The 130,581-nt window shown below is 43.0% G+C and overlaps 3 protein-coding genes across 8 annotated transcripts; 1 reads left to right on the top strand and 2 right to left on the bottom strand.

The window, feature by feature from the left end:
* The first annotated feature begins 9,168 nt into the window (after positions 1-9,168).
* Positions 9,169-20,603, top strand: M6PR (mannose-6-phosphate receptor, cation dependent). Of its 3 annotated transcripts, none has more exons than XM_061124900.1 (7): positions 9,169-9,241; positions 15,908-16,087; positions 17,133-17,299; positions 18,311-18,420; positions 18,856-18,986; positions 19,525-19,651; positions 20,086-20,603. In XM_061124900.1, the coding sequence occupies exons 2-7, from the start codon at positions 15,909-15,911 to the stop codon at positions 20,206-20,208; spliced, it is 837 nt and encodes a 278-aa protein (XP_060980883.1). In that variant the 5' UTR covers positions 9,169-9,241; position 15,908; the 3' UTR covers positions 20,209-20,603. The 3 variants fall into 3 exon arrangements, with proteins under 3 accessions (XP_060980883.1, XP_060980884.1, XP_060980882.1); XM_061124901.1 differs by lacking the exon at positions 9,169-9,241 and adding an exon at positions 9,396-9,655 and having other exon boundaries at positions 15,926-16,087; XM_061124899.1 differs by lacking the exon at positions 9,169-9,241 and adding an exon at positions 9,396-9,655.
* Positions 20,604-21,769: 1,166 nt separating this feature from the next.
* Positions 21,770-41,411, bottom strand: PHC1 (polyhomeotic homolog 1). Of its 4 annotated transcripts, XM_061124894.1 has the most exons (15): positions 41,323-41,411; positions 38,348-38,503; positions 37,089-37,199; positions 36,067-36,147; positions 35,338-35,487; positions 34,277-34,432; positions 29,833-30,328; positions 27,399-28,165; positions 26,702-26,849; positions 26,239-26,450; positions 25,375-25,489; positions 24,560-24,668; positions 24,211-24,361; positions 23,506-23,737; positions 21,770-22,748 (listed from the first exon to the last, which is right to left on the bottom strand). In XM_061124894.1, exons 2-15 carry the CDS (start codon positions 38,459-38,461, stop codon positions 22,594-22,596), a joined length of 2,997 nt encoding a protein of 998 aa, XP_060980877.1. In that variant the 5' UTR covers positions 38,462-38,503; positions 41,323-41,411; the 3' UTR covers positions 21,770-22,593. The 4 variants fall into 4 exon arrangements, with proteins under 4 accessions (XP_060980877.1, XP_060980878.1, XP_060980880.1 ...); XM_061124895.1 differs by lacking the exon at positions 41,323-41,411 and having other exon boundaries at positions 34,277-34,408; XM_061124897.1 differs by lacking the exons at positions 34,277-34,432; positions 41,323-41,411.
* A 19,095-nt stretch (positions 41,412-60,506) lies between these two features.
* Positions 60,507-107,970, bottom strand: A2ML1 (alpha-2-macroglobulin like 1). Its single transcript, XM_061123947.1, has 35 exons — positions 107,906-107,970; positions 106,605-106,788; positions 105,934-106,096; positions 105,138-105,190; positions 100,334-100,354; positions 99,457-99,616; positions 98,219-98,303; positions 97,396-97,522; positions 96,410-96,524; positions 95,512-95,621; positions 93,714-93,881; positions 91,774-91,998; positions 89,302-89,362; positions 88,624-88,769; positions 87,785-87,934; positions 87,054-87,248; positions 85,603-85,696; positions 84,963-85,077; positions 83,794-84,022; positions 81,824-81,950; positions 79,889-80,010; positions 78,879-78,930; positions 78,427-78,510; positions 75,394-75,570; positions 75,148-75,229; positions 74,219-74,375; positions 71,273-71,347; positions 70,936-71,098; positions 68,849-69,063; positions 67,384-67,599; positions 66,860-66,987; positions 66,602-66,692; positions 66,027-66,095; positions 61,943-62,045; positions 60,507-61,183 (listed from the first exon to the last, which is right to left on the bottom strand). Exons 1-35 carry the CDS (start codon positions 107,968-107,970, stop codon positions 61,143-61,145), a joined length of 4,368 nt encoding a protein of 1,455 aa, XP_060979930.1. The 3' UTR covers positions 60,507-61,142.
* Between the last annotated feature and the right edge of the window lie 22,611 nt (positions 107,971-130,581).

Genomic DNA, 130,581 nt, shown 5'->3' with positions numbered 1-130,581 from the left:
GATGCCATTCAACCATCTCATCCTCTGTCACCCCCTTCTCCTCCTGCCTTCAATCTGTCCCAAAATCAGGGTCTTTTCAAAAGAGTTGGTTCTTCGCATCAGGTGGCCAAAGTATTGGAGCTTCAGCTTCAGCATCATTCCTTCCAACGAATATTCAGTGTTGATTTCCTTTAGGATTGACTGGTGTCAGTAATTTATTTCAAATAGGTGAAATCAAAATAAAAAGTCAAAGAAAATAAAAGGGAATTGAATTTCGAGGAACAGATAAGTCACCAAGTCAGAATGTATAAAGACAGAAGAGAGGAAAGAGAAACAGGGAAAGCATAGTAATTAAAAACTAATAAAATTCTATTTCCAGTCGTGACAGAGTGATACTGGACTTGGCCTTCAGCCAAAACACTCTACATGACAAAATACATGAGGCAGCTATTCTCAGGGACGGATCAGGCAGCACTGTGACCCTTGAGAGAACACAAACGCACAAAGGTTTGTGCCATGGTCACTCTGGCATTCTGCCTAGGACCACTTTCCAGCCCTAAAAAGGAAAATGAATCCTAAAATAGAGCAGGAGTCTCATGAAGCTGAGGAGGCAGAGATCCCAGTTTTGAGCTGCTTCTTCTTGTTCAGTCACTCAGTCGTGTCTGATTCTTTGTGACCTCATGGACTGCAGCACGCCAGGCTTCCTGGTCCTTCACCATCTCCTGGAGTTTGCTCAAACTCATGTCCATTGAGTCGGTGATGCCATCCAACCATCTCATCCTCTGTTGTCCCCTTCTCCTCCTGCCTTCAGTCTTTCACATACCTGGAATTTGCAGATCAGGGTGACTGACATGAGAGAGTGGCACAGAGAAAGGTGTCCAAAAGCCATCACGTGAGCTCATCCTCTAAGTCCCTGGCCAAGAGCCAGCTGCACAGATAGGACAAGACTCTGTGGTCCCTGCTGAGAGGACCTCCTGTGGTCAGGCACCAGTGGTGGTGCAGTGCTGACCAGCGCAAACAAAGAAGCAAAGCACAACCTGACCAAAGGATCCACCGGTAACTGAGCTGCCTTAGAGAATGAACGCTGATGCCCTTAAAAGGAAGACAATATAAACAAAATGTGGTCTATATACATGTTGGGGAGGAGGAAATACCCCCCGCCCCAGAGTACTTGTGGCTGGACTAATAATAAAATTGACACAAGACAGATTAACAGGAGAAAGAAAAACACATTTTAATTCATGAACATGGAGGATTCATAGAAATGGGACCTAAGAGGTGACTAAAGCAGGCAGCTTTTACACTTTGCAGACAAAGAAACAATAAATTTGTGAGAAGCTGACTAGGCAAAGAAACTTGGGTTTTGAGTGACCAATCAGTGAAGAATATAGACAGAGTTGGGCACTGGGGTAGTAAATAAAAGAAGTAACAAGATTTGTTTATACGAGCTTCTTGGCACCAAATTCTGTCTTTGGTGATAAGGGTAGACTTCTATTAATACCTCCAGAGGTGGGAAGCACTCCTTTCACAGAAGAGGCTTACTTCCTGCTTTCAGGGAGACAGAAAGGAAGGCCACAGAGTCACTCTTGAATCGGCCATTTCTTAAGTAACTTTAATTGAGAATAATCAATGTGTCACTGAGTCTACCCTGGGCCCCGACAAATACATACAGTGAAATAATATTCAGTCTTTAAAATGAAGAAAATCCTGTCACATCCCATAACATGGATAAATCTCGAAGGCTTTAGTTTAGTTTCTGCTTTACTCTTGTCCAATTCTTTGTGACCTCAGGGACTATAGCCAGCCAGGCTCCTCTGTCCATGGAATTTTCCAGGCAAGAAAAGTGGGTTGCCATTTCCTCCTCAGGGGGATCTTCCTGACCCAGAGATCGAACCCACATCTCCTGCCTCTTCTGCATTGCAGGCAGAAAGGAAATACACTGGTCAGAAAAAGACAAACACTTTGTGATTCCTTCCACTTATACAAAGTATCTAAAATAGTCAAATTCATACAAACAGAAAATTGGTTGGTGGTGGAAGGAACTGGGGAGGGGGAGGAATGGGGTGTTGTTTAATGGCTAAAGAGTTTCAGTTTTGCAACGTGAAAAACTTCTGGAGATTGGCTACATAACAATGTGAATATACTTGTATTAGTCTGCCTAGGCTGTCATGGCAAAATGCCATAGACTTAAACAATCGAAATTTATTTTCTCACTGTTACGAACACTGGAAATCCACAATTAACAGGCTTGAAGAATTGAGGTCTGGTGAGACCACCCACCTTGGGTTGCAGCAGCTACCTTCTCACTATGGTCTCACACAGCCTTTGCTCTGTGCAGGTATGCAAAAGAGAAAGAGCTAGGGATCTCTGTACTGTCTCTTCTGATAATGACACTAAGCTGATTAGAGTAGGACCCCACTGTTATGACCTCATTAACCTTAATTATTACTTCCTTACCGGCCCTTCTCCAACAGAGTCACACTGGAGGTTAAGCCTTCAGCATATGAACTTGGGGGTGGGAGGCAACACAAATATTCAGTCCATAACAATACTTAACAATACTGAACCAACAAACTTTAAAATGGTTAGGATGTTTTTTTTTTTAAAAATGAAGAAGGAAAAAAGGAAGGCAACATAGGAACCAGGGCTCCTTGAGGAAATGACTACTTCTAGGGCCAGGATGGAAAATACACAAGATGAGCCTGGAGCATCTTTTAGTCTTTTAATGCTGGAAAAGCTCCGAAATCCAAAATGAAATAATTAGAGCAACAAAATTAATTGGATTATATTGCAAGTATTGGATGTATTGGGTTATAACCCAGGAAATTTTTTAAAAAAATTATGAATCCACAGCAACTTATTTTTATTTATTCTTAACAAATAAAGATTGTATACATTTAAGATATATAATATGATTTGATATAAGTATTCATTGTGAAATAATTATCACAATCAAATTAATAAAAATGTCCATCACCTCCAATAATTACCATCTGTGTGTGTGTGTGTGTGTGTGTATGTGTGTTATATGTAGTGATGGTAACACTTGAAATCTGCTCTCTTAGAAAATTTCAAGTAAACAGTAGTCACTATGATATACATTAGGTCTCAAGAACTTATTCATCTTATAACTGAAAGTTTATACCCTTGATCAATATTTCCCATTTTCCTCCACCCCCCAATCCCTGGTAACCTTTCTACCCTGTGTTACTATGAGTTCAACCGTTTTCTGTTGTTCCAAATAGTGAGATCATGTGAGATTGGTCTTTCTGCAGACAGTTCACTTAGATAATATCCTCTGGGTTTATTTATGTTGTTGCAGAATGGCAGAATTCCCTTCTTTCTAAAAGCTGAATAATTTTCCTTCTTATACACACATCTCACATTTTCTTTATTTATTCATCTATCACCAGACACAAAGGGTTTCCATATCATAGTCATTCTGAGAAATGCTGCAAAGAACGTAGCAGTGCGGGTATCTCTTTGGAATAGTGACTTTTTGTTGGCTACATACCCAGAAGTGGGACTACTGTATCATATGGTGGCTCTATTTTTCTTTTTTTTGAGGGGCCTCAGTGTTGTTTCCCATAGTGATTATACAAATTTACACTTCCATTCATTTTGGTTTTTCCTTTGTTCTGCAGAAACAGTTTGATTTGCTGTGTGTGTGTGTGTTAGTTGCTTAGTCGTGTCAGACTCTTTGCAACCCCATAGACTACAGCCCCACCAGGCCCCTCTGTCCATGGGATTCTCCAGGCAAGAACACTGAAGTGGGTTGCCATTTCCTTCTCCAAAAGGAACTATAGAAAGAAAGAAAGTGAAGTCACTCAGTCGTGTCCGACTCTTTGCGACCCCATGGGCTGTAGCCTACCAGGCGCCCCCATCCATGGAATTTTCCAGGCAAGAGTACTGGAATGGGTTGCCATTTCCTTCTCCAGGTTGACTTGCTGTAGTCCTACACATTTATTTTGGCTTACTTGCCTGTGCTTTTGGTGTACATTCCAAAAAACTCATTGCCAAGACCAAGGTCAAGGAGGTTTTCCCCTATGTTTTCTACTAGTAGTTTTATGGTTTCAGATCTTACTTTTAATTTTTTAATCCATTTTGAGTTGTTTTTCTGCATGGTGTAAAAAAGGGGGGCGGGCAATTTCATTCTTTTGCATGTGGAAATCCCCTGGACAGAGAAGCCTGGTAGGCTATAGTTCATGGGGTTGTAAAGAGTCAGACATGACTTAGCAGCTAACAACAAAAACAGTCCAGTTTTCCCAGGATCATTTATTTAAGAGACTATCCTCTCTCCATTGTACAGACTTGATTCCTCTGTCAGAAATTAGTTGATTAATAAACATGAAGTTGACTTTCTTCATATACATGAAGAAGGAATGATGCAGGCAAAATGAAACTGTTCTTCCTATCTTTTTTTTTTTCCGAGGTTATTCTCAAGTTTTTCGCTCTACTGTGTTGCTAATGCTTCTTAAGTGAACTCCCGAGGTCTCCCAGAGCAATTTTTGTTAGTAGATAGCTATCTAATTGTTGTTCTTTGTGGGAAGGGCAGAGGTTGGACTCTCCTACTCTGCCATCATGCTGATGTCACTCCTCTAAATCTGTACTGATTTAAATAAATGACAATAAATACATAAATGGGGGAGAAGTTAAATTTTTCCTTACGGAGATTCCAAACAATATATGGAGATATTCCTGCCTCATGATGTGCAATTTATTCCTTCTCTCCTTGAGTGTTGGAAGACTTAGTGACTCACTTCTGAAGAATAAGTTATGGATGTGCAATACAGTAATTTTATGGCAGAGAAACCTGGCAAACACAACTGAAACCCATGAACAGGGTTAAATGTGTGAACCACTAGTGATGTCATGTTGAGATCATGCACCTGAACATGATGCAATGAGAAAGACACCTAATCACTAAAGTATATTTCACCAAAACCCTTAACATCAGACAAACATGAAAAATAATCAAATAACTCCAGTCTGAGAAGTATTCTACTGAATATCTAATCACTACTCTTCAAATTCATCAAGGTCATAACAACATAAAACACCAGAAAAGACTACAAAATAATGAAAACTAATGCAAATGGGTTACATGTAATGGTTAAATGCAAATGGGTTAAATGTAAATGGGTTACATCCTGGAACAAGAAAAAAAAAATAATGGAAAACTGGTGAGATTCAAAGAAAACCTGGAGTTAGTTAATAATAATGTAGCAATGTTTATTTCTTGGTTTTCACAAATGTACCACGATTATTTAAGATATTGACACTGGGGGAGTGGGGTAAAGGGTATAAAGGAATGCTTCCTACCTTCTTTGAAACTTTGAAGAATTTCAGCAGAGAAGTAGAAACTATAAAATAGAACCAAGTGAATATTCTAAAACAGAAAAAAAAAAAATCCATAAATTTTTAGTTTAACATTCTTTCAAAAATGAGATTAACAGCAAATTCAAGATAACTAAAGAAAAAAATCAGTGAATGTAAAAAAAAATCAGTGAATGTGAAGATCTATTGCTAGAAATTCTCTAATATGAAAAGAGGAAGAAATGAACTTCTCTTGAGTTCACAGAGTTTCAGTGACCTGTAGGATAATGTCAAGTAGTGAAACGTAAGTGCTATATTTCTGAGGCTCTAGAAATACAGGAAAAATATAATAGAGAAGCACAAGAATTTGAAAAATTAATGGTCAAATAATCCCCAAATACAGTGCAAAACTTAACAGCTATGAGAAAATGAATCCCAATGAGGATAAAAAGAATATCACACATAAAGAATAATGTGATAAATTGTTGAAAACCAAAGATAGAGAGAAAACAATGCAAGCAGTCAGACAAAAATAACACATTAACAAAGGAGAACAATGACAAGAATGGTAGCTGAATTTTCATCAGAAACCAAAAAGGAGAAAGAAAACAAAATGACATTTTTAGAAAGGTAACAGAATAACACTATTGGTTCAGCCACTACAAAAACAGTATGGAGGTTCCTCAAAAAATTAAAAATAAAACTACCATATGATCCAGAAATTCCATTTCTGGGGACATATCCAAAGGAAATAAAGTCACATTCTCAAAGAGATACTGTGCCTCCATGTTCATTGCAGCATTATTTTTAATAGTTAAGACATGGCAATAACATGTGTCCATCAATTAATGAATGGTTAAAGAAAATGTGAGACATATACACCTGTCTCACATTTATATATACATATATGTATGTATGTATGTTCAGTTCAGTTCAGTCGCTCAGTCATGTCCAACTCCTTGCGACCCCATGAACTGCAGCACTCCAGGCCTCCCTGTCCATCACCAACTCCCAGAGTTTACTCAAACTCACGTCCATTGAGTTGGCGATGCCATCCAACCATCTCATCCTCTGTTGTCCCCTTTTCCTCCTGCCTTCAATCTTTCCCAGCATCAGGGTCTTTTCAAATCAGTCAGCTCTTCACATCAGGAGGCCAAAGTACTGGAGTTTCAGCTTCAACATCAGTCCTTCCAATGAACACCCAGGACTGGTCTCCTTTAGAATGGACTGGTTGGATCTCCTTGCAGTCCAAGGGACTCTCAAGAGTCTTCTCCAACACCACAGTTCAAAAGCATCAATTCTTCGGCACTCAGCTTTCATTATAGACCAACTCTCACATCCATACATGACTACTGGAAAAACCATAGCCTTGACTAGACAGACCTTTGTTGGCAAAGTAATGTCTCTATTCTTTAATATGCTGTCTAGGTTGGTCATAACTTTCCTTCCAAGGAGTAAGCGTCTTCTAATTTCATGGCTGCAATCACCATCTGCAGTAATTTTGGAGCCCCAAAAGTAAAGTCTGTCACTGTTTCCACTGCTTCCCCATCTATTTGCCATGAAGTGATGGGACCAGATGCCGTGATCTTAGTTTTCTGAATGTTGAGCTTTAAGCCAACTTTTTCACTATCCTCTTTCACTTTCATCAGGAGGCTCTTTAGTTCTTCTTCACTTTCTGCCATAAGAATGGTGTCATCTGCATATATAGGTAATTACAGAGTGCAGAATAGAGTTTCCTGTGCTATTCAGAAGGTTATTACTAGTTATCTATTCTATATATAGTCATGTGTATATGTGAATAAAACCACTTTCTAAACAAAGTAAACTAGTTTACTAGTAATAGTTTACTGGTTCAGACCCCATTATTAGACCCCATTACTGTGCATGTGAGAGGAGGGGCTGGATGTGGTGCAGTGTGGGGCACATCCTTGCTAATGAAGAGGCTAGAGGCCCAAAGCAGGAAGGCAGGCAAAAAATAACCTCTAACTTCTACTTGTACCTCTGACAAGAACCTTGAGATCAGTTCTGACAGGTGGCTCCCAGAAAGGGCACTGAGCCTCAGAAGCAGGGAGTGGCCCAGGTCATTTGCAACTGGATGGAAAAGGAAGTTCTCCCTTGCCCCCACTCCTGAAGAAGAAATAATTCCACTTCTGTTGTTGTTTAGTTGCTAAGTTCTGTCCAGCTCTTTTGCAATCCCATGGACTGTAGTCTGCCAGGCTCCTCTGTCCATGGGATTTCCCAGGCAAGAATATTGGAGAGGGTTGCCATTTCCTTCTCAGGGGATCTTGCCGACCAGGGATTGAACCCATGTCCTCTGCATTGGCAGGCGGATTCTTTACTGTACTGGGAAGCCCTACTCAATTGCATTTCAGTACCTTTCTCCACCTCCCACATGTACACTTCTCTCCCTCCAGCCTAACACTACTCTGGGAAATGATCAAGAGGAAGACTTCTGAAATGACCAACAAATGAACATCAATTTTAGAATGCAAGTTCATTATAAAGGGGATTTTTGGGGTTTTTTTACCTGCTGTATCCCCCAAACTTGTAACAGTATCATTGCTCTCAGTATCTTGTTGAATAAATTGATAAGGTCAAATCAATAGTAATGACTTAAATGACTGGCAATCCATGCAGCAAATTATACAACCATTTAAAAATGTATTTGTAAATTTCATGATATGGCGAAATAGTTGACTTAACATTTTTGTGTTTTTCTTTTTAAGAGGAAAGAAATAACCCTCATGAAGGAAATACACAACCTCGTGGTAACTTTATGGATTTCTGATTAATAGTTCACTGTGTTTTCTTTTATTAGTTACTTTTATTACCAGAAAGCAACTCATCTTTCAATTTTTTTTTTAAAGACACATCCAAACCCAACCCAAATATGCCACCTAGCCTGAATTGAATGCCCCAGGTAATTAAAAAAAAAAAAAAGACTCAGGATGGATTCTATACACCTATACAACTAATTTACCCCTAAACGATGAAAACAGAATGCTAACTCCACAACTTAAGAGCTGGGGAGCCCAAGATAGGTAACTTAACCTTCATCGCCTTTAATCTATTCATCTGTAACGTTGGGATAAGGTACTTCCTCATTAAGGTGAGCTTGGAGGTGAATTCATTCTCGCCTAAATCACTTTCAACAGTACCGGGCACCGCGGGGCTACACAAGTGTTGGCTTCTTTTATTATTCATTCAAAATGCTGTTCAAGCTCTGGTGAGGACAACAACTCAAAATCTAGTCCCCATCCGCCAAGACAGAGGGAGGCAAATGCAACGGAGGAATCCGAGCCTGAAGCTGATCGGAGCAACCAGCGGGCACTCGAAGGACGGCGGGATTCCGTCTCAAGAGGGTGAGTCCCAGAGTCACTGGGGATCCAAACCAAGTTCTCACAATGGGTAGGACTTCAACACGCGGCTAAGACGCCAGACGTGAGGGACACCGCGAGGGCTCTCGGCCAAGGCGCAAAGACCAAAACGGAGTTGCTCGGGTCAGAATTGGTTGCAGAGTGTTCATCACACAAAATGCCACAGGGGTGACAAGGTTAAGTCGAATAGTAACAACCGTCACACTTTAGGGTACTAAACCGCAGACAGGACGTAAAGTGACGTTAAGAAAGTCAGGATGACGACCCAGTCAACGCTCTCCACTATCGTCTAGGTGCCGACGTTGGACATCAAACGACTCGCGGCCGGCACACGGCGAACCAGCGTCCCCCTCAGGCGGCAGACGTTGAGGCAGCACCCGTTCTGAAACAGCACCAGAGAGAAGCAGTCGCGCGCGAGAACTACAGCTCCCGCCACAGCCTGGGGGCAGGCCCCGCCCCGCACTTCCGCTTCCGCCACCGCCCTCTCGTGCCCCCTCCGTCCAACCTACCAGGGAGCGTGACCGCGCGTGACCCCGCGTGACTGGGGGCCCGAGCCGAGAGGCCAGGAGGTGGGACTCTGGGACCCCCGTTAGTAGAAAGGCAACCCGAAAAGGTGGAACTAAACTCGCAACTCTCGATAGGGATTGGAGTTGTTACGGTGGAGAAAGAGCCTAACGCCCACGATCCTGGCCAATCAGCGTCCGGGATGATCTGAAAGGCCGGAAAGGGGAAAGGGGCCAAATGGTTCTGCGGTCACATGCCGCGGGGTCTAGTGGGAGGAGCAGTTGCCCAGCGGCCACCCGGAGCTTCCTGTTTCCGGTTCCCAGAGTGGAGCTCAGCTAGTCGCTAGGAGGGACGCTGGCTCCGCCACGAGCTCTGGGACCCGGGTCTGTGGCCGGCCCCTCGCTTGCCCTGTCTCCGAGCGACGGGCAGCTGCTGGGCCGGGGGTTCTGAGCTTTGCCTGCTCTCTTTGCACGTGACATGTGAGTATGAGGGGCGTGGAGGAGGAGGGGCTGGAGAGTGCTCACCCCTCGTGGCAGTGACGGGGGCCGGGATCTCTTAAGTCTCGGTTGACCCGGGTCTTAGCCCAAAACTCCACATAAGGAGCCCAAGGGCAGAAAAACGGAGGCGTGAGGTTGGGGAGTCACAGAGCCCCCGAGGGAGTGAGGGAGAAAGGATCTCCAAGACTGGAGAAGGGATTTAAGTGTTTGGAAGGCAGGGAAAGGAAGATCGCTAAGTCTGGAGTCCGCTCGAGTTGTTACTGCGTACCCGTAGACTGGGTTTTGGCCCGCATCGTGGAGGGAGGTCAAGGGGCTTCGTTTGTAAAGGGTATGGCCCTCAGCAGTTGGAAAATCGGGAGACCAGACGCAGCGCCATTGTCTGGAGCCCTCTAGGAAGTTTGAGGGAGGTGAATGTGTGTTAAGAGTCCTCATAGAGCGATTTGTGTTCCTCTTTGTAGGGAGCTTCAGCGTTTGGTCCATGGAGCTGATTTTCTAAGGCTTTTCAACGTTGGGTGGTTCAGCTAGTTAGGGCTACTCTTCCAGAAGTGTGAGCAGCTGGAGACTGGAGATAAGGGCCGCCGTATCAAAAATGAGCCAGAGAGAAGAAAGTAGAAATTCCAGTGACAAACGGGAAATGTTCATGGCTAGTCTTAAGGACTGGGGAAAGTGAGTGGTACAGGGGCCCAGCGATGTAAAGTTCTTTCCAGTTCCTGGCTCCAGTCATCCCATTGAAGGAGAATTTTTTAGCATTAACCCAAATGAATCTATGGTTATAGAACAAGAAAGTTGAAAGGGATGCTTCAAAATCTTTAAGCCTTGCTGCTTAAACTTGCACCTTGAGAATCTAATTGTAGCACATTAAAAAGAGACTACCCAGCCCTTGGATTTCATCCCCTTGTGTGTGCTTGCTTAGTTGCTCAGTCGTGTCAGACCCTTTGGGCTGTAGCCGGCCAGGTTCCTCTGTCCATGGGGTTTTCCAGGCAGGGATTCTGGAGTGGCTTGCCATTTCCTTGTCTAATTCATCCCCTTACTGATACATTGTTGCACTCCTTTTTTTTATCAGGTAGTTTTCAGAAAATATCTTTGTGCCATGACTCATTCCGGTTGCCTTATTAACTCCATACACCTTTTAATACTTGTATAACCTAAAGCAAGTAATTTCAGCTCTGTAAGAATCAGTTTCTTCATCTGTAAAGTGGGGGAAATTATACCTGCTTTTCTGGGTTGTGAAGATTAATGAACATAATCTAGATAAAGCTCTTAGCGCATACGCCACAGAATCAGAGAAGCAGCTCAAATGTAGCCAAACCTTAAGCAAGAAAGAGAAGAATATAAATTTATTCTTATCCTATCTTTTTGAACCAATGAGCAAATAAAAGCTCAATTCAACTAATGCTGACTGCAGGGTGTTTAGCTGTTCATCCTTTCCTAGTTGTGTGAGAGTCTTTGTTCTAATTTGGGAAAAGAAATCCTCAACTGTTAACAGATAAGGAACTAACTTCGAAGCCAAAGAACACAGCCTTCTGTGCGAGCATCCCTCAAGAAAGCTGGTCCTGGAAAAAAGAATATCAATCTAATAAAAGGAGCCTCATTTCATTTTAGTCAGTTGGTCACATTGTGTGTTGAGCAGTGAGTTAATTTAGGGAAGATAGGAGTTGGGGGTCTGGGTTCTTCATTCCGCCTTCTATTCTGTGAACTGTGAGAGGTCACTTCCCCTTCTTGCTTTGTCAGAAAGAAAGCAAGACTTTGGCTGCCTGCTCTGATCATTCAAAAAAATTAATGTGAAAAGAAGATGTACATGTAGTGGTTAGTGTAAACCATGAGCTCAGAGCCTGACTATCTGGTTCACACTGCTCACTTACTATGTTTAGTTTTCTCATCTGTAAAATAAGAGTAATTGTATTTACTGCATAGGGTTTTGGTAAGGCTTAACTGGTTAATGTATGTTAAATTCCATACATACATTAGCCAGTTAAACCTTACCAAGACCCTATGCAGTAAATTCCTGGAGAAGGAATTTAACATACCCACTCCAGTACACTTGCCTGGGAAAGTCCCATGGATGGAGAAGCCTGGTAGGCTACACCCCATGGGATCACAAAGAGTCGGACACGACTGAGCAACTTCACTTTCACTTTCACACATGTTAAATTCCTAGCAAAAAGCAAGCACTCTGTTAACTATTTTCTATTGATGCTCTAAATGTATTTATGGGAGAGAGTCTCAAATTTAGGGAGCTGCTCAGGTGGTACTGGTGCTAGAGAACCTGCCTACCAGTGCAGGAAACTTAATAAGAGACGGGTTTGATCGCTGGGTTGGGAACATCCCCTGGAGAAGGACATGGCAATGACTCCAGTATTCTTGCCCAGAGACTTCCATGGACAGAGGAGCCTGGCGGGCCACCATCCATAGGGTCACAGAGTTGGACAAGACTGAAGTGACTTACGACACATGCACGCTCAGACTTTGGGGTTGGCTATACTTACTCTCTGCAGACACCAAGTCAGGGAGATGACTTCCCGAGTATTAGTTGCCCTAGTGGAATGTGGGAAACAGAACATCAAGTGTAATTTTGTTTAACTGTTTCTTGTGGTGCCTTGGCGGTGTGGTCAGCCACTTCAGGATGAAGCTGAACATCTCTTTCCTAGCCACTGGTTGTCAGAAACTCATTGAAATGGACGATGAACAAAAACTTCGTATCTTTTCTGAGAAGTGTATAGACGCAGAAGTTGCTATTGACACTCTGGGTGAAGAATGGAAGAGTTGTGTGGTCCGAATCAGTGGTGGGACGAGCAAACAAGGTTTCCCCGTGAAGAAGGTGTCTGGACCCATGGCAGAGCCTGCACCTGCTACTGAGTAAGGGGCATTCCTGTTCCAGACCAAGGAGGACTGGAGAAAGTGCAAATCTGTACATGGATGCCAGTCTGAGTGTTCTCAATTTGGTCATCGTAAAAGAGGGAGAGAAGGATACTCCTGGCCTCACTGATGCAACCGTGGCTTGTCACTTGGGGTTAGCAGAAGAGCTAGCAGAGTCCACTGTGGTCTTTCTGTGTGGCCACAAGTATGCTGCGAAGTAGCCCCTAAACAAAGAAGGTGAGAAACCTAGTACCAAAGCTCCCAAGATCAGCATCTTGTTACTCCAGTATTGTGCAACACAAATGTCAACGTATTGTTTGAAGAAACAGCATGGTAAGAAAAATGAGAAACAGGCTCCAGGAGATGCTCAGCTTTTGGCCAAGACAATGAAGTGGGCCAAAGAAAGACTCCAGGAACAGATTGCTAAGAGACGAAAGCTGTCCCCTCTCAGAGTTTCTACCTCTGAGTCTTGAGTCCAGTCAAAAATGAGATGTCCCTTTAAAAAAAAAAAATGAGATGGTCTAAGAGTAACAAATAAGTAAGATCAGACATTCAAAAAAAAATATGTTTAGGATAGTGGAGAAAATTTATTCAGGTACCTATTAGTACCTATTAAATTCTGCTTAGTTTAAGTTTTAAATAGAATCAATGGAATCAGTGGGCCAGCATGAAGAAGAATTAGGGGACTTTAAAGAGTATTCAGGCCAAAGTCTAGACTTGTAGTATGAATATATTTTATTGTAAATGAGAAAAAGTTGGAAGAATTGAATCTTTGTATCGGGAAAATTGGTGATACTTTATAAAATTAGCAGGTAGCAATGGCCTGGGGGATGATTAATGAATACCAAAGTGAATTCTTCTGCAGTAGTAAATCAGTGTATCCTGGGTGTATAAAGGGGCTTCCCAGGTGGCCCTTATGGTAGAGAACCTGCCTGCCTGTGCAGGAGACATAAGAGACATGGGTTCGATCCCTGGGTCAGGAAGATTCCCCAGGAGGAGGTTGTGGCAACCCATTCCAGTGTTCTTGGTTGGAGAATCCTGTGGACAGAGTAGCCTGATGGGCTTTCCTGGTAACTCAGCTGGTAAAGAATCTACCTGCAATGCAGGAGACCCTGGTTCAATTCCTGGGTAGGGAAGATCCTCTGGAGAAGGGAAAGACTACCCACTCCAGTATTCTGGCCTGGAGAATTCCATAGAAAGAGGAGTCTGGCAGGCTACAGTCTATGGGGTCGCAAAGAGTCAGACATGACTGAGCGACTGTCACTTTCACTACAGTCCGTTCATAGGTGTATAAATGAAATTAGAGAAAAGAAAATGAGTTTGGAAAACAGAGCCACATGTTTCCATACCTAAAACAGTTCAAGCATCATATGAATTGGATGTGTTAATTGTAAAGTGACTTGGTGATTCTCAAGAGTTATCAGCAACTGGAGTGTAGGAAGACAGTTACACTTACTAGAAATCTAGAAACTCTTGGATTTCATGGCTTGAGGTGGGTGTTAGAATACTTACTCAGACCACTCATCTGGACCTCATGAAGTTTGTTCATCCTATCATTTAAATGGTTGAATGATTTTTTTTAGAGATGAGACAGAACAGATAGATGTCAAATCTTAGGTGCTGTGGTTATGTTAATCTCTGTTCATCATTTTTGTGGTAAGTATGAACAAAGACTGTTAGATGCTTCTGAATATTAAAATGAGGACTTAGGGCCCAAAGTATTCAGGTCTCTTTCTCTGTTTTACATCTTTCTTAATAACTTTCAACTAGCTCTTATCAAGTGTTCATTGTAATTCAAGTATTATCTTAGGAGGAGGGTTTAAGTAGTTTTAATGAACTAGTATTAAGCTTTAAATAACGAAACATCTCAACCTAATGTCTCACTAAATGGTGGAGGCAAGGATATCTCCATCAGGCTGTCATAAGTAATTCTTTTATGTTCTCTGCTTTCCCTTTTCTCAGCCCTATAGTTATGTTCTGAAGGGCTTACCTATGAATTAGACTGAATGTGATTGATTTATATAGTATCTTGATACGGGTGATAGATAACTATTAGTATATGTGTGTGTATATATGTACAGATGTATGGGTTTTCTGACACAAGTAGATATTAATATGTGTGTGTGTGTTTATGTATAGATGTATGGGTTTCCTGACACAGGTGATAGGTAGATACTAATATCTGTGTGAGTGTGTGTGTGTGTGTGTGTGTGTAGTTGTATGGGTTTCCTGACACAAGTGATAGGTAGATATTAGTGTGTGTCTGTGTGTTTGGGTTTCCTGATACAAGTGATAGATATTAATGTATGTATGTATGTGTGTGTATATATATGTATAGATGTGTGGGTTTCCTGACACAGGTGATAGATAGATATTATTATATATTTTATATGTGTGTCTATATGTGTATAGATGTATGGGTTTCCTGACACAGGTGCTTTGGCACAGAGATATTGAAAGGTACTATTTGTTGCAGGTGCCAAAGAATCTTACTGTTCAGCAAGATCAAAATACTCTTCATTGGTGACACTTAAATATTCTCTAAGCCATTGATTGATTCTTCTGACAACTTCTAGGACCAAAAATGTATTCTTGTTTTATGCACACATTGCAGAAATCTCAACAACTGTCTGTGTACACTAACTCTGCCCCACTGACTCTGCTGTCCACTTTGTTGATTGCACATGAAAGGGGCACAGTAAAGACTGGAAATGAGAGTGGTATCAGGTGAGGGAATCACGTAGGAAGAGTCTTTTAAAATATGTTTTAAGACTTCCCTAGTTGCTCAGTGATAAAGAATGCACTTGCCAATGCAGGAGACACAGGCTCTATCCGTGGTCCAGGAAGGTTCCCCCATGCCCTGGAGCAACTGATCCCATGTGCCATGACTGCTGAGCCTGTGCTCTAGGGGCCAGGAGGCGCAACTACTGAAGCCCACAAGCCCTAGAACATGTGCTCCACAACAAGAGAAGCCACTGCAATGAGAAGCCCACACACCACAACTAGAGAGTAACCCCCGCTTGCTGCAACTAGAAAGAAGTTCATGCAGCACTGAAAATCCAGCACAGCTAAAAATAAATGAAATTATTTTTTAAAAGATAATAAAAGTTTTGAGAAAAAAAGAAACCTGGAGACTTAAGCATCCAATTCTGTATATTAGATAATGAGGAAAAAAAGAGCTTGAAATAGAGACAAGAAGATAAAGCCCCACATCATAATAATGAAGAAAACTGTCCAGTGTAAAGTAATAGGTGGTGGGTGGAAGATTAACAGGTTAAAAAAAAAAAATGCCATTCATTTATTACACATTCATGTGCTCTATTTCTTTCCCCGATCCTCTCCCTGTTTCCCCAAAATACACATTCCCTGTCCCAAAAGGATGTCCCCCCTCCACAGCTCCTGGAGGACTGGCCTGCTCCTGCTGCTGCTCTTCTGCGTGGCAGTCAGAGAATCTTGGCAGACTGAAGAGAAAACATGCGACCTGGTGGGAGAAAAGGGTAAAGAATCAGAGAAAGAGTTGGCTCTCCTGAAGAGGCTGACACCACTATTTAACAAAAGGTAAATGAGAAGAACCTTAAAGGCCTTGAGAAAAAACAACTTTATTAAAGAATCTCCTCTTACTGACTGTATTAATTTTTGTTATATTACTAGGGAATACATGTATCGTAACCTCCTCTGAGAGATGGTTCTAATCTGTATTTTAACAGTGTTGGCCTTATTTGGCCATGCTGTCTTGCTTTACTGTATGATGGAGAGCACAGTTAGCCCAGTGTTCAGCAGTGATGTGCAGGTACTTTATGCAGAAGAGGAGCTGTTGGTAAGACTGGACCCAAGAGACCAGCTTGTAGGAATTAAAAAGCATTATTTGATACCTTGATATTCAGAAGTATCAGATGAACATATTTAGGCCTACTACTACATCATCGTAAGGGCTTTCCAAAATGGTTCAGTGGTAAAGAATCTGCCTGCCAAGCAGCAGATGCGGGTTCAGCCCCTGGGTTGGGAAGAACCCCTGGAGAAGGAAATGGCAACCCACTCCAGTATTCTTGCCTGGAGAATCTCATGGACAGAGGAGCCTGAAGAATACAGTCCATGGGGTCACAAAGAGTCGGACACTGAAAATGAAACTGAAGGGGGCTTTCCTGGTGGCTCAGATGGTCAAGAATATGCCTGCAATGTAGGAAACCTGAGTTTGATCCCTGGGTTAAACATGACTAAGCAACAACAACATGTCATCATAAGTGTCAAGAATCTTCAGATACATAAATCTGAAGATAATCTTTAAGGAACTAGGATATATATCATGAATGTACACCCTTATTCACAGGGAGGTACTAGCTAATACTTCAGCGTAGTCTAGGACAATTATTCTAGAAATATCTAGAATACTAACTGTCTTGGAGTCTGTATTTTCATCAGTTGTCATCAACAGTTAGTCTGTCTGGGTCATAGTTAACCTCAAGATGCAACAGATATTCACTAGGACATTTAGCCATGATGTTTGATAAGTAAGTTGAACACACTGTTTGAACAGAGGCTTCTCTTTCTAAGGCTGACAGCTCTAACTGTCCTCTTCCTCCTCTCTCTGCATTTCTGCTCCCAGCTTTGAGAGCACCGTGGGCCAGAGCCCAGACATGTACAGCTATGTGTTCCGGGTGTGCCGAGAAGCTGGCAACCACTCCTCTGGGGCAGGCCTGGTGCAGATCAACAAAAGTAACGGGAAGGAGACAGTAGTTGGGAGATTCAACGAGACTCAGATCTTCAATGGAAGTAAGAGTCTCCCTGTTGATCAGCTCACTGAATCCCTGTGATAACCCTGTATGTCTGGGCCCTTCCCAGGCTGTATCATATGGATGTGTGTGGTTCAGCTCACCTGAGATACCTGCAAACCACAAAACACCCAGCTCCACCACGCCACCACAACCAAGGCTCAGGACATTTATATGTTTGTGTTAAAGTGAAATTAAGCTTTTTGAAGGCCAGTCATTCTACAAAAGTCTCCCCACCAACTTGAGTTGTGTTGATAATATTTCTCAAAAGTCATAAAATCATTGCTGGAAAGGACTATGTGAGCAACTATGGTTTATTTTATTCCCTTAAGCAGATAAATAAATAAGTGCAGGTTGTTGTTGCTTTAAATAACATAATAAAAAACAATGTCAACAGTTTGGGCCTGGGGTCAGAAGACTAGATTTTTGATCCAGCTCATATTTACTTATCCTATGACTTTGAAAAATCATTTGACTTTTTGTTTTCTCATACGCAAAGTTGGAAGGAGAATCCTTATCTTGGTCACCTCACATGATTATTAATCAAATGGTTTTGCAAAAGAAATTTGAACAAGTAAATACTGAAGAAGGAAAAGTGTCCCCAGTCTTCAAAGTCATCCACTTTGAATTTATCTGTGGTTAATTTAAGATCTTAGGCTTTCCCTTGCCACCCAGTAATTGAAGCCTCTTGATGTTAGCAGGTATTCAGAGAATGTGAGTCATGACTAAGTATGGATCATAATTTTATTTGCACTATCGGTTGCCTCCTCTTAGTGTGGGAAATCAAAATTATTCTTGTATGCATATCTGGTTCTTAGTTGTCTTAACAAGGGAACACAAGCTGTTGTAAAGGGGCAGGTTTTAACTGGTATTTCTGGTATACCAGAGTTCATCCTGAGGGTTATTTTAACTAAAACCAACTTCACTGAACTTGGTTCCATGCTCCCACAGTACCCAGGTGTGTCTCTGCTTTTCCCCCACCCCAAGCTCCTTTTTCCTTGTCCATCCTCAGGTAATTGGATCATGCTCATCTATAAAGGGGGAGATGAATATGACAACCACTGTGGCAGGGAGCAGCGGCGGGCAGTGGTGATGATCTCCTGCAATCGACACACCCTAGCGGTGAGGCACCCCGGGGCCTGGGAGCCTAGAGAGGAGATGAAAGGACTGACCTGAGGTGGTACAGAAAGTCCAGAGGGAACAAGACAATTGGGGTGGATGAGGTAAAACTAGACATTCAGGGACTTCCCTGGCAGTCTGGTGGTTAAGACTTGCCACTTCCAGTGCAGGGGACGTGAGTTCAACCCCTGGTTGGGGAACTAAGATCACAAATGCCATTTGGTAGCTGCCAAAAAATTTTTAAAAAGTAGAAGTTCAGTTTTTCCCTGAGTCAGAGGCATCCATCTTCCATCATACATGGAAAATAAGTTCTTAAACCAAGAGAAAGCAAATGTTTGGGGGGGAGGGGGGAGGTTGTGGGTTTGTGCTCCTTTTCAGACAGGCGTCAGAAGCAAACACCTTACCACATAAATGTTTTGTCTGTCCTCTTACCATCAGGACAACTTTAACCCTGTGTCTGAGGAGCGAGGCAAAGTCCAAGATTGTTTCTACCTCTTTGAGATGGACAGCAGCCTGGCGTGTTCCCCAGAGATCTCCCACCTTAGCGTGGGTTCTATCTTACTTGTCACGTGAGTCCTTCTTCCATTATCAGTCCAAGCCTTTTTTTTTAACTCAGCAATCACTTGGAAGTATACGGGTCCAAATAGTGTGTGTGCATTTGTTTGCTATATTATAATTGGAGGGGAAAGAAGTCTGTGAATATCCTCTTTAAACTGCAAGTTTAAAAAAATGAGACTTAATGTTTTATCCCCAATAATATATGAATTTGGAGATGGGGTTTTTTCCCTACTGGAGGACTGGACAGTTTTTATTACTCTCCCATTATTAGATTATTAGAACTTTTGAAGAAATTGGACTGTTTATCTAATGGTGACTGTTCTCAACCCTAAGTGAGTCACACACTGTCTTGCTTTTTTCTGATCCAAAGGTTTCCTCAGACAGACAGCACTCTAATTGGTTCTCGCAGGCTCTACCAGCCCCCTTTTTCTTTCAACTGACTACCCTTTTTGTTTTTCCATTTTTATGGAACAGCTTAGGAAACAGGTAACAATGAATGGGCTTTACTGATTCTCGGGTTTTGAGTATGGATGTCTTTCTCCCCCACAGGTTTGCCTCACTGGTCGCAGTCTATATCATCGGGGGGTTCCTGTACCAGCGACTGGTGGTCGGAGCCAAAGGAATGGAGCAGTTTCCCCACTTGGCCTTCTGGCAGGATCTTGGCAACCTGGTAGCAGTAAGTAACAGGGCAGCTGGGAGACAAAACAGATGACTGACCATTCATCCTGGTTTGCCCAGACTTGAGGGTTTCCTGAGACACAGGACTTTTGGGTGCTAAAACCACCCCAAGTCCCAGCAAACCAAGACAATTGGTTGCCCTAATACAGGGTAATAAGTAACATAGCACCTTAACGTCTGACCGTCCAGACTGACTGGAAGAACGGTACTGTTGCTTAGGTTTATGAAACTGATCCAGCTATTTAGGGGCCTACATGAGGAGAGGGTGTTTCCCCAAATTCAGTTTAGGCCAATCACTGGAGCTTTGGGGTTTTCTGTTCATTATCCCTGGAGAAAGCTAGTTCTTGCCACCTTCTTAGACAATAAACACACTGTGCCCACCTGAAAGTTGCTGATTTCACATGATCACTTCTTTTGCTCTTCCCCCTATAGGATGGCTGTGACTTTGTATGCCGCTCTAAACCCCGAAATGTGCCTGCTGCCTATCGTGGTGTGGGGGATGATCAGCTGGGGGAGGAGTCAGAAGAAAGGGATGATCATTTATTACCAATGTGATTGCACTTTAGATGTCCAGCTTCTTCAGCCCCCAAACCAAAGCATCCTCTGGCAGATTTCTGAAGCAGCCTCCACTCCAGTCTCTCATCTCACCCTCAGTCTCGCTCTTGCTTCTGGTTTGCTTTCGGTTTGCATCCACCTGTCAGTAGTAGAAATGCCTTTCCCTTTGTTCCCTGTTTGGTTTTCCCTCCTGAGAGGTACAGCTGCAGGACAAAGATAATGTAATAGGGCCAATCACAGCAGAGGCTGTTGCACTGTGTCTTTATACCAGAAAGTACAAGTAGAGGAGTTACTGTGAGCAAAAGGGTGCAGCAGGCTCCCTGACTTTCTTTTTTAAACACATTTTCACAAGTTTTTGAGACACTGGATTTCTTTAATTAAAAAAAAAAACATTATTTATAGGTTTGATTGCTTTCATGCTGTCACTCTGCCCTACAGTAGTCTCCATGAAAGTCCGGATGTAACTTGCTGCTGGGAACTGTTTTGCAGTGATTACTTGGTCACAATCCAAGGACTGCCATTTGGTCTGAGCCTGGACCAAGAGGTTGTAGACTAATTTCTCCCACCTCGGGTCAGGATGGAAACTGTGAAATTTCCCAGGATTACAAGGTAACCAAACATCATTGGCTGGCACTGGAGTGACCTTACAGCTGGAACTGGGCCCTGGGTTATCATCTTGGGTTACTGGTCCACCTGCAGCTAAAATACCTAATCCGGAAGTCCAGCCCATTGGAAGGGATGCTGAAATGGACCTCCTGTGCCACCAGGGTTGCAGAAGCAGGAAGTCCGTTTACCTTGTAGTGGGATACCCTTGATGGCTTGCTTCTCCCACTTGCAGTCAAAGCTGGCAGAGCTTTTCTTACTCCTGAAATGTTCCACCTCTACCAGTATTTCTAAACACGTTGCACTTTCCTTCACAGGCATTTGTTTTGGCTTTTTTTTTTTTCCTTTGGTGCCCTCCAGTCTCCTGGAAAGGGAATGGAAGCAGAAGTGGGACATGCAGGGCCCTGCCACCTTCGGCCCTGGGTGCAGGCTCCTGCTGCGCCTGTCCTTGCTTCTGGCTCAGGGATGTGTCTTCTTACCTAGCGTATCTCTGTGGGGAGAGGGGCTTAAACCTCTGATGCTTCCGCCCTTCCATTTAGGCCACATGCCCAGAAACCTGACCTGATCTTTGTGTGACAGGGAGTCTGGGCCGCTGAAGAGGAACGTGGCTCCCCTGGCCACATGAGGACAGAATCAATAAGCAGGGGGCTTTTTTAGCCTTTAGGAAAGAAAATGAAATTATTTCATCTTTGGACTTTTAGATACTTTTAGATATTTCATCTTTGGACTTTGGAATGGTATTTTTTCTTTTCTAAACAGGGAAAATGATGTTATATAAGCATTTTTCTGTTACTTGTTTGCATCCCTCCCCCATACTCTGGTGTTTTAAAAATGCGAAAAATATACATTTTTTTGTACAAAAACACTTAAAAGATTAAAAAAAAAAAAAAAATGTCGGCCTAGTCATTTGTGTGGAAGAAGCCAGCAGATACACTGGAATGATGGAGTAAGAGACAACTGAGACCAATTTTCATCCTTTTACTGAGGAGGAAAAAAATATTTAATATTTTTGTTGTATAAGGAATAGCGCCCACGGCAGGTCCTTCTACTCCAGACCTCAGCCCCACGCACTCCTGCTTTATAAAGCTATAGGACAGAGCAGAGTTGGAATGGAAAGAAAAGTAGGGTAGAAGACAACAGATAAATTGAAGGAAGCAGGAGGGTGCAGAAAGAATGACAACAGCCACACGTGTACCCAATACTTTTAGTCCCTGCAGCAACTCAGAATGATGGCAACCCAGTCCCTACACTGGCCAGTGAGGATGCAGGAGAAGATGTCCAACACTACGGGAGTGACAGCAGAAGTCGGCCACAGCTACAGTCAGGAGGAGCCAGAGGGAAGGGGGAGGACCAGGTTTTGCTACTTGTGTCACACAAGCTGGAAAACTCCCCTGCTGCCGGGGCCGAGGCACACCTACAGTCCACCCATTTTCTTGCCTCGCCACACTGTACATTCCTCCTCCTCCTGGAGAATTCAGACCCTGGCTAGACACTCCACTCCGGGATAAGGCCGAGCAGTCCTAGTTCTCTAGACTGCCTCTTTCACAAAGATTGGATTAGGGTAGGTGAAATTGTGAAGATTTAAAAAAACCCAGAGAAACATCAAAGCTGCCACCATGTAGCACCAGCGACCAGTTCTTCCACGGTTCTTCCCTGTCTTGTTGATCCCCTCCTGCAGAAGACAGCACAGCTCTGTCTTCCTCATGGAGTCTGCTGGCACCAGGTTATAACCTGGACGGTGGGGAGTGTCTGCCTTAGGCTGGTTTGTGCAAGAGGGCCACCTTAGGTCTCCTTGAGGACATTTATCTTAGCACAGATCTTGAGGGCAGGACCCAGCTTGATGTTCATGGCACTCATGAGATGTTCCTCTTTAAGTAATAAGAGGGCCTGTCCATCAATCTCCTGGGAACGAAACTCCTCTGCAATCTCTTGGCAGCCTAGGAGGAAACGGTGGGGTATGTATGAGAAGCTACATGGTATGATCAAAAGTACTTGTCCTAAATCCAGTGATAGTGGCCCGAGATGGCAAGATATGGAAGCAAAATGAAACCAGAGCAACTAGCTGTTTTTAAAAAAAAAGCCAAGATAAAAGAACTAAGGTGTTCCACCAACTAAGCTGTTCAATTCAGATAACTTGAGGAAGGGAAGGGAGAGAGCAAAATATAGTATGTTTTGACACTGGCAAGAAAATCAGCCTTCATGCCATCTTTAAGGGCCCAAATTTCAGACAAAACAGCAAGGAGGGTAGGATGGTTTTCCTTTCTGGAGAAAACTATCCCTTGTCAAGTGCAGTGTATACATGCTCAGTCCCGTCTGACCCCATGGACCATAGCCCACCAGGCTCCTCTGTCCATGGGACTCTGCAGACAAGAATAGTGGAGTGGGTTGCCATTTCCTTCTCCAGGGGATCTTTCCAACCCAGGGGTCGAACCTGTGTCTCCTTCATTGGCAGGCGGGTTCTTTACCACTGTGCCACCTGGGAAGCCTGTTAGCAGAGGACAGTCAACCTAGAAATATTGGGTAACCAGGCTGTGGACAAGTAACCCAAATAAATACCAAAAGCAGCACCTTCATCATACCATACTTAAGTCTCTACGTTTCCATTTACAAAGCCCTGTGGGATGGCCTCAAAAAAACCACAGGACAACAAAGCAATACAGGTGACCTGGGTTCTGGTGGACAGGCCCTTGATACCTTGTAGAGAAGCAATGAACTCATAGACCTCCTCTACGCTCCAGCGGCTAGGATTACTGGATAGGAACACAGGGTTGATGCCATGTAATTCTGGGGTGGGCGGAGCTGTGTTGGGATTCCCCAGGTCACGTTCTCCATGCCCTGCTCTCACGGATAAAGGCCCAGGAGATGTTGGAGAGAGTGCTTCATCGTAACTGGAATTATCTGAACCCCGGCTAGAGTCCTCTTGACCCTACAAGAAAAACAGTGAGGTCATCAGTAAGCGTCATGAGGTCTCCCTCTCTCCCCCCACCCTGGGTTTGAGGCACAGAGGAAAAACTAATCTCAGCACAAGTAAAGTGCTCTGTACTTATGTGCAAATGCCCAAAGTCACTAGCCCACTCTCAAGTGCCTTTCAAGTGTGAACTGTGTCCCTCTTGGTTCCCCTCTTCTGCCAACAACTCCCCTAGATTTTCCCTCCTCTAACAAGGCGTAAGGATTAACAGAAACACAGGTAAATCAGGTGAGAAAAGACGAAAAGAAAAACACAGTAAATCAGGTGAGAAAAGACGAAAAGACCAGGATCTCAGAATCTGGAGTGATGTGATCCACGTGAAACCAGACTTCTGGTCTCACACTTTTTCCCCGGGGAAAGCAGCTGCTCTGCGGGGGAGCAGAAGGGAACAGGCCCGGTTTGCAGCACCGCGCCCCGCACTGGTGGCTCACTCGGTGGCGCTTGCCCTGGATCTTGGCTCGGGCGATGTCCGAGGAGCCGCGACGGGGTCCGCGCCGGCGAACGCGGGCGTAGTTGGCTTCCTGAAATTCTTTCATTTTTCTCCTCTTCAGCCGGAATTGGTGGCTACAGCTCACATTATACCTGTGGGTCAGGGAACACACAGGTCAGGGGTGCTGCTATCCAAGACCACCCTGCTCCCCTGCTCTACATGTGAACCAGGATCTTAGGGGCCGATTTGGGGAAGAGAATGAAGGCAAAGGAGATGTTAGCTCGGAGTCTTGAGCGGATCCTGGGGAAGGGGTGTCTGAGGGAGGAGGGCGAGACGGAAGCCTACTGTACCTCTTAGCGCAAGTCATGGAGCAGAATCTCTTGGAGCCGCGGAACTGCTCGGCAGGGGCGTACTTCCCACAGTACTCACACTTCAGGAGGTTCGCCTTCTTATCTAGCTCTGAAAACAAGGCAGCGCTGCAGGGCTGCGTGGGTTCCTGCTGCTGCTCAGGCCACCCTCAGGCCCAGCGCTGGACTCTAATTACTCTCAGCGCTCCCCACCAAAGACCCACTCAGCCAGAGAATCCCGAAAACAAAGTTCAAAATCCAAAACCTTTATATAAAGACCTGTCCCTCAAGATGTCACAGTCTTCCTAACCTTAAGCCAGATGATCTCCATTTTAAGTGACTAATTTCTTCATAATTCGTAGTCTCAGATTTGACTGCACTTTTCCACAGGAGAGAGGAACTAATTACTAATGCCTGGAAAGATGAGATTCCCCCCGCCCCACATACACACAGACACAGCCGCCCCCGCCCCCCCCCACACACACACAGACACACAAGTTTCCAAAAGCAGGGGAGGGGAAAATGTAAACAAGACTCCTTAACATATATTACAGAATCTAAAATAATAAGAACTGGAAATTAAGAAATAGCCTGAATAGATTATCCTTTGAAAAACACATCCTTATAGTAAATAAACAGCTCAGCTTGAAAAACTTCCCCTTAACCATGGGAACAACTTCTGTGTGATTCTACATATTCTGATGTAGATGGACTTAACATAATTCCCACTTAAAAGAGCTAATTCCTATTTTACGCTAAGTCCTCAAACACATCTCCATCAGCCTCGTTCCTAGATGGGTCTCTAAATGAATACTCACCAGCAGATGGGCTGTCCCCACCCAAGGGACCACCCGACTGATTCTCATTCAGTCCTGTGGTAAGGCCAGTCTGCAGGGGCTTCTCAGACTCTTTCAATAACTGAGAACAACCCACCTGTTCCAGAAAAAGGTGAGTTACATTAGCCTAACTCCTTTCTCTATAGCTTTCCCCACCACTTCTCACCACCACGTCTTTGCCCGGATCTCAGAGTTAATGGCCAAGTCCGACGCAGACAGAACCATTTTCAATATGGCAATCTAGAGTCTCTAGTTGGCTTTTTTAGGATAAGCTGCTGGGGAAGGGGCTCCTACCCCAGCTCCCTATTTTGTCCTTTTCCTTCCTAAATTGCAGGGAACACACTAGGAGGCAAGAGACCTGTGTTCTAAGTCCTGGTTCTGCAACTCATGGTATCCTGAAAAGTCTCTCAACTTCTCCACCACAATTTTCTTCACTATAAAACAACCTAATTAGAGACTTCCCTGGTGGTCTAGTGGTTAAGACTCCAAGCTCCCAATGCAGGGGGCCCAGGTTTAGTCCCTGGTCAGGGAACTAGGATCCCAAATGCTGTACAATGCCCGAATGCTGTACAAAGGGGCCCCAAAACAAACACAAAAAACCATGACAGCCTTAAAGGTCACTTTTTTCCTTTGCTTCTCCTCTCCCCACTATTTTCAGTTCTTGGTCTACATAGTCTTTCTTCTTCTCTTCCCTTCCTTCTTCATAGCTAATCCTACAAACAACAGAACTGAACTGTTCTCTAATAATGAAATAGTTCTGAACCTTCTGAGTCTCTGGAGTCTGAAAAGACAACCCACCAGACAAAGTCCCCACGTGAAAGCCCCACCTTCTGGCCCTGCCCTCACCGGGAAAGGCTCTGCTCCTTCCTGGATAACAAAGCCTTCGATGATGTGGGTGAGGATCTGGGGCTTCACAATGGCCTGGGGGGGCTTGGAGTCACCCATCTGTCTGGACACCATGGCCAGTGAAGGAGGGGGCGCTGATGGGGCAGGAGCCAAAGCTACAATGTCACTGCTCAGGGTGTTAGCATTCGCGCTGGTCACTGGCTCAGCTTTATCTGGAAAATAAACACAAGATTAAGGAACAGGGAGGGGATGACCTAAGTGAGCCAAGGATGAGCCAAGCCAACCTGATCCTCACAGTAACACATGTTCCTCTTTGATCAGTCATCCTGGCTTCCTCGTGTCCAGGTCTCATACACCAAGTTCAGGCCCACATTCTAATGAATCAGACTGAACTCGTAGCCCACTCAGAGCTTTCCTCTCATTTCTGTGCACTCTGGCAGCCCTGCAGAAGTCCGTTCCTCACCTCCAAGACCGCCCTTCTCTTCCATGGCCTTCGGGCTCTCTACCACTGGAGATGTCTTCGCAGGAATCATCGAACTCAATGTGGAGACGTCATCTCGCTCCTCCTCAGACTCAGCCTTGCGCTTTACAGCCAGTGTCTGGGGTTTGCCCTATAAAGTGAAGAACAGGAAGGAAAACAAGATTTATGAGCAAAGGATAATGAGGAAACTCAATTACTCCCACGCTGTCTGAGAAAATTTTCTTAGTTCGAGATTCCCCAATGTATCTATGTCCCATGGTACAGTAAAATTTCTGGTCATTCCCAAGAAGTGTAATTTCTACATCAAGACAAAAGAAAATACAACATTATTTAGTCCTGACCTAGACCTGGAGACCCAGGTTTATCACAGCCCAACCGAGAATTGTTGTTTTTTTAAAGATTGATTTTGGTGGTTAAAGCTGTATCTTAATATAACTCAGTATAGATCCCAAAATACAGAATTTCAGTAGCAAATGTAGGAGTACGAAATTCAGGTATCATATACGTTGATGTCTCTCTCTTACGAAAGACTGAATACATGCCAGGATCTTAACCATCCATTAAACTCTCTTACAAAAGCAGCACTAATATCCTAACCCTCTCACCCTTTACTCCCTTCTGAAATTGAGCTCCGGTCCCCTTGAGGATGCAGTGTGCTCAGTCACAGGGCGACACTCACCGGCAGGTGCACAGACTGCATGTAGAAGGCGGCAGGGACCTGGGCCACCACGGGCGAGGAGGTGGTCGCCCCGCCCTTCACCACGTGCGACGTCCCCTGCACAGGGGCCAGGGTCATCCCTGAGGCCAGCGTGGGCGGGCACTCCTGCAGCGCACCCGGGGCCTGGGATGAAGGCGGCGAGGAGGCCAAATGGGCCTGGCCCGGCGGCACTGTGCCTGGCATCCCCCGGGAAGTGGGGACGGCAGCTGCCAGCTGGGCCAGCCCCAGAGCCTGGGCCTGGGCTGTACCCGGCTGCCGGGTGCCCACCACTTGCACGGGGATGTGGGGTGGGGGCTGCTGGGCAGCGGACATCTTGGCAGCCCCTAGCTGAGGGGGCTTGAGAGGGGCTGCCGGCGGTTTGGACTGAATGGGGATGGGGGGCTTGGGGGCGGGGTCCGGCGGCAGGGACAGGGGTGAAGACTGCAGCATGGGCTGGACGACCAGGGTCTGGGCTGGCTGCTGGGACGGGGACGGCGGGACCGGCTGGGTCGGGGGACCCGGCGGAGGCTGCGGGGCAGTGAGGGTGGTGGCCTGCTGCTGCTGTTGCTGCTGCTGCTGCTGGGCCAGCTGGAGGTGCGTGGCCGTGTGCAGAAGCTGGGACTGGCGGTGCGGGAACTGCTGCTGGTGGTGGATGGCGATCTGCTGCTGGATCACCACCTGCTTCTGCTGGAGGTGGATCTGCTGCTGCTGCTGAATCAGGGAGTGGGGCTGGATCTGCGTGTACGTGGCTGTGGGAACGAGCCCCCGGAGGCACAAAGGGAAGGGAGAGCAGCCATGAGCAACATCATCAAAGGCGCTAAGTCAAAGGAGCCTTCCACAGTTTACCTAGTTGTAGACTCAAACAGCAAATAGAAAGCGAGCTGGAGGGGCCTGACAGGCCACCTGGTTTACACTCTTTCCTCCAAGTCAGACATTACCATCTCCAGCCTTAAAGATGTCAGGGAAAGACCACCTTTGCTCAAGCATGTAACAGTCCTCAGTAATTTCTTACATTTATCTTTTTTTTTTTTTGCTTCACTTAAATCCTGTTACTTGGCACTCAGCAAGTAATGGGCCCACAATGGTGGACCCATCGCCTTCATGATTAGATTCTTTTCCTCAAGCGCGAAGTCCACACTTCATTTGTTTTTACATCCCTAGAACCCAGCCCAGGGCCTGATACACAAGGAACACTTAACAGTACTGAAAAAATAAATGTCCACAAAGGTAAAGATACCAACATCTTCCCATGATTGTCTCGGGTCTCCACGATTCAGTTTAGGTGACCACCCATGAGAAGTTTTAAGAGTCAGCGGCTGTGGGATCAGACTTGACCCAGTTCCCTCCACTGTAAACTGGAGATGTGATCTCCCCTGCTTCACACCCTACCATGGTGCCCAGAGAATATGTGTGACATGAAAGCACTTTGGTATTACAAGTGCCAGAGTTTGTAAAGTGCCATACTAGGTGTTAGTAAAACAACTGATAAGTAACTCTTACATTTGGGGAGTACATTATTCAAATATGCAACACTTAAAGAACTAGAAACAAGGAAGCAAAAATAAATACTACCAGATACGGTACACACATCTAACTCTATCCAAAGCCTGAAAGCAAGCACTACCCTGGGTTATTACTATTATTTATTCTTTTTAATCCTTACCTTCAATACAGCTGATCACAAGTTGGACTATATTAAAGCAGGGCTCTATCTGCTCACCCTAAGTACTCAAAGGCACACTGTCTTCGCTCTATGCTGCCGACTGACCAACAGTAAATGTGTGAGGAGAGAACTCAAAATTGTAAGCTCCATGAGCAGAAAAGTCTGTTTTTCAATGATGTATCCCAGCACCTTCCCTAGAACAGAGCAAGCTATTCAAGAAGAACTGAGTGGGGACTTCCCCGGTGGTCTAGTAGTTAAAATTCCACCTTCCAATGCAGGGGACAGAGGTTTGATCCCTGATCGGGGAACTGAGATCCCACATGCTTGGGACAATTAAGACTGTGCACCACAACTACAGAGAAGCCTGTGCACAGCAATGAAGAACCAAGTACTACAACGAAGACTGTAGCACTTAGCCGCATGCTGCAACTAACCCTCAAAACAATCAAATTAAAAAAAAAAAAAGACAAGACCCTAGTGAATGAAAGGGTAGAGGGAGTAAATTGAAGAAGTCGGGACCTAAGGAGCAGAGGACAAGGCAACTTATAAACTGACTGCTGCCTGGCGGAAACAGACAAGATCCCTCTCTGCTACCTGTCGTCCTGTCTCCTGGACTAATACGAACAAGGTTGATGTGATTCTTTCCTTCCACCATTTCAGGACCAAAACAACCAAGAAGAGCAAAGACATGTACCCTGAAGACATCAAGTTAGCCCCGAGGGAATAAGAACACTATGGGAGGAGACAGCATACCTGAGCTAATGAGGGTCTGGCTGGGAGCAGGAGTGGCGGTCCGGGTGAGGTTCATGCCCACGTTCTGCTGACCAGCCCCATCTGCTTCTGCTTTCTTGGCCGCTGCGCTTTCTGCTTCTGTCTGGCTGCCCTGACTCACAGTCACTGCCTGGGCTGCAGGCAAGGGCTGCACCACTCCGGTGCCCTTCCTGGGGCAGCTCCCACCACCACCCATTCCTGAGGAAGGCAACTGCCCCAAGCCCCCAGGAGCCTGGCCGCCTCCTCCAGGACCCATGGACCCTGGGATGCTAGTCCCACTGCCTCCACTAGTTTGACTGAGGTTGAGGGACTGGCCTGAGGCCCCAGAGGAAGCCTGAGCCACCGCAAGGGCCTGGCTAGAAGCCTGGGAGAGGCTGGAGACAGGGGAGGCCCCAGGAGGGATGGCCTTCTGAGCAGAGCCTTGCATTTGGGGTCCTTGGGCGGAGGCCTGCTGGTTCCTGACGGCCAAGTTCTGCACCTGGAAGACAGGAAGCAAAAGGCAGACTGAGAAACTGGGAGAGCAAGGGGCACTAAAGTGAAAGATTACCATGACTGAGTCAGAAACAGTGACGACAGCTACAGGTATTCCACGGCCCCCCTCAGCTGTACCCTCACCTGTACAAACACAGTGAAGGCCTTCCCAGAGAGGAGCTCTCAAGTTATATCTGATTCTCAGTCTTCTTCATTCACTATCAAATCTGTCATCAAGTTTGGTTATTTTATTCTTTCAAAATGTCTCAGACCTTCCCTTTCTTCCCCATTCATTCATGCAACATCTACAAATCACCGACTATGCTGCAGGTACCGCACTGGATACTGGGAATGCAGAGACGAAAGACACAAGCCCCTGCTTTTAATGAGTAATTTCTACCCAAGAAAACAAGAAAACCAAGTTACACCATGCACAGATATGCAACCAGCGCTAGGGGAGGGCAGAGGAGGAAGAGTAGTAACTCAGACTAGGGCGTGAGGGGAGACATTCTAACACAGGCGATGTCTGAGCTGAGAACCAACAGGGTGTGAAGACACAGGTAACAACAGTGCAAGACCACTGAGCCAAGAAAGAGCACCATGTTTTTGGAAATGATAACTATCTCATTATGTTTGGGGCAGGCTGGAGGGAGTGGCAAGAAATGAAGCTGGGCACGTAGGCTGAGGCTAGAAAGAGACCAGATCTTGAAGGGCTTGGAATGTTAAAATAAGAAAGTCCCAGCACCGAGCACAGTGCCTGACAGACTGCAAGTGGTCCAATGTATCAACGGAGAGAAGGGATGATGAGCTCTTAATAAATCACAGGAAGCCACTGAAGAATATTCGTCAGAAAGACCACGATCAACTCTATGGTCGAAACCATTCTTTTAAACACTGCTGATGAAAGTGTAAATGAGCACAGCCACTCTGGAAAACAATTTGGCATTTTGTCCTAAAGTTGAATATTCATACACGCCCTAACCCAGGAGTCCCACAAGAGAAGTGCTCGCTGTAGACAATGGGAGGCATGTGTAAGAATGGTCACAGCAGCACTAGTCACCCTAACAAAAGCCTAAAAACCAACCAAATGGCCAGTCAGAAGACAGGATGAATGAACTGTAGTATATTCACACAATGAAATAGTACATGGAAATCAAAACAAAGTACAATGACACATGCAACAATACAGGTGGATTTTGATAATAAGTTATTTAATGAAGGCATTCCCCAAAGGATTATATACAATATAAGTACCTTTTAGATTTAAACACAAATTTATATTATATATATATCCACATAGTATCTGGAACTTGCTTCTAAATAATCCACAGATGAAGGGAAGGTGCCTGGAGAAATTGACCACATGTCAATAAATGCTGAGTTTGGATGGCTAAGCACTTACAGATTCATATTTCTTTCTGTTTTTGTATATGTTTGAAATGTTCCACATTAAAAAGAACATTTTAGAAATATAGTAAAGGCAGTAAAACTATACAAAAAGGGTTACAGGGAAGGATGAATCAGAACGACCGTCACCATGGATGAGTAGGGGTAGGCAGTGGAGCTCCATCTGGAGCTAGGGGTGGCTTATTACATGATTAAAACTTACAGAGTAAATGTTTTAAAAAGTAGACCATAAATAAACCATTGATGAGAGGATGCCATGAGTCAAGGATTGTTATGATTCATCAAATTCTGTAGGCCAGAGGTACAATTAAAAATAATGTTAGGGAAGTTTGTGAGAGAATGGATATATGTATATAAATGGCTGAGTCTCTTTGCTGCTAACCTGAAACTATCACAACAGATGTTAATAGGCTGTATTCTGATACAAAATAAAAAGTTTTTTTTTAAAAAAGTAACAATGTATATCATCTTATCCTGATAGTACAATGGGAGAGGATTAGAAGCAGATAAGGCTGAAATCAAGAGGCCAGTTAGGAAACCAGTACAGTAATTCAGGAGAAAAATAAAAGAACCCAAATTCAGACAATAGTAATAAAGAAGAGAACTAATAGCTTCCGAGAGAGATTTACAAAAATCATCAGGACTGGGTACTGGGTCACTTACATATTACCTGGCAATTATGAAGTTTTTTCTAATTAGCTTCCTTCCCGTCATGGCTATTTAAAACTTTCCTCCTCTCCCTGCACCTCTGAACCACTTCCTCTTTCCCCTCTCACTGTTCACTCCCACAGAGATGATAAAACCATATCTGGTCCCACCGCCAAACCTGGCCCTGTACCTCCATAAGCCCCCATCATTTACCCCTCACCCCGGCCACCTTCTCTCCTTCCTCCTATCAAAGGCTTGCTAGGCTCAGGATCTCATTCCCTCCTCCTCAATTCTTTCCTGTCCCTTCATTCACCTCTCCTCTGCTGGCTCCCTCCCACCGCCAAGCCTGAACCCCCTCCCCAAGCCCAGCTTTACCCTCCTCTCCTGTTCCTACATTCAAGGCTGAGGAATGTGGCCTGTCTGATCACAAAGACAGCCAAACTCTTAAACACTCACTGTGTCCAGGCACAGTTCAAACACTTACACACATCAACTCACTGAGTCCTCACAACATACCCCGGGACAAGTATTTTATAACGGCTATTTAATAGACAAAGAAATTGTGGCAAGAAGATGTTGGGCCATTTGCAGGGGTCACAGTAAGTCAAAGAGTTGGAATTGACCCTAACGAAGATTCACACTTTCAACCACTACTCTGTCCGTCCACAGACCGACACACAAACATCTGATGAATAGATGTATAAGTGAAAGAACTGCTGTGAAAGCAGGTTCTACCTCATCCTGACCCCCAACCCTACTACTGTAGTCTAAACCAAAGACCGTATCTGTAAGTGACCCCAACAGTTTCTTGGCAGGTTTCCTCATTTCTCTTCCTTCTCCAGGCACAGGCTCCGAAATCAGTCTTTCTCAAGTAGTTTCCTGACCTTCTTAATCTGCTGTTCAAGTCAGCAGTGCCGCTGCTACCTACAAAGTCATGTGGCTTTCAGACGTGTCCTTAACAATGCCCTTTCCTGCCACAGGCTTGTTGTCTCCACTTTATTCACTCATCTCCAACTCACAGTCACGTATCTGAGTCAGGCTTTGACACATGCTATTCTCTCTCCAGTGTTCATGCTACTACTAATCAAATGCCACCCATCCTTTAAGAATCTGCTCAAGTTCACTGAAATGCAGAGCTCCATGTTTACTTGCTGACTGATAAAAACTAAAAGAATGAAATAAGTACCACGAGACCCCAGTCTGTATGCCATGCAAAAGCAGCTAAAACATTGCTCTCTATATATCTATTTTTGTTTGAGATAAGGCACAGGAAACACAATGGTAAGGAAGATTATACTGGGAACCTTTAGGAGAAACAGACTGCTGAAGGTTGAAAGCTACAGTAACTCATAGAGAAGAAATCAAGTGTTCTGCCAGCAACTCAGCTTGATGTCTGTCTAACCAGAATTCCCTTCACCATCCCTTATCTTCCAGAGTACTGCAAGAAGAGGGAACTAGGACTTTCTGAATAAAACTGAGCTACAGAGGGCTAAGAGGAGGGCAGGGACGCCGGTCCTGTGTTAAGAATAAGGCTTCCCTGGATGAGGGGAGTTTGGTGGGGAAATGGATACACATATATGTATGGCTGAGTACCTCTGCTGTCCACCTGAAATTACCAAACCATTATCAGCTATAATTCAATATAAAATAAAAAGTTTAAAAAAAAAAAAGGAGGTGGCTTCCCATATCCACAGGGCTGTTTTCAGTCAAGTCTGCTTCCCTTCCTAATTCAAATAACTAAAAAGGTGTAAGGGATTCAAGTTCTACAGAAATTGAGGTAGGGGGAAAAAAAAAAAGGATTCTGAAAAGTGGTAATGGGGTGGAAGGGTGGTCCCTGGTCCGAGGCCACTCCATTCGCCCTCCCCAGGGCCCGTCCGCAGGTCGAGTGGTCGCCACTGACCTGATCGGCATCTGTGTGGACTCCAGGAGACTGAGCAGATGGCGCCTCCTGCTGGACTGCAGCCACCGCCCCGTTAGGCATCAGGATGAGTTGGGAGGCTAGAGGCACATTCCGGCCCAGGGTCCGGTTTACCTGCAATAGGTTTCCCAGCTGTGGCTGGCAAGGAGAGGAGGAAGAGGAAGAACAGAGGAAACAGAACAAGAGAAAGAGGAGACAGACAGAAGAAACGGAAGGGAAGGACCACAAGACAAAATAAACAGAAGATACGAAACCGCTAAGCCCTGCCCCTTTCCATACCAACCCAGGAGACCCTCATCCTCTGCGTGCGATGAATCATCTGAAGAAAACCTGGAACGTGTATAAACTACACACTGACAACAAAGAGTCAAACATCAAAGAGGCTGAGACAATGAGGAGTTGGGAGCAGGGTTTATATATACTAAGCAGACAGGCCAAGAGGTGACACTTAGGATTTGTGCACGTGAGCCATGGCTTTAAAGATTAGACTGTATCTGGTGCAAATTTCTTTAATACTGAGGTGAAATCTTCTAACTTAGGATCTCAATTGTTTGCAAGCTACCTGTGAACACTGAACGTCACATCTAGAGGTAAGTCAGGCAAGGAAGCAGATCAGCTTGTCCTAAAACATCTGGGTAACCAAGACGACACGGGCTTCCCTTGTGGCTCAGTTGGTAAAGAATCCGCCTGCAGTGCGGGAGACCTGGGTTTGATCACTGGGTTGGGAAGATCCCCTGGAGAAGGGAAAGGCTACCCACTCCAGTATTCTGGCCTGGAGAATTCCATAGACTGTACAGCCCATGGGATCACAAAGAGTCAGACAAGACTGAGTAACTTTCACTTTCAACCATGATGACATAAAACAGCTTTCACTCTGGGAAATTCCCTGGTGGTCCAGTGGTTAAGACTCGAGCCTGGGTTCAATCCCTAGTTGGGGAACTAACATCCCAAAAGGTGCACAGTGCAGCCAAAAAAAAAAAAGGCTTTCACTCAACAAGTCAGAGAACAATTGTGCCCCTGGGACAAGGGTGGCTGTGGCTTACCCGCAGATACATCTGGGCCTGGGACTGGTTGAGGGGTGGGGAGGTGGTGTTCCCCAGTAGCACAGATTGGGTCAAAGTGGTAGCACTGGGAGAGCTCACACTCTGGGACCGGCTGATGAGCTGGGCGGCCGACGTGGTGGCCAGATTGATCTGTGTGGTACAGAAGGGAACCAGGATTAAGGATGGGGGAAGAGACACAAGGAAATACACATGACTGACAAACTCAGAGTGACACCAGCAAAAGCAGAGTATCTCACGTTCAGAGAGTCAGGAAGAAATGAACACCTTACCATCCACACCTGTCATCCTGGCCTCTGAAGGCTATCAGCAAAGTACAGAAACCGCGCCCTAATCACCAGTGTTAAGAGCTGAGGAGCAAAGGACGAAATGGAACAGATTCTACTTCTCAGTCAAGCGTCCAGCGATTAGCCCTTGGGACCCTTTGATTCCTCCTGCCCAGGATTTTCTTCCTCCTTAAGACACCTCTACAGATCCACGCTGGTTATTCTCCCTTTTACTGATATTCTCTACACATGATCAGTAAATACCATCAATGGTGCAATAAACACTCTCAGATCAGTGGCACAAAGTATTGGATTGGCCGAAAAGTGCACTCAGGTTTCCTGAAATATCTTACAGAAAAATCTGAATGTTGGCAAACCCAAGAATTTAACTGAAAGACACAGACCCAGGGAGGAAAGCCCCTCGGTGGGGACAGGCAGTACTCACGGAGGCCTGGGTGGTGGAGGTCTGCTGCTGTGCAGTGCTGGTGTTTGGGGAGCTGGCCTGCCGACTGGCAGCAATTGTGGCCTGTTAGGGGGCAAAGAAGACAGGGGAGAGCAGAGACAACGAAGGCAAAGGCTCTGAATCTTCCAGGGACAAATCACAGGCACAAAATATAACTGAGATTTCAGGTAAGAGCAATGACCCTCTACTATGGAGCAAGGACAACTGTGTTCACTATGTTAATCACCCCCATATTACTACATATGCTAACCCCATGACTCCCACATAACCCGCCAAGGGCAGTAGGCAGCCCGTGTTCTTTCTCCCGCTTTCATTTAGCTGGAAGAACCGTTGGTCAGGTCACATCAGGAGTCACTGCTAAGTCCAGCCCAGAGCTGCCCAATCGATACAAATGTAAGGTGAGCCACCTATATCATTTTCTAATATGAACCTTTTTCAAAGGGTGAAAAGAAACAGAAGTAAACTTTAAAAATTTACTTTATTCAAGCTGACCTGTCTCATTTTAACACCTCCCAACATAAACGGACTACTGAGCATTTTCAAACTAAAAAGTCTCCAAAATCCAAAATCTTCTCCCATACCTCCATCTGGACTAGCTGCATTTTTTTTTTTAAAGGAGATGGATTTTCTAAAATATGTGACTGGGTCCCGTCTTAGTTGTGGTACTCATAGTCCTCGTCCCCCGCACTGCAGGGCAGATTCTCAACCACTAGACCACCAGGGAAGTCCTAGACTAGCTGTATTTTAGTGCTCACAGCTGCCTGTGGCTAACGGCTACTACACTGGACAGTGCAGGGCTAGCACACAGTCGTGCTACCTCTAAAAGGCAGTTCTCCCACGGTTCTTACTGTGAGCCCACACGCTGAGGTCCACTCATCCTCCTGAGTTCACAGGAGGCACAGGACACTGTTCCCAGCCTGGCTCAGTGGAGGGTGTAGCGTGTCCCGACCCACCTGTACTGCCTGTCCCCTCCCTCCTGGGCCAGCTGGCTGCTGACCTCTCACCTGCTGGACGGCAGCCAGGCTATGCAGCTGGGCATTGCTGAGCTGCTGCTGGAGCATGAACTGGTGGAAATACTGAGCCGCGTTGGGCTGACGCTGCAGTGCCTGCAGAGCCTGGGGAGAAAGAGAAGGGAATCAGTCCACTGGGGATGAACCACTCCTGACTCCTGTGCTGTGGAAATCACTGGGATCCTGGGAAAGGGACACATGGGGAGGAGAGAAACAAAGGAAAAGATGGGTGTCTGGTTAGCCTGTTGACATCTGATATGTCCTTTTTTATATCAGAACCCGCGAGTTCATGTAGTCCTTAAAAAGTAGGGACACAAGTAATTGAAAAATACAGCAGTATAATCTCACATGAATTTGTATTTCCCAAAATGGAATCTGGAAATATCTGATATAACAAAGAATTAGGACTAAACTAGTTGAAAATAAATGTAATGTTGATTAATGTAAAGAGAAGAAGAAAATAAAAGACCATATTCTGGGGACACATAAAAGGTGATAGAGCCCTGTCTGTGTGTGTGCTCAGTCGTGTCCAACTCTTTTAGACCCCACGAACTACAACCTGCCAGGCTCCCCTGTCCAGGGAATTCTCCAGGCAAGAATACTGGAGTGGGCTGCCATTTCCTTCTCCAGGGGATCAACCCAGGGATCAAACCCACGTCTCTTGCATCTCCTGCACTGGCAGGATGATTCTTTACCACTGAGCCACCTAGGAAGCCCAACAGGGCCCTAAAGGGTTGAAGATGATGAAAAATAGAATAAACAGTGACCATGAAAGGCTGCATCAGGTAAAATTTTCAAGTAACCGGAATTTTTAAACATCTACAGTATAATGCTAACACGTGTTTATAAAGACAGTATCAGTAATTCAGTTTTGGCGTTAACTTCAAAGCCAAAACTGCATTCCCTTTTTTTCTTTCCAGGAGCCAAAATAGTTGAGGTTCTTAACTTCCACTACCCACAGTGATTTTCAAGAAAGACCCAAAAATAATAACCTGACAATCCTTGAAGAGAAATGGTTAATGAGAATCTAGCAACATGAACTGAATGATATAAAAACCTTAAAGACTGATATCTCGTTCTGCCTGCTTGCTCAAACTGTTGTAAACCCCAAAGGTCCTCAGACCTGGAAGAGACCTTTGTCATCACCTGATCGGACTCACCCAGTTTGCCTGAAAGAAACCAAGGGTGATTATCTTCCTGCATCCTTGCCCACCCCAAGCCAATGCTCACAGACCCTCAGTGCTGAGCCTCACCTGCACGGCCTGCCGTTCATACAGTGACATTTGAGCGATCTGGGGCCGAGAGCTGCCCCCAGAGCCGGAACTCCCATTGGTGGAGTTGGAGTTCTGTTCACTCTCAGTCTCCATGGTAGAGGTCCAGGGTCCCCCCGGCTGGCGCTGACTCCAGACCTAGATGGAAGTAGCAACAGGTTAAAATGTGCACCTGATCTCAAATGACTATTTCATGTTACTATTGATTCAAGTTACCTAAGAACCTTCCTTTTCTTCCAGAAGCCATGATTGCTCTGTTTTAATAACGACCAAATCTTCAATACACTTATAACCATATCTTCCCCACACCATCTTTTGAAACTAAGTGATGTCTCAAAAGAAACAACTTTTACATACTCCATCCTGGCTGTCATTAAATAGAAAATGGCCTGAATGTAAGATGGTTCCTTATAAGAGTAAGGCTACTTTATATCTCCATCACACTCATAGTTTAAAATCGTCCCATTTAAAACTTACTGTTACCTCATTTTTATCTGCATATGCAACATCATTATCAGCCTCACCTTAACAATGGCCACCCTGTACTGAGAAGTCACTAGGTGCTTCCTCTCACTGGGCTAGGCCCTTCACTTCCATTATTTATCAGTGCTTTATGGTAAATACAATTATCTTCACTTTTCAATTGTGGAAATGAGGTTTTCAGAGGTTAAGGAAGTAGTTCTAGTTAAGTATCAAATCTTTACACTAGGATACAGGTCTTCAAACCAAAAACAATCTAGTTAAGGCTGTGTCACTCACTTCGAGTACCCATTGTCTTCATTCCATGGAGGAGGGACTTATGTTACAGAAAGACCAAAGCAACATAGAAAGTCATAAAACTGGGAGATATAAGAGCTAGCCTATAGCCCATCTCACCCAAAGAACTGCCTGGCTGGAGCTGGGGCTACTAGTAACACCTTGGCCATGTTACTTTATCTTCTTAAACCTCAGTTCCTCTGGATGCAGAGAAGGCTTCCCAAGTAAATATAACACATCATTGTAACAAATGACTTACAGGTATTAAACATAGTAAAGACAGCAATCAAATCTTCAAGAAAGGAAGATTCAACGTTTCAGTCCACTAAAGTAGCCAGAATTTATCCTCTGGGGTCTACTCTAAAATTTGCAAAGAACATGTGAAAACATTGCTAAGAACACAGGAAAGAAACAGATGAGAAGTAAGAAGAAACATGCCATCAAAGCAGCATTAAATGACAATAAGCTTCTTTGGTTCTTTCTTTTTTTGTCCCTTCTTTTGCTAAACCTAAGTACTATTTTTTCTCTACTTCTGAGGCATGGAGAAGCCATTGTAAATATCAGGTCAGCACAGCAATTTGGTTTAGGAATGTAAACATCAAATCAGAATATCTGCTAAGGTGTGTCGATAGTTTTACTCAGGTGAATCCATTTTAATGATATCATCCAAAACAAAGAAAGTAAATAAAATCAAACTGCTTGGCCCTGGAAATTAGAGTTGGGGAGATTTCTTACAGGTCCATTCCCAGTTACAATCTGATTACATCCTTATCCTCCAAGAATTCAGTTGTTCAGGAAGAGCAAATGTCACTGCAAACATGGATATAACCCATGAAGAACATAGGAGAAATCACACTGGCTTCAAGTCTAGTCTGTCTTCACCCCACATCTTTTGCCAAAATATCAAAGCACTAAACAGATACAGACCCATGAATCCTCATTATCAGCATGCGGAGGAAAGAGTGGGTAAGCATTAGAGGCAGCACAGCATAGTTGTATAGATGACCGACTTAGTTCACTAGACTCAGAGAGAGGAGACCCCCTTTACTAGCTAGAGGGGACATGAATTCCCTTCGTAGATGAAAAGGCTAATAAACTATATGATCCCCATCTCCCCCCAAAATGGAAGTCTTAATAATTTTTCAGGTTGTGAAATAGAAAAGAGCTGGAAAGAGACCAGCTTAAAGTCTTAAACAAAATCAGGAGAAACTGTCATCAAAACCAGGATTCCTGGATCCCAGGCACATAAATCTATTCATTTGTGCTCAGTGTCGGGACTGTAAAATCAAATACAGAAAATGAAGAACACAGAAAGTCTGGGAGGCACAGTCAATTTAAATTTTCAGAATTTAACTGGAAGAGAAAGCATGAAAAGCTGAGCCATAGAGGTCCCCGGAATCACGAAACTGGGGTCATCCTGAAAGATAGTATTTGGGGGTGTGTGGATGGGTTGGAGCAAATCTTTGGAAAGGAGCTAGAGGAAGATAATGAAGTGGACCAGGTACCGGGCCTCCTGAGCCAAGAGTTGGAGGAAATCAATTTCCCCAAGCATGAAACTCTTGTCTCTCAGCAAAGATGGGGCACAGATAGGAAGGGGGCAGGAGAAGGGGACGGGTTCGGGGTAGACTATGCCACAGAAATGGAAGCCATCTGAAGAATAGGAGAGTTGACGCCCCCAGGGGTCCTTGTATCTAGAACCTAGATGAGAACGAGTTCCCAAGAGGAATCAAACCCACCGGGAGAAGGGGGGCTCACGGAGCGGTGGTGCCAGGAGTGAACCGACCCCAAGTGAGCGGAGAAGTGTGCTTACTGATAGCGGGGAGACAGGCAGCGGGGAGACAGAAATCGAGGAACTGGGGGGCTGAGGAACCCAGGGGACCAGAAAAAAGCAGAGAGAGAACTAGACGGCACGCTTGGATGGGAGAGCCAAAGTCAGAGGAGGGAAAATGAATGAGAGAAGGAGGGGTCAGGAGCAACTAGGGTGACGGACGGACAGCAGTGAGCACAGCGAAAATGAATAGAAGAGCGAGAGGCTCGGGCGGCGGAGCGAAGGACCGCAGGGCAAGCGCCAGAGGTAGGCAGGGAAAGACGCCGGGGGAGGTACCTGGGGCGTTCCACAGCCCGCGGCGGCTGCAGAAACATCCCCGCGCGGCCAAGCCCCCGGAGGTCCTGCCCCTGCCCCGCCGCGGCCGCCCGCTTACCTCCGCGCCTGGCTCCGCACCCGGGCGCTCCCGGGATAGGGGGTGGGGGGCGTCCACCTCACGTGCCGGGGTCCCCGGGCGCCGGGCCGGGCGGGGGGCGCGCTCGGCCTCCGCGGCGGGCTCCCCTCGCCTCCTCCCCTTCCTGGAGGGGCGGGGGCGCCGAGGGCGGGGTGGGAGGCGCCCGGCGCGGCCGCGGCTCCCCGCCCCTCCCGCCGCTCCGGGTGCGGGCCGGCCGCGGCTCCGCCAGGACTCCGGGGCTCGCTCCGGGGCCTGTCACTTCCTGCCGGGCTGAGAGGGTGGGGGCGGCAGGCCGGGGGCTGCGGGCCCGGCTGGAGGAGGGGGCTGGCGGGGAGGTGCTTCCGGGGCAGCCGGACCCCTCCCCCGTCCCTCCCCCTCCCCTCCGTGGCCTCCCCCCTCCCTCCCGCGCGTCCCTCGTTTCCTGCCGGCGCCCGTTGCCATGACGACGCCGCTGCCGGGCCTCCGCGCTCTAGGCCTCGGGGTTTTTTTTTTTTCCCTCTCACGCTCTTTCTCCTCTTTTTTTCCCTTCTTTCTCTCCGAAGGCTGCTCGTCGGTGGGAGGGAAGAAACCGAGAAAGTGGTGGCCTCTAGCGGGGGAAACTCACCTCTCTCAGAAAAGGAGAGGGAGATGGGAGAAGGGAGGGAAGTGACGTGAAGAAGGGGGGAAAAGAAGGTATTTTCTGGAGCTTCTGGGAATAAGGGATAGAAAGAAAGGATCAAAGGGACCAACAGGCTGAGCGGGAGAAAGCCAAGCAAGGACCCTAGAGAAACGGCAGATGGGGGAAGGAAATAAAGCCGAGGAAAGAAGAGAAAAGGACAGGGGGAAAAAAAAAGATTGAGGCAAAGGAGAGAGAATGTTGATGGTTTGATTCCGCACCCCTCACCTCCACTCGGGAGAAGGCGGGAAAAGCTGTACCGCAAACAGAAAACCCGTTAGGAGTTGACGTTCCTTCAAAAGCATCCGCCTAATATAACTTGCTTTGAATAACACGTTTAAGTCTGTTATTTCAGGGTTTGGTGGTCGTGCCTGTTCTTAGATTTAAATATGTATGTGAAAGAACGACAAAAACAGGGAGAAGGCAGGAGTATAAAGAAGAGTAGAACAATGGGGCTGTGTTTGGGAAGGTTAAACATTTGATGAAGCTGTGGCTTTTGTCACTTTTTTAGAAATCAATTTTTAATTCTCTTAGTCTTTGAACATTCAAAGACTAAGCATTTCAGACTGAACATTGAGCACCTACTAAGTGCAGTCCGGTTTTGGAGGCTTAAATTACATCAGAGCACAGAACAAAGATAACTCAATTAACCTGTACGGATCGGGCCAGGGCTGCCTTGTGGAAAAATAAGGTTGATGCTTTTTCTGATGTTATTGTCATAGTTGAGTAGCCTTTTTTTTTTTTTAAACTTCCTATCTTTTCCTAATCTCCGCTCTAATCAGTTATTTTTCTGTCAACTAGCTCTTCAGTCTCTCCTTTAAAAGCCATGACGTGATTTAATTTTATAAAGAAAATAGAAGTATTCTCTTTGTTTATAAATTACATCTACTTAGATTTGCATTGAGAAATGTGTTTGGGCGGCGGCGGCGGGGGCGGGGGGGGGGGGGGTTGCTTAATTTGTGGTAGCCAGATTTATGTCAGAGAAAAATCTCAGCCAAGCTTCTAGGAACCAGTTAGACAAGTATGTGAGGGAAGAAATAGGAGGGCAGCCAAAGGACTGGAAAAGCAAAGACATGAGGTGCGAGGAGGTGAAAGGCTATGTTGTCAGGATGGGTAACAGCTTTGGCTGAGGATGAATCGAAAAGATTCTGGCAAAGAACTGGTGGTAGAAACTAGGTAAAGCGTTAGTCATTCAAACCTAGATTTTTGGCATGCCTAAGAAGTTTAAAGTTCTCTTGCAAAGGCTTAGAATGAATAGATTGAGCCTAAGCTGAATTTCCTGGCACCAATGAAAAAGTTCTATCTACAGTTTTTAGATTCTAAGACTTTCAGGTCAATATACATTATTCATGTTTCCATGGGAGAATTATCACTGTGAGGTGTTTAAAGAATGTCTGTAATATATCCCAAGGAAAAGGAATGCAGATGCCAGAGTGCATGCCCTCATTTTTCCAACAATCTTTGGGATTTCATACTTAGAGGGTACCTGGCTATTCCAAAGCCATTAGATCCCCTGGAGGAGGTCATGGCAATCCACTCCAGTATTCTTGTCAGGAGACTCCCGTGGACAGAGGAGCCTGGCAGGCTACAGTCCGTGGGGTCGCACAAAGTTGGACATGACTGAAGCAGCTTAGCACGCACACACAGAAGTAGAACAGAATCACTACCTTTGCATATAATTTTATTCCATCCCTAAAGATTTTTTTTCTTTTTCCTGGCTCATGGACCCCTCTATATTAGTTATACATTTAGATGATGTTATGGAATAAGGTAGTGATATTATATAATTTTGTTGAATTTCTGGTATAAATATAAGCTATAAATACTCTTGTCACAGAGCATGCCATATTGATTATGGGCCTTTAGTTTAATTTTCATATGTTAAAGGCTTGTATCCTACACGTCACAGTAATTATTTTCAAGTTCATTTCTCTCTCCAAGACAGACCAGACTTCCAGGGTCATAAGCCTAGCCAATTTTCCAAAGACAAATTCCGCTTAAAAAAAAGAAATGCATTAATAGCAAAGTGAAGTATTAGAGAAACCTCCACCCATAAAATCCTCGTCAAAGACTCCATCAGCTTGGGAACTGCTACTGAAATGCTTACCTCAGCCTCAACAGAGCAAAACACTTTGTGATCCCTAGAAAATCCTCAACTGACTCCTTTCTTTCCTTTTGTTTTTTTGAATTTGTGCTAAACTGTCTCATTTTCATTTAATGATTATGCTGGAATTAGCCTTTTCTTTTTCAAACCAAATAGTCTTTTGAATAGAGGCCAAATAATTTCTTTACTCTGCATAACACTGAAGGCCATTAACCTAAATAGGTGAAAAGGAAATGCATTCTACCTGGTGTGTAAAAATTGAAGCCCTCCCCCTGCAAAACTTGTCTGAATAAAGAAAGATCAGGATTTGAAGGAAATCAACCGTTTGGCAGCAACTAAAACAAATAGAAAGGAATATAATTTTGCATAGCCACTGAATTCTTCAGGCTTCTCTTCTAAACCCAGCAATGTGAAATAAATTGTGAAGGAAGAGAGGTGTTAGTGTTAAGTATTTACAAATAACCAAGTAAGTAAGCTTGTGTGATCACATTTTTATGCAAATACGGATGGGAGAGAAGTTGGGGAAAAAACCATAACCTTTACTTTAACCAATTTTGGGTGTGTTATACATCCCACCCCATTCCACCATGATTCTATATGCCACTTCAAGGTCTAGTTGGGCGAAAATGAAGATTAAGAAGATTTATAGACTCCTATATTTGGTTAAAACTCAACATTCAAATAACTAAAATAACATCTGGTCCCATCACTTCATGGCAAATAGATGGGGGTAAAAGTAGAACCAGTGACAGATTTAATTTCTTGGTCTCCAAAATCACTGCAGATGGTGACTGCAGCGTTGAAATTAAAAGACACTGGCTCCTTAGAAGGAAAACTATGACAAACCTAGACAGCATATTAAAAAGCAAAGACATCACTTTACTGACAAAGTATAGTCAAAACTATGTTTTTTCCAGTAGTCATGTATGGTTGTGAGGGTTAGACTATAAGGAAGGCTGAGTGCCGAAGAATTGCTGCTTTCGAATTGTGGTGCTGGAGAAGACTCTTGAGAGTCCCTTGGATTGCAAGGAGATCAAACTGTTAGGGGAAGGACACTGAATGAAACCGCCCACCCTGGCCAGGCTCTCTAGTAACCATTCACATGAATTGTTTTATGACAGGAGGTCCTGATAAGGAATACAGAACTAATAAGCCACCACCAACCGGAAGAGTTTGGGAAAGGTCAAAAGGAGACCTTTTGATTCACTTCTGAGAATCCCTGTCACTGGCATCCATCTTTGCTGAGCGATGCATGCGCCACCAGGAAGGACGCTGAGTCAGAATGATTGGCCAAAGACACCCGGAAACTAATCCCATCACCATAAAACCCGAGACTTCAAGCCACGTAGTAGAGCAATTCTCCTGGGTTCCCTTACCCTGCTGCTCTCCGCCCGGGTGCCTTCTTCCAATAAAGTCTCTTGCTTTGTCAGCACGTGCCTCCTCGGACAATTCTTTAACCAGTGTTCGACAAGAGCCTGCTCTTGGGGCCCTGGAGGGGGGCCCCCTTCCTACAACAAAACCAGTCAATGCTAAAGGAAATCAACCCTGAATATTCATTGAAAGGACTGATGCTGAAGCTGAAGCTCCAGTACTTTGGCCACCTGATGTGAGGAGCCGACTCATTGGAAAAGACTCCAATGCTGGCAAACATTGAAGGCAAAAGGAGAAGAGGGCAGCAGAAAATGAGATGGTTGGATGGCATCACTGGCTCAATGGACATGAATCTGAGCAAACTTTCAGAGAGAGTGAAGGACAGGGTGAGCCTTCACAGGCCTTGAAGAAGCCTGGTGTGCTGTAGTCCATGGGTCACAAAGAGTCTGACACAATTTAGCCACTGAACAACAAAGTATTTCTATAGCGCACGCGCACACACACACCCAGAGACTTACTCAAGCCCCTCGATTTTACGTGGTAAATCGGGGACTACTCTCTAGTTGTGGTGCACAAGCCTTTCCTTGCGGTGGCTTCTCATTGCAGAGCACAGGCTGAAGGTACACAGTCTCAGTAGTTGTGGCACACAGACTGAGTTGCCCAGAGCATATGGGATCATCTTGGGCCAGAGATTGAACCGGTGTCCCTTGCATTGCAAGGCAGATTCTTAACCACTAGACCACCAGGGAAGCCCCCAAATGAACTTTTATTTGCAGCCTCCTGCATTATTTTATTGATTGACAGTTGCTAATCACCTGACCTTAACATAGGAAGATTATCCTATGTTATCTGGAGGAGCCCATTGTAATTATGAGTTCTTTAAAATGATAAATGGGAGGCAGAAGAGACAGGTTGAGAGATGTGATGGGAGAAAGATGCATCCTGCCATTGGCGGCTTTGAAGATGGAAGGGGACCGTGTGCTGAGCAATACAGGAAGCCTCTAGAAGCTGAAAACAAAAAAGAGCCCAAACAAACAAGGGGATGAGTTCTTCGATAGAGCATCCTGAAAAGCCTCCTGATAACACCTTGGTTTTCACCCAGTGAGATTCATGTCCCACTTCTGATCTACAGAACTGTAATATAATAAATTTGTGTTGTTTGCAACCACTAAGCTTGTGACAAATTGTTGTTACAGAGCAATGGAACGTGAACACATAAGCTAACTGGTATTTCAAAAAGCAGAAGCTAATCTTGTACCTTTCCTGCTGCCTAAAAGTCCAGCCAGTTGCCAACTTCTTTACTCTTTGTTTGCTAACAACTGGAAATTTTATCATATCACATGCTTGGGCTAATCAGTGAGATTAGTGCTCAGGAATTATTTAGAGTGGCAGCTTTTCAGTTCTGTGGAAATGCCATTCAAGTATATTTTCAAAAAAGTAGAATCATAACTCTCATACAAAAATAAATTGAAAAAAAAATAAATAAATAAATTGAACATGTGTCAAAGATTGTATATAACTTGTTAATTGATGAAAGAATCAGTAAGATACTAAAAATCTGTTCAAAATGCATTTGAGGGACTTCCTTGGCAGTCTATTGGTTAAGACACCTTGGAATCTATCTCAACTCTTCTCTTTAGTTCATAGCCTACATCTAATACCTCTAATATATTTGGTAGTCTCCAAAAATTGTTTGAGGACCTACCATAAGACAGTCACTTTTTTCTCTCATGCGTGTCTATCAGTAGACAAAACGGACAAGAATCCTTACCTTCATGGAGTTTGCTTTCTGGTGGGGGAGAAAAACAAGAAACCAAATCTAAAATCTATGGAATGTTAATGATGACAAATACAATAGAGGAAAAATCTTAAATGGAAAGAAGTTGGGCGAACTTGGAGATGGGGATAGAATCTAAATATAGTTGACTGGGAAGACCTCACAGGCAAGGCGGTACTTAAGAAGAGAGATGGGACTTCCTGGTGTTCTGAGCAACACGTTCGGTGCAGGGGGCCTGAGTTTGATCCCTAGTCAGGGAACTAGATCCTACATGCAGCAACTAAGAGTTCTCATGCCCACAACTAAAATGCATGCCCGCATCCCGCAACTAAGACCTGGTACAGCTAAATAAATAAACTCTGGGAGTTGGTGATGGACAGGGAGGCCTGGCATGCTGCAGTCCATAGGGTTGCAAAGAGTTGGACATGACTGAGCGATTGAACTAAACTGAACTGAAAAAAAAGAGAGAGAGAGATGAAGGAAGGAAGACAGGCAGCCATGTGTATATTTGCTCCAATCAGAGGCATCATGTGCCAGTGTGTTAAAGAATGAGGCAGATAACGATACTCCAAGATATGACACCTTGTGTGCATGCATGCTCAGTCGTGTCCAACTCTTTGTCATCCCATGGACTGTAACTGCCAGGCTCCTCTGTCCATGGAACTTTCCAGGTAAGAATACTTGAGAGGGTTGCTATTTCCTATTCCAGGGGATCCCCCCAATTTAGGGATCAAACCCTTGTCTCTTAAATCTCCTGCATTGTCAGGCAGATTCTTTACCATTGGCGCCAGACACCTTGGCATATTGAATATTTTAAGCTGAAGGCTTCTGAGAAAACAGCAGAAACAAGAAGGTCAGAGTGACCTTCTCCCCACCCTTCTCCCTTGAAACGAGTTATAACCTCTTACTTGAGAGGCCCTCTCCCTATACCTGTAGGAAAGGGACATCCTTACCTCTGAAATCAGGGAGGCCAGAAACAGCCTAACACACAGGTCTTGTTGAGTTTCCCCCTGTTGTCAACATTCCTCTCATACTCTTTGACCTGTCAGATTTCTATCAGATCTCCTTGACTGTTCATTCTTCATCAAACCTAGCATAAAAGTACTTGAGTTTAACCATTTCTACAGGTCTCCATTTCCTTATGAAGACTCCCTGGTCACATCAAAATTATATTCAATAAATGTGTATACTTTGGAGTAGGAAATGGCAACCCACTCCAGTATTCGTGCCTGGAGAATCCCCATGGAAATAGGAGCCTGGTAGGCTACAGTCTATGGGGTCCCAAAGAGTCGGATACAACTGAGCGACTGACACTTTGGTCTGTTAACCTATCTTTGTCAGTTTAATTTCCAGACACAGCCAGGAAGCTTTTTCCTCCAATAGAGAAATAGCAAGCACAGTGTGTCTGGACCAGAGTGAGGCAGGAGGAAAGGAATGGGAGATGGGGTTGAAGGTGTAAAGATGCGTGAGCATGCCAGGGTAGGAGGCAGGGAGGGAGAGAGGAAGCAAGTAATGATTGTAAAACCTGATCTGCTTTTACTCTGGCTGAGAAATGTTGGAAGGATTTAGTAGAGAAGTAATATGATCTGACTTACGTTTTTTTTTTTGGCTGTGCCTCGAGGCTTGTAGGATCTCAGTTCCTCAACCAGAAATTGAACCTGGGCCTCTGGCAGTGAGAGAGGGGAGTCCTAACCACTGGACTGTCAGGGAATTCCCTGGTTTATATTTTTACCAGGATGGCTCTGGCTACCAGGATAAGAACAGGCTTGAGATACAAGGATGGGGATTAGTGAGGAGGAATTTGCAGTAGACTTGAGTAACAAGAGTAAAAATGATGAGAAGTGCTCCCGTATCAGAAATATTTTGAAGCTAGAGCCAGTAGGATTTACTGATGCAATGGATGTGGGATGTGAGAAAAAGAAAGAAACAAAGGCACCTCCAAGGTTTGGGGCCTAAGAATAGACCTTGGAGGTTATTCTATAACAGCCTGCATGGAGCTGCCATATTCGATTGCATTGTATTCCCTGTGTTGCTACATTGAATAGACATCTTTGTTATTCTGTAATATAGATACATTGATAGACATTTTTGCTATTTGTAATATTTTGATAGACATTTTTGCTATTTGTAATAATTTCCTTAAACATGTATCAACACACATGCTGCTGCTGCTGCTAAGTCGCTTCAGTCGTGTCTGACTCTGTGCGACCCCATAGACGGCAGCCCACCAGGCTCCCCCATCCCTGGGATTCTCCAGGCAAGAACACTGGAGTGGGTTGCCATTTCCTTCTCCAATGCATGAACGTGAAAATCACAGATACAAGCATAACTGTAAAATGAATTTCTTTCTTTTTTTAATATATATTTATGTATTTGGCTGATCTTGCAGCATGTGAAATCATCCATCTTGGTTGCTGCATGTGAGATTTTTTTTTTTTTTTAGTTGCAGCATGTGGAATCTTTAGTTGTGGCAAACTCTTAGTTGTGGCATGTGGGATCAGTTCCCTGACCAGGGATTGAACCTGGGCACCCGGCATTGGGAGTGTGGAGTCAGCCATTGTACCACCAGGAAAGTCCCTAAGATGAATTTCTTTCTTTTTTAAGTTTAATTTCTTAAAGTGCAGTTGTTAGTTTATATAAAATATAAAATATTTTATATTTTAGGAACTACTGCAAAATTGCTATCCACGGAGGTTGTTTGTACTCATATTTTGCTAAGTTGATAGATTAATTCTGAAAGCCAGAAGTAGAGATAACCTTAGGTCTCCTTACAGAGATGAGTAAGTTCAAGGATGGCATGTAAAATGTCATCTCTTATTCATGGTAGACTAGAAAAATGATTTTTTTTTTTAAAAAAAAAAGCCCTCAGTTTTAGATGACTTCTTGTCTAAGCCTTGCAGTTTTATAGTTCTTTTCCTATCTTTTTAATTTTTTTCTCTTTCTCTCTGTCTTTCTAATCCTCCATACACACACCCACCAATCCCACTCACTTACACACACACACACACACACACACAGAAAACACATCTCCTGTGGACACTAGTTAACTAAAGTTAAGCTATACTTCCACAGAAAGATAATTAGTATCAACAGAATACACACTTTTGATAGTGTTGCTTTTTTCTCTTTATTGGCTGCACCACACACCTCATGGAATCTTAGTTCCCTGACCAGGATTGAACCTGGGCCACAGTTACCAAGTCATAACCAACTGGACTGCCAGGGAATTTCCTATAGTGGAATATTCTAATAATCTTTAGATGTCTCACTTATAAACCTGAATTCATATACCTGAATCTAAAATTCTTTGCAAATATAACACTCTTTAAAGAATTAGTAAATATTTCTTGTGATTTAATTATTTACTTTGCTTAAGGCATTGTGCTAGATGTTATTAATATATTAAAATGGATAAGAATATTCATTCATTTTCAAGTAACAATATAATTAGGAAATAAAGTCAGGTATACATATTAAGCCTGTGGTTAAGGGCATGAACTCTGAGATCTGGGTTTAGATCCTGATTCTGCTACTTACTAGTTCTGTCACTTACATGGTCCAGGGCATGTAATACAACCACTGTAAGTCTTGTTCTCCTTCTCTGTAGAGTGAGGGGGTCTACCAAACTTGCAGGATTGTTGTGAAAATTGGGTAATGTATTTAGCCTATTGATTGTCCTTGGTAAGTATTCAAAAATTGTTGATTGTTATTTTATTATTAATTATCAACTAGAGTTGATTACATTGTTGACAAAGGTCCGTACAGTCCAAGCTATGGCTTTTCTTGTAGTCACATAGCTATATGCGAGTTGGACCATAAAGAAGGCTGATCACCAAAGAACTGCTGCTTTTGTGGTGGTGGAGAAGACTCTTGAGAGTCCCTTGGACTGCAAGGAGGTCAAGTCAGTCAATCCTTAAGGAAATCAATCCTGAACATTCATTGGAAGGACTGAAGCTGAAGCTCCAATACTTTGGCCACCTGATGTGAAGAGCTCACTCATTAGAAAAGACCCTGATGCTGGGAAAGACTGAGGACATGAGGAGAAGGGGTCGACAGAGGATGAGATGGTTGAATGGATCACTGATTCAATGGACATGAGTTTGAGCAAACTCCGGAAGACGACAAAGGACAGGGAAGCCTGGCGTGCTGCAGTCCACTGGGTTGCCAAGAGTTGACATGACTGAGCAACTGAACAATCAACTAGAGTGTAGGTGGGATTCCCAAGTGGTACTAGTGGTAAAAAAAAAATCTGCCTACCAGTGCAGGAGACACAAGAGATATGGGTTCAATCCCTGGGTCGGGAAGATCCCCTGAAGTAGGAAATGGCAACCCACTTCAATATTCTTGCTTGGAAAATTCCATGCACAGAGAAGCCTAACAGTCTATAATATGTGGGGTCACTAAGAGTCTGACACAACTGAGTAAACACACACACAGAGTGTGAGGCAGTGTCTATAAAAAGACTATGCATACTCAAAGATATGAAAGTCCCATCTGGTCTCTGAAAGAGCTGTCCTTCCTACAAAAAAAGAGAAAAATAATATTTGAAATAAAGTTTGATCAGAATATGAAGGAATCAGAGGGAACATCTCACAGAATTTTATCTCAATCAAACTGGCCAAATGACAACCTTGACAGGCATTTATATTAACTAACTATGCCAGATGGTTTTTACTTCTTACTCATTTAATTTTCACATTGATCCTGAGAGATCATGATTACAGGATTATAAAAAATTAATAATCAGAAACCACAAAGAAATAGAGCTGGGAAACGAGAAGGGGGAGACCTCAAGCCCTGTGGTCACAGCAGAGCCCAACAGGAAGAAGAAAGGTTCCTCTTCTTTCCTGGCAAGGACTCGGCCAATGAAAACCCATGGACTCTGTATATTGTAGCCCTCCCTACTTTCTTCTCTCTGTAAAAGTGTTCTCCTTTCCAAAAAAAAAAAAAAAAAAGTGTTCTCCTTCCCTTGATGTGCAAGGACCTGCACTTGGCTCATCATGATTGCAGACCCCGAGCTGCAAATTCTGGGCTAATCCAGAATAAATCCATCTTTGCTGGAAAATATCTGACAGCCTACTGGTTTCCAGTCAGAAGTGTCTCATCTAGATTTGGAGGTTCTTAATGAGCCTGCACTCCAGCTCTGTCTCTGGTCTGGCTTCTTGGAAGTCCTTAGAGAGAGCCAGATGGAACCACTGCAAAGAAGCAGTGCATAATTGATTTACTGGCTGTCCTCTGCCTCAGCAACCACAGCCCAAATCATGTCATTGGTTTCTTGGGTTGTAAACCTCTAAGGTTCCTTGTGCCAAAAGGTGAACTGTAGGGTGAACTCAGGAAATACCCCAATGTTTATTCTTTAACTGTAAATGAGTATAATATCTCCTTTGTGTCCCCATGACATTTTAAGTATAAAACAAAATAATCAATTGGAAAGGACTGTAAAACAAAAGCAACAAGTTCTAGGAGAGTAAATTGAAATTTATTGAAAGCTTCATTTGCAAGTTAACCCAGTTCCCTAGAAGTCAGACACTTTGCAGGAGAAAATAATCAATATATATGCGGCCCAAATAATGTTTTCAACACTGTACTAGGCAATATAAGAGATACAGAAGACCTATAAAGCATTGCCCTGGGACTTCCCTGATGGTCCAGGGATTAAGAATCCACCTGCCAATGCAAGGGACACATTTTTGATCCCTGGTATGAGAAGATCCCACATGCCAAAGAGCGACTAAGGCTATATGCCACAACTACTGAGCACTCACTTTAGAGCCTGTGCTCTGTAACAAGAGAAGCCCCTGCAATGAGAAACCCAGGCACCATAATGAGAAGTAGCCCCAGTTCACTGCAACAAAGACCTAGTAGAGATAAAAATTAGTTCGTTAAGTAAAATTTTACCAAAAACATTGCCCCTGTTCTCAAAAAGCTTGTAATATGGTATGGTCAAAGGAAATCACTCATGTGAATTGCAGCAGCCAACCAACAGGTACAAATTCTTCTATATGGAATGTACTAAAACCAAATGATACTTTATATCTGGGCAGTGAATGGAAGAAAAGAGGGAAACTAATACTGGGCTAAGTGATTTCACATGTGGTGTCTTAGTTGTTCCTTCCAGGCATTCACTGAATTAAGGACTGTTTTATCCATTTTTATAGACGAGGTTACCAGTGCTGATATGTTGAATGATTTGTTCGTGGTAACATAAATATTAGTTTGAACACAGATGAAGGATCTTATATCAAATTCTAAATCTTGTATGTCTTTAACATACAAGGCAGCCTTGAAGACGTGTCACAGAGGTTCCAGATCAGTTCTCCTTTGGGGCAATTGATAGGCTTGTACTTCCCCATCCATTGGAAGCTGGATATGGCCATGTGATTTGCTCTGGCCAATGAAATGTGAATGGATGTGATATGCATCCTTTCTGGGCAGGAGCCTCAAGAGCCAGTGCACACAGCTAACCTCATGCTCTCCTCTCCTCTGCTACAATGTACACCAACAAATCAATAAATAGAGCAGCTGTTCAGTCACCTTGGGTCCTGGAATAAAAACCACCTGGAGCCGAGGCCCTATCCACCCTTCCATGAATGTGTAAAATGAGGAGTCAATACTTTTACCTTTTTTTTTAAATATAGTTTTGTATCTTTTAAAAATATGTGTATTTATGACTTTTGGCTATGCTGGGTCTTTGTTACTGCTCAAGCTTTTATCTAATTGCAGAGAATGGGGGCTACTCTCGAGTTGTGGTGCACAGGCTTCTTATTGTGGTGGCTTCTCTTGTTATGGAGCACAGGCTCTAGAGCCTTCGGGCTTCAGTAGTTGCAGGACATGAGCTCAGTAGTTGTAGCTCCCTGGTTCAATAGTTGTGGCACTTAGGCTTAGTTGCTCTGTGTGGCATGTGGATCCTCCTAGACCAGGGATCAAACCTGTGTCTCCTGCTTCAGCAGACTCATTATTTGCCACTGGGTCGCCAGGGAAGCCCTGCTTTTACTTTAACCACTCAGCTTTGAAATTATTTTGACAACTTTACCTAATCAATCCTGACTCAACAGCACTCATTAAATTCCTAAAATATGTAACTTTAGCTTCAGGACCAGTCAGCAGGTGATGATGAAATTTATTGGAAACTGAAAATCTGGGGAAATATATTATTTTATCTGTAATAACTTAAAGCCAGATAATGGGTTTGATGATATTATAGTTCTGGAAGAAGTTGGAAAATAGAATGTCAGTAGTGTGTATTTGTTATTGCATTTGACAGAATTTGAATAGGATCTGTGAGAGATGACCATAGCAAAGAACTGTCCATTTTTTTCAATCAGGAGTGAAAAGGGAAAAAGTGCAGAAATGTGGGTTATGGGATTGGAAGAGGCAATTGTGTGGAAAAGCTTTTGAATAATAAAAGCCGATTCAATCTTAGCTTTATGGCAAAGGTCAAATCAAGTTATGGTAGTCCCATTAGTTGTCAAAACTTCAGGATGGATTAATGTATTGCACAGCAAATTCTTACATTAGAAATACTAAAGGATTTGGTCATGAGACAAAATTTTTTAAAGCATTAGGAGGGAAAATGGCTTAGGGTATAACTTCCTACCAAAGCTTAGAGTCCTGAAGCACCCACAGTTAAGAGGTAAGTCTTTTTTATTTTTTTGGCCACACTGTGCAGCATGTGGGATCATAGTTTCCTGACCAGGGATTGAACCTGTGCCCCCTGCCTGGGGAGCATGGAGTCTTGATCACTGGACCACCAGGGAAGTCCCAAGAAGTAAGTCTTCGAAAAAAGAAATACAGATATGACTATTGACATATAGAGCTAACAAGAATAAAAAGAAAAGAAGGGGGGTGGGAGGGATGTTCCGGAGGGAGGTGATATATGTGTATGTACTTATAGCTGATTCATGTTGTTGTACAGCAAAAACTAACATAACTTATAAAGCAACTATACCACACAAAAAAAGAAAAAAGAAATTTTTTAAAGATTAGGAAGCCAACTAAATTTTGAAACCATGACCATGGATTAAGAAACCTGGGAGTAAGTCAACTATATCCCAATAGAAAATAAAAATTAAATTAAAAAAAAAGAAATCTGTGAGTATTTGGGATTTGGATAATGACTCCTGGACTTCAACTTCTGCAGGTGATGTAAACGTGCTCAGTGGTCGAATGCTCTCTTCAGATGAGGCCAAGGAGGAAATTGGCATAGGAGGATCTCCCAGAGGGTGGAGCCACAGTCACAGAGAACATGAACTGGTCCGTCCTTCCTAGGAAACAAAACTGAGAACTAATTAAAGAACTTCCTCATCCCTAGGGTAAGAGACCCTCTCTGAACATTTGTCCAGAATTTCTCCAGAGAAACAGTTTTTCTGTTCTTTTGTTTTTTTTTTTTTAAAGGAGCCAAGGTATCTTGCCCTTTGTTTCAAATCATCTCCACCTTCCACACACTGCAGAAGGCCCATTGTTAGGGAGACACGTTGGCACATCAGATTTTCTGTGATATTTCAGCCTGTTCAGTTTCCACAGCCCTCAGGTCTCCTATGCAGTTAGTCTTGCTGCATAGGAGAATTCTGCATAAAGAATTCTGTTCTTTGGATCTGTTTCCTCATTTTTTTAGTTACTAGGTGATTCTAAAGACATTTTTAATTCTAAATAAACTATAATTCTATCTTCTGCCAATGGTGAGCAGTTCATGAGCTTTATCCAGGATTCAGAAAACAATCTAAATCACATCTCCTAAAAACTTAAAAATAGTACAGAGCTGTCTCTCCTGAAGACCACTAATATGAGAGGATTGCACTAATGAGGGGCTTTGTCACAGGATACATTCTTGCATATTCAAGATGATGACCATGAACTGAGAAATTCTATGAGTAATTCCTATTCAAAAATTTGGAAAGGTTGGGTCTTCCCTGGTTGTCCAGTGGCTAAAACTCTGAGCTCCCAAATGCAGGAGGCCTGGGTTCGATCCCTGGTTGGGGAACTAGATTTTACATGCTGAAATTAACAGTTTGTATACCACAACTAAAGATCTCAGATGCCACAGTGAAAATTCTGCATGCCACAACTAAGACCTGGCACAACTAAATAAACACTTTTTTAAGTGACACTGACTTTCATCTTCATAAAAAAGCCTTACTAAAATAACCTTCATCTCCGATTCCTTTTTGCCTGTATATTTACCATCCCACCATTGACAACCCCAGAAGCCTAAATACCTTCTCCTTTGTTTTGTCATTGCTCTTAAATTAGGCTTGACTGCTTCTTTGGGTTTTCGTTTTTTTTTTTTTTTTTTTTCTATTGAAACAATGACATGAACACAAAAGAAGCCTTTTCTCCTGTTAATCTGTCTTTTGCCAATTTATCTGCAGGCCCCAGTCACTGAATCTAAGAGGATAGAGGAAAAGATTTTCCTCTTACAATTTAGCATCCTGATAGCTTCCCAGATACTTCCATGACTCTCTTATCTTACATCCAATCAGCCACTGACAGGATTGAGCTTTATCTGAGCCTGTGTTCCTGGAAAATAGGCCAGTTAAGAAATCCCACCATCCTTTTGTTTTCCAAACCCCAAAACCTTTGGTGTCAAGGAAAACAGCTCAAAGCAAAGAATCATGCTACTCTTGTATATTCTCTGAAAAGACTCATGTCAACCCTTCTCATGACTCCAGTAAGTTCCATGCACAACTCCCTAAGTTTTCCTTCTGTAAAATCTCAGGTCCCTTTTCTTTTCCATGAGACTGTCTTCATTAATGAACATGCTCTCCATTGCAACAGCCTGAATAAAACCATTTGCTTAATTGTCTGGTGTATTTCATCTTTGATATCCCTGTGTCTTACTGAGGCTGTCTCCTCAGTGAGTAACTTTTGAATAGATCTCCTCTTCACCCCCCTGCCGGTTTACCAGTTCTTACCTGGACTGCTGTATTGCCTCCTAAATGATTTTGAGGACTTCAGTTTTACTCTTCTTGTTTTGTTTTATTTTTTTGGCTGAGCCTTGAGGCATGTCAGATCTTAGTTCCCCCACCAGGAACTGAACTTTCACCCCTTGCATTGGAAGTGCAGGGTCTTAACTCCTGGACCACCAGGGAAGTCCCAGCTTTACCTTTCTCTACTCCATTCTTCACTCTGTTGCTAGAATGATCATTCTAAAAAGCAATTCTTGGCCTAACCTCTTCCTACTTACACACACACACACAAATACACCACCCAGGAGGACACTGAACTACTCCGGTGAAATACCATGCTTTCTTCTCCTCCTTTGTTTTTCATATGTAGCCCAAGCTTCCCTGGAGGAGCAGATGGTAAAGAAACTGCAGGAGACCCGAGTTTGATCCCTGGGTTAGGAAGATCCCCAGAAGAAGGAAATGGCAACCCACTCCAGTAACCTTGCCTGGAGAATCCCATGGACGGAGGAGCTTGACAGGCTACAGTCCATGGGGTCGCAAAGCATCACACGTGACTGAGCAACTAACACTTCACTTCACTTTACTCACTTTGCCCAAACTTGCTCCCTCTTCTTCTGCTTGTTGCTCATCCATCTGAGGCACCAATCTGAAGAAGTCTTTCCTGACACCCTATCACCTTGACCTGGGAAGATACCTCTCCTCTGTACTCCCATAGCTTTGTGTACTTGTCCTATCGTTATTTTTTGTCACACTGTATCACAACTGTTAATGTGTTTGTTTTCTCACTCCACTAGTCTATGAGCTCACTTATCTTTGTATTCCCAGGTTGAGCAAAGTACCTGGCATATTAATAAATGCATGTATTGAATATTTAACCATATATATTAGAACACGGTGTCACTTTTTAAAAAAATGTTATTTGGCTGCTCTGGGTCTGCATTGTGACATGCAGAATCTTTAGGTGCAGTATGCAAACTGTTAATTGTGGCATGTGGAATTTAGTTCCCTGACCAGGCCCCCTGCATTGGAGTCTTAGCCAGTGGACCACCAGAAAAGTCCCCTATCACTTTAATGCTAAAAGCTATTTAATCCTTAAAATCACCTTGCTTCTCAAATATGCACAAATGTTTATATTTCAATAAGTTGAATGATGTGAATTTTCTCATGAACCTCTCTTCATTCAATATATTTGATGGTCTTAAATCATGAGATAATTCTTTCCATCCAAAAGACACAAGAATTGTTCTTATAATCATTTGATTTGGGTTTTTTTGCCCAGACATAACTTCCTAAATCTTGAAGACCACCGCATCCGTCCATTACAAAAAAGGACGTGTTTTGGCAGGAACTACAGACCTAAAAGTAGGGGGCTGGAACTTTCATTGGCTAGGAGGAGCATTCACAATTTCCTTTTTTTTTTTAATATTTATTTATTTATGTTTATATGGTTGTGTCTTTGTTGAGACACTTAGGATCTTTACTCTTTAGTTGTTACATGTGGGATTTAGTTCCCTGACCAGCAATTGAACTTGGGCCTCCTACACTGGGAGTGCAGAGTGTTTCCCACTGGACCACCAGGGAAGTCCCATGACTGCCCTTTTTAGGGTTCTCTGTTCTCTTCACATGATACCAAAGGGTAAGGCAGGATTAGAGATGGCCTTCTGGGATACGTTCTCCATCTTCTCTCACTTTGGGAACTCCTAGGACGAGCTGGGCAACGTCTAGGTTGGCGGAGATAAGGAACAAACAGTTTATGTAAGCATGGCTTTGGGTTTAGGGAAATATCTGTACATCATGGACTTACTTTTCCCTGATTCTTTGGTCAGAGTTTCTGACCTAGAGGAGCAAGATCAGAGTGTGGACATCCAGGGTGAAAGGGTGTAATTACCTTGAGAATCTTCTCTGTTTAAATATCATTTATCTTCCACCTCTATTCCTATTGCCTCCAAGCTTGTTTCCAAAACAAAAACATTTCCCCAAGGAAGATTATCCTGTGACAGATAACCCAAATGGAAAAAGGCTGGACAAAAGCAAAGCCACTAAGTAAGGGAACTCTGGCAGCTACTTTTCTTGTTATTGATCACTGTTTGCCCTGCAGTGACAACTGGCTGAATGCAATCCCTTAATTACAATTCTCTTTGGATTGCTCTCTGAATGCTTAACTCAATTCTTGGCGAAGTCTGGGTCAAAAGTTTTAAAGAAGAAACTATAATGTGAGTTTTTGTTAAAGAATAATCATCAGATTTAAACAGAACCTTTGGTATCCATGGAAATATGCAGTCAAGTGCACAAATTTTCTTTTCAAAGAGAAGAAAACAGAATCTTTTTAGTCTAGTCCCAAATACCTAAATCACATTTTCCCTTAGATTTAAACTCCATGAAGACATTTTTATCTTCCCTGGAACACCTCTACCATCTTCTCCTCTCTGGAGAGTCCCAGATGGCTCAACACAATGGTTAAACCAATGATCCTACTCCAAGGAGCTTTCCTGTATCATTCCTCCTGCGTGTGGTGATTCCTAGGCCATCTTCCCCAGCACTTTATTCTGGCACCTCTGCACCTGTGAAGCCACAGAAAGTAGCTGAGGTTCAGGTCTGTGCATCCATTACCCACTCACTAGTCAATCAGACTGTTAAAGAGAAAAACCACAGGCCTAAAATGGTGTCACTTGTGCTAAATCCCCTGATACCAAACCTAAATGTAATACCTAACCTACTTGCAGTCTTGACCTTCCCCCAGAATGTAATCTTAATCAACTATTCCAGAGTATTCTGCTCACCACCAATGAGATCATCTGCCACGTGGGCCCTCTCCATCCCCCAGAGGAAGAAGAGGCAATCTATGTGGTAAAAACCCTTGTCATTCTCGCCCCTCCAACCCCCCCAAAAGAAGATGTCCTGGCCTAAAAATAATCCTTTCTTTTCTTTTGCTAATTTCCTTTTGTACAGATCTGAATATTCATTGGAAGGACTGAGGCTGAAGCTGAGGCTCCAATACTTTGGCCACCTGATGCAAAGAGCTGACTCACAGGGAAAAAACCCTGATGCTGGGAAAGACTGAGGGCAAAAGAAAAAAAGAAGGGGGCAGCAGAGGATGAGATGACTAGACAGCATCACAGACTCAATGGACATGAATCTGGGCAAACTCTGGGAGATATCAGAGGACAGAGGAGCCTGGGATGCTGTAGTCCATGGGGTCGCAAAGAATCAGACAAGACTTAGCGACTGAACAACAACAATAATGTCTTGGAGCATCCTTTGGTTGCTAGAGGGAATGCTGCGCAATTCATGAATCACCTCACAGAGTCATTCCGATCTTCAGTTTAACTTGGTTACATTTTATTTTTTCACACGAGAAATCAAATTGTTTGACTGACTGAATGAGTTCTGCTTTCAGAGACATTTCAGAAGAATGCTGTTCAGCGACATCATGGAGGATTTCTTTAGTCTCTTTCCAACTTCTCTCCTGGGGGAAAAACAAAGACAGAAGATATCATGATACTCAGAAAGTCTTCACAATTATAGAGGAGCTTTTTTCTGTCTAGAAGAAAAAAAGAATCTCACAAAACATGGGATGGGATTATTAGTAAGAGTGTCATCTCAGGGAAGTAGAATCAGCTCACCTTTACTTTGTCTTAGTATTTTTATATAAAAAGATATATAATTAATAATCAGAACATTTTTCAGCTAGGAAAAACAAAAAAAACAGTGGTTTTAAAAATCACATGGAACCTGTTCATACAACTACCACTATTAACTTTTTCTTGTGTGAACAATGAGATGATTCCTCTTTTTTCCAGGAGTTCAGGACATAGTGTACAACTATACCTCAATTTTTTTAAATAAAAGAATTCAGGACAAAAAAGGAAAGTTCATTTTTATCAAATATAAGCTTCCAAAAGATAATACTAGTAACTCAGAAAGACTGCTTAACTTTTAAATATTACCATCCCACCCCCAAAGCCCACCCTTCTCTCTTCTGGGCTTACCTCATTCACAGGAATCAGAATACTGAACTGTTGCCTGCTCATCTGTAAAATTATAGAACATATATCATTATATCGCAGACCTCATACATTCAGAGAGAAACTACATGAAAGTTATCGGTTTAGGACTCCTTGGTGGTACAGTGGATAAGAAGAATCCGCCTGCCAATGCAGGAGACATGGGTTCAGGAAGATCCCACATGCCAAAGAGCAACTAAACCCATAGGCCACAACTACTGAGCCCGCACTCTACAGCCCAAGCTCCACAAGAAGGGAAGCCACCACAATGAGAAGCCCACACACCACAACAAATAGTAGCTCCTGCTCGCCGCACCTAGAGAAAGCCCACACACAGTAATGAAGACCCAGTAGAACCAAAAATAAAATAAGTTAATTAAAATAAATAAATTTTAGAAGCTACTCTTTAAAAAAATCCATTTAGAACAAGTTACTGCCTTAACCCTTTCCAAAAGATTTCTGTAGGTTACGAGCATATTCAGAATACAGCAAGTTTTCAGTGACAAAAATTTGCATGCTTGCAGTAAATTATTCATCTAAGCAAACATATTAAGAATAGTTAGTCCTTAGAGAATATTATTCTTTTGGTCTATGGACCATGTTGTATAAAATATGTCTTATTCAGAAGACTTTTTAAAAACAGCATATAACCGAATCAAAAAGTGTTAGGAGATCAGATAATGATGTACACTTGGCTTGGAAAAGAGTATTTAGAAAATCAAGAGAGAGATCATGAAGAAGGAGGCAGAAATATGTCAGGAGATGCAGGTAAATACTGGCCCTCACCTGGCAGGTAGTAGTCATAGACTTTGATGGTTGCTGGTTTGAGGTTGGTGACCAACACACTTTGGCTGATGGTAAAGGTATAGGTCTGAGTTTCCTTTCCGAGCTGGAAGACAGACAAAATCCCATTAAAACAAAAGTGAAAATAACATCTCTGCAATGTGGAGATTGAAAGACTCTTGCTGAAAAAGACACAGATGTTAAGAGCAGACTTTTGGACTCTGTGGGAGAAGGCAAGGGTGGGATGATTTGAGAGAATGGCATTGAAATATGTATATTATCATATGTGAAATAGATCGCCAGTTCAGGTTTGATGCATGAGACAGGGTGCTCAGGGCTGGTGCACTGGGATGACCCTGAGGGATGGGATGGGGAGGGAGGTGGGAGGGAGGGTCAGGATGGGGAACATATGTACACCCATGGCTGATTCATGTGAATGTATGGCCAAAACCACCACAATATTGTAAAGTAATTAGCCTCCAATTAAAATAAATTAAAAAAATAAAAAATAAATTAAAAAAAAAAAAGAAAGACTCTTGCTGTCTTCACACAGATTTCCTGAAACCCTTCTACCTCTGCTTCTTGCCACTCCCAAAATTGCCTCCTGCTGTCTTTCTGGCTCTTTCTTCTCAGCATCTTACAGTTTCCTGGCCCTTCTGTAAAATGGGTCCACTCTTGGTCTGGTCTAAGCTATAGCTCCTCTACTAAATTAAGTGTAGTGGCCAAAGGAACAGATGCTTCCGTTATCCTTCAACAGCTTTATACACACGATTGGTTTTCTCTCTTCATTCAGCTCTCTGATCCAATGACGTCTCCTCAGAGAGGCCTTTCCTGACCACGTGACTTTAAAACAATCACACTGGACTTCGCTGGTGGTCCAGTGGCTAAGACTCTGAGCTCCCAGTGCAGGCGGCCTGGGTTTGATCCCTGGTCAGGGAAGTAGAGCCCACATGCCGCAACTAAGAGTTCACATGCCGACACTAAAGATCCTGCATGCCACAATGAAGTTCAAAGATCCTGAGTGCCACAACTAAGACCCGGTGCAGGCAAATAAATAAAATAAAATAAAACAGTCACATCCTGGCTTAGCCCTACCACACTCCTACATAGCACTGATGACTACTAAAACTATTCCTAAATATGTATGTTTATGCATGTACATGTATTTTTTAATTTTGCATATTGTTTGTCTCTCCATTAGAATATCAGCTCCATGAGGGCAGGAGTCATGTCTATGACTTTTATTGCCACATCTCTATCATGTTAAAGAGTATCTGGTATATGTCGATTGCTCAAAAACTGTTTGTTGAATAAATGAATAAATGGAGAGTTCAAGACAATTGTATAAATTAATCTAATAGAAAAAATAAGATTTATGTTATAAATTTAGACGTGAAGTTATAAATGGTGAAGTGGAAGAAATTCTGAAAGAGATTTCTTTAGGTATGTTCTGTGTACTTAGTCATTCAGTTCTGACTGATTCTTCAAGACCTCATGGACTGTAGACTGCCAGGCTCCTCTGGCCATGGGATTCTGCAGGCAAGAATACTGGAGTGGGTACAGGGCTTCATAAAACATGGTCCGGGAATTCTCAGGAATGCCCAAGACTATCTGGCAATCTGTGAGATCAGAATTATTTTGGGAATAATACTAAGACATTATTCATTTTTTTCATTCTCATTCTCTTTCACTGTACTAGTGAAAGGGGACCACTTGATTTGTGATATTTCGACAGACTGAATGCCAAAGCAGACTGGAGAATTTCACTCTCTCTGATTAAGCTAGATATTAAAGCAAAAATGTAAAACAATCTGCTATTCTCACTAATTTTTTTGTTGTTTCGGGAAATACATTTTTGATGAAATGTTATATTAAAATGTAGTGAGCTTATGACTATTGTTTTTAAATAGCTTAATAAATATTTTAATGTTTTTCTCATTTTTAGTTTCTAATAAGATAAATGTCTAATAAGATAAGACATTATCTTTTCTAATAAGATAAATAGATGTAACCCACGCTATCATCAGCTCTTTGAGATCATTTAAGAGTATAGAGGGGTCCTGAGAAAATGTTTTTGGAACTACTGCTCTCATCAATCATTTAGTTATCATAAAGATTTAAAGCAAATGACCAATATACACCAAAAGAAAGCTGGGATAGCAGACTTAACATCTGATCAGATGGAATCTAAAGCAAAAAAAAGCACACATGTGTGTAGAAATCTAAGGCAAAGAAATATATATATAGATATATATAATGTAAATGAAGGACAGTATATACTAATAAAAAGGAAATTGAAAAAGATATGTTCATAAAACATACAACCCTAATTATATAATCATAAAATATATCAAGAAATGACTGACAGAATAGCATACCTAAATGGATAAAGGACCAATCAACCACTGTAATTACAAATTTTGACAGATTTTCAAAAACTGATAGATGGAGCAGAAAAAATAAGCAGAGATAACAAAGGCATGAACAACAGAAATAATCATTTTGGACTTTTAGATCTAGAGCAAATCCATACCCAAGAGAAAAGAAAGAAAAAGAGAAAGTGATGTTGCTCAGTCGTGTCCAACTCTTTGCGACGCCATGGACTGCAGCCTACCAGGCTCCTCCATCCATGGCAAGAGTACTGGAGTGGTTGCCATTTCCTTCTCCAGAGGATCTTCCCGACCCAAAAGAAAGGGCCTGGATATTCTTTTGTAGCACATAATGAACATTTCCAAAAACAGACCACATATTAGGTCACAAAAGAAAACTCAATGCATTTTAGAAGCTCACTATCATGATCTCAGACCATAGTGCAAAAAAGTTAGAAATTAGTAACAAAAACGTGGCTTTAAATATCCCATGAATTTTCAAAAAATTAAAATATAAAAGTAAGTAGTTAAAACAATGCATGTCAAAAATTGTTGGACAAAGAATATACTTAGAGGGAAATTTATAGTTTAATCAGAAAATGAGAGATTAAAAATAAGCAAATTTAGCATTCAATTTAAGAAGTTAGAAAAAGAATGACAGAAAATATCCTTTCCTCCTGTCTTCAGCCCAAAACAAAGGCGTTCCCTAGTGGTCTGGTGGTTACAACTCAGTGCTTTCACTACATGGACCCGGGTTCAATCCCTGGTCCAGGAACTAAGATCCCTCAAGCCTTGGGGCCAAAAATAACAAATAATTTTTAAAAAGGAAGAAATTAATTAAACAGAGCACCAAAACCAAATAATCAAATAACAAAGAACAGCAGAGAAGAGGAATACAGCCAAAAGTAACTTTTGTTAAATGTGAATGAGGTTGCCCCCGATAATACTGGTAAAGAGCAAAGGGGAAAAGATACACAGAAAAAAGGAAATAGTCACAGATATAATCATGGTTGGCTTTTAGACCATTAGACTTGATGTTTCGAGTTAGAAGCTGACTGACTGCTTGGTACACAGACCATCTGGCCACTGCAGTCTTAGGAATGGTGTTGTGGAAATTAGTATCCCCAGGTTCAACTCCCACCTTGACTCCTGACAAAAAGGTTGAGTTGACAAGCACACCTACTTGATCACTTCAGCCTAAATCTCCTTACATAGAAGGAGGGGTGGTATGTGAGACTCAGGGAAGGTGTGTATGAAAGCATCATTTAAACTACAGCATCATGATTTCACGGTTGTTCCTGATACGCTAACCAGTGTGTGTGTGTATGTGTTAGTCTCTCGGTCATGTCCAACTCTTTGTGATCCCATGGACTATAGCCTGCCAGGCTCCTCTGTCCACGGAGTTCTCCAGGCAGGAATACTGGAGTAGGTTGCCATTCCCTTCTTCAAGGGATCTTCCCAATCCAGGGATCAAACTCGGTTCTCCTGCATTGCAGGCAGATTCTTTACCATCTGAGCCATAAGGGAAGCCCCAGAGTTGTTCACTCACCAGCGTTGTTCCAAAAGAAGCTATACAGGGCTTACTCCAAAGTGGTTGTGAACTGACCCTCTCAGGTTGCTCAACCTCATGTGTGTGACACTGGTGCATGTACATTAGCAGGGAAGTTGAAAAGACACATAAGCAATCAAGCTCTTTGGTTCAGTTCCTGACCCCATACCTCTTCCAAGTAGATGTTGACTGTGTCAATTTCAGATTCAACCTTCTTCACCAGTGGTTGCTGGAGAAGCTGAATAAGAAAGGATGGAAAAAAAGAGAGAGACTGAGAGCCAGAGCCTTTCTTATCCTCTAGGGTCGTCTTGCAAAGCTCTGCCATGGTTACAAAAGCAACATGTGTTTTCTTAACATGGAAAAACGTAAGAAAAAGGAACCAAGACAGTAACTGGCTCCAAGACTGAACTGTTTATGTTCAGTCACTCAGTCGTGTATGACTCTTTGCAATCCCATGGACTGCAGCACGCCAGGCTTCCCTCTCCTTCACCATCTCCAGGAGCTTTCTCAAACTCATGTTCATTGAGTTGACAATGCCATCCAACCATCTCATCCTCTGTTGCCCTCTTCTCCACCTGCCCTCAATCTCATATACTTGATGCATCTTTGTAGCCCATTTAGAAACTATAATCATGAGTTAGTTGCATGTATAAATCATCATGCCCAACTCACCAGCTTTTTAATGATAATTAAAAGCTATGATCATTAGTCCTCCTTCAAAACTAGAAAACAGAAGCAACTTACTAACTGATTGGTGCCCTCCACAGGACTGAATCCAGAAAGCATCTTGACCTCCACAATAGCCATATTGGAAGAGCTGCGACTCCCCACATAACTGAGGGCAGAAAGAAGCAAACCTGTGTCAGCCCATTGTCTTCCCTCTCAGCACCCTGTGTGTTCACAGTATACACACACACACACATACACAGACACACGTCCATACACACTCCAACTCAGCCACCCCATCCTAGATGCCCCCCAACCCCTCTCTGCTCTCCTCACCTGGTTTGGATCGTCAGCACCAAGGATCCAAGTGAAATATGTTGCTTACACTGAGTTCTCCTTGTTTTCACACTAAGACTAAAGGCCTCCACAGTATTCGGAGGGAGGATATTATATCTCAGCACCGTCTAGTTGGACGAAACAAAAAACAGTTGGAGAAATCAGGGTTGGGGAGAATTTTAACCATTGTATGGCTTGAATGACTTTCCTTACAAATAAGATAGAGAAGGTTCTGCTGGAGGTTGAGATACTCTCAGACTCTCCTCCCCAACTCACACTAGTCCTGTGGGAGCTCAGCTTTGTTGTTGCTGTCTAGTCGCTCAGCTGTGCCTGACTCTGACCCCATGGACTGTCGCCCACCAGGCTTCCCTGTCTGTGAGATTTTCCAGGCAAGAATAGTGAAGTGGGTTGCCATTCCCCTTCTTCTGGGGATCTTCCCGACCCAGGGATTGAACCCATGTCTCTTGCATTTCAGGTGGATAGTTTACCACTGAGGCACCTGGGAAGCCCAAAGCTCTGCTTACCTGCACATAAACACAGCCCTGGCCTGAGGCCTCCAAGGTGTACACCCCAGGGATATGGGGCAACATCTCCCGCTGAAACACCAAACGGTTGGCAGCTTGAACATTGAAGGTGTGCTGGAAATTCTGAGCGGATTTCACTGCCAGGCTGACTTGCTCCGACCTCACATAGGCAGTGGTGGCATACTTGGCGAGAGCTTGGAGAGCCACCACGGTGTCCTGAGAACAATAGGCATATACTTACTGTTTTGTGAGCCACCGGAAGTAACTTCCAACAACCCTAAAGCCTAGACACCCGATTAGTGTTTGCTAAAGTGAATGATACCTTCTCTAAGACTCTAAGACCCACATTCAGCCATGCTGGGAAAGCTCACATAGAAATCACTTCTTACCTGCATAGAAAATCACCATCAAGTTATTATCAGACATCATAGGTTGTTAGGCTTAATTTCATATGTTCATACTCAGCAATGAAGCCTAGCTTCAGAACAGGTTATTATTAGGAGTGAGGGGATCACTGTCTAATATCTGTTTTGCAGTCTCCTTATTTGGGAAGGAAACAGCAGTAGCTTGATAGCCCTAAAAATTGCATGTTTTTCCAAGTTATTTAACTGCATAAAGATCTTCTGTGACACAGGGTATCAGGGGATCCTTGGAAAAGCCATCCTTGAAGGACAAGCCTTCTTAGCCATTGTGCGTGTGTGTGTTAGTCATTCAGTCATGTCTGACTCTTTGCCACCCCACGGACTCAAGCCCGCTAGGCTCCTCTGTCCATGAGATTCTCCAGGCAAGAATACTGGAGTGGGTTACCATTCCCTTCTTCAGAGGATCTTCACGACCCAGAGACTGAGTCCCAGACTCCTGCACCGCAGGCAGATTCTTTACCATCTGAGCCACGTGGGAAGCTCCTTAGCCATTATGCCATGTGACAATCTTTTCATCATCTGGGAATAAGACAGATGCTACTTTGTAGTATATACAACTTTTCCTAGCTTTCCTTTTAGATTGTAAACTTTTTAAAGACTATGTCTTACCAGATTTCCCATACCTGAAATAGAAGAAAGAGGTATGCCCATAAAGTCGTGCCTTTATGCTTACAGACCCCATAACTGGCTTTCCAATTTGTGACTATGTAAATTTAGCCACAATTATACATGTCCTCTTTACATGTAAAACATGGATCTTGTGATGTTTCGTACTCTACAAAGTAAGACTTAAATATGTATAGTACTATTTATGTGCTCATATGACCTAATTTTATGAATCCTTCTATGTCTTTTTTTTTTTTCTTTTTTATTAGTTGGAGGCTAATTACTTCACACTTCTATGTCTTTTTCAATCATGATTTTTCTCCCTTGCTGTAGAATGATTAGTCCCTAGACCTAGAGGGCAAGCGTGATCGTTTTTCATCTCTCTCCATGTGGGATCCAATCCTGCCTGATAAATGGCAAAAGAACAAGCTATTTACCTGAGTGGAAGAGAAGCCCCCATATGCATTTTGCTGCTTGGTCAACCAAGCCACTATGCCAGTGGCCTTGCTTAGCTCCTTTTGAGTCAGGTCATCTTTGCTAAGCAAGGTCAGTAATACATAGGCCGTGAGTTCCACATCTACAGCCTCAGGCTGAGACCAAGGGCTGGCATCTGAAGTTGGAGCAGGTTTCTGGCTCCAGTGAATGGACTCTCCTATGGAGAAAAACGCATGATTAGGAAAGTCTTGGAAGGAAATGACTTTCCCATTTTCACTTTGTAAATGTGTGTGCACCAAGTGTGCCAAGTTGCTTCAGTCATGTCTGACTCATGTCTGACATGGACTGTAGCCCACCAGGCTCCTCTGTCCATGGAATTCTGCAGGCAAGAATACTGTAATGGGTTGCCACTTCCTTTTCGAGGGGATCTTCCCCACCCAGGGATCAACCGCGTCTCCTTCATTGGCAGGTGGATTCTTCACAGCTGAGCCACCTGGGAAGCCCCAAATCAGAGAAAGTAGCAACCAAAAATTAATCATCAGTCAGAAAAAAATATTTCTCAAATCTTCTGACTTATTGGCCATAATGTATATGCAAGAATTTGTGTATGTGTGTACACCCACACATAATTCCCATGGATAAAGTTGGGAGCATCAATAAATGCCTCCAGCAATGATAACATACGGCAGAATATGTATAAAAATGCTGAGAAACCATAGAAGAAATGCTAATGAGAGCAAGCAAACAGATTATGAGGTCAAATCCCATCTCTATGACAGCCACGATGGTAACTTGAAGATAAAGAACAGCAAGTGGAAATGAGAAGAGTGGAAGCTAGAAGCCTTATTAAATATAAGTTTAGGGACTTCCCTGGTGGTCCAGTTGTTATGAATATGCCTTGCAACACAGGGGACAAAGATTCGATCCATGGTCAGGGAACTAAGTTCGCACATGCCACAGAGAAACTGAGCCCACATTGCAACTAGAGAGTCCCTGAGCCTCAGTGAAAAATCCTGCATACCGCAACTAATACCTGACACAACCAAAAAATAAATTTTTAATATAAATATATAAGTTCAGAGATAATAAATACATAGCCCAAAGGAGGCAATCTAAGTGGAAGAACAAAAGAAAACATGTGAGCCTACAATGCAATGTAATGAGGAAGAGATGATCACATTAAGTTGATATATACCTGAGCAGGTATAACTCCGCCCACTGTCTGAGACCCCCATTCCAGGACTGGAGTTGCTTATACACAGGCCAAAAACCTACCCACAGCCCTGATGAGAGGACAGTTCAGCAATGACATTTGTATACATGAAGGCTGAGATTAAATTTCTGCCTGGAAGTATAATTTTAAATAAAGAGCTAGGTAAATAAAATGCATTAATATTTTATTTACAAGATCTGTTAGAATATCTAATTTTTTTTTGGCCATGCCACAGGGTTTGCAGGATCTTAGGGATCTTAGAGTAGTAAAAGTGCTGAGTCTTAGCCACTGGACCAATAGGAAATTCCCAGAATATTGCAAATTATTCTTAAATACATCCAAAGTTTGAGAAGGACCTCAAGAAATCTCTAAGTTCACTTTACCCCATCAGCCTCAGTGGCTTTACACCAAAGAACTGTTAAACTGGGGATTCTCCAATGCCAGTACATTTTCTGATCGGCTTCTACCATCTATTTTCTCTTCATGTTAAAAATATAACATGCCCTTTGAGGACTTTCAGGGGTTTTCCCACAAAACTCTTAGTAGTGATTTTATGACTTAACTTTTACTAAAATGAATCCTAGAACTGAACATATGTGGGACTATGGAGACTAGGGAAATTTTTCACATCTTTTCACAATTTCAAAAAAACTGGGACTTCCCTGGGAGTCCGGTGGTTAGGACCCAGAGCTTTCACTATTGTAGACCTGGGTTTGATCCCTGTTCAGGGAACTAAGATCCTGCAAGCCACACATCATGACATAAAATAAAAAGGACTTCCCTGGCAGCCCAGTGGTTTTGATCCCTTTTCTAGGAAGTTCTGCATACCGTGCAGTGTGGCAAAAAACAAAGCAAAAGCTAACATAGCCAACATACCTGAGACAATAGCCTGTTGATCTAGCTTTTCAAGAAGAATGTTTCTGACGTACATGTCCCCAGCCAGAGAGTACGTATAAGCAAGGAGGGCCTGTGTGTACAGGTTGGTGGTAGAGGAAACAGAACTCTTGAGACACTGCAACCCCTGACTCACCATTGGGTCCTGAAAAGTAAAGAACTGAATTTAGAAGGCATTCCTTTAAAAAGTGTAAGTGATAAGGAAGTCACCATCCCCTCTTTTGAGTTTAAAAGGCTGGAGAGGAACAAAACCAGGTAACTTTCTCTAGAAACAGGCATGATCCGAAGAGTGTCAAGGGGAGGAGCTAGAGAAACTCACATCTGTGGTCTTGCCCATCTCCAACAATGCAGCCGTGATGTAGGCAGTCAAGGAGACCTCATCATCAACTCCACCCTGGAGGGAGACAGGGAGACAGGAAGTCAGGGCCACAGCCAGCACGCGCAAGAATTGTGTGCAAACTACAAACTACAAAAAGGCGTCCTCTCTGAACAGATGAATTAGCAGATGCAGGGAACAGACATGTGGACACAGGGATGGGGGAAGGGTAGCATGAATTGGGAGAGTAGCATTGACATATAATACACTAGTTTGTGTAAAATACATAGCTAGCGGGAAGCTGCTATATAGCACAGGGAGCTCAGCTCTGTGCTCTGTGATGACCTAAAGGGGTGAGATGGGGGTGGGAGGGGTGGGAGAGAGGTAGAAGGAAGGCTCAAGAGGGAGGGGACATATATACTCACATGCCTAATTCACACTGTTCTACAGTAAAAGCTAATACAACATTGGAAAGCAATTATCTTCCAATTGAAACAAAATTTTTTATTTATTATTATTTTTTACCTGAAGGATAATTGCTTAACAATATTGTGCTAGTTTCTGCCATACACCAACATGAATCAGTCATAGGTATACATATGTTCCCTCCCTCTTGAACCTCTCTCCCACCTCCCACCCCATTCCACGCCTCAATTTTTGAATTAAGAAAATAAAAAAGTGCTCCTTTCCACAGGCTGACTGGACCTCAAGACTCCAGGACAGACAGTGGGTGGGGGTGGGGAAGAGGACTGGAGGGACTTCAATGATGCACAGCCTTCAACAGTGACCTTCAAGTAACCTTCAAGGAGTAACATGAGGTCTTCAGCTCTGAGTGGGTATTTAGGAAACCCAAGAGAAGGGGTTAGGAAGCATAACAGATTATTTTTTTAAACAAGAAGGGAGCAGGGGATAAGAAGAAAATTTCTTATTCTCAGATTTTTACTGAATCTGAGCCTTCCCCAGATGAATGTTCCCCTCAAGTGAAAAAAAGCCCAGCGTCTTCTCCAGGAGACATTAGGTGACATCTGTCCTTGATTAATGACTTTCACTAAGAATATTAGTCTTTTCTTTAAAAAAATATGTAATCTAAGTTATGCTCTTTGTTTAATAGATAAAAGAACAAACATTTAAAAAGGTGAAATAGTTTGTTCAAGAATACACAACTAATAAGCTGAAGGGCTGGGTTTTGAGCCCAAGGAGTTTAAGTCCAGAGCTCCCGCTAAGGACCAAACCACCAAACTTGACAAGACAAATGATGTGTTTCTTGACAGACTGGCCAGCTCTGGTAAGACGGGAGGAGGAAAAACCTCTAGAATCTTGTTCTAGTCACATCCAGGCTTGTACTATACACATGGGGGACACTGCAAGGACCTTACATGAGGAATACTAATGAATCATACAGAGATTTTGTTTTCAATACTCAAGATTTTTAATCCAGGGCCTGGAATAGCAATAATGATTCCTCCAGGAAAGTTGGTTCAGTCTTTCTTTCACTGGGTCTGTTCTGAATTGAACAAGAGCTGCTCATACCCCAGCACCTCACCCTGTATTGGGAGGGGTCAGGCAGTGCAGTGCATGGAGGAGAGCAATGCCCCTGGAGTCCAACTGCTGGGGTTCAAATGGCAGTCCCGCTCCCACAAACAATCACCTCGGGTGCTTTACGTAACCCCTGCGCCTCGTTTCTTCATCTGTAAAATGGTCTTAAAATGGCATGCCAGGACTTGTGTGTGCGTGCTCAGCTGCTTCAGTTGTGTCCAACACTTTGTGACTCTATGGACTATGCCCCGCCAGGTTCCTCTGTCCATGAGACTCTCTAGACATGAATACTAGAGTGGGTTGCCATGCTCTCCAGGGGATCCTCCCAACCCAGGAATCAAACTCACATCTCCTGCGTCACAGGTGGAGTCTTTACCCACTGAGCCACCTGGGAAGCCCCATGCTAGGACTTAGCCTATTGATTTGTTGTAAACATTAAATGGGCTCCCCAGGTGGCTCAGTGGTAAAGAATCTGCCTGCTTAAAACAGGAGATGCAAGAGACACGGGTTCAATCCCTGGGTCAGAAAGATCCCCCGGAAAAGGAAATGGCAACCCATGGGTAACCCCATGGATGGAGGAGCCTGGCAGGGTTGCAGTCCATGGGGTCGTAAAGAGTCAGACACGACTAAGCAACTAAACAACAACAAACATTAAACACCAAATAAACAGAGTACGTAGTCTCTGGCAGACAGTAGACCACCTTACAATAAATACTGGGTTGGGGACTTCTCTGGTGGTCCAGTGGTTAAGAATCTGTCTTCCAATGCAGTGGATGTGAGTTTGATCCCTGCTTGGGTAACTAAGATCCCACATACCCTGGGGCAACTAAGCCTGTGCATAGTGACTACTGAGCCTGTGCTACAGCAAAAATCAAGCCCAGCCAAAATAAACAAATAATTACTTTTTTAAAATAGCAAAGTTATTTTTAAAAGAAAAAAAAAAAAGGCACTGGGCTGTTTAGGAATTCCCATCAGAGCAAATGGCTTTGCTCCAGACTTAGGGAGTTAGTAAAATGCTCAGAGACCTTCTAGTCCAATGGTCCTCAAACTTCAGCAAGTATTTGAAAAACCCAGAGGACTACGTTAAAATACAAATGCTGGCCCACACCCCCCAGAGTTCCTCTGACTAGATCTGGGGGTGAGAGCTGGAATTAGCATTTCAAACAAGTTCTCAGGTGGTGGCCAGTACTGCTGAACCTGGGGACTGCACTTTGAGAACCATGTCCTAGTACATGTTCTCATTTTACAGACGTGGAAGCTCAGGCTCAGGCTGGCTAAGAATATTGACCAAGGTCACCCCTTAGCCAGGCCAGAGACCTAAAGAACCAAACCCAGGGCCAGCACTCTCTTGATTCTGTGCAATCAGAGGTCAAGTTCTTCTCAGGGACTCCAGGCCCCTGGGCAGGGCCGCACCTTCATAGCTGTGTGAAGGAGCTGTCCCACGTTGTCGTAGCAGCCACTGGAGAGCTGGTTTCCTGCCATCCACTCAAGAGCATCCTGGATGTTCTTGTCGTCAATGAAGATGAATTGCCGAGCCTGGCCAAAGCATTTGGTGACAAAGGCTGTCAGCCTACATGGGTACAGAGGGAAATCTACATTAAGGCAGATTTCTAGGTGAGGGTTCAATGTGTTAAGTCACTTCAGTTGTGTCTGACTCTTTGCCACCCCATGGACTATAGCCCACCAGCCTCCACTGTCTGTGGGATTCTCCAGGCAAGAATACTGGAGTGAGTTGCCATTTCCTCCTCCAGGGTGTGCGATAGTTCCACCGTTTGTTCCTCAACTCCAGAAGAGGAGTTGAGGAAACATAATGCCATAGGAAGCCTGGAAAAGGGAGGCCTTACTTGGCCTTCATGGGGACAAGAACTGGTAGGTGCAAGATCAGGGAGAAGGGTAAGGGGTTTGACCATACACAAGGCTGAAATAAATAGTATTAAAGTGGTAGAGGAGGACTTCCCTGGTGGCACAGCAGATAAGAATCCGCCTGCCAATGCAGGGGACACGGGTTCCATCCCTGGTCCGGGAAGATTCCACATGCCACAGTGCAACTAAGACCCACATACCACAACTGCTGAGCCCACACCTAGAGCCTGTGCTTCATAAGAGAAACCCACACACCACAACAAGAGAAAACTCACATACCCAAACTAGAGAAAGCCCACAGAGCAACAAAAACCCAACATGGCCATAAATAAAAAAGTAAAATTTATTTTAAAAATATGTTTAAGTGGTAGAGGATAGAAAGCAAGAATGGGGTGAAGGGGAGGGTAGAGGAATAATTCCAGAGGGTTCTGGAATTATGCTCTGGGGAGCAGAACTCACTGGGAATTGGGCAACATTACCATGTGTTTCCATTTCCATCTTGCTCCCCAAAGGCACTGTAGGAGCCGTTACTGTGTTTGTACATCAGTTCCCTCTGGTACCCTGGGAAGCCAGATGTGGTTTTAGAGGACAGCAACAGCTTCAAATAACACTCCCATGGCTTGCAAGGATAAGGGACACTTCAGACACGGAACTTCCCTATGTCTTAATAACCCAACCATAGGCCCCAAAGCAAGTGCCCAAGAAGAAAGGGTGAGCCAACTCACCCAGCTTCAGGAAGCCCACCGCTTGAGACCAGATTTCCTCCGTCAGCAGCTCCGTCTTCTCCAGGTACTGCAGGACGTAAATGATAGGCGCAAAGTAGACCATGTTCTGCTCCCCACAGCCAGTTGGCATCTGAACCAGCTTGTCCAGGTTCTGCAGGGCTGTGCCCATGATGTCTCCTGGGGTCCAAAAGGAGAGGGAGAGAAGGTGGTGGGAGAAGCAGGAACCCTGAAGAGTTATCATTCAACTAATATGTGTGTGCCAAGTCGCTTCAGTTGTGTCTGACTCTTTGAGAACCCATGGACTGTAGCCCACCAGGCTCCTCTGTTCATGGGATTTTTCCAGGCAAGAATACTGCAGTGGGTTGCCATGCCCTCCTCTAGGGGATCTTCCCTACCCATGGATGGACCCCACATCTCTTATGTCTCCAGCCCTGGCAGGCGGGTTCTTTACCACTAGCACCACTTGAGAAGCACCCCAGTGAACACATATTATTTACCATTTTGTGAGTCCTTACTCTGTGACCCCAGGGACAACAGTCTCCACCTCAAAGAGTCCATAGTCAGTGGGGCAAGCAATTACAATACACTGCAATTCTTTTGTTTTGGCTTTTTTTTTGTTTCCTTTCTTTTTTTTTGCTATGCTTTGGTTGTGGCATGTGGGCTTAGTTGCCCAGAGACATGTGGGATTTTAGTTCCCTGACCAGGGATTGAACCCACATTCCCTGATAGCTCAGTTGGTAAAGAATCTGCCTGCATGCAGGAGACCCCGGTTCGATTCCTGGGTCAGGAAGATCCCCTGGAGAAGGGGAGGCTACCCACTCTAGTATTCTGGCCTGACTGTATAGTCCATGGGGTCACACATGACTGAGCAACTTTCACTTTCACGTTTCACTTTCCCTGCATTGAAGGTGGATTCTTACCCACTGGACCACCAGGGAAGTCCCACAATTCTTTTTTTTTTTAATATTAATATTTACTTATTTATTTTTCTGCTCTGGGTCTCAGTTGCAGCATTCAGGATCTTTAGTTGCAGCATGTGAACTTTTAGTTACAGCATGTGGGATCTAGTTCCCTGACCAGGGACCAAACTTGGGTCCCCTACATTGGGAGCTCTGAGTCTTGGCTGTTGGACCACCAGGGAAGTCCCTATGTCACTATTCTAATTTATTATAAGCAATTATAACATAGTACTATAATATTAGGTATGTACAAGGTACTGGAATACACAGACAGGTACATAGGCCACCTGAAGGAGTGCAAGGCTTTAAAACGCTGATGAGAGATGTAACAAAACCTGCCTCCATTGCATATAACTACATCACCCTTCAAATCACCACGTCTCACTCAGACACACACACCCTCCTGGCACGCTTTTCCACATTAAATTTCCTGACTCCTCCATATACTTCACAAGCCAGGAAGCCTGATGTAAGTGATTCATGAACATCTTCATTTTAGTCATTGAGCTCAATTCGAATGTATAAATATGTCCTGAATGTCAACTGCAAGAACTGCTCTAAGAACAAAAATGAAAAAGACATGACCCTTGGGACTTCCCTGGTGGTCCAGTGGTTAAGAATCCGCCTGCCATTGAAACATATATATTACCATATGTAAAATAGAGAGCTAGTGGGAAGTTGATTTATAACAACGGGAGCTCAAGCAGGTGCTCTGACAATCTAGTGGTAGGATGGGGTAAGAGGTGGGAGGGAGGTTCAAGAGGGAGGGGACATATGTCCAGTTATGACTGATTCACATTGTTGTATGGCAGAAACCAACATAGTGTTGTAAAGCAATTATCCTCCAATAAAAAAAAAAAAAAAGAATCCACCTCCCAATGTAGGGAATTGGTCCCCCTGATCTGGGAAGATTCCACATGCCATGGGGCCGCTAAGCCTATGCACCACAACTACTGAAGCCGGGCACCCTAGAGCCTGCGTTCCGCAACAAGAGAATCCACCACACTGAGAAGCCTGTGCACTACAGCTAGAGAGTAAGAGAAAGCTCGTGCAGGAAGAAGGACCCAGGGCAGCCAAAAAATAAATAATAAAAAATTTTAAGTAAATAAATAGACATGGCTCTTATCCTCAAGGAGTCCTCGATGCAGTGTGGAAGACACAGAAAAATAGTGAGTTATAATTCAGGAAGGTGAGTGCTATACCAGAATCAAACACAGACAAAACGGACGTTTTAACCTGGAAGGGATCTGGGTAGGGGGTAAGAGTAAAGAAAGAATAACACACACAGCCTTCTACTATGTGCTAGATACTGTGCTGGGAACTTTATATTATGTTATACTTATTCTTTACACCGATCCTGAGAGGTAGGTTATTATCCCTGTCTTACATAAGGGAAAAGAGGGACCAAAATCATTCACTAACTTATCCAAAGTCACATGGCTATTAAATGGCATAATGGAGATCCTAAACCAGTTTGATACAATTTTACAATGTTCAAGCTCATGTTTTCCTACTTGCTCCCTCTCCTTGCCCAAAGAAGTGGCAATGCCCTTTTAAACATGGTTGAATCTTTCCAAAATTATATTCAAATGGATAAAGTTCTTAATTTTAAATGGTTACCACAAACATTTTGCCTCCCCTCTACCCAATTTATAGACCTAAACCTAAATACATATAAAACTTAATGAGTTTTAACTTCCTCTTGCTCAGTCTCTTTTCTGTTTTTTGTCTTTGTTTCTCTATTTTTTGGGTCCTGGCTTGTGGCATGTGGGATCTTAGTTCCCTGGCCAGGGATCAAACCCAGGCCCCCTGCAGTGGATGCATGTTGTCTTAACCACTGGACCACTGGGGAAGTCCCTCATTTCTGTTTTTAACCGAGTATATGTCTATATAATCCCATCCATACTGCATAGGCTGTATGTGACCAGTTTGTAAAATAAGCTCTTCTTCCTTTGTCTCTTTTAGTCTACCACACCTTCCTTCACATGGGTCCATAGGCTTCAACTCACACCACACCTTGATAGCTGCTGGCCCCACTTTTTCCTTTTTGAGCCAAGAATCTCTGGTTGCTTACCCAGAACAGTGACATAAGCCTTGGCTGAATCAGGAACAACATCCTGAGGGACCTCCAGGGAGATGGATTCTGAAGCCACTTTTCCTGTGAGGGGCAGAGAAAGGGTAAAACACTAGAAAGGCGGAAGTAGTGGGGGCTTCTTGAGCCCAAACCATAGAAAAACTTGCCATCACCCAGGGTTTCCTGTAACCACTGCTTTCTGTGGGTTGGAGGTAGATTTTTTTTTTTTTTGTTACTATTCATAGCGGTCTTTGCTAAAAATAAATTCCAGCCAGCACCATACTGTGCTGTACGATTTCTCTTCTTTTCCTGCCTCTCTGCCAGTTGGTTCCCCTGGGAATGGCACCCCTAGACTCTCCTATTTTTCTCTTGTCCTGTAGATTCCTCCTTTTGCCTAAGAAAATCTGTTGCTAAGGGAATTCTCACATCAACCCCTGTCTATGTTCACCCACCTTTCGGGCACAGCAGTGAGCTGTGTGTCTTCTCCACAAGGACTCCTTCCGGCTGACGGGAAAAGAGACAAGGACGGGTGAGAACAACCAGAGGGGTGTCAGGGCAGGTGGCCCTGGAGGGAGAGGAAAGGGAAGGGAAATGGGAAGAAGAGGCCCTGCTTGTGCCCCGAGGGCTTCACTCACAACTGGAGAGAACAGAGCTTCTCTTTGACTTTCAGAAGGACTCCTTTTCAACCCAGGGAGGGGCCTCTCAGTAAGACTCTTTCTGGGCTAGAGCTAAAGACAAGTTTGGGACACTTCTAGGAGACAGGACGGACAATGGAATTCAAGGTGACACGACACAGCTAATGCTGACATCAGGGATTTTCATAGAGAAACAAACATTCATTGAGTGTCTCCAAAGTATCAGGTATCAGAGGGGTGGGAGGGAGGAGTAGGAGGGAGGGGATATATGTATACGTACAGCTGATTCGTGTTGCCTTACAGCAGAAACTAACGCAACGTTATAAAGCAATTATACTCCAATTTTTTTAAAAAAGATAACATTCCTTCTTAATCTTATAAGGGGTCACAGGAGCCACTATGATGACCCTTATATCCAGATTATGTAAATTGTCAATAATGTATCATTTGATGTATAGTCTTCTGTCTCAAAGAAAACTCATGCAACTGTGCCTTCACTTCCAAAGTGCGGGACAGTTCTCAGGGCTTTCTGAGAAGCTCTTCCCAGGGTATAATTCTCAAATCTGGCTTGAATAAAATTTTCCATTTCTTTCTTTAAAAAAAAAAAAAAGGACAGGTGCTGTATTAGACACTTTCATAGGCCACTGGTATGGGTTTAGCAAGTATTTAAGAGCAGGAATGGCTCAGGGAAGGATAAAGGTGAGCTACCTAATGGCAGCTGGACTTAGAATACTGCAACAGACTCACTGATGCGGTCGGACACACACTGAACATCCCTCCCTTGGTAGCTGCCTTTGCCTCCGAAGCTAGACCTCCGGAAAACTCACCTTGACCAGAACTGGTTTGATGAGTGTGTCACTCCCACCCTTTAGGGGAACAAATGCCTTCTGGCCCCCACAGAGTTCATTGCTGTCCAGAATCTTCGTGCTGATAGTGAAGTTTACATGGCCTGAGAAGAGAAGGGGGGAAAGGAAGATATTGGCCCCATTAGCACAGGTACCAATGAGGTCTCTTCCCCACTAGCCTGTTGCTTCTTAAACTTGATGCATGCCAGTCGCCTGAGGCTCTGGCTTGTTACAATAAGAGCTCTGCGTCAGTGGATCTGGGGTGGGGCCCACAGTCCTCAGTTCCAACAAGCTTCCAGGAGTCACTGATGCCGGTCTAGTGTGGTAGGTGGTCTCAAAGGGGCCCTGACAACTCCTGTATCTTGATATTTACACTCCTGTGTCATCTAGTCCCCTTGCTTGTGGGCTAGGTTTAATGATTTGCTTCTAAAGAAGAGGATAGAGCAGAAGCACTGAGATGTCACTTCTGAGACTGATTTAAAAAAGACTGCAGGGACTTCCTTGGCGATCCAGTGGTTGTGAATCCACCTTCCAGTGCAGGAGATGTGGGTTCGATCCCTGGTTGGAGAACTCAGTTCCCACATGCTGCAGAGCAACTTAGTCCGCAAGCTGCAATGAAGATCCAGCACAGCCAAAAAAAGACTGTAGCTCTGTCTTGGGTTCCCTTTTCCCATTGAGACACTCACTGTGGAGGAAGCCAGTTGTCATGTCAGGAGGCAGTCTGGCGGGAAGAGTCATGGGTTAGGAAACAGAGGGAGGCACCAACCAACACCTGAGGCCGAGAACTGCAGCCTCCACTCTAACAGCCCACGAGGATCAGAGGCTCTGGAATGACTGTAGATGCAAATTCTCTCCTGGGCAAATCTTTGGAGGAGAACACAGCCCTGGCTGAACTTCATGAGAGGCATTGAGCAAGAGGCACCCAGCTAAACCATACCAATCACTGACCTACAGAAACTGTGATAATAAATGTTCTTTGCGGCTGCTAAATTTTAGGGTACTTTGTTAAGCAGCAGTAGATCACTAATTCATCCAAATATTACAGTTTGAGTTGCAAGGATTTAATCTGAGAGCAAATGACATCTGAAAGGATTATTGTGATGATTGTGTGTGTGTGGGGGGGGGGGCGGTGTGCGTGTGCCCACATGTGCACACGACCAGTCAACTCTTTGGGATCCCATGGACTTTAGTCCACCAGGCTCCTCTGTCCATGGAATTTTTCAGGCAAGAATACTAGAGTGGGTTGCCATTTCCTTCTCCAGGGGATCTTCCCAACTCAGGGATAGAACTTGGGTCTCTTGTGTCTCCTGCACTGGCAGGCGGATTCTTTACCACTGCACCATGAGGAAAGCCCATATTGTGATGATTAAATGAGTTAATTCATGTAACACAGTTAGGATAATGCCTGGTTAGTGTCTGACTAGTAACATGAAACTATATCCCTTGTCCTGTCATAAATATATTTTTTAAAATATTTATTTATTTGGTTGCACTGGGTCTTAGTTGCTGCACCTCGGATCTTTGATCTTCTTCATTGTGACAGGCAGGACACACGGGATATTTTTTTAGTTGTGGCCTGTGAACTCTTAGCTGCAGCATGTGGGATCTAGTTCCCGGACCAGGGATTGAACTTGGTCACTGGGAGTGTGGAGCCTTACCCACTGGATCACCAGGGAAGTCCTTGGTGTACATTTTAAAAGCTCACCCTTTCACACTTGAAATAGTCCGATGTGGATAATTTGGAGTCATCTATCAAAGAATATTTGCTCATTTATTTATAACCTAGACTTAAGAGGGCGAAAAATAGAGGCAAATATACAGAAGAGGAAGGAGAAAAGGAAGCAAATGTAGTAGAGGAAAGGATAGCATTCCTAACCTCTATGCTCTCCTTGCCTACCGGCCACATCCGGCTCTTACCCAGTTTGACAGCTGTGATGTTCCAGTGATAGGATTTTGCTTCGTCAGCACACAGACAGGTGGAGGCCTGAGGGCCTGTCTGCGATTCTACCCGGTACTCCTCTGACTTAGCCAGGTTAGTCTGAACCTGAAGAGGATATTTGAAAGATAAAGGATGTGAGTAGGACTTCCCTGGTGGTCCAGCAGTTAAGAATCCACCTGCCAATGCAGCAGATACAGATTCGATCGCTAGTCTGGGGAGATCCCACGTGCCAAGGGGCCACTAAGCTCATGTACCAAAAACCTGTGCTCTAGAGCCCGGGGGCCACACCCACTGAGCCCGCATGCTGCAACTACTAAAACCCGCATGGAGCCTGTGCTCCGAAATGAGAGAGGCCACCACAATGAGCAGCTCGCGCACCACAGTGAAGAGTAGCCCCCACTCACTGCAACTAGAGAAAGCCTCCCAGAGAGAGCCCAAGTGGGAACAAAGACCCAGCACAGCCACAATAAATCAATTAACTAAAATAAGTTTTAAAAAATAATAAAGTAAATGTAAGACCAGAAACTATAAAACTCCTAGAGGAGAACATAGGCAAAACACTCTCCGACATAATTCACAGCAGGATCCTCTATGACCCACCTCCCAGAATATTGGAAATAAAAGCAAAACTAAACAAATGGGACCTAATGAAACTTAAAAGCTTTTGCACTACAAAGGAAACTATAAGTAAGGTGAAAAGACAGCCCTCAGATTGGGAGAAAATAATAGCAAATGAAGCAACAGACAAAGGATTAATCTCAAAAATATAGAAGCAACTCCTGAAGCTCAATTCCAGAAAAATAAATGACCCAATCAAAAAATGGGCCAAAGAACTAAACAGACATTTCTCCAAAGAAGACATACAGATGGCTAACAAACACATGAAAAGATGCTCAACATCACTCATTATTAGAGAAATGCAAATCAAAACCACAATGAGGTACCATTACACGCCAGTCAGGATGGCTGCTATCCAAAAGTCTACAAGCAATAAATGCTGGAGAGGGTGTGGAGAAAAGGGAACCCTCTTACACTGTTGGTGGGAATGCAAACTAGTACAGCCGCTATGGAAAACAGTGTGGAGATTTCTTAAAAAACTGGAAATAGAACTGCCATATGACCCAGCAATCCCACTTCTGGGCATACACACTGAGGAAACCAGATCTGAAAGAGACACGTGCACCCCAATGTTCATCGCAGCACTGTTTATAATAGCCAGGACATGGAAGCAACCTAGATGCCCATCAGCAGATGAATGGATAAGGAAGCTGTGGTACATATACACCATGGAATATTACTCAGCCGTTAAAAAGAATTCATTTGAACCAGTCCTAATGAGATGGATGAAACTGGAGCCCCTTATACAGAGTGAAGTAAGCCAGAAAGATAAAGAACATTACAGCATACTAACACATATATATGGAATTTAGAAAGATGGTAACGATAACCCTATATGCAAAACAGAAAAAGAGACACAGAAATACAGAACAGACTTTTGAACTCTGTGGGAGAAGGTGAGGGTGGGATATTTCAAAAGAACAGCATGTATACTGTCTATGGTGAAACAGATCACCAGCCCAGGTGGGACGCATGAGACAAGTGCTCGGGCCTGATGCACTGGGAAGACCCAGAGGAATCGGGTGGAGAGGGAGGTGGGAGAGGGGATCAGGATGGGGAATACGTGTAAATCTATGGCTGATTCATATCAATGTATGACAAAACCCACTGGAAAAAAAAAAAAAAGAAAGAAATGACTGTGGAAGATAAAAAAAAAACACACACACACACACAAAAATAATAATAAAGGATATGAGTAAAGCAGACAATGCACAGAAGGTCAGGAAGACGGGAGGGCCAAGACACTGATGTCTCATCTTTTTCTCTGGGGAGATGCATATGCCTCTAGTGTAGGGGCTTGATACCTGCTTCCTACATCCCCAGCTCTTACCCTGATGCACTTCTTCAGGTAATTGAAGATGGTGGCAGTCAGACGGAAGGATTCACCTCGAACCACTGAGTATGGGAGCGTCAGATCAACAAAGAACGGCTTGAAGGCAGTCACTCCAACAGTGGGTGAGAGGCCGAAACCCTTGGACTGGGAGGTGCAAAAAGTCATGGCCTTCCACGTGGTGATGGTGTCAGGAATCGTGATGTGGACAGACTCCTCCCCCGAGTAGCTGTGAGGACGCAAGAATTCAGCTATAAATTCGCCTGCAGAAGTGACTATTTTGTTGCTCTTGTGGGGGGGGTGAGGGGAAAGCAACTGGACTGGAGGCCTAAGTGAATCTCAGAGTGTGAGTCTTCAAGTGAGGCTGTAAAAGTATGGGAAAAGCGTGTGTCTGAGGATTGGGGGAGGCAGTATGTGTGTAAACATATCTGTAAGACAGCCCAGTGCCCTCCGAATCTGTGAGAATACGCATCCTTATGGTTTGTCAGAACAAGCAGGAAAGGAGTGAGCACAAACTAAACTAACATCAAGATGTGCCTTTCTGTTGGTGTGGCCCTGCCCTGTCTGCACTGTGCAAATGTGAAGATGTGTGGATTTGTTTTGAATGATTGTATACTATTGTTTAAGAAACCAGGGAAAGAAAAACGTTCTCATATTTCCATTAAACCTTCTTGGCTTGAGACTTCTGTGTATTCTTGCCACCTCTGCTTAAGCTCTTCTGCTTCTGTTAGGTCCTCGCTGTTTCTGTCCTTTATTGAGCCCATCTTTGCATGAAGTGTTCCCTTGGTATCTCTAATTTTCTTGAGGAGATCTCTAGTCTTTCCCATTCTATTGCTTTCCTCCATTTCTTTGCATTGTTCACTTAAGAAGGTTTTCTTATCTTTCCTTGCTATTCTCTGGCTTGAAACTTAGGTTCATTAGAAATTATTTGAGCCTGGGATTTCCCTGGTGGTTCACTGGCTAAGAATCTAGCTCGCAATGCAGGTGGACTGGGTTTGATTCCTGGTCAAGGAACTAGATCCCACATGTTGCAACTAAAGGGCCCACATGCCACAACTAAGACCCAGTACAGTCAAATTAATTAATTTTAAAAAATTATCTGAGTCTGGGTTCCCTCCTGACTCCACACTGTATATATAATCTTGTTATACCTTTGAGGTATCACTTACCCAACAGGAAACAGATCCCACAGCCAAGTCTCTGGGAAGTACTGGCGAACCTGAGAACCTTCTGGCTGAACTAATGGAGCTGGCTTGAAAGCCGTTGTACGAATATCATTCATCGCTAAGGAATAAGGGAAAAAGCAGAAGACTTATGTCAGAGGATAAGCCAAAGTAGAGGGACTACTAGCAAGACATTCAGAGGGAAGCAGAGAACATGCAAATCATAGATGAGGAGGAAGGACCGCTGAGGAACTGACTGGTCACAAGGCTATTGGGGAAAGTGACAGGTGGGGACGTTTGGTCAGAGAATGAATAGATAAGAACTTCAGGATTCAAAAGCCATCCCCATAGAGAGTGAAATCCTTGGGGAAACTACCTGCATCTATAACCTGCATCTATAACCTGGTCACAAGGCTATTGGGGAAAGTGACAGGTGGGGACGTTTGGTCAGAGAATGAATAGATAAGAACTTCAGGATTCAAAAGCCATCCCCATAGAGAGTGAAATCCTTGGGGAAACTACCTGCATCTATAACCCACAATCCATTATCATCCTGGCTAGAGGCTCAGGGCAAGAAGAGGAGGCAAAGAGGGAGCTCTCAGAGTTCTGTGATTCTAAATATTTCAGTGAATCAGAGGCAGCTTACCTTTACCCATCATCAAGCTGTGTTCTAAATTCTGGTGACCGCAATCTATTGGCCTCTTGATTTTGGCATTGGACAGTATTTTCAGGCCCACGTTCTGATAGGCACCAAAGGGACCAGAGAATGAAGTGTTAGAGGGGGTCCTCTCCCTTACTACAAGGGCTACTGCCTAGAAATTTCACCCTCAAAGGGTTGAACCAACACATTCTTTGCCTATTAATTGTGAGACCCATACTCAACCACCAAGACTGGTTCACTTCTACTCCAGCCAGCATGAAAGTCTCACAATGAAACTTATTTCATTGTATTTATATACATATATATGTATGTATTATGCATATGTATATATACACATATGCATACGTTTTTGCAGAATGATCATCACAATAAGTCTAATTAACATCCATCACCATATATAATTACAAAAAATTATTTTCTTGTGATGAGGACTTTTAAGATCTATTCTCTTAGCAACTTTCAAGTATGCTACACAATATCATTGGGCTTCCCCAGGGGCTCAGAGGTAAAGAATCCACCTGCAACGCAGGAGCCTTGAGTTTGATTCCTGGGTCAGGAAGATACCCTGGAGATGGAAATGGCACCCCACTTTAGCATTCTTGCCTGGGAAATCCCATGACAGAAGAGCCTGGTGGGCTACAATCCATGGGGTCATAAAAGAGTTGGACATGACTGAGCAACTAAATAACTGTTGTTTTTAAATTCCACATATAAGTGAGATCATACAATGTTTGTCTTTCTCCATCTGACTTATTTCACTTAGCATAAGGCCCTCATGGTCCACCCAGGTTGTTGCAAGTGACAAGATTCCCTTCTTTTTTTGGCTAAATAGTAGTATTCCACTTACTTCATTGTTTGATATGTTTAATACTTCTCCTGAATATTAGTCACTGTATCCTTATTATTTGATTTGAAATGAATTTTCTGAGGGCAGAGACCATATCAGCTTGATCAATTCAATAAAAATATATTGAGTGGATCAGACTCAAAAATATACTGAAGGATAAAGTATTAGAGAGAACACAAAGGATGAACAAGACCTGCTTCCTGACCTCAGAGACCCAATGGCCAGACATGGGCCAAAGCATCCCAAACCTTTGCTAATAAAATAAATGCAAAATCTTTCATAATAGTAGGAGACTTCTGGTCTACCTTTCTTTGTGTGTATGTGTGTATGTGTGTATTTCCTTCTGTCTGGATCCCATGGAAGTCAATGTTTGCAGACCCCAGAGAGAGGATAGGTGTATAGCCTCACACGTGGGAAACTTCTTCAAGCATAAGAACCAAGAGAGGCTCCTTGCCCACCAGGAGTTTCTTTCAAGATTTTGCCCCTGTCAGTGCCCACCTGAGCCCACATGCTTTTGTCAATAGGGACTTTCCTTTCCCCCTCCCACCACCATTGTTTCTACGAGAACAGAATGGGTAAGAACATCCACCTGGAAAAGACTGAAAAGGTCTGTTTCTTCAGAGCTCCAAGGCCTCCACATGACAAAACGATTGTTCCAACGCTCCTCAGGTACTGGCTCAATGAGGGGCCGCGGAAAGTTCCATCGGTCAAACCCTGGACACTCATCATATTCAGCCACCTGATAGGGGTAGTGACTGTACCAGAATGGGAACATCCTATAGACCTGAGAAAAGACAGGAAAGGAAATTAATCTTTTTTTCTTAAGCAAATGAAATATTGACACAGTGAAATCACTTCTCTCAGATTCTGTGGGCACAGTTTACTGTCCTTGTATTCTTTGTCCTCATTACTCCAGAATTTCTTCCATCCTAAACCCCTTCCTCTAGTTCATCTTTTCTCATAATCTGATCCTTATCTCCTATTTCATCTTTACTGATCCCTATATTAACCACGCCTTTCTCATATAGTGTTTCTCAGGGGCTGGGGCATGTCAAGCAGGTTGCAGGATCTTAGTTCCCTGACCAGGGATTGAACCTGGGACCTAGCAGTGAAAGCCCTGAGTCCTAAACACTGGATTTCCAGGAATTTCCCATATCATCATTTCTACCTTCATGTCCATACCAGCTTTGCCTCCACCTTGTGTGATGCACTGTTTCCCTGAGACTCTCTTTCCTGCTCCCTGGAAACCATCTCTTATCCTGATGCAGCCGGTCTGTCTTCTCTGTCGACCCCCTCTCGCCATGTCAGCAGGCCACTCACCGAACTATTGCTCAGTTCGCTCTCTGGTCTAAGCAGCAAGACACTCTCATCCACGGCCCGGACTGCACACAGGGACCCAGGGGCTGCCCGCAGCTGTAGGTCCACATCTGCTCCTGGAAGCTGCTGGGAAGGTGAGAAGCCAAGGGAAACCTGGGGAAGAGAAAAGGACAACATGGGGATCAGAACAGGCTGGAGAAGAGGAGAAACAGCCATCAGCCATATGCCCTAAGTGCGGTCCCTAGCCCACTCCTTCACTTTTTTTTTTAGAGTCGCTTTGTCATTTTTTTTCTTGTTTTGATGTGGATCATTTTTAAAGTCTTTATTGAATTTGTTACAATATTACTTCTGTTTAATATTTTGGTTTTTTTTAGCTATGAAGAATGTGGGATCTTAACTCCTTGGCCAGGGATTGAACCCAAACCCCCAGCATTGGACGATGAGGTCTCAACCGCTGGACTGCCAGGGAATTCCCCTCAAGTCCTTCACTTTTATACTGATTTTTCTTTGTAAAGTCTTACCCTTTAGAAACAGTGTTTTGTGATACAGTTGGAAAAAGTAAGCAGCATGGTAGAATAATACAGAAAGTTTAAAAGACAGAAAGTAGAAAGAGAATTTATGGAATAGGTCTACAGAACATGTGACTTCCCAGCATGACCTTTTAAAAGAACAAGGAGAGACAGTTCAACAAACCATGCTAAAGATACAAAACATGACATCCAGCTTCAACATTACCCCCTGCCTTCCCCAGTGGCCCTGCCTTATCTCCCTCCACCCCCAGGATACAGAAGCTCCCTCTCTCATCCCAGACCTTCCTTCACCCGCCTTAACTGCCATTTTACCTGATTGTCAAAGCACATCTCCACTGAGAACTGGATTTTGTCCGCTATGACACCGCCATTGGGAAAAATAGCATAGACCACCAGGGAAGGATCAGGAGCTAGTCTGGAGTTGAAGATCAGTGGGAGAGAGAAGGAGCCTTTCAGTCCTGAAAGAGAAGAGGGGATATTCAGGCACAAGAGTACACACTCACCCACCAATGACATCCAACCCTGTGTCTGCTCTTCCCCTTGAGCCAACCATGGGCGAGTTGTTTCTCATTTTTCTGATCTGTGGTTATTGTTCTGTTCTTGCTACTCCTGATATTGCTTCTAGTATAAGAACTGTTTCCTAGAAGTTTAAAGTTTTTTCTTGTCTCTCTTCTTTTTTCTTTCTTTTTTGTTTGTTGAATTAACGTAAAAACAATTTTACGTTACAAATATAATGTAATGTAAACTTACAGGAGACTTGGAAAACACAGAACAAAGTTACATAGAGTTCCACTATACATTACAATTATTTTTAAGTAGATAAATGAAGATTTTCAGTTGGAGTTTCAGTATCAAACTCTCAAAAATTAATACAATGAATATACAAAAAAGTAGAAGGAAACTACCACAAAGGAGATCTGAAAAGCATTATAAGCCAATTCAACTGGCAGTTTAAGGTTTAAGTCTCCCAAGAGATTCACGAACACTCACCTTTCATCCTAGACTTCAAGTGTTTCTGCCCCTCCATCTCCAAATTTCCTTTCCCTATTAACTAAAGAAGAGAAAAATAAAAATCATCAACAACATAGAAGTTAGAGGAGTTTAGCCTTGGCCCAATCCTTACATCTCTCTATAAGGAGAGGCTTCTTTCATAGTTCAGGAGTCCAGGTAAGTACTTAATGGAGCATCCTTCAGTTTGTCAAATATTGGATGGTACCCAGAGTCCTGATGACTCTTCCTCCAGTTGAGGGTCTGCAAAGAATCAGGGGGTGGGTGGGAGGAGACACAGGCCACCATGGCTTTGGAACCAGACAAAGCAGAAACCATTCTTCACAATAGATAGCTGACACCATTTCTTGAAGATCTCTAGGTTTTATTCTTTTATGATCCTTGTAACATAATGTCCACTAAAATCCATCCTAACAACCTTTTTTAAAAAACACTTTTTTCTACTGAAGTATCGTTGATTTATAATGTTATGCCAATCTCTGCTGGACAGCCGAGTGACTCAGTTATACACATGTATACATTTCTTTTTAATATTCTTTTCCATTATGGTTTATCCCAGGAGATTGGATATAGTTCCCTGTGCTATACAATAGGACCTCGTTGTTTATCCATTCTATATATAATAGTTTGGATCTGCTAATCCCAAACAACTGATCTATCCCTCACAAGTCTCTTCCTTCTTGGCAACCACAAGTCTGTTCCCTATATCTGTGAGTCTGTTTCTGTTTTTACAACTTTAAAAAAATTATCACTCAATTCAAAATTCAGTGGAAGTTAAAGGGGAGGTGGGGATAAATTGGGAATTTGGGATTAATATAGACACACTACTATATATAAAATAAATAACCAACAAGGACCTACTGTATAGCATAGGGAACTCTACTCAATACTCTGTAATAACCTCTATGGGAAAAGAATCTGAAAAAGAATATATATACATATGTGTGTGTGTATAATTGAATCATGAAAGTAACACAGCATTGTAGATCAACTATACATAAATAAATTTTTTTTTAAAGAATTCAGTGGAAATGAATACATCTTGAACTGTCTTGAGTCCTCTGACATTTGACTCTCTGGCAAGAAATCTCTTTTTAACTTTCCCTTCCTGTTCACTTTCCCCTGAAAATGAACTCAGTGCAATGGTTTCTAAGTAGGCCAGCTCCTCAGGCTCCAGTCAAGTCTGCACTGATCTGCTCCAATTCCAGTTTTCTCGTAAGCCTCCCACACTTCTGTCCTGAACTCAGTACATGTATTATAAGTATTATAATTCAGCCTTATTATTTCCCACCCACCCCTCCTCATTCTGTTATTTGGATGATTGTTTTAGATTGATGGAGACACTGAAATGATTTAGGGGGAGAAAGTCTCTCAAAGACTTTAAGAAGATGATAAGGGAATAAAAAAAACTCTGGACCATCAAAACCAAGGTTCACGTGAGTCCAGTTCTTGAGGAATTCCTGAGGAATTGGACTCATGGTGACCAGTAAACTGTTAGTCTTGGTTTTTCTTTTTGTTTTTTGGGTTTTTTTTTTTTTTTTTTTTGGCCACACAGCAGGGCATGCAGGATCTTACTTTCCTGACCAGGGATCAAACCCATGCCCCTTGCAGTGGAAGCTCAGATTCTTAAGCACTGGACCACCAGGCAAGGCACCAAACTGCTTGTCTTTATACATTTCTTTCAGACTACAAGTTGTAATCATATTTCTCCAGCAAAGTTGCTATCAAAGTTAACCCTGTATTATCTATTTTAAAACACTGACCAATGAAACACATAAGGAAATTTACTCTGAGTCCCCATCCTCTTCTCAGTCTCCCTCCCACCCTCCCACCCAGCTCCCTTTCAGCCCTTGTCAGCAACATTTTCTCATTAATTCCTAGTTTTATTTCCTCACACAATTTCCCTGGGCTCCTGTTCAAAATCTCCTTATTACCATCTTCTATACCTATAGCAACACAGTAGCTACTGGGCACATTCGATTCCTGGAGCCCTTGAAATGTGATTTGTCCAAACTCCTTTAAGTATAAAATACATACTTTGAGTTTCTAATGCATACTTTGCTACACGGTTGAAACAAGAAAATGTAAAATATTTATTAATGATTTTTTAGTTGATTTCATGTGGAAATGACCATATGTTGGGTTGGATAAAATTTCCTTTAAAAGTTAGTTTCCCCCATTCTTTTAATTTTTTAATGTGGCTTTTAAAGATTTAGAAATTACCTATATGGCTTGCATTACAGCTTTCTAAAGAACTCTTGGCAGTACTGCACGGCCTGTGGGATCTTAGTTCCCCACCCAGGGACTGAACCTGTACTCCCTGCATTGGCAGAGCAGTCTTAACCGCTGGACCACCGGGGAAGTCCTGTCTTATGTCTCTGTCCAGACTGTTCACTTGCTCTGACTCACTGTCCTTATTCCCTTTCCTTCCACCCCCCCATCTCCCAGTCTCACATAGTAGGAGAAGGTGATTTCCTGGTCAGGCTTTGCATCAGCCGGATCGATGTAGTAATCCACCAGCACTTCCTGGGGCTGGCCACATGCCAAGATGCCACTCAATCGGCGGATGCCAAGGAAGCTGCGAGTCGTGTTGTAGAAGGGCTGCAGGTGCAGGTAGGCATTTTGGTAGTAACCAGGCACTTTTTTTGGATCATATGTTTCTTCCAATTGGAACCTGCCCTGAGAAAGAGAAAGAGGGGGGAAAAAGACCTTTAAAGGCATGTACCCCAACTATACCAACCTGGTAGGGCTGTTGTGATTCTCAAATCTGTACTGCCTAAGAGTGGCATGTAGATATTTCGCTAGAGGTCCAACCAAGAATGTTTGAGGACTCCATAACAGTGGCTACTTGCAGCAACATTTTGGTATGTCAGGGTGTAAAGAAAGGGCTGAATTATAGCTGTCAGGTAATAGAAATTGTGGATGATATACCTTCACACACTGATGCAAAGGAGAGGCAAGTTTGACTAAGAGATTAAAGAATGAATCTCAGAGATAAGAAAACTAGATACAGAGGATAATAAGACTGAAAATAAATAAATCAATATCAGGCTTCCCTGGTGTTTCAGTGGTTAAGATTTCATGCTTCCAGTGAAGGGGGCGTGGGTCTGATCCCCGGTCAGGGAACTAGATCCCACAGGCCAGTCACACATACAAAAAAAGACTGAAAATAATCGTTTCTAAGAAGGAGTGATTGAGTGATGCCTAAAGTACAGAAATAGGCAAATTAGTCACAACAGAAATAGTATGTATTTGCTTGAGCAGTGTAGCTGAATGATTGCATTATGGGCTACAGTTCTTCCTCCTTCCCCATAGCATCATCCTCTACCAAGGAATCTTAGACCCTTTTGGTCTAACTGTGGACCCACCAGGTGATTTGTTTTGGGGAATGGATATTCAAATATGTGAGATAAGTAGAGGCTCAGAAAAGTCCTTGCATGTCTTTTGCTTTTGCATCTCTTCATTGCCATGAGAATAGGTACGTGTTTAGTCACTCAGTCGTGTCCGACTCTTTGAGACTCTGTGGACTGTAGCCCACCAGGCTCCTCTGTCCATGGAATTTTTCAGGCGAGAATACTGAAGTGGGTTGCTATATCCTCTTCCAGGGGAATCTTCCCGACCCAGGGATCGAACCTACATCCCCTGTGTCTTCTGCATTGCAGGTGGACTCTTTACCCACTGAACTATTGGTATACCTGGACTGTCTCAGCAGATCATGAGACATGTGGAGTGCAAGCCTACAGTCAACTGGCCCACAGACATAAGGAACTCCATGAAGATGGGGAGAACTGCCATCAGACTACCCAGATACAAGACCAGTAAATACTTCCTATTGTGTAACACTGAAGATCTATAGTTTGTTTTTCTTCGTTTTGGTTTCGTAGTTCCCCGATCAGGGATTGAGCCCGTCACCCTCAGCAGTGAAAGCACATCTTAACCACGGGATAGCCAGGGAATTACCCTGAAGTTGTTTGTAAAGCAGCAATTGATAACTGGTACAAATAACCTTCCAAGTTGTGCAATATCTAGAATTCTCTTTGCTATTTTTATGAGTAATAAGAAGAAGGAAAGGGGGAATAGGAGGAAGAAAATTATTCTAAACCATTTTTTCCTCCCTAATCTGATTTCAAATAGAGAACCAGATGGAGAGGCAGTTAAGTTATAAAATGAATTAATAGAAATAGCAATCTTTTTTTTTTAATCTGAAGGGTCATTTATTTGATCAGAATTTAAAATGGTGGTGTCTAAGAAAAACTTTCTGTCGAGGGGAGGGCAGAACTGGTGAGTAAGTGGGGTGATGGACTTACCAGGAGGGCAGAGAGAGAAACAAGGAAATTCTGAAGTTTTCCTTCAGACGGTCTTCTGTGCTGGAAAGGGGGACTCCCAGTGCTTACCTCCAGAGAAATGCTTTTCCCGTTCCAATTGGCCGTGTCTAGACTGAAGGCAGCGAGGCCATTGTTGTCAGTAGTCAGGATCTGGTTGACGTTTCCATTTTCTCCACGAATCACCAGATACACTGAATGATACTGGAGGAGGGAGCCATCGTGGCCCTTCACTCTTATCTGAGGGGTGAAGGTCATTAGAGTCAGGTTTGGAGTAGGTTCAAAATTCTAAGAAGACATTTCAGGAAAGAGTCCAGAAGAAGGTAAATGTGATGCAGGGGGTTGGAAATGAGGATCTATGAGGAACCGAGAAACACACAGAAGCAGCTTGACCTGAAGCAGTAGATTTGCCACATGTAGGATGGACCTGGATATTGTCATACTGAGTAAAGTGAGTCAGACAGAGAAGGAGAGATATCATACAACATCCCTTACATGTGGAATCTAAAAGGAAATGACACAATGAGCTACTTACAAAACAGAGGCTCACAGACTTAGAGGCTCACAGCTTAAGGTTGTGGCGGGGAAGGAATAGTTAGGGAGTTTGGAATGGACATGTACACTCTGCTATGTTTCAAATGGATAACCAACAAGAACCTACTGTATAGCACAGGGAACTCTGTTCAGTATTATATGGCAGCATAATGTAACAGTGGATGGGAAGGGGCTTTGGGGGAGAATGGATACTGTGTGTGTATGCCTGAGTCCCTCTGCGGTTCACCTGAAATTATCACAACACTTTTAATCAGCTATACCCCAATTACAAAATAAAATGTTAAAAAAACAAGTGAATGAACAAAAAAAGAAGTAGATTTGCCACCTGGCTTAGGAAACATCAGGGCCCCTCATTTTCATACCCCCCTGCCAAAGCTCTGTATTTTTTTTGCTTTCATTTTCCTACAGAGCATCCCCTTCCACTCCTAAATTGTATAATCCTTAGGCTCTAAGACAGTCTGGATCTACTCTTGGTCTAAAGAAGAGATGACCAAGGAATAACAGATCTGAATATGTACAATAGTATGGTGTTCAACAGTTATTTGGGAAGTGAAGACGATAGAGAGAGGGGTGGAATGCTAGGAATCAGAGAGAAGACACTACCATTTTTTTTAAATCTCTAAAGACGATGCTTAAGGAGCCATAAGTGGCTCTCTGTGGCAGGAAGTTTGATATTAACCTTGCCTAGATGCAGAAACTCAGACTAAATGATCTCACCAGCTAACTTGCAGCTCTAAAATTCAAAGATTGACACAGGAGGAGGTGAACCCCTGGCATTGGGAGGGGCATTGAAGTCACATTAGTATTTAAGGCACATCTCATGTGAGATTAAGGACACACAGTGCTAGGAATTAAGCGTATACTCTAGAACAGGGGTCTCCAACCTCCAGGATCTAATGCCTGCTGATCTGAAGTAGAGCTGATGTACTAATAATAGAAACAAAGTGCACAATAAATGTGATGCACTTGAATCATCCTGAAACCATCCCCCCCACATCTTCCACAAAAGCAGTCCCTGGTGTGAAAAAGGTTGGGGACTGTTGCTCTAGAGGCAGGCTGCCTAGCTCTGACCATAATTACCACTTATGAGCTGTATAACCTTGGGAAAATCACCTAACCTCACTAATCTCTCTGTGTCTCAGCCTTTTTGTCTGCAAAATGGGGCCAATAATAAGGTCTAACTCAGGATTGTTGTACAGATTAAAGTGAATACATATAGAGTACTTAGAAAAATGCTAAGTTTATATGTGTTCAGGAAGGAGTTGACAGGGTGGTTAAGCATTTTCTGTCTGAGTAGAGATGAGTTTCAACATACCTTTCCACTGAAGGGGAAATTGGGGTAATAATAATCATTGGTGTCTTCGAAGGTCATGGATCCCATTTGTGAAGAAATGTATATATCCTGAGTGGTGTTGGCCTCCACTCCTACAGAGGGAAACCAGATGTATGATGATCTAAATACCTAACATCCTCATCTTCATGTTTAACATGAGACTACCTGAAAGGATGGTGCCACAGGAAGTGAGAAGATGAATATCATTCTGACCAAAGATCTAAACCAACGCCTCCTTCCCAAACTTTTGGGGAAATAGAGAATGGATGGCAGATGAAGTCTGACATTTCCCATTGATTGTGAACTTAGAACGGAGCCCCTTCTAAGCACTGATGAAGGCGAGTCTTGAGTCCTCCGAGTTGCTGTTGTTGTTCAGTCACTAAATCATGTCCGACTCTTTGCAACCCCATAGACTGCAGCACGCCAAGCTTCCCTGTCCTTCACTAATGCTGGGAGTTTGCTCAAACTCATGTCCATTTGAGTAAGTGATGCCATCCAACCATCTCATATTGTCAACCCCCTTCTCCTCCTGCCTTCAGTCTTTCCCAGCATCAGGGTCTTTTCCAATGAGTTGGTTCTTTGAATCAGGTGGCAAAAGTGTTGCAGCTTCAGGATCAGTCCTTTCAATGAATATTCAAGGTTGATTTCCTTTAGGATCGACTGGTTTGATCTCCTTGCAGTCCAAGGGACTCTTAAGAGTCTTCTCCAGCACCACCATTTGAAATCATCAATTCTTTGGGTCTCAGCCTTGTTTATGGTCCAACTCTCACATCCATACATGACTACTGGAAAAACCATAGCTTTGACTATACAGGGTCTCTCTCTTGGACAATTCTTTTCCTTTCCCTTTTCTTAATGAACCAAGGAGCATCCCACTTACCTGTCCCTTCCTCCACCATAGTAGCCATGATATTGATGTCTTGTCTGTAAAAATACCCAGTGAGGTTGAACATAGACATGGCCACAGAAGTTGAGATGCATCCTGCTTTGTCAGTCTAGTGAGGCAATCAGAGAGAGAGAGAGAGGAAGAAAGAGGGTGAATAACCTAATCTCTACTTCTTTTTTAATTTATTTATTTACTTGGCTGCATTGGTCTTAGGTGTGACACAGGAGATCTTCCATTGCAGCGCACAGGCTATCTGTTTGGGTTTACAGGCTCTAGGGCACACGGGCTCTCTAGTCGTGGTGCAGGATTCAATAGTTATGGCTCCCAGGCTTAGCTGCTGAGCAGCATGTGGAATCTTTAGTTCCCTGATCAGGGATTGAACCCACATACTCTGCATCAGAAGGCAGATTCTTACCACTGGACCACCAGGGAAGACCCTTATCTCTACTTCTAACTCATGATGTCCTGTAGAAGAAAATAGTTTCTCAACTCTATACTTCAGTTTCTCAATTTTTTTTTTTTTTTGTCCCACATGGCTTATGAGATCTTAGTTCCCCAACTAGAGATTGAACCTGGGCCTTTGGCAATGAAAGCATGGAGTCCTAACCACTGGACCTCCAGGGAATTCCCAGTTTCTCCATCTTTAAAATAGAAAAAGTATTCCACAACATGAAGCATACACCCACCCATACATGACTTGGAAGTTCCAAGATATGAGATGGAGGAAAGAACCACCTTCAGAACAGAAGAATTGTTATCTTCTAAGGGTTTTGGTTAATCTCTTGATCCCAAGGCAGATTCTAAAAGAGCTTTATCTTTGGGGGGTAAAAAGACTTCTGTGTTCTTTAGAACTGGGGTACTAATCACATGAAATTATTTCTACTTTGGGTGTTTTTAACCATCTTTCTATATTGGTACCTACATACTTACTCTTTAAGACATAGGAATAAGTTTCCTTTTCTACATCCTGTTTTACTCACCTGTCCAGAGACATTCTTGCATCTGTCAGGTAAATGTTCCCGTTCTAGATCCAGATACCGGTAAATATATGGCTTTTGACACACTGACACATGCGCTACTCCTTGCATGGGCTTCCCATAGGTGTACCTAACCGCAAAAAGCATGAGGAGTCAGAGTGAGGCAAGTCCACCTGTGATCCAGGCCCTCCTCCCCTAAACACTTTTCCTTTCTTTCACATGCCCGTCTCAGAAAGTGCTCTGACAGTCCCACCTTTCTCCAGCTCTCATTCATTCATATCCCTGCTTTACTTAAAGCTTTAGAGTATTGCCATTGCACAATAAAAGCCACCCAAAGGACAGCAGTGTCTTTCTTTTTCCTTACTCCTACTTCCCATGGGATTCAATACTGTGCTCTACACACAGTAGGCTCTAAACCAATAATGCCAGCTGAGAAAGCAGAGGAAAATAAGCACAAAAATGCAATTAGATAATGTGTCCCTGGGATTTCCCTGGTGGTTCAGTGGTTAAGACTTCACCTTCTGATGCAGAGGGTGTGGGTTCAATCCCTGGTCTGGGAACTAAGATCCCACATGCCTCATGGCCAAAAAACCAAAACATAAAACAGAAGCAATATGGTAACAGATGTCAATAAAGACTTTTTAAAAAATGGTCCACATAAAAAACAATTTTAAAAAAAAGTATGTTTTTGCGGAACTTGTGACTCTGAGCCACATAACATCACAAGATTTAACCACTGCCTCCACAATCCTCTCCCCATAATACTCGATCACAACATCTCTCAATATAGCTTTCATCCTCAGTGGATCCAGAACTTTATTCTTACCTACAACAAACTTTTACTAAGAAAGAGTCTTCCGCCACAGATAACTGTTTAGGTTCCACCACTTCCACCTTAAACTTAGGCAGCACTGGAAAGAGTGGAGAGATGGAAAATGAAGAGGAAGAAAGTTTGACTACACAGGTAGTGAACAGAGGGGTATAAAACAGTGATAATTAATTATCTAATTAAATTGCTCAATCACATTCAACTCTTTGCAGCCCCATGGACTGTAGACTTCTCTGTCCTTGGAATTTTCCAGGCAAGAATAAACTGGAGTGGGGTACCATTTCCTACTTCAGGAGATCTTCCTGATCCACGGATGGAACCCGGAACTCCTGCATTGGTAGGAGGATTCTTTACCGCTAGGGCCACCAGGGAAGCCCAGCTAATTGAATTAACGGTGCATTAATAAGGTAAAATCCTCCCAAAGTTACTGATTTAGTACTAACATGAATAAATAATCCCCCTTTTTTAAAGGTAAGAATTAGATTTATTTAAAGAGAAACACACACCACAGACAGAGTGTGGGCCATCTCAGAAAGGGAGAGGCATGAAAATATGGGATGGTTAGTTTGTATGGGCTGGATAATTTCATAGGCTGGGCTTCCCTGCTGGCTCAGCAGTAAAGAATCCACCTACCAATGCAGGAGATGCTGGTTTGACCCCTTGGTCAGAAAGATCCCCTGGAGAAAGAAATGGCAACCCACTCCAGTATTCTTACCTGGGAAATCCCACCAACAGAGGAGCCTGGAGGGCTACAGTCCATGGGGTCACCAAATAGTTGGACATGACTTAGCAACTAAACAACAGCAAAAATTTCATAGGCTAATGAGTGGGAAGAGTAATCCAACTATTTGGGGGAAGAGATGGAGATTTCTAGGCTGGTTCACAGCCCACTTTCTTATCTCTGATGATCAGCCTGGGAATTGTCATGGCACTAGTGGGTGTATCACTTAGCTTATGCTAATGTGTTACAATGAGTGTATATTATTGTTGTTGTTCAGTCACCAAGTCGTGTCTGACTCTTTGCAACCCCATGGACTGCAGTACACCAGGCTTCCCTGTCCCTCATCATCTCCCAGAGTTCGCCCAAGTTCATGTCCATTGGATTGGTGATGAGGCTCCACTGGAAGTAAAATCTGCCATCTTTGACCTAGTTCCATAGTAAGTTTCACTTGACCTTTGCTTGTTTTTACACAAGATCATGTCCAACACTCTGACCTACTATTTCTCCCACCTACCATATTCTTCCACACTGAAGGTGCCAAATGTTTTGCCATCACCCACGGCCACACTATAGGTGCCCAGCGTTGCCTCTGGTGCTAGCTGGAAGGACAGGTCTACGATGCCTTGGTTGGGCACCACGTTCAGCCACTGTGCAATCCTATTGTTATTTGGATCCTGTACCCAAGAAAAAGAAATCTCATGACATGCCTGCCTCTTTGATTCCCACCCTGCACTGCAGAAAGCAGGTAAAGAAGCAAAAAGCAAGTAAAGAATCCCACCCACTGTTCATGACCCCTGTGGTCTACGTCCAGGAAGAAAAGGGTCCTTGGTGGATTCAAATAGCTATACTAGGTTCTTTGAAATGTTATCCAGTTTCAGAATGTTATCCAGGATAACATGCTTTATGTAAGATGTTCTTTACAAAGAAGGCTAATGCTTGGTCCCTTAAGACAGGTAACTCTGAAGGACTGACTGTAAGATACCTGAAAGAGAGGTAATTTGATGGAAAAATGGAGGGGGTACTGTGAGGAATTGCCTCTTTCTTAACACTTCTCACAGGTATCCTTGTCATGTTCAGTGGCTGAGTGTCTGTGATATTAGCCATCCCAAAGACTAAGAGGAGTACCGAACCAAACTCTGCTGGACTGACACAGCACAGAGAAGTTGCAGGAATCAGAATAGGGAGGTTCGTCACTATAGAGGTTGCTGTCCTTATTTACAGAGGTTGAGGGGCGGGCTGGGCAGAGGCAAAAGAACAGGAACAGCTCAGGTGGAATCGGTGCAAAGTCTCAGGCTCTGGGCCAAGATCCCACGGTTGTTGCTGGTTTTGGGGCTTAGCACCAACCACCTTCTCCACAGAGGACAGCAAAAAAGAAAGAAACTTCTACTTACCTGCAGTTCCACAATGGAGTACTGAAAAGGAAAACCAGATAATAAGGGTTAAAGTAGCACTAGCAATAAGGGTAGGCTTGCTGAAAGCAAAAAGTTCACAAAGGCCTCTCTCTCTGTTGCCTACCCCTTCCTTTCTAAAATGGCTCTTTTGCGCCTTGGTAAGAGTAACAATGGGGCAAAGACTTATTGGTTGGGAAAGGAGAAAGAAGAGCTTTCCTAAAGGAATTGCCAGTCTCCAAAAACTTTGAAGAAATGAAACTTCTGACCCTCAGCATCCTTCAGTGCTATGTGACTGAGTTTTTCCACAACATGTCTTAAAAGAAAGTATCAGTACCTTGTGGTGCAGGTTGTTGTTCAGTTGCTAACTTGTGTCTGACTCTGCGACCCCATGGACTGCAGCACTTCAGGCTCCCTTGTCCTTCACTGTCTCCCGGAGTTTGCTCAGATTCATGTCCATCAAATCATGGTGATGCTATCCACCATCTCATTCTCTGGAGACTCCCTCATATTTGAACTTCTTCTTGGGAGCCAACTATCTCCTAGCCTCCTCCTCTACTATCTGAACACCAGTGGGCAAGAATCTTACTTTCAAGCAGTGCAAAATAATTTTTAAAAAATGTTTAAAATAGCTCCATCAAAGGATCATGTGTCATTTCTTCAAGCAAATGGACATTAAAACCACTAGGTTTAATTGGATAATGAGCCCTTGTGCTAGGTGTCAAAGTGTCACCCCAAATTACTCATTAATTTTTTAAAAAATGACACATCTTACCACTGCAGAAGTAAGTCTGCCATCACCCTAACTAAGTAATCAAACTCACCACCATTAATAATGGGACAACCTGATATTACGTACCTCCTGAAGTGATATATTTGAGGATCCCAACATTATCTATCTTTTTAACCAAATATTTTTACCAAAAGTTTAGTTTAAACCTAATTAAGACTTCAGAACTGCCTTCAGAAGATAAAAGAACAAGCTATATGACACAGTAAGAAGTAATCAGGCAAATCAAGAATATTGCACGTTCCATAAGACAACTGTGCTGCTACGCTAAGTTGCTTCAGTTGTATTCAACTCTGTGAGACTCTGTGGACCGTAGCCCGCCAGGCTCCTCTGTCCATGAGATTCTCCAGGCAAGAATACTGGAGTGGGTAGCCATTCCCTTTTCCAGGGGATTTTCCCCACCCAGGAATCAACCTGCATCTCTTTTGCCTCCAGCATTGACAGGAGGGGTTTTTTTTGTTTGTTTGTTTGTTTTACCACTAGCGCCACCTGGGAAGCCCTGCCACTTAGGCTTCCTCAAAAGTAAATATCATATTCCATATTGGGAACATTCTATAAGTCATCTAGCCTGACATCACCTCTCTCTCCCTCTCTCAAAAAAGTCAAACTAATAAGAAAATAAGGGGGATTAGTTTAGAATATGAGAAAAATTTTAAATGTAGCAACCAAATATAATGCATGAATCTGATCAGAGCTTAGTTTGGAAAAAAAAATGTGTTAGTTGGAAAACTTAGAAATGAATATTATATGAATGATATTAAATAATTTTTGTTAATTTCTTCAGATGTTATGATAATATTTTAAGATATTCTTTTTAAAAGATACAGGCACCTAAAGGAAGCAAACATTAACAGACATAAAGGGAGAAATTAACAGTAGCACAATGATAGTAGGGGACTTTAACACCCCATGTACATCAATGGACAAGGCATTCAGAGAGAAACTCAGTAAGTAAACAACGGCCTTTGGCAATTTATTAGACCAAAGGAACATTCTATATAATATAGAATATTTCATCCCAAAGCAGAATATTCATTCTTCAAGTGCAAATGGAATATTGTGACATGATAGACACACGATGGAATACAAAAAGTCAGTAAACTTAAGAAAACTGAAATCAAAAAAAAATTAAAAAAAAAAAAAAAGAAAACTGAAATCATACCAAGAATCTTTTTCAACCATAACACTATGAGACTAAAAATCAACTATAAAAAAAAAAAAAACAACCCCAAACACATTGAGTCTAACCAATATGTTACTAAACAATCGAACTGAAACCATAAAACTTCTAGAAGAAAATATAAGCAGTAAACTCTTTGACATTGGCCTTGGTAATATTTTATTGGCGATGTCTCCTCAGGTAAGGGGAACACAGCAAAATTTTTTAAATGGGACTACTCATCGCAAGGAAAAAATATTGTCTTCTATTTCTTTAGTTTCATATCTATATAAGATGAGTGTTGTTTAGTCACTAGGTTGTGCCCAACTCTTTCACAACCCCATGGACTGTAGCCTGCCTGGCTTTCTGTCCACGGGATTTTCCCGGCAAGAATACTGGAGTGGGTTGCCACTCCCTCCCCCAAGGGATCTTTCCGATTCAGGCATCAAACCTGCGACTCCTACATAGCAGGCAGGTTCTCATATGAGATGACAGATGTTCACTAGACTTATTATGGTCACTATTTCATGATGCATGTAAGTCAAATCATTATGCTGTACACCTTAAACTTATACACTGCTGTACGTCAATTACATCTCAATAAAACTGGAAGGAAAAAAGTTATCTCAATAATAGCTCTTTTCTCAGTGAACCCAGCCTTCAGCTCAAAAGAATCCACATGCCCAAGTGGTACATTTGGGGCTGGGGGATATGGGGAGGGGGGACATTCTGCCCCTCTTCCTAAAGGGAAAAACAGGACATGCACAAACCTAGCTATATACACGATAAGGAGGCAAGTGTCACCGAGGTTACTGCCATTGCTATAAATTCTAGGGGGGAAAAAAACCAGTTCCTCCAAGAACAAAATCATTTTTTTTAAAGAGTCAAGAAGCAGATTTGGACACCAGTAAGTGTTCAACCAGAAAGGTAGCATTTTCACTGGAAGCTACCTGAGGTTTCTGAATAACTAGGTATAGCAACAAAGCTAGATACAATCAGTTACTACCCGTATACTTTTGTTGCTTGAGGACAAAATATTGAGCTCTGTAAACTCAATTTTTGTCACTCCCCTTCTTTAAAAAAAAAAAAAAAAATTATTTGGCTGTGCCAGGTCTTAGTTCCAGCATGTGGGAATCCTTAACTACAGCATATGGGATCTTTAACTACAGCATTCAAACTCTTAGTTGCCACATGTGGGATCTAGTTCTCTGACCAGGGATCGAACCTGGGCCCCCCTGCATTGGAAGCATGAAGTCTTAGCTGCTGGACCACCAGGGAAGTCCTACCACTCCATTTCTTAGTAAAACATTTTTAGTTAATTGCAATGTTTCATTTGGAGTTCCAAATTCAGTGTCTCAGATTTTCAGGGCTCCAAGTTGCAACTTAGAGTGGGGGCTGACTAGAGAAATGGTATGTGGAGAGAAGAGTAATTTGACAACAGAAAGAGAGCAGAGAAGTTCAGAAATCACAGCACCTGTAATTCAGCACAATTTGAACAGAGGCAAGACAGCGAAAGAGCTAATGAGATCGACATCCAGCGGGCAGTAGAGTCTAAAATAACTCTAGCTGCGGCCACACTTTGACCCTTGGCCTCTAGTTGGTGATGGACAGGGAAGCCTGGCGTGCCGCAGTCCATGGGGTTGCAAAGAGTCGGACACAACTAATCAACTGAACTGAACTGATCCTCATCCCAGCTCTAGAATAAAGGCTTCCAAGGTGCTCAGTGGTAAAGAATCTGCCTGCCAAACAGAATACTGGGATTCATCCTTGTGTCGGGAAGATCCCCTGGAAAAGGAAATGGCAACCCACTCCAGTATTCTTGCCTAGAGAATCCCATGGACAGAGGAGCCTGGTGGGCTACAGTCCATGGGGTCACAAAGAGTCGGACATGACTGAATGACTAAACAACAACTTAATATTATACCGAAGTGATCAGGAAAGAATACAGGTGATAGGAAGGAGAAACTGAAATGAATTCTAAATCAGGAAAGAAAGTAGTGGTTGGAGAAGGCTACTGAGCAACAATAAACTTATAGCCTCCCTGTACATCAAGAAAGGAAACAGCAGCCTGGGAACATGGAGATGGAATATAAGCAATGCTTTCGCCATGATTATCTTTAAAATTTTCATTTGAATACATGAGCTGTAACTGAAGGAGAAAGAAGGCAGCTGGAGGTGTCTGAGAGGTATTGGGTTGGGCCAAAAGTTCGTAAGATGGTGTATAAAATCCAAATGAACTTTTTGGCCAACCCAGCACTTCTAACGTGTATAGAAATGACACAAGCCCTAAGTTCAGAGCAAACCAAATCATATGACTTATGATTCTAGTGATCAAATTGTTCAAGGAAAATTTAAGTATTCACCAAATGTTACCGCATTTTTACCTTTGGCACAGAACGTTGCTTAAGAAAATTGTCTATACTATAAATTACCTTGCCTCGTAGTTAAAAAAAAAAAGAAGGAAAAGAAGAAGAAAAAAGATCCTTATGTCTTCTTTTTGTTAAAAGCATTCCTGAATTACTTCTTAGTATTTGAACTGCAGAGCCACTAGGTGTCACTCCTGGAGGGAAAGTCTTGACATTTCAAAAAACTCTTACTTAACAGAGGCAAATGGAACCGTCTCTTAGGAATGTTAACCTAATCGATGCTTTCAGATGTCAAGCCTGAGAGTGAGATGCCGCTGCCTGCTTTCAAGCAGGTGAGGCCTGGGAGGTTTGGATGAGCTCCCTGATTGTAGAACCCACAAGTGTTCTGCTTCTAAAGGGCCTCCTCCCCTGGAAAGAATCTCTCCTCCCTCACTCTCCAGTCTGCCCTCATGTGTTGCCTTGCCAGGTCCTTCTTCCCAATGAAACTCTTACCTGGTCATTCACTGGAACAAAGGTGCTGGTGAGGGTGACGATACGGAAACGCACTAGAAGGAAATGGGTGTCATCAGCAAAAGGGATTTTCCCCCTCCCCCACCTCTCAGAATCTTTCTTCCACGCTTTTGCTTTCTCATACATACTTCTGAGTCAGCAAAATCCTACCAGGTTTTGCTTTTGAAATAAAACCTAGTCTGAGACACAGCTAACGCCCCAGCAGTCACAGCTCCTGACTTTGAAAGTTCAGGATGGAATCCGCTTCAAAGGAAGAGGGAGCAAATATAAATCCTAGGGCTTGGGCCAAATGCCCTTGATTGTTTTCTGATTCTTATACTGGCAGCTTGCTATGAACCCAGTGATCCAGTTACACCCACCAAATTCCTTTCCAGGAGAAATCTGTATTTTGTTTTACTTACTTGCTTATTTGGAATTTTTTGGCCACTCATTGGGTCTTGTAGGGTCTTCGTTCTCCGGCCAGGGATTGAACCTGGACCCACGATAGTGAGAATGCGGAGTCTTAACCACTAGACTGCCAGGGAATTCCCTGTATTTTGTTTTACACACACACACACACACACACACACACACACACACAGTAGCAGCTCCACCTACTACTCTTTTGCTTGGGCAGCACTGCCTGCATTCAGCCCCTATAACCCTTTATCCCTCCAGGCTTCCTCCATCCTTCCGTCTATCCTCGGTCCATGGGGCTACCACCAATCTGCAAAGCCCGTCTACGAATGTGTGAAGATACGCCCTGGCTTTTGTCTCATCCCACCTGTGTGCCTCTTACCTTCCTGCCCTGGGCTGTAGACAGGTTTGTCAGTTTGTATAAAGATGCCATTCTGCTGCCTCTGAATCAGAACCTTTTTCTTCTCCTCAAAGTAGACGTTATTTCCAATTCCTCTCACCCGGACGGTGACTACTTCTTCTGTGCCACCGGAAGGAAGTGGTACCTGGGCAAGACAGGGGAAAGCTCTGGAGAGAATCAGGAGACCGGGGGTGGGAGTGGGAAAAGGACAGAATCAACTAGTCTCAACCCAGGAGGGAGAGTAAAAGGAAAGGAATGAGTTGATGGGGGTGGCAAGGTTGAAGCCATGAGAAAGTTGCCAGAAATCTGATATTAAAACTCCAAGTAAAAATCTTAATTTATCTACTTAGAAAAATAATTGTAATATGTAGTGGAACTCTATGTAACTTTGTTCTATATTTTCCAAGTCACCTGTCAATGTGCTATCATACATTTCTGTAATTTAAAAAAAATTTTTAAAAAGAAGGAAAAAAAAATGTTACCAGAGAATAGTATCAGAAGTTATGGCCAGGAATTGAAGTTGATGAGAGATGAGTTTAGAAGCCATGGCAAAAAGTAAGATAACAGAAAACATACTTAAAGACAAATTATAGCGCATCCAGGGAGGAGAATAGGAAAACTGAGGACGAGAGTTGGGCTAAGCCTGTACTTACCAAAAAGGACGAGCAATGTAAGTGTCTCGTCTTTAGTCCAAACTGTTGGAGCAATGTGTGAGTCTTGCCCTTGGTCTCCAGAGTAACAGTGAATTTCACATTGTTGTACCCAGGACTCAGATCCAAGCAAACCCTCTGAGTAGAGGGGAACTTAAGATGGGCTGGTAATGTCACCAGATAGTTTCTACTAAAGAAAGTGAAAAAGTGTTAGTCACTAAGTTGTCTCTCTGGCTCTTTGCAACCCCATGACTGTAGACCACCAGGCTCATCTGTCCATGGGATTCTCCAGGCAAGAATACTAGAGTGGGTAGCCATTCCCTTCTCCAGGGGATCTTCCCAACCCAGGGATCGTACGCAGGTCTCTTGCATTGCAGGTGGATTCTTTACCATCTGAGCCATCAAAACTATACTTCTACTAAAGAAGCAAAAGGATTTCAGGGCAGTAATGACTCATCTATTCAATGCAAAATTAATTAATCCCTATCCTGAGTACTCAGCATGTAGCAATGAATTAAAGAGACAAAGCACCTGCCATTATGAGCCTTATTTTCTATAAGGGAGAAGGAGAAAAATAACAAATAACTCAGCCTTATACTCACACTCCTCACCCCCCACCATAGGCCACCATGGAGAACCTAGGCACAGGGTACCAAGAAGGAAGTGAGTTCTATTTGGGATCTGCAAGCAGACCAAGCCAGTCAATTGTAAAGGAAATCAATCCAAAAAGAAATCAACCCAGAATATTCATTGGAAGGACTGATGCTGAAGCTGAAGCTCCAATACTCTGGCTACCTGATGCGAAGAGCCCACTCATTGGAAAAGACCCTGAATCTGGGAAAGATTAGAGGCAGGAGGAGAAGGAGAGGTTGAAATGGTCAGATGGGATCACCAACTCAATGGATATGAGTTTGAGCAAGCTCCAGGAGATGATGAAGAACAGGGAAGCCTGGAGTCTGCAGTCCATGGGGTCACAAAGAGTCGGACATGGCTGAGTGACTCACACTTTCACTTTTCAGACATAAAGAAAGAGCAAGAAGAACTGAACAACCAGAACAACAACAGAGATCAGGGCAGTGGGAGGCTACTGTATTTTGATATTATCATATATTTTAAAGTTTCTTCTTGGCATCTTAGTTTTTCTCTCTAGGTAAAGGAGAAATAAAACCAAAGAAAGAAAAAGATGAAAGGGCATTAAAATAAACCAAAAGTTATCTCCTGCCCGCCCCCCCATAGTTATGTCTTAGAAAGATGGATGAAGATGCCACCTACCCTAAATCACCCCTGACACACCAAGCACTTACGGGAGAAATTTTCCTGCCGAGGCTGGCAACAGGGCTAATATTCCTAGAAGGAGCTGAGCCCACATCTTTGTGGGTAACAGAGTCCTCAGGAGCAGGAGCCAGAGGTTGGCTCACCCCCTGTAGCATATATATATATATTAACCCCCCAGGTAGGATGTGGAGCAATGAGGATGCCACAGCCAATCACCTTTTGGGGCCTCAGGCGGAGGTGGTATACCAGGGTAGGGCTTCTATTCACTTCTTAAAATTTATTTCTTCCCGAAACATTCATACTGGCTCAGCCAGTCTCAAAAACCTGTTTAGGGGAGAAACCAGGGCTGATGTATTCACAGCGATAAACCTCTTAGAACACATTTGAGGTCCTTCCCTTTCCTTCTGATTTCTTTCCAAATTCCCATTCACATTTGATCTTTTTTTTCCCCCTCTTCTTATTATTCTATTAAGACGTATTTGGAAACAGGTGTGGGAGCATATCAATTCAAAGCAGTAGGCGTTAACCAAATGGTGGATTTTTTTAAAATACTATTCACTATTATCATGACTGTATGAAAATAGGAAACTATACCCACCATAGAGGAAATATAAATTGGACAATCTTCAGAGAGCAATTTCACAATACTGGTCAAGAGCCTCACTGATTTGCATATTCTTTGACACAATGACTCTTATTCTGGGAACATCTTTTTATGGGGAACTAGAGCAGGCACGTATGCAGAAAATATATCCACTGAGTTTCTTCCCAGTGCTCTTTATAATGGCAAGACTTGAAAGCCACCTAAAGTATAAATTAGTTAGGATACTTTCTAACACCAGTGACCAATCTGAATCAAGCCTACTTAAACAAAAAAGAGTTTTTAATAACTGGGGAGAATAAGACATAAAAAAAAGGGTTTTCCTGGTGATTCAGATGGTAAAGAATCTGCCTGCAATGCAGGGGACACGGGTTCAATCCCGGGATTGGGAATATCCCTGGGAGAAGGGAATGGCTATCCACTCCAGTATTCTTGCCTGGAAAAATCCGTGGACAGAGTAGCCTGACATGCTATGGTCCATTGGGTCACCAAGAGTTGGACATGACTGAGTGACTCAAACGTAAACTTTTCACACATAAAGAAAGAATGAGAACTTCCCTGGTGGTCCAATGGCTAAGACTCCATGCTCCCAATGCACAGGGCCAGGTTCGATCTCTGCTCGGGGAGCTAGATCCCAGATGCGGCAACTAAAGATCCTTCAAGTAGTAGTTCAGTTCAGTTCAGTCACTCATTCATGTCAGACTCTTTGTGACCCCATGAACTACAGCATGTCAGGCCTCTATCCATCACCAACTCCCAGAGTTTACTCAAACTCATGTCCATTGAGTCAGAGATGCCATCCAACCATCTCATCCTCTGTTGTCCCCTTCTCCTCCTGCCTTCAATCTTTCCCAGCATCAGGGTCTTTTCAAATGAGTCAGTTCTTTGCATCAGGTGGCCAAAGTATGGGAGTTTCAGCTTTAGCATCAGTCCTTCCAATGAATATTCAGGACTGATTTCCTTTAGGATGGACTTGTTGGATCTCCTTGTAGTCCAAGGGACTCTCAAGAGTCTTCTCCAACACCACAGTTCAAAAGAATCAATTTTTCAGTGCTCAACTTTCTTTATAGTTCAACCTGCAAGCAGTAACAAAGATCAAATATCCTGAGCAACTAAGACCCAACAAATAAAAATATTTTTAAAAAGAAAGAAAGAACTGAATCAGAGAAACTCTGAAAACTTTATCACCTGGAATTGGAGCCTTGATTCTGCCAGGATTAATTTCACCCACCCCCAATTTTTCCATCTTATTTGCTCATCTCCTGCCACACAGAGGATTTACTTTAAGTGATGAGGAAGATGGCAACTGCACATCCTCAATCCATATTCCTTCAGCTCTAGGATTTCAGTGGACAAAAATTTTCATTTACGTTATATAAATTTCTAAAGAAAGATTTTTTTCCTTCTTTCACACACTCACTTCTGAATCAACTATTGTAGCCAGGATACTATGATAGGGCTTCCCAAGTGACACTAATGGTAAAGAATACGCCTGCAATGCAGGAGACTTAGGTTCAATATCTGGGTCAGGAAGATCCACTGGAGAAGGGAATGGCTACCCACCCCAGTATTCTTGCCTGGAGAATTCCATGGACAGAGGAGCCTGGTGGGCTACAGTCCATGGGGTTGCAAAAGAGTCAGACACAACTGAACGTACTTGCTTACTTATACCATGATTGGGAGTTCTTGGGTCATTCTGAGGCCAGCGTTATGGCTTACTGTGATTGACAGCCCCATTGAACCACAAGAACTTGGAGACGAGAAACCCTCTAATGAAAGAAGAGGGTTGGGGTAAAGATGCTGGGGAAAAAAATACATAGTCTATTATAATGCCTAATAATATGAGTTAGGTTGAAAACGTTGCCATAGTAATATAAATTAATACTGTTCAGCTATTTAAAATAATGGTTTTGTGACAAAGAGAATTGTTCACAATACTAATTGCAGGGGTGGGAGGAGGAAATAGCAAGACAAATTAATTTTTAGAAATGTTCACTTCCTCTATGGTTGCAAAAATGCCAATTAGGAAAAGCAAGACAAACTGCAAGATCACAGCTTTTCTTGAACCAAAAAGTTGAGAGAGCTGAGTCAAAGTTAAGTCAACTAAACAGCCTGAAATCTAAGGAGGCACAGTTCCTCCAGAGCAAAGACGGAATGTTTCATCTGTGTCAATACATGGGAATTACTGGAGCCATCATGGAAGCAGTAAGACTAATACAGCTAAAGGTTTTTATTTTCATTTTATGTGTTGATTTATTTTTGGCTGCACTGGGCCTTCATTACTGTGCATGTGATCTGCTCTAGTTCTAGAGATCGGGGGCCATTCTCTGGTGCAGTGCCTGGCTTCTCATTGCTTTGGCCTCCCTTGCTGTAGAGCATGGGCTCCAGGACGTGAGGGCTTCAGTAGATGGGGCACCCAGACTTAGTAGATCTGCAGCAATGTGGAATCTTCCTGGACCAGAAACTGGACCCATGTCCCCTGCACTGGCAGCCAGATTCTGGACCAGCTGAAGTTTTATAATGAACTATCCCTGGTAGCTCAGTTAGTAAAGAATCCTCCTGCAATTCAGGAGACCCCGGTTCGATTACTAGGTTGGGAAGATCTGCTGGAGAAGGGATAGGCTACCCACTCCAGTATTCTTGGGCTTCCCTTGTGGCTCAGCTGGTAAAGAATCCGTGTGCAATGTGGGAGACCTGGATTCAATCCCTGGGTTGGGATGATGCCCTGGAGAAGGAAAAGGCTACCCACTCCAGTATTCTGGCCTGGAGAATTCCATGGATTGTATAGTCCATGAGGTCGCAGAGAGTCAGACACAACAGAGTGACTTTTTACTCACTGTCTCACATTAACTATTAAAGGCCTATGTGGGCTTGAGTGCCATCTCCCTGATCACAGAACATGGCAAGAGTGAATATTGACATTTTAGGAATCAGCAAACTGAAATAGACTGGAATGGGTGAATTTAACTCAGATGACCATTATATCTACTACTGTGGGCAAGAATCCCTTAGAAGAAATGGAGTAGCCATCATAGTCAATAAAAGAGTCTGAAACTCAGTACTTGGATGCAATCTCAAAAAAGACAGAATGATCTCTGTTTGTTTCCAAGGCAAACCATTCAGTATTACGGTAATCCAAGGCTATGCCCCAACCAGTAATGCTAAAGAAGCTGAAGTTGAACAGTTCTATGAAGGCCTACAAGACCTTTTAGAACCAGAAAAAGATGTCTTTTTCATTATAGGGAACTAGAATGGAAAAATAGGAAGAAACACCTGGAGTAACAGGCAAATTTGGCCTTGGAGTACAGAATGAAGCAGGGCAAAAGCTAATAGAGTTTTGCCAAGAGAACTTACTGGTCATAACAAACACCCTCTTCCAACAGTGCAAGAGAAGACTCCACACATGGACATCACCAGATGGTCAAAACTGAAATCAGATTGATTATATTCTTTGCAGCCAAAGATGGACAAGCTCTATACAATCAGCAAAAACAAGACTGGGAGCTGACTGTGGCTCAATTCATGAACTCCTTATTGCCAAATTCAGACTTAAATTGAAGAAAGTAGGGAAAACCACTAGACTATTCAGGTATGACCTAAATCAAATCCCTTATGATTATACAGTATAAGTGAGGAAAAGACTCAAGGGATTAGATCTGATAGACAGAGTACCTGAAGAACTATGGATGGAGGTTTGTGACATTGTACAGGAGGCAGGGATCAAGACCACCCCCAAGAAAAAGAAATGCAAAAGGCAAAATGATTGTCTGAGGAGGTCTTACGAATAGCTGTGAAAAGAAGAGAATCGAAAGGCAAAGCAGAAAAGGAAAGATATACCCATTTGAATGCAGAGTTCCAAAGAAAAGCAAGGAGAGATAAGAAAGCTTTCCTCAGTGATCCGTGAAAAGAAATAGAAGAAAACAGTAGCGTGGGAAAGACTAGAGATCTCTTCAAGAAAATTAGTGATACCAAGGGAGCATTTCATGCAAAAATGGGCACAATAAAGGACAAAAACTGTATGAACCTAACAGAAGCAGAAGATGTTAAAAAGAGGTGGCAAGAATACATAGATGAAACATACAAAAAAAAAAAAATCTTCATGACGCAGATAACCACGATGGTATGATCCCTCACCTAGAGCCAGACATCCTGGAATGCGAAGTCAAGTGGGTCTTAGGAAGCATCACTATGAAGAAAGCTAGTGGAGGTGATGGAATTCCAGTTGAGTTCTTTCAAATCCTAAAAGATGATGCTGTGAAAGTGCTGCACTCAATATACCAGCAAATTTGGAAAACTCAGTAGTGGCCACAGGACTGGAAAAGGTCAATTTTCATTTCAATCCCAAAGAATGCTCAAACTACCGCACAATTGCACTCATCTCACACACTAGCAAAGTATTGCTCAAAATTCTCCAAGCCAGGCTTCAACAGTACATGAATCATGAACTTCCAGATATTCAAGCTGGATTTAGGAAAAGCAGAGGAACCAGAGATCAAATTGCCAACATCCGTTGGATCATTGAAAAAGCAAGAGAGTTCCAGAAAAACATCTATTTCTGCTTTATTGACTATGCCAAAGCCTTTGACTGTGTGGATCACAACAAACTGTGGAAAATTCTGAAAGAGATGGGAATACCAGACCACCTGATCTGCCTCCTGAGAAATCTGTATGCAGGTCAGGAAGCAACAGTTAGAACTGGACATGGAACAACAGACTCGTTCCAAATCAGAAATGGAGTACATCAAGGCTGTATATTGTCACCCTGCTTGTTTAACTTATATGCAGAGTAAATCATGAGAAACACTGGGCTGGAGGAAGCACAAGCTGAAATCAAGATTGCCGGGAGAAATATCAATAACCTCAGATATGCAGGTGACAACACCACTCTTATGGCAGAAAGCAAAGAAGAACTAAAGAGCCTCTTGATGAAAGTGAAAGAGGAGAGTGAAAAAGTTGGCTTAAAACTCAGCATTCAGAAAACTAAAATCATGGCATCGGGTCCCACCACTTCACGGCAAATAGATGGGGAAGCAATAGAAACAGTGACAGACTTTACTTTGGGGGGATCCAAAATCACTGCAGCTGGTAACTGCAGCCATGAAGTTAAAAGATGCTTGCTTCTTGGAAGAAAACCTATAACCAACCTAGACAGCATATTAAAAAGCAGAAACATTACTTTGCCTACAAAGGTCTGTGCAGTTAAAGCTGTGGTTTTTCCAGTAGTCATGTATGGATGTGAGCATTGGACTATAAAGAAAGCTGAGCATCAAAGAACTGATGCTTTTGAACTGTGGTGTTGGAGAAGACTCTTGAGAGTCCCTTGGACTACAAGGAGATCCAACAAGTCCATCCTAAAGGAAATCAGCCCTGAATATTCATTGGAAGGACTGATGCTGAAGCTGAAACTCCCATACTTTGGCCACCTGATGCAAAGAACTGACTCATTTGAAAAGACCCTGATGCTGGGAAAGATTGATTTGGGGAGCAGAAGGGGACGAAAGAGGATGGGATGGTTGGATGGCATCTCTGACTCAATGGACATGAGTTTGAATAAACTCTGGGAGTTGGTGATGGACAGGGAGGCCTGGCATGCTGCAGTCCATGGGTCCCAAAGAGTCAGACATGCCTAAGCAACTGAACTGAACTAACTGTGGGCTTGAGTAACTCCCAAGAAAAATCTCTGTGTGCCAAAGAAGCAAGGGAACTTGTATTTACTCACAGATTCTTTCCTGAGACTTTGACCAGGTGCTCGAAAGAAAGACTAAGCAAGGATGACAGAGTAAATTAAGGCTCCCTTAGTAGTATAGGCATAGAGGACAATATTATCTACCCCTGCAAGAAAGGGCCAGCTCCCCTTACTCTTCTCTCAGAAGTCTTAAACCTCTGAGGAGGAATAGCAAAAACCCACGGTTGCCAACAGAAGGAATAAGGGGAAAAAAAATATACCCTGGGAGAGGGAAAAGAAACAGCCCTAGCGAAGAGTTATGTGCCGGTGTTTTTATTCATTATGCATGTATGTATATATGTACGTTATTTATTTTTGGCTGCACTGGGTCTTCATTGCCGCATGCGGGCTTTCTCTAGTTATGACGAGCAAGGGCTGCTCTCTACTTGTGCTCGGTCTTCTCATTGTGGTGACTTCTCTTGTTGCAGAGCTCGTGTCCTAGGGCACACGGCTTCGGTAGTTATGGCACATAGGCTCAGTTGCTCTGAGGCACATAGCATGTTAGTTTCCAGATCAGGGTTCGAATGCTGTGTGCCCCTGCATTGGCAGGCAGATTCTTAACCACTGGACCACCAGGGAAGTCCTGCCAGTGTCTTTAAGATCTCCTAAAACCGAAGGAGGGGCAAGAAAATCCTTCCCACACAAGACCTGCCACAGAAAGAAAGCAGAGGGAGGCAGGAAGGCTGAGAAACCTCATTCTCCAGGGCCCAGGTACATAAAAGCTATCTAAGACTGATGATGAAGGGGACCACAGAGAACCACCCTACCCATCACCACTACTCTAGCAAGCACCAAGGAACGAGTAGTAGCATCTGCCACTGGCAGAGGAGCAAGAACAAGGAGAGAAACTACTTCTGTATAAGCCTACAAGGTGTATAAAGAACGTTGAGAATTGAGGGTGGAGAACAAACATTGAGAAATCTTTCCATCATTTCAGACTCCACCCTAAGCCTAAGACACCGTAAGAGGAATTTGAAACTTATGGTGCCCTAAAAGTAATCTTGGCAATAGCAAAACCTAATTCCACCTCACCTTTTAACTAGATGGTTCCATCCACCAAGATAAACTGCCTGGGAAGAGGCACAAATAGTATTTCCCTAAATCTCTCCTATTCTACACAAGATGTCTGGCATTCAATCAAGAGTTATATGATCTGGACTCCTGATGGTCCAGGAGTTAATACTCTGTGCTCCTAATGCAGAGGACCTGGGTTCGATCCCTGGTCAGGGAACTAAATTCCACATACCGCAACTAAGACCTGGCCAACTAACACCTGGTCAAACAAATAAATAAAAATAATAAATATTTTTTAAAATTATATGATCTATCAAAAGAAGAAGAACAAAGAAGACAAACCCTTGCCTTCTAAATACAAAACAATTGAGAGAACCAGGTTCAGAGGTGATCTACATGTTAGTAGTATCAAAGAGGGAATTTTAAATGGCTAGGAGAAATTTCATAGAAGATCTAATGATAAGGACTTCCCTGGTGGTCCAGTGGCTAGGACTCTGAGCTCCCAACACAAGGGAACTGGGTTCGATCACTGGTCAGGGGACTGGATTCCACATGCCACACTAAGATCTAGTACAGCCAAAAAAATAATTTTTTAAAAGATCTAATGATAAAGGTGGACAGCATCTATGAACAGATAGGGAATTCTAAAGGAAAGACATAAGTGATAAAAGATAAAAATACTGAAAATAAAAACTATGGTATCAGAGATGAGCAACTTCTCTTAAAGGCTCACTAGTAAGCCTGACAGAGCTGAGGAAATAATAAATCAGTTTCTACTCTTGAAAGGAATCAATAGGAGTTACCCAAATTGAAACATCAAGAGAAAAGAGGACAAATTGAACAGACTATCCAAGAGCTGTGGGGCAATATCAAGTTGCTTAATGTACATGTTATTAGAACCCTAGGGGAAGAGAGAAAAAACAAGCAGAAGAAATATTTGAACAGATAACAGATGAGTTTTCCAAAAATAATGAAAAGCATCAAATACTATATCCAAGAAGCACAGCAGGATAAATGCCAAAATAAAACACACCTAATCCATCATGTTCAAACTTCTCTAAACCAGAGATAAATAGGGAGTCCTGGAGGTGGCCAAAGGTGGGGGGGGGGGGGGAATACATATATATATATATATATATATATATATATTGCATATTAAAAAAAACAAAGGTCAGAATTATAGGAAACTCTTCTTGAAAAACATAACTATCCAGAAGACAATGGACTGACATCTTTAAAGCATCAAAAGGGGGGCGGGTGGATTCTGTACTCAGCAAATGTATCTTTTAATAAGGAAGGGGGAAAAGAGGTTTTATTCAGACAAACAAAAGCTGAGAAGATGTATTGCCAGAAGATGTATTCTACAAACAACACTAAAGGGAGTTCTTAATTAAGGCAAAAGAAATAAAACAGGGGTTGACAAACTGTCCTGCTGTTCATATCCAGCCTTTCACGGGTTTTGCAAATAAAGTTTTATTGGAACACAGTAATATTCATTTGCTTACATATTATCAGTGGCTATTTTGTGCTGGAGTAGATCTGAAGGATGATTAAGAGACCATGTGGCATGCAAAGCCTGCATTATTTATACCTCATCGTTTACAGAAAAACTGTGCTGACTCCTAGAATAAGACATCATACACAAACTGCACAAATAAATGCAAATCTCTGGATATGGTATCAAAATATAAAAGGCATATAGATTAATTTAAATCACTCTAAAAGACAAATGACTGCCTAAAGCAAAAAATAATTCATTCTGAGCTGTAATGTAGGAGTAAGGTACTTCTTATTATATCAAAACAAAGGGACTGAAAATGAATAAAGAGGACTTCCCTGGTGACACAGTGGATGAGAATCTGCCTGCCAATGCAGGGGACACGGGTTCAGTCCCCTGTCCAGGAAGATCCCACATGCCTCAGAGCAACTAAGCCTGTGTGACAACTACTGAAGCCTGTGTGCCTAAGGCCTGTACCCCTAGAGAAGCCACAATAAGAAACCTTTGCACCACAACAGAGAGGAACCCACCCTCCCCAAACTAGAGAAAGCCCTCGCCCGGCAACAAAGACCCAGCGAAGCCGAAAATGAATAAATAAATAAATAATGAAGAAAGAAACTTTGTAGAATCTGCTTATCATAATCCCTCTGGCATGTATCTCTTCCTTCTTTCCTCCTACTTGGAATTTTCTGATTCTAAATTTTTCTCCTCTTCTTCCCTTTGTAAGATGTCAGAGCCCACCACTATCCACGTCTACTTCTCTCTCCTTTTCAAAAATCCCAGAAATACACCTTCATTCTCTTCAGCCAACAATCTTTTACTCTGGCCCTTTGATTTTTAGTAGATAAAAATTCATTAACTGTGGGACCTTGTTGAACATCTTCTAACCCTGTGGATCTAAAAGAAAAATGAAAATGGAGGCGGGTAAGAAATAAGAATGATTTAGCTGCATATCCAGTAAAATATTGGCTGTGCAATGAAAACATAGCAATGCCTAGGCTAGGGAGGGGTGCTGATCTACACTACAAGTATTTTTTGTTTGCTTGTTTTTGGCCATGCAGCATGTGGCACCTTAGTCCCCCAATCAAGCCTGCAACCCCTACATTGGGAGGCAAAGATTTAACCACTGGACTGCCAGAGAAGTCCCTACATTACATGTATTGAACCTGGATACAGTGACAGATTGCATTTCCTGGGTTCCAAAATCACTGCAGACAGTGACTGTAGCCACGAAATTAAAAGACACTTGCTCCTGGGAAGAAAAGCTATGACAAATCTAGACAGTGTATTCAAAAGCGGAGACATGACTTTGCTGACAAAGGTCCTTATAGTCAAAGCCATGGTTTTTCCAGTAGTCATGTACCGATGTGGGAGGTGGACCATAAAGAAGGCTGATCACTGAAGAATTGATGCTTTAAATTGTGGTGCTGGAGAAGACTCTTGAGAGTCTCTTGGACAGCAAGGAGGTCAAATCAGTCAATCCCAAAGGAAATCAATCCTGAATATTCATTGGAAGGACTGATGCTGAAGCTGAAGTGCCACCTGATGCGAAGAGCCAACTCATTGGAAAAGACCCTGATGCTAGGAAAGATTGAGGGCAGGAAGAGAAGGGGACGACAGAGGATGAATGGTTGGATGGCATTACCAACTCAATGGACCTGAGTTTGAGCAAATTCTGGGAGATAGTGAAGGACAGGGAAGCCTGGCAAGTTGAAGTCCATAGGGTCACAAAGAGTTAGACATGACTTAGTGACTAAACGACAAGTACTCAGTACAGCTAAGGAAGAAACTTGTTCTGGTGTGTAGGGAATTTTTTTAATTTATGTTATTCCAACGTTCCCAATCCTTTTCTGTATATTTTATATTTTATCCCACACCCTTCTGCTCCAGAATGTTACTTTCTCATTTTCAGGTTATTTCCACTTTTTCACATATATTCTTTGATCTTCCATCTGCTAACATTTTCTTTGAAAATTTCGTTGTCCAAATGTGACCAGCTTTCTTTGCTTGCTAGTCTCCTAGGATACATGTTGGTACTATGGTATTCTCAGCAAGCTAGTGTTCTGCTCTCCTCATTTGAGAGGAAGAATGAAGAGAAGGGTGTGTTTCTGTCCCACTGTCAGTCTGCTGAGCTGAGATTACCTCTGGAGAGCAGGGACTAACTAAATTAAGTCCTGCTTTTGTGGAAAAAGCAGGGAGGAACCGCCCAGAGCTGGGCCACTCCTTGCTTGCTTCTGTGTCTCCTCCACCCTTCTTGACTAATTATAAGCCCAACTCTTTTCTTTTCCAAATCCATTCTAGCAAAGGATGTAATGTGTCAAAGTTCAGATATGAATGCATCAGGGCAAATGTGGTTCCCACGCAACCCCACACAAGCTTCGACAGTACCTGAACTAACAGTTAGTTTCCTGAAGTAAGAAATGAAAGAAAACTGAACTTGCCTATTACAAGAGGCAAAGGAGAAACAAAGAGATCACATGCTCAGATTACACACAGGAAAAGGATCTTTTTTTTCCAATGAATATCTATTGATCACTGTTATAGGATGAATTGAGCTCCCTCAAAATTTGTATGCTGAAGCCCTATCCCCACTCAGTACCTCAGAGTGTGACTGTGTTTGGAGATGGGGTCCAGTCTGCCAGCTGAACCTAAAGATTTTGGACATGTCTCCACAACTGTATGAGCCAATTGTAAATCGTGTGTGTGTGTGTGTGTGTGTGTGTGTGTGTGAATTTAATTTATATATAAAAGACATCTTCAGCATGTTAAACCTAATAGGGAAAGTATTCGAAGACCTTTTCTTTGACTTCAAAGAAAATATTTCATAACATAACGTACACATGAAAAGTCTAATAATGAATGAGAAAAGTCCTAAAGAAATGCCTTGTGGGGTTTCCCTGGTGGTCCAGTGGTTAAGACTGCACTTCCACTGCAGGGGGCTCCCTCTCCATCCCTGGAATGATTTAGTATCTAAAGCATGCTATTGATAATACTTGTTTAGAAGACAAATCTGTGGGCTGGGTTAGAGTTGAAAGGAAAAGTTCAAAGGAATACAGCGTGTGATTGAGAAGTTTCAGGGAACCTCTTTCATACAGGTTCTCATTGGACTTTTATGGCCTTTAATTTTTTTATATGTAAATTTTTTAAAATTTATTTTTCGCTCTGCTGGCTCTTCCTTGCTGCTCGGACTTTTCTCCAGTTGCTTCTCTTTAGTGGGCTTCTCACCGCGGTGGCTGCTCTTGTGTGGAGCATAGGCCTGGATGCTCTGTGTGACGAAGGGTCTTCCAGGATCAGGGAAGACTGGCAGGTGGATTCTTAGCCACTGATCCACCTGAGAAGCCCTATCACTCTTATTTTTTAACTTTAAATCCTTTACCAAAGCCAAAAAGAAAGAAAATCTTCCATTTTGAAAGACAGGACCTTCCTCTACGGTCATAACTGTATTATTTTGTCTATGAGGCACTGATTTATCCATATTAAGCCACCCTTCTTGACTGTGATGGTACTATTTGGGAGAGGGGAAAGGAGAGGAAGGAGGAGTAAAACAGATGTAAGTGCTTCCAGTAAAGCATAACCTTCCTTCTGGAGATGCAGACTATAAGAGATTGATGGGAGAGTGGAACAAAAGTTTTCCTAGAAAGTCAGCAATGCTGGGCACATAGGAAGCATTCAATATGTTATTGTTGACTGCTGAAGTGAACTGATAGCACCTATACACTTCACAGCAAGATACTGGATACTCTACACCAGCCACCACTATTTTATTACTGCGGTTATATATTAATAATATGTGAGCCCCAGGGAAGAACAGGCTGTAACTTCAGGCCACTTAGAACAGTGTCTGGCTGTGGGAGGCATTTAATAAATATGAAAGAGTGAAAAAAAAAAAGAGAGCAAAAAAAGGCCTAATGAAGGTAATTTCAGCAAAAATCATACAGTAAGACCCTCCAAAAATTTGTCCTTCCATAAAAGTGACCAAAAAGGCCTGGCACAAATGCTAAGAATGTATCCAAGGAACATTTAGTTAAGGAAAAAAGCCAAACCTGGTAACAGCAATGAGCCTTGCAACATTTTATCTTAGTTCAGTTCAGTTCAGTTCAGTCGCTCGGTTGTGTCCGATTCTTTGCGACCCCATGAATCTCAGCAAGCCAGGCCTCCCTGTCCATCACCAACTCCCGTAGTTTACTCAGACTCATGTCCATGGAGTTGGTGATGCCATCCAACCATCTCATCCTCTGTCGTCCCCTTCTCCTCCTGCCCCCAATCCCTCCCAGCATCAGGGTCTTTTCCAACGAGTCAACTCTTCGCATGAGGTGGCCAAAGTATTGGAGTTTCAGCTTCAGCATCAGTCCTTCCAATGAACACCCAGAACTGATCTTCTTTAGGATGGCCCCCATCCCCAACTCCCCAGTTCTATGGCAGCCTTAAAAATAAAGCCTGCATTTCTAATACTGTGCGTGACTGCGTGCTAAATCGCTTCACTCTTTGCAACCCTATGGACCTTAGCCCGCCAGGCTCCTCTGACCGTGGGATTCTCCAGGCAAGAATACTGGAATGGGTTGTCATGCCCTCCTCCAGAGTATCTTCCTGACCCAGGGATGGATCGGCGTCTCTGTCTCCTGCCTTGGCAAGAGGGTTCTTTACCACTAGCGCCACCTGGGGGGCGGGGAGCAGAAAAGATCTTATTCCCAAAGAAATGCCATTATTTGATCTATTTGCCGGGGTTCCCTGGAAGACCACTGGCAAGGCTCTTCATTTAACTGCACACAAACTTGCCCAGAGCTAACCACCTTGGGGACCGAGGGAAGAGCTTTTGCTGAATGTTTTAAAATCGCAGCTGCCTCAGATGTTGCTACACACAATAGACTAACCGCAAAGCTTAAAAAGAAAAGCTGAGGAATGAGGTATGCACAGGGACTTTGAAAAAGCCTGACATTGAAAAATTCTTTGGAATTATTTTTAAAAACCACAGAACAAATAACAAGTCTAAGAAGCACGAAAATGATAAACCCTGAGGAGGCAGGAGAATCTACTTTGCAGAGCTGCCCCGTATTATTATTTGAGATGTTTAGTTTTCAACAAAAAATTTATGAGAAATAAGAAAGTATCACTTATACACAGGGGGAAAAATCAATAGAAATGGTCACTGAGGAAGTCCAGATGTTGTACTTACTAAGTAAAAACTTTGCATTAGTTATTTTGTTTTTAATTGGAGAATAATTGCTTTACAATGCTCTGTTGGTTTCTACCCTACAACAGTGTAGATCGGCTATTAAGTAAGTATACATATGTCCCCTCTCTCTTAAGCCTCCCTCCCACACTCCCAATTATTTTAAATGTGATCAAAGCACATCTAAAGAACTAAAGAAAGTACGGGAATGATGTCTCATCAAATAGAGAATATCTATAAAGAGAAAGTTTGGGGAACTTCTCTGACTGTCCAGTAGTTAAGACTCTGTGGATTCCGATGCAGGGAGCATGGGTTTGATCCCTGGTTGGAGAACGAAGATCCCATATGGTGCAACGTGCAGCCACAAAGAAAAAAAGAGAGGAGAGAGAGAAAGTTTTTAAAGGAACTAAATAGAGATTTTGATGTTGAAAAACATATATTCTATCCTGGGAAGTGTTTTATATGGGCTTTTTTTTTTTTTTTTTGCTAAATTGCTTCAGTAGCGTCCAGGTCTTTGCAATACTATGGACTGTAGCCCTCCAGACTCTTCTGTCCATGGGATTCTCCAGGCAAGAAAACTGGAGTGGGTTGCCACGCCCTCCTCCAGGGGGTCTTCCCGACCCAGGGATCAAACCTACATCTCTCATGTCTCCTGCATTGGCAGGCGGGATCTTTACCACTAGTGCAACCTGGGAAGCCCTTATGTGTAGTAGAAAAAATGTGTTATGCTACCGTTGGGTGTTGAAGTAGTCCATGTATGTCTGTTAGATGTAAAGTTGGTCAAGTCTATTTCCTTGTTGATTCTCCTTGAACTTGGTCTAACCATTATTGAAAGTGGGGTATTAAATTCTACAGTCATTATTGTTGAATTGTCTATTTCTTCCTGCAATGTTGTCCATTTTTACTTTTCAGACCTGTTTTAGGTGCATATGTTTATAATTGTTACTTCTTTTTCATAGATTGATCTTTTCTCATTACGTCTTTTTTTGGTCTCTAGAAAGGATTTTTGTCTTCAAGACTGCATTGTCTGATATCAGCATAGTTATTCTAGCTCTCTTTTGGTTACTGTTTCATAGCATAGCCTTTTCTGTTCCTTTACTTCCAATCTACTTGCACCTTTGAATAATGACAATATAATTGGATCACATTTTTCATTTTATACATCCATATGCCAATTTCAGCTTTTTGATAATTTAATCTACTTTCATTGAATGTATTAAAGGATCAGTTAGAATTTATGTCTGCCAGTTTGCCATTTGTTTATTATGTCTTCTTGTTCCTCAGTTCCCTCCATTACTGCATTCTTTTTTGTTATAGCTTTCTAGTGACCACTTAAATGTCCTTGTTCCTTTACTATATAATTTTATTTTTTTGGCCACAGGATCTTACTTCCCCAACCAGGGATGGAACCCAGGCCCTTGGCAGTGAAAGCTGAGATTTCTAACTCCTGGACCACCAGGGAATTCTCTACATATTTTTAAATTGTGTGTTTAGTGGTTGCTCTGTGTATAATCATTAACATCTTAATTGGTTGCAATCTGACATGGATTAATACAAATTCCATTTCAATAGTTTATAGAAACTTTACTCTTACGTAGCTCCACTCCCTCCTACCTTTGTCCTGCATATTGCCACCCTGCTTATTTAACTTCTATGCAGAGTACATCATGTGAAATGCCAGGCTGGACAAAGCACAGCTGGAATCAAGATTGCCAGGAAAGATATCAATAACCTCAGATATGCAGATGACACCACCCTTATGGCAGAAAGGGAAGAAGAACTAAAGAGCCTCTTGATGAAAGTGAAAGAGGAGAGTGAAAAAGTTGGCTTAAAGCTCAGCATTCAGAAAACTAAGATCATGGCATCTGGTCCCATCACTTCATGGCAAACAGATGGGGAAACAGTGGAAACAGTGGCAGACTATTTTTTTGAGCTCCAAAATCACTGCAGATGGTGACTGCAGCCATAAAATTAAAAGACGCTTGCTCCTTGGAAGAAAAGTTATGACCAACCTAGATAGCATATTAAAAAGCAGAGACATTACTTTGCCAACAAAGGTCTGTCTAGTCAAAGCTACAGTTTTTCCAGTAGTCACGTATGGATGTGAGAGTTGGACTATAAAGAAAGCTGAGTGCTGAAGAAATGATGCTTTTGAACTGTGGTGTTGGAGAAGACTCTTGAGAGTCCCTTGGACTGCAAGGAGATCCAACCAGTCTATCCTAAAAGAAATCAGTCCTGAATATTCATTGGAAGGACTGATGCTGAAGCTGAAACTCCAATACCTTGGCCACCTGATAGGAAGAACTGACTCATTTGAAAAGACCCTGATGCTGGGAAAGACTGAAGGCAGGAGAAGGGGACGACAGAGGATGAGATGGTTGGATGTCATCACTGACTCGACGGACATGAGTTTGAGTAAGTTCCAGGAGTTGATGATGGACAGGGAAGCCTGGCGTGCTGCAGTCCATGGAGTCAGAGTCGGACACAACTGAGCAACTGAACTCCTACCTTTATGCTTAAATGACCTGTCCTCGAGTTTGTTGATTCTTATCTCTGCTCAAAGCTCCTTTAGTGCTTGCTTCATTTCAGCTATTATATTTTCCAAGGGCAGAGTTGCCCTTTGGCTCCTTCTATTTTATTTTTTGGCCAGGTCACAGGGCATGCTGGATCCTAATTTCCTAATGAGGATCTAACCTGTGCCCCCTGGAGTGGAAGCTCAGGGTCCCAACCACTGGACCACCAGCGAGGTAACCTGGCTCCTTTTATAATATGTACTTATTTATTGATATTCTCTATTTGATGAGATACTGTTCTCAAACCTTAGTTCCTTAGACAAAGTTTTCATTTAGTTCTTGGAACATATTTCAAAATAGCTAATTTAATGTGTCTTAATATTTTCTTTGAAACTGGAATGTATCAAATATAATGTAGCAACTCTGGCAATCAGATTCTCCCCTCTTCCCAGTTCACTGTTGTTGTTGGTTCCCTGACCAGCAGTTGAACCCACGACCACAGCAGTGAAAGTGCCCAGTCCTAACCACAGGACCACCAGGGAAGTCCCTTTTTCTTGTCTTTTTTTCTTCTTCAGATCTTTCTTGAACACGTGTACAGCCTAACTCATGCATATGGCCTCCTAGATTCCAGGATATATAGAAGCTTTCAAAGCCCCTATGGTTAATTCACTCTTCAGCTTGTCCTTTTAAGCTTTTTGGTTAATCTATTGTTTGCCCCAGCCATGATCAAAGTTTGCTTTTTTAAAAACATTATTTATTTTACACAGCAGCCAGGTCTTAGCTCCAGCATGTTCGGATCCCCTGCATTGGGAGCACGGTGTCTTAGCCACTGGACCACGAGGAAAATACCTGCTTTTTTTCTTTTTTAATATATTTTCATTTCACTGCAGTACAGTTGATTTTCAATGTTGTATTAGTTTCAGGGGTACAGCAAAGTGATTCAGTTATATATATACACACATATTCATGTTTTGAAGAGATTCTTTTCTCATATAGGTTATCACAGAATACTGAGTAGAGTTCCCTGTGCTATACAGTAGGTCCTGTTGGTAAGGCTTATTGGTGAGCTTTGTTAAGTGTGGTTGAATGGCTTTTAAACCATGGCAATTTTTTCCCCACTGCTGAGGCAATACAATTCCGAGTTCCCTACTTTGGGTCCCATGATATATTTGAGTTTTCCATTCCGGTTGGTGGGAATAACAAACTGTTCAAGTCCTTTTGTGATCCTGGGAGACTGTTCCTACTAATAATTTTAGGTGCTTCTTTTGTTGCCCTTGTAGGGACTTCTCTGGCCATTCAGTGGTTAACACTTAGCATTTCCAGTGCAAGGGGCTGGGTTTGATTCCTGGTCAGGGAACTAAGATCCCACATGCCACATAGCCAAAAAAAAAAAAAAAAAAAAAAAACACCTAAAAATATGTTAGATCAAAAAAAAAAAAAAAATATGTTAGATCATATTACTTTTCTGCTCAAAACTGTTCAATGCTTCTCAGTCTCTCACAACATAAGACAATGTCTCCACCATTTTCTTAAGGCCTGTTAATCTAGCCATTAATTACCTTTTTCCTACCATTTCTCTGTGCTCTGTTCATACTGGCCTCATTGCTGTTCCTCAAACATTCCAGGTACACTTCCAGCTTAATAACATTTACCGTTTACTATCTGTTTCCCCTACTGTAATATAAAGCAAATGACGATGAGGATTTCTTTCATTTTTTTGCTGATTTAACCCAAACATCTAAAATAGTGTGTGGCACATAGTAGATCCCATAAATATTTGTGGAATGAGACTCTAAACCTAATCACAGAGCATTCAGGGTATTAGGAAGGTTACAGAACAGACACTCAGCCACAAGAGACAAAACAGAGATCTGGTTATCGAAAATGGAGTACAGTATCAGAGTCTTGTCAGTGTTTGATGCCAAGTGTTATTGTTGGACCAGAGATATTTAATGTGCTTTTACTAGAGATCAGAGTTTAACCTAGCGATTGGGCTAAGTGACGCAAACTGTGGGAAGCAGGATCTGATATTAAGCTCAGCCTAAAATGCCTCAAAAACATGACTTCAAAGTGTAAAAATGTCTAATAGAACATCAGGAGAAGCTCAGATGTGTACTTGGAAAATATTATTCCTACTAGAAATTTTGAAGACTTGCTATATAATACCATCAGGCTCCTTTAAAAACCGAATTCATCAGGATTTTTAATGCCAATGAAGATGTGAAAGGGGGCCTTAGAAACTAACATAGAACTGTAAACTTTTCAATTAAAAAAAATGTGCTAAATTACACAAAAGGTAAAATTTACCCTTTAACTACTTTAAAGTGTCCAGTTCAGTGGCAGTAAGTACATTTACATTGCTATGCAACCATCACCACTATCCATCTCCAGACGGTTTCAATACCATCCTTTTTTTAAAAAAAAAAAAAAAATCAGTTTTCTCATTTATTTATTGGCCACGCCATTGAGGCATGTGGAATCTTAGTTCCCTGACCAGGGATTCAACCCGTGACCCCTGCAGTGGAAGCTCGGAGTCTTAACCACTGGACCGCCAGGGAAGTCCCAATACCACCATTCTTAAAAGGGAAAAAAAAAAAGTGCAACAATAAATTTTTTCTAAAAGTATTTATCTACCTATATAATTGTTGGCTTAAAAAGAAACTTCTTCCTTCAGTATCCTGAAGGGATTAGTTATATAAGTAAAAGCAGGAGAAAGTGTAAATGAAGCCCAGAGGCCCATCTAATTCCATGTGTTCTGTCTTTGAAGTAGAAAAGCTTACAGCTCTGTTTAAGTAGAAAAACGTGTGCTAGACTCAACCTCCTTTCATAATGCCAGATCTCATTTTTCTTTCAACTATACTTTACTAGGAAGGCTGCCTGGCAGGTCCTCCATTCTTTTGTTCTGTGATAGCTGCCAATACCAGTTCCCCTGGCCTAGACAAAGATGGAGCTCTACACGGAGGGCCACCTCGTGTGAAGCCAGCAGCAGTCTGTGTGGGCTGAGGTCTCTGTCTGCAGGAGACAGAGGAGCATGTAGTACCCATAGAAGCTCTAAAACATGATTTCTGCTTTTCAGGGTAGTAATTACCTTAGTGTTCCGATTTAAGCCAGAGTTATAAAAGGGACAGAACATTTACTGCCTGTCATCCTTTGAGTGGACCCAAATTGGCAAGTTCAATTTCTTAAAACACATCCCAGCTGCATGGAGAAGCTCATTTCTCTCTTGATTTTCAGACTTGACCTCTATAAGTTCTTTCTTTCCCATCTCCCCACCCCTGCATCATCTTGTCCTAATGCCTCAATCTTTCTCATAAATTTGTCTCTACTGCTTCTTTTTTCAGACCTAGTCTTTGTACACATACAGTAGATTTTATTTTTCCTTTCTGGCCACACCACAAGGCATGCAGTTTCCCTGTTTAGAAGGCAAACCCATGCCCCCTGCAGTGGAAGTTTGGAGTCTTAACCACGGGACAACCAGGGAAGTCCTTATTAGGTTTCTTCTGCTACATAACTCACTATCACAAGTTTAGGTATTTAAAACAACTCACATTTATCATCTCACAGTTAATGGGTAGGGAGTCTGGGTACAAGTCGGCTCAGGGTGTCAGCAGACTGCCATCTCATCTGAGTCTCTGGCTCCTCTTCCAAGTCCAAGATCTTGGTAGAACTCAGTTCCTTGTGGTTGTAGGCCTGAAGGCGTTGACTCTCAGACACTCCCTGTTCCTCATCCTCTCTTCTGCCCTCCATATGGCAGTTTGTTGCAAGGCCAACAAGAGTGTCTCTGCTCCTTCAAATCCAATTTCTCCTTTCTGTTCTCTAGAGCTTTGTTTAAGCAGCCCACCTGATTAGGCTGAGCCCACCAAGGATCATCTCCCATTTGATTAATTTAAAGCCAACTGATTAGAGTCTTATAGTTACAAAGTCCCCAGACCTTTGTCATACAACATAACCTAATCACACAATGGTATGCGACCATATACACAGGTCCCATTTAAAGAAAGGGAAATATAGACTTCCTGGGTGGCCCAGTGGAGAATCTGCCTACCAATGCAGGGGACATGAGTTTGATCCTGGGTCCAGGAACTAAAATTCCACTTGCCACAGGGCAACTAAGCCCGCACACCACAACTACTAAGCCTGCACACCACAATTACTAAGCGCGCACGCAACAAAAAGATTCTGCGTGCTGCAACTGAGACTCGACACAGCCAAAAATAAATACCTTTCAAATATTATATTACCAGTAAAACAAGAAAATAATCTCTATATTACTATTCTCCATTGTCATTCCATTCATTGGCTCTTTTTAGAGAAGAAAACCACCCTTTCTCTTTTATTCTTGTGGAAAACTCATTTTATTATGTATTGTTGCTGCTGCTGCTTCAGTCATAAGAGTCCGACTCTGTGCGACCCCAGAGATGGCAGCCCACCAGGCTCCCCTGTTCCTGGGGTTCTCCAGGCAAGAACACTGGAGTGGGTTGCCATTTCCTTCTCCAATGCATGAAAGTGAAAAGTGAAAGTGAAGTTGCTCAGTCGTGTCCGACTCTTAGCAACCCCACGGACTACAGCCTACCAGGCTCCTCCGTCCATGGGATTTTCCAGGCAAGAGTACTGGAGTGGGTTGCCATTGACTTCTCTGCTATTATGTATTAGGAGGGAACCATTGTATGGATTTGAAGCGCTATCTCATTGCAGTCTTTTTTGCACTTCCCAAATGATTAGTGATGTCGGCATCTTTCCATATGCTTATTGGCCACTTGTCCATGTTCTTTGGAGAAATGTCCATTCAAGTCCTTTGTCTACTTTCTGAATTAGATTTTTGTTGTTGCTGTTGTTTTAGAAACTCTCAATTCTAGATACTAATCCTTTATCAGATATAGGCTTGCAAATATTTTCTCCCATTTCTACTATTGATTCAGTGTCTTTTCTTCTTTCCATCTTCCAGCTGAATTTTGGGATAGTGGAAGACAGAGATTATCACTTATAGTTCAGGGAAAAAGGGAGAAATTCTAACTGAGCCATTTAGTACTAAGTTCCAAATGCTATTAGGTTTACTTTTAAATCTAAGAAAAACCTATCATTGATTTTTGCAGATGGAAAAATTGGTGCAAAGATAAATTCTCCACAATAACAGAGCTAGCATGTGGCAAAGCTAAATTTTAGACTGTTTTGACTTTGATAGTATTTGTCAAATGATTAGGCTAGGGTTATAGAGACTATTGGACAAATAATAGGCTTGCCTGGTCTTACTTTACTTCATTGCAAATTCCTTGAACTTAGATATCTGTATAAATCTACTCTAGGTATAATGTATTTGTGTTACCCAAAGTCAGGACTGGCCCAGTGAAAACCAGCCCCAGTATATTTCAGGCTGTTTGGCAGAGATGACTTACATAAAGTGGTCTGGAATTATGCTAATCCATCTGTTTACACATAAATTGAATTTATAAAAAGCTTATTACTTGTGCTAGCAAATATATGTTAATGTTCCTGACTAATGTTGGCATATGTTTTCACTCAAATTGGTTTTCCTGTAGATGGGAGTACATACTTAAAAGAGATAAAAATTGTTTTGGAAATATTTGACTGGCAACTTTGTTTTTTTTGCTTTTAGTATGATAAAATACCCTAATTACGCCAAATATGGATTTTGAAAATATTCCGACTGTGTGCTTAAATACTCAAGTTGATTTTATTGAACTGGTACAAATGACTTCACTATCCCTATTGGCACCTTAGTCCCTGGTTATTAACTAGATCTGGCAATTCTTTAATCCTACCACATTCCTATTATGGGCCAGGGATCCTCCATCAGATCTAGTGGCACTCAGGCAATCCAATAACCTGGCTTGTGGACTTGAGCCATTACTTTTTAAAACTCATGTTTTTCCCCCATCCTTTGATAATCAATTCTCTTTGAACATAACCATGGAAAGCCCCAGCTACAGTTTTCCAGGGTTCAGTTCAGTTGCTCAGTCATGTCCAACACTTTGTGACCCCATGGACTGCAGCATGCCAGGCCTCCCTGTCCATCACCAACTCAAACTCATGTCCATTGAGTCGGTGATGCCATCCAACCATCTCATCCTCTGTTGTCCCCTTCTCCTCCCACCTTCAATCTTTCCCAGCATCAGGGTCTTTTCAAATGAGTCAGTTCTTCCCATTAGGTGGCCAAAGTACTGGA

Source organism: Dama dama, chromosome 22, assembly GCF_033118175.1.
Source record: "Dama dama isolate Ldn47 chromosome 22, ASM3311817v1, whole genome shotgun sequence".
Classification (NCBI taxonomy): domain Eukaryota; kingdom Metazoa; phylum Chordata; class Mammalia; order Artiodactyla; family Cervidae; genus Dama; species Dama dama.
The sequence above is the reverse complement of the archived record's forward strand: the minus strand, read 5'-3'. Positions and strand labels throughout refer to the sequence as shown.

What these genes read in the sequence shown, in the direction of transcription:
- PHC1 (XM_061124894.1), bottom strand. Translation starts at nt 38,461, where the DNA reads ATGGAGACTGAGAGTGAACAGAACTCCAACTCCACCAATGGGAGTTCC. An exon ending in AGGCCCAGATGTATCTGCGG is followed by an intron (nt 34,433 to 35,337) that starts GTAAGCCACAGC and finishes TCTCCTTGCCAG; the next exon opens with CCACAGCTGGGAAACCTATT. An exon ending in TGCAGTCTGTGCACCTGCCG is followed by an intron (nt 26,850 to 27,398) that starts GTGAGTGTCGCC and finishes TTCACTTTATAG; the next exon opens with GGCAAACCCCAGACACTGGC.
- A2ML1 (XM_061123947.1), bottom strand. Translation starts at nt 107,970, where the DNA reads ATGTGGGCTCAGCTCCTTCTAGGAATATTAGCCCTGTTGCCAGCCTCG. An exon ending in GCGAACTGAGCAATAGTTCG is followed by an intron (nt 87,249 to 87,784) that starts GTGAGTGGCCTG and finishes GTCTTTTCTCAG; the next exon opens with GTCTATAGGATGTTCCCATT. An exon ending in AGGGCTGTGTTTATGTGCAG is followed by an intron (nt 66,988 to 67,383) that starts GTAAGCAGAGCT and finishes TCGTCCAACTAG; the next exon opens with ACGGTGCTGAGATATAATAT.
- M6PR (XM_061124899.1), top strand. An exon ending in GACTCAGATCTTCAATGGAA is followed by an intron (nt 17,300 to 18,310) that starts GTAAGAGTCTCC and finishes GTCCATCCTCAG; the next exon opens with GTAATTGGATCATGCTCATC. An exon ending in ATCTTGGCAACCTGGTAGCA is followed by an intron (nt 19,652 to 20,085) that starts GTAAGTAACAGG and finishes TTCCCCCTATAG; the next exon opens with GATGGCTGTGACTTTGTATG.